Source organism: Artemia sp. Qi Xiang Cuo, chromosome 21, assembly GCF_049724085.1.
Source record: "Artemia sp. Qi Xiang Cuo chromosome 21, ASM4972408v1, whole genome shotgun sequence".
Lineage (NCBI taxonomy): Eukaryota > Metazoa > Arthropoda > Branchiopoda > Anostraca > Artemiidae > Artemia > Artemia sp. Qi Xiang Cuo.
In genome coordinates, this window is record NC_142814.1 from 4,760,099 (window position 1) to 4,904,277 (window position 144,179).

The 144,179-nt window shown below is 34.6% G+C and overlaps 2 protein-coding genes across 2 annotated transcripts; one reads left to right on the forward strand and one right to left on the reverse strand.

The window, feature by feature from the left end:
• The first annotated feature begins 3,518 nt into the window (after window positions 1–3,518).
• Window positions 3,519–99,549, forward strand: LOC148939175 (uncharacterized). The gene is made up of 23 exons (XM_089107024.1): window positions 3,519–3,628; window positions 9,327–9,438; window positions 17,582–17,807; window positions 24,127–24,362; window positions 27,250–27,475; window positions 30,083–30,318; window positions 37,829–38,004; window positions 41,163–41,341; window positions 42,675–43,021; window positions 46,874–46,994; window positions 48,940–49,064; window positions 53,143–53,368; window positions 66,675–66,907; window positions 70,290–70,461; window positions 73,278–73,482; window positions 74,807–74,897; window positions 77,075–77,300; window positions 88,303–88,547; window positions 90,293–90,524; window positions 94,315–94,559; window positions 95,711–95,933; window positions 97,999–98,124; window positions 99,402–99,549. Exons 1-23 carry the CDS (start codon window positions 3,532–3,534, stop codon window positions 99,444–99,446), a joined length of 4,350 nt encoding a protein of 1,449 aa, XP_088963150.1. The 5' UTR covers window positions 3,519–3,531; the 3' UTR covers window positions 99,447–99,549.
• Window positions 99,550–104,737: 5,188 nt separating this feature from the next.
• On the reverse strand, window positions 104,738–108,859 carry LOC148939176 (uncharacterized). The gene is made up of 2 exons (XM_089107252.1): window positions 107,569–108,859; window positions 104,738–104,928 (listed from the first exon to the last, which is right to left on the reverse strand). Exons 1-2 carry the CDS (start codon window positions 108,857–108,859, stop codon window positions 104,738–104,740), a joined length of 1,482 nt encoding a protein of 493 aa, XP_088963378.1.
• Window positions 108,860–144,179: the final 35,320 nt, after the last annotated feature.

Here is a 144,179-nt window from a genome sequence, read left to right on the forward strand (position 1 = left end):
AAAATCAGAACCTTAATTGCGGAGTATTGGGTCGATTGAAAAGTCGTTTCCCATTAAGGCAAGTTTGAGAAGGCAAAAAAATGCCACTGATATTTATATTTTGTCTTCATAGTAAAGGCTAATTGTGAAATGTATTTTTGGCGAATCAAACAATTCGTGGTAACAAACTGTAAGGGAGGAGCGATCCGGCTCAATAGTAACCAAAAGTCTAAAAAACAGAATTTTGGTATCAATAGATACATCAAAAGAATAAGATTTTTATGCTAATTTCAAATACACAAGTTTCATCAAGTTTAGCCTTACCCATCAAAAGTTCCGCGCCTGAGAAAATTTGCCGTATTTTCGAAAAAAGGGGAAAACATTTCGTAAAAGTCATAGAACCTTAATGAAAATCACACCATCAGATTCAGCGTATCAGAGAACCCTGCTGAAGAGGTTTCAAGCTCCTATCTACAAAAATGTGGAATTTTGTAATTTTTGCCAGAAGAAAGATCATGGATGCGTATTTATTTGTTGTTTTTTTTCCCAGGGGTGATCGTACCGACCAAGTGGTCCTAGAATATTGCGGGAGGGCTCATTCAAACGAAAATTAAAAGGACTAGTGTCCTTTTTAAGTGACCAAAAATAGAGGTCAACTAGACCCCCTCCCACGCTCAGTTTTTCCCAAAGTCACCTATTCAAAATTTTTAGATAGCCATTTTGTTCAGCATGGTTGAAAATATAATAACTATGTCTTTGAGGATGACTTAATCCCCCACAGTCACCGGGGGAAAGTCTACAAGCTATGACCTTTGCCCAATGTTTACATATAGTATTGGTTATTGGTAAGTGCACATAAGTTTTCAGGGGGGATTTTTTCTGGTAGTGGGGAGAGGGGTGGGGGGAGTTCGGGGGTTATGTGGAAGAATCTTTCCATGAAGGAAGTTTTCATGGAGGGAGGAACATTGGTATGAAGGGGTGCCGGATTTCCCAGCATTATTTAAAAAAACGATCAGAAATTATATAAAAAAAACATGTTTTTCAACTGAAAGTAAGGAGCAACATCAAAACTTAAATCGAACAGAAATTATTAAGTATATGATTGGGTTCACCCCCTAGTCAACACCTCACTCTTTACGTAAAATTTTTTTTAGTACTTTCATAAGAGCCATTTATTCCAATTAACGGCTGTTGTGATTAAGGGATCATTCATAAAGATTTGGAACAAAATTCGAACTTTAGCACAAAGACTGAGGTATTGACTAGGGAGTGAACCCCCTAATATACCTAATAAAAATATTCGAATATAGAAGTTTGTTACTGAAGTTGATTCATATGTTACGCGTATTTATTACAAATAAAAACGCTCGTAAATAAAATTATAAGCTCAGTGCCCTTTTTAAGTAACGAAAAAAGTTGGAGGGCAACTAGGCCCCCACCTCTGTCCCTTTTATCTCAAAATCCTTAGATCAAAATTTCGAGAAATCATTTAGCTTAAAAAAAAAAGTAAAATTAATATGCAAATTTCGCTTTAATTATTCATATACGGTGAGTCAAAATCCAAACCTGCATTAATTCAAAAACGTTCAGAAATTAGATAAAAAAACAAGTTTTTTTTAACTGAAAGTAAGGATCGACATTAAAACTTAAAACGAAGAGAAATTATTCTTTCTCAATTATTCAAATATTCGATTATTCTTGGACTATTTCTCAGTACTCTATTTTTTAAAACAATAAAAGAGCGTTGACTCTTAGCGTTAAGAGTCAGGCATTGAGGAGGGGACAACCCCTTTCAAATACAGAATAATTTTTGTTCGTTTTAAGTTTTATTGTCGCTCCTTACTTTCAGTTAAAAAACTTGTTTTTTTAACTTGTTGTTTGATAACGTCATCATAAAGTAACTTACGGCAATAAAAATGGAACTTTTCGTAGAGTGAAAGCCAAAAACCGTGGTCTAAAAAAAAATTATCAAATAGAACATCATTTAATTAGTTTTATTTCTATGAAAATAATTTTTTATATCTTCAATTTTTCAAGGATACCTGTGATAATATGTTCCTCGGACTCTTTGTCATTAGGTTGTTCAGAAAAAAAAAGATTATTGGATGTCGCACGTTAAACTTAACTGAAACTCAAGTTGGCTTCTTTAGTTTTACCAGTGAAGCTAGTATAACTTTTTAGTTTAGTTTTACAAACCATTTAGTTTTAAAAACGATTTACTTTTACATTTTATTACATTTTCTTTACATTTACCATTTAGTTTTACAAACATTTAGTTTTACAAACCATTTAGTTTTACATTTTATTACATTTTCTTTACATTTACCATTTAGTTTTACAAACATTTAGTTTTACAAACCATTTAGTTTTACATTTTATTACATTTTCTTTACATTTACCATTTAGTTTTACAAACACTTAGTTTTACAAACCCTTTAGTTTTACATTTTATTACATTTTCTTTACATTTAGCATTTAGTTTTACAAACATTTAGTTTTACAAACCATTTGCATTTTATCAAGTTTATATTAATAAAAACATAAGAAAAAATATTTTCTTCTGATAAAGAGCGTAATTGAAACTTAAAAGCAACAGAAGTATTGCTTTTCAAATTATGAATGATACATTTGCAAAACTAGCACAAGTAAAATAAAATTTAAGACTGTTATTCTCTATATTTGTAGGATTCTAAACACCAACACTTTACTGAAAAGAAAGTATACCAGAGATTTAGTGAAATATAATTGTATCAGGCTCAGAATCAGAGTTAGAACAAACAAAACTCACAAGTCACACTCATTAGAGAAGCTAAAGGAGAATTTTGGTATAATGGACTCTCATAACTCCTGAAAGTGAAAAAAACAACAACACATAATATGGACTCTAATTCAGCACTGGGTAGAAGAGGCAGCTTCCATAGTTTATCTCCCAGCCACGGAAAAGTTTATCTCCCAGCCACGGAAAATACATAATATGGACTCTAATTCAGCACTGAGTAGAAGAGGCAGCTTCCATAGTTTATCTCCCAGCCAAGGAAAAGTTACATTATCCTAAAATGAAATAAATCCTTCTCGACACTCTTGGGCACACTAGAGACCATCAGCATCCTCAATTTTCCACAGTACACCATCCACAGGCTTTTGTATTTCGCTATTACACGTATTAGGGCTATGAGGAGTAAGGAGTATGAGGGCTATGAGGAGGGCTATGGAGGGTAAGAAAGTTGTAGTTAAATCGATGGCAAATAGTCCCAATAGAAAAGGTCAATCTAATATTAATTTTTATCCAAGCTAAATAGCTTAAATCTCTTTCAACATTATCATTATGGAATTTCTTACGTAAAAATGCTAGAACATCTGGAAGATGTTCCAGTCGCGTGTCACTTTGATTTCAAAACATATAACAAATGATGAAATGCAACGTGACACGCGAAATTACAACTTTCTTTTCATTTTTTTCTTAGGAAATTTGTTATCGTTGTTTGTTTTTTGCTTTTTCTTAGAAAATTTGTTATCGTTGTCGACCGTGATAAGAGCAATGGGTATATAAACATGTGTAATTACGGAAAATCTTCAGAATGCCTGTGGAGAGCAGCGTCTCAATACAGAATGAATAAATATACTTTTCTACTCTTGACTCTTTTCTCTAGTAAGTAAAGTTCTATCCATTTGCTTTTCAAGACTTTTTTTGCACCCTTTCTATTTTAATTGGGTACTACAGACTACAACACTCGACAGAACCGTTCTTAGGGTCGTTGGTGCTCGGCACAAAATCAAAAAACGAATACCCCCTCTTGAGATAACAAATACACAAAACATCAACCTAAGGAAGCCCTATAAACTCCAGCCACGTTGCCGTTGGCTCGGCTTATTTTTTCAGTAGCTAAAGTAACTTATTTTATCTTGTAGGATAGATATACTAAAAGATACAAATATAATCCTACAAGATACAAGTATCAGTATGATACAAGATACATGTGTATTTTGTATCTTGTATGCAAGATACAATCCTAGAGATATTCTACAAGAAATCCTAAAAAAACCGTTCTATGCATTAAAATATACTCGTTAAAAGTTATTAGAAGCCATTGACCTCACCCTTTGGCTAAAAAAAAATCCTCCCTGGTTCCTTCGCTTCCTTGCTCAACCATCTGATTTGCAAAAACAGTCTTCCGCTGCATTAACCTTCTACAAAAAATGAAGCAAAGTTAATTTTAGTTTACATTTTTCCTACTTCTCTTGTTTCAAAATTTTGCAAATTGTTTTTGTATGTAATCTGAAAGATTTATAAAAGTTATTTACTTTACAAACATTTACAACATTTATTTCTTGTAGAATTTTATTTGCATCGTTTTCTTTTCTTTTTATTAACTGATTTTTTCTCATAATGACGTTTCTTATCTTACACATTACTTAACTAATTTTTGACACTAAAAGGGGGGTTCGAATATTATAAAGCTTCTCCTACTATTTTAATTTTTATTCTTAAGAAATTATTTAGTATTTATGTTATTATATTGACTGACTAGCCTATATATTGAGTGGAAACTTTTTTCGGAATCGATTTTTTCTTTTTTATCAAACCGATTTTTTTTATTGGTCTGTTTCTTATCTTATATACTACTTATCAAATCTTTTAAAATGAAAGGGGAGTTTGACTATTATAGAGCTTCTACTATTCCATTTTCACTTTTATGAAAATATACTATTTATACTATTACATATATTGACTGTATATAGAGTGAAAACTTTTTTAGATATCATTTTTTCTAATATATATGTTTCTCTTTACTTAGTTAATTTTCAAACATTTGGTGGTAACGAATCCAACAGTTCGTGGTAACGAACTCTAAATAAGGAGCGACCCGGCTCAATAGTAACCGAAACTCTAAAAACTAAATTTTGATACCAGTAGCTACATCAAACGAAACACATTTTTATGCTGATTTCAAATATATAGGTTTCATCAAGTTTAGTCTTACCCATCAAAAGTTACGAGCCTGAAAATATTTGCCTTATTTTCGATTAAAGGGGGGAAACACCCCCTAAAAATGATAGATCGAAAGGGCTAGTGCCTTTTTTTATAGCTGAAAGTGATTGGATAGCGACTAACGACCCTCTCACGCCCACCATTTTCCCAAACACATCCAATCAAAATTTTGAGATATCCATTTTGTTCAACGTAGTTGAAAGTTCTGGAAATTTGGTCTTTTAGGATGATAACCCCCTCAGAGCCCTCAGTGCAAGGGTTGTAAGCTATGCTCTGGGGGCATATAAGGTTTATACAGAAAGTTTTTGTAGAAATGTCAAAAAGGGCTCATTTGATTGGAAATTGAAATTGACCTTTTTAATAGTCGAAAGCGAGTGGAGAGTAATTATTCCTCCCCCCTCTCATGCCTACCATTTCCCCAAAAAATTTCAATCAAAGTTTAGAGATAGCCATTTTGTTCAACGTAGTTGAAAGTTCTGGAAACTATGTATTTAAGGATGACAAACCCCCCAGAGCCCCCAAGGCAAAGATTGTAAGTTATGCCCTGGGTGCATATAAGGTTTTTACAGATAGAGTTGTCGTAAAACTTCAAAGGGGCTCATTCAAGTGGAAATTGAGAGTGCTAGTGCCCTTTTTAATAGTCGGAAGTGATTTGAGGGTAACTAACCCCCGTCTCACGCCCACCATTCCCCAAAACATATCCAATAAAAATTTTCAGATAGCCATTTTGTTCAACGTAGTAGATATTCTGGAAATTAGATCTTTTAGGATGACTTCAAAAGGGCTCATTCGATTAGAAATTGAAAGGGCTAGTGCCCTTTTTAATAGTTAAAAGTGATTGGCCAGCTACTAACGCCCCTCTCACGCCCACCATTTCCCCAAACACATCCAATCAGAATTTTGAGATGGCCGCTTTGTTCGACGAAGTTGAAAGTTCTGGAAATTAGGTCTTTGAGGATGACAGCCACCCTAACAGCCCTTAGGGTAAGGGTTGTAATTTATATCCTGGGGGTATATAAGGTATTTATAGAAAGGGTTGTCGTAGAAACTCAAAAAGGGCTCATTCGATTGGAAATCGAAATTGCTAGTACCCTTTTAATAGTCGAAAGTGATTGGAAGGCTTGATATTTTTATATTAAAGATCGATGTGGGTATAATGTATTATTTTTGTTGTTGTTGCTGTTGTTTAGACCACGGCGCTTCGTATCGAAAGAGTTGTAGGAACTTTGAAAAGGGCTCATTCGTTTGAAAATAGAAAGGGCTGATGTCCTTTTTAATAGTCAAAAGTGATTGGAGGGCAACTAATCCCTCTCCAGCGCCCACCCTCCCATTTACCCATTATGTTTAAAGACTAAATGTTGCCTTAAGATTAAATCAAAATGCACTGTGTTAATGCAAAATTCCCAATAAGGCATCTCAGCAGTATCCCAAGAACGACTGAGGATATTATGTTCAAACTTTCAGGACTACTTCTGCTCTTAAAATTGAACCAAATCAAAATAGCGTAAGTGTATTCAAGCTATCAAAGAAATTCAGTCAAATAATGTCAGTTTAATATACATATACTGATATTTATTGATCAAAATGTTAATATTATTTGATTTATTAAAGTTATAAAATTTCAAAAAATTATTCGAAATGTATAATGTTCTTACTTTTATAGCTTTAATAAATCAAATAATATTAACATTTGATTACGAAATAAAAGTATATTTATATTAAACTGACAATGCATATTCATTTGTATTTTTATTATGTTCTTGTATGTAATTATGTTCTGGTCTTGGGAAGGCACAGGGGTTTTGAGCGCAACTTATGTTAATTTCTGCTCATTTTGAGTTTGACTTTGTTATTTATTGTAATTTCTGTTCGTTTTGGGTTTCATTTATTTACCAATGCTGATATGTGGTAGTTTCACGCTTGGTAGACAATTTGATTTTATTTTTGCTCATTTTTTGTTTAATGGAGTTCTTTACTTTTCTTTGAAAAACTTATTTGTGGAAATTTTTTTTTAATTAATTGACAATAAAAGGGGGGTTTGACTATTGTAGAGTTTCTCCTACTATTTTGATTATCATTTTCATACAAATATATTATATTTGTACTATTGTATATGTTGACCACTCATTGAGTAAAAAAAAAAAAATCGGTGTCGGTTTTTTCTTTTTACTTATCGTTTTTTTGTCCAATAGGTTTGTTTCTCATCTTTTACGTTACTTAACTAATTTTTAAAAACAAAAGGGGAGTTTAACTACTATTAAGTTTCTTCTGCTATTTTTATTTCCATTTTTATGAAAATATATACTATTTTTATTCTCTTTTATAATGACTAGACATTGAGAAAAAAATTATTTCCCTATCGGTTTTTTTCTTTTATCTTATCGTTTTCTTTTCCAGTAGCTTTGTTTCTTATCTTATATATCACTTAACTAATTTTTTAAAATAAAAGGGGAGTTCGACTACTATAGAGCTTCTCCTACTATTTCTATTTTATTTTTTTTTAAATATATACTATTTAAACTTATCAATACTATTTATATTTCCAAATATTACTATCTGTTTTCTGTCAACCTGTGGTGTTACTTTTTTTTATTCTATCCCTCTTCTTTCGATTTGCTACTGGGGAGTTACAAAATGTACCTCCTCAACTGATATTACTACTACTACTAACAACTCACAGCAGCACCAAGCCGCCTGAGGCCAACACAGCTACGCACGCTCCTCCTTCATCCCAATATATTCAAAGCCTGCCTTTATACACCCTCCCAGGAAGTTCCTATTTCCTTACATTCTTTTTTTTTGACGTCCTCCCGCCCCTGACGAGACCAACCTGATTTCTGTTTAGCCCTAGATGGTTGGCCGAAACGGACAATCTTCAGCAATCTGTCATCCTTCATCTGCAAACCGTGGCCTAGCCACTTCAACCTTTCTTTCACTAAAGCCATAGAAAGCGGTATTGAACCACATTTTTGTACAGCCTACTGTTTGAAATACGGTCAGTCAGCCGGGTACCCAGAACAATCCATAAGCAATTTCTCTGGAAAACATCTAGCAAGCCTTCATCCGCTTTTCGGAGCGCCCATGCTTCAGGGCCATATTTGACCACTGTCATCACTGTAGCTTCTAATATTCTAATCTTGGTTTGCCGACTTATATTCCTATTCTTCTAAACTTCTTTTAACTGTTATCATTTGACCTTATTGCTGCTCTTCTTTGGTGCAATACATCTTTTTCAGTTCTTTCAAAATTCGTTTGTGGTAAAAGTATTTAAGTAGTTTCTGTTCGCTTTAAATTGATATAGTCTTTTTCAATGGTTAATAAAACACATTTTAAAGTCTTTTTTTCTTAAGAATTAAGATTTTAGCTTACTGGTTCATTTTGCAATAAAATTTTAGTAATAATTGTACTATTATAATTGTTGTAATAATAGTTGTAATAGTTGTAATGGTTGTACTGCTTTAAACAGATGGGTAAAGGGAGTAATATTCAAATAAATTGGTTGAAAATCTGCAAAAATTTTGGGGTTCTATAGGGCTTATACGCCTTTTTGACCCCTATTATAAGCCAACCATGAGCACAAACTGATATAAACTAACCATCCCCCTCAACATGCCTTGAAAGTAACATCTTTATTCTCTTAACTTTTCCTGTGAAATCACAGATTCACCCTCTCGACAACCTTGGATGCACATAAGAGTCTTTTGATTTATTTCAATTTCCCACTCAACCTAACCTTACAGTTTTAACTTAATACCCTTAGCCGTTCCTTAGATATCAAAGATTCATCCTTTTCACAAAACTGGATGCACATAGCGTGTTTTGATCTTGTTTAACTTCCCCAATAACATACTCAGAAAGTTCCTACGTAATCCTCTTCGTTTCTCCTAAGATACTGCAGAGACACCAATTTTACAATTTGAACCCACATAGTGTCTTTTGATTTAGTTGTACATACCTTTTATATTTTCTTGAGAGTTTCATCTTAATGCACCATTACGTTCATGAGATGTTGCATCTGTGCCATATTAACAGTCTGGATACATTTAAACTCTTTGATTTAGTTCAGTAGTAGTTGCGGAAGTAGTAATTGCATCAGTAAATATATAGCCTTAAAAGTTTTAAGGTTCGTACAGTGTTTACAGAAAACCCAAAAACACACAAAACTTCGATGAAATATGATTTTCTTAACATTTAGGCCTAGAAGATTCTTGGCTCTTAGTTCCCCAAAACACTTACCATGATCACTATGATGGGAAAGCAGCTAAATGAATGTTTGTGAAACTTGAAATAAGTTTTGTCTAATGGTTGTATATATTGTTGCAAATATGCATCGTTTCAATATGCGCCTCTTTTTCAGTCACTTCTGCAGCTGATATTAGTGGAATTCTTTGCAGTGACAAAGCAACTATTAAACGGACATGGTCGAATGTTACTGACTTGCCATCTTTCGGGCGTAACGTTTTTCTTAGGTAACGTTTACTTGTTTCCGGTTTATCTCTTTTATTGTTTCTTATCTCTATTTCATTCTTCTAATCTCTTTTTGTTTCTTAAATCACTATTTATTTACGTGAACATAAATTTCAGGAAATGAAGCATATTAATAGAATCAAAGCTATTGAATCTATGCAAATATTTCGTTTATTTTTTTAAATTAAATTTTAGGATTTTAATTTTTCAGATTAAACAGTAACTTAGTTGTTTTATGCTCAATAAGCTAGCTTATAATTGTAAAACATGATGTAAAATCACAATTAAAGTGTAGTGGCTCAAGTGAAATAGAATACAAATTTTGTGTGTGTTGCAAAAAAAAACTTCGCTGTCGCAAAAAAAAATCGTCACTGAAAATTAGGATTAGAACATTGAATTTTCATTTTATTAAGCCTATTTTCTGATTTTATAGAACCATTGGTTAGATACATTCACCCCTGGTAAAAAAAAGAAAAAAAAGATAAAATATTTACACATTCGTAATTCTTGAGCCGTCCTAGCCGAGGTTCACACTGAGGTTCACCGAGGGTGCAGATTTTCGAGTCCTGGTATCACTGATTATTTGAGACACAGGACAAGGGTCAGTGGCTAGACTCTTGAAATGTCCATTCATAATGAGATTCTATTAATAGTAAAAGTTAGTTGGCGCAAACTTAACCTAAAACTAAAAGTTTGCTTTTTTTCAGAAATTTATCCTTTTTTTTTTAATCCATATTGATTTAGCTGAACATAACTTTAAAGAAATGAAGCTTTAGCCTGTTTATACTTTATAAATTAGCTATTATTAGAACACAAATATTGGATCTATTGCTTCAAGAGTTACACTTCCGGTGGTCACTCGGGGGTTTTATTCTTTTGGCACATTCAAACGTCTGGTGGTTGATTTTTTAAAGCATAGCTTTAACTTATAAACTGCCAGAGATATTTTTTTGCAATACTATTTTTTATTTCTATATTTTGTATGTGTTTTTCATTAATTTTGGATTTTTATATTGGTGCATTTATTGATATTTTTTTTCTAGTTGATCTTAAAAAAAACAGAATGATTCAAAACATTTGGTGACTGATTTCCCATTGATTAATTTCAATTTGTAATTTGTTAAATATGGATCTCTTTTTTTCTCTTTCTTTTTCGTCAAGTCCGTGGAGTCCCATGTCACCTGATTTTGGTTTTTGTCGTATTTGAATGACTGACAAGATAACCCCCAGGAAACTACCCTCCCCATGGATATTTCCCCCCGTGGAAAAAATTCCAGCAGAAAATTCGTTCCCCCCACTCAAAAATGTATGCATAGTTCCTAATAACAAATACTATGGGTAATCAATGCGTAAATTTTATATTTATCCAGGAGACAAGTCTTTAAATTAAAGACCTTTCCTCTGGGGCTGTTGGGGGTCATGTCATATCCAAGGACATATTTATTGAGCCTTTCAACTATGGTGAACAAAATAGCCATATCAAAATTTTGATCGAACAATTTTAGGAAAATGGGGTGGGAAAGGGGGCCTAGTTGCCCTCCAATCTTTTTTTCCCTTAAAAAGGACACTGGAAATTTAATATATGTTCGAATAAATCCTCTCCCGATATTCTAGGACTATTGGGTCGACGCGATCGCCTCTGAGAAAAAAAAACAAAAAAAAAACACGTATTCGTGATCTTTCTTCTGGCCAAAAATAGAAAATTCCACATTTTTTCAGATGAGAGGTTGAAACCTCTGAAAATAAGTTATCTGATACACTGAATCTGATGGTGTGATTTTAATTAAGATTCTTTGACTTTTAAGGGGCTTTTACTCCCTATTTTGGGAAATCAGGCAAATTTTCCCAGCATTTGACGTGAAACACTAAGCTAAATGAAACTTATATATTTGAAATCAGTATAATAGGCCAATACCCTTGATATATCTGTCGGTATCAAAATCTTGTGTTTTATAGTTTCGGTTGCTATTCAGCCGCGTCACTCCTTACCCACAGTTCATTACCACGAATTGTTGAAAAGAAGGTCTTTTAATTGCTAATATAAAACAAAAGCATAGATATAGATTTCGGCTCGAAGCAAATTATATTAAAAACATAATATCCTCTGCGAAACCATGGCTATGTTTTCATTTTTTCTTTTATTGTAGTTTATATAATTTCGGAGACCACGGTGCCTTTTCATGACGATAAATAAAAGTTAAAATAGGGATAAAATTCTTTTAATAAACAGTGTTTCACAAATAGTGATAGAAATTCAAAAAAACGCTGTGACGTTCACTACATATGTGACTGAAATATCTGGTATTTGTTGTGAATTAATTTAAAAAAAATTCCCAAAAAATAAGTTTTTGAAAGAAAAGTAAAGGCCGTTTTAAGCTTAAGCTCAGTAGATACAAATACCTGTTAAAATTCAAACTCAAAACGACCAGAAATTACTATTAATGAATAAATGAAACCCCGTTTTGAGTTTGAATATTAACAGGTATTTGTATCTGCTGAGCTTAAGTTTAAAATGGCCTTTGCTTTTTTTAGAAACTCATTTTTCGGAAAGTTTTTTTTTTAAATAAAATTTTGTTCATTTTTCATTACAAAAAGTTGGAAGGTTTTTAAAATTCCTTATTTCAAAATCAAACTTAAAAAAAAATAAATCAAATCTTCATCAAAGTAGCAACATCAAAATGAAAAAAGTTTGCCCCCTTTGAAATGCGCCCCCTTTGAAGTTTATTTGACGACCCCTTCTATATGAGGTGCGTCTGGGAAAAAAACAAATGGAGTGAGGGGGGGGGGGAGGCTAGCTGCCCTCCGATAATTTTTTACTTTTAAAAAGTGAATTAGAACTTTCAATTTCCAATCAAATGAGCCCTCTATGAAATTTATATGATCATCCTTTCCTTAATAACCATATAAGCCCCCAGGGAATAACTTACAACACCTACCCTTGGGCCCTTGAGGGCTGTATCGACACCAGAGTCTTTGTTATCTGACCTTTGAATTATTTTTAGCAAAATATCTACCTCAAAATTGTTATCTGATGCATTTATTGCGTGAGGGGGGGGGGGGGGCTAGTTGCCCTTCAATCTCTTGTGACTCTCAAAAAGTGAATGAGAAATTTCAATTTCCAATTAAATTAACCCTCTCCGAAGTTTATACAAGCGTCCCTTCCATAAAAACGATATGTGCCCCCAGAGCATTACTCACGACGCCTAACCCTGGGCCCTGAGGGGTTGCATCTGAACTGGAGTTTTTCTTATCTGACTTTTGAACGAATTTTGACGAAATGGCTATCTAAAAGATTTTATCAGATAGGCTTGGGGAATAAAGTGTGTGTGTGTGGGAAGGGGGGGGGGGGCAAGGATAGTTGCCCTCAGATATCTTTCGACTCTTAAAAAGTAAACTAGAACTTTCAATGTCCAATCAAATGAGCCCTCTCTGAAGTTTATACGAGCATCCCTTTCATAGGAACTATGCAAGGCCCTAGGACAACACTTACAACGCCTACTCCCTGGTCCCTGGGGAGCTTTACTTACTCCCAAGTTTTTGTTATCTATTTTTTGAACAACTTTTAAAAGACTGATTATTTCAAAATTTGTAGAGGGTGGGTTTGGGGAAAAAGGGCGGGGGGCTAGTTGCCCTTAAATTTCTTGACCCTTAAAAAGTGAACTAGAACTTTCAATTTCCAATTAAATGAGCACTCTATTAAGTTTACACGAGCATCCCTTTCATAAAAACCATAGAGCCCCTTAGGGCATAACTTAGAACGTCTTCTCCCGTGCCTTGGGGGGCTGTATTGACACCGGAGTTTTTCTTATCCAACCTTTGAACTATTATTTTTTAACAAAATGTCTATCCCAAAATTTTCATCAGATGGGTTTGGAAAAAGAAGGCAAGGGTGGGGGAGGCGATGGGACCTCGGATCTTTTTTGACTATGAAAAAGTGAATTCGAACTTTCAGTTTCCGATCAAATAATCCCTCTATGAAGTTTATACGAGTATCCCTATCACAAGAGCAACATATGTCCCAGGACATAACTAACAACGCCTGCCCCCAGGCCCTGGGGGGTTTTATCAACACCTGAGTTTTTGTTAACTGACTTTTGAACAATTTTCACTTAATGGCATTCTCAAAATTTTTATCGGATGCATTCGGGAAAAATTGGGGCGTGGGGGGGGGGGCTAGTCACCCTCCAATCTCTTTTGACTTTCAAAAACTAAACTAGAACTTTCAATTTCCAATCAAATTAGCCCCCTCTGAAGTTTTTACAAGCATCTCTTCCATGAGAACCATATATTCCCTCAGGGCATAACCTATAACCCCTGCCTTCGGGCCCCGGGGGGCTGTTTCGACCACGGAGTTTTCGTTATGTGGTCTTTGAACTATTTATTAAAAAATGTCTATCTCAAAATTCTTATCAGATGGGTTTGAGAAAAAAAGGCGTGGGGGGGGCTAGATGCCCTCCAATCTCTTTTGACTCTTAAAAAGTGAAATAGAACTTTCAATTTTCGATCAAATGAGCCCTTTTTGAAGTTTATATGAGCATCCCTTCAATTAGAACCATATATACCCCCAGGGCATAACTTGCAACGCCTGTCCCCGGGCCCTGGAAGGTTGTGTCGAAACCAGAGTTTTGTTATATGATATTTGAACTATTCTTAACAAAATAGCTATTTCGAAATTTTTATCGGATTCATTTGGGAAAAAAGGGCGGGGGGAGGGGGGGGGCTGGTTACTCTCCAATATCTTTTGACGCTTAAAAAGTTAACTAGAAGTTTCAAATTCCAATCAAATGAAATCTTTCTGAAGTTCATACGAGCATTCCTTCCACAAAAACCATATATGCCCCCAGAGCATAACTTATAACCCTTGCCTTGAAGACCTTAGGGGGGGGGGAGTGTCATGCTCAAAAATATAATTTCCAGAATTTTCAACTACGTTGGACAAACTGGCTAACATAATTTTTATTGGATGTGTTTGGGGAAATGGTGGGTGTGGAAGGGGTATTAGTAGCCTTCCAATCACTTTTGACTATTAAAAAGGACACTAGCCATTTAAATTTCCAATCGAATGAGCCTTTTTTGAAGTTTCTACGACAACGGTTTCTATGAAAAAAAAAACAATATATGCCCCCAGGGCATAACTTAAAACCCTTGCCCTGAGGGCTGTAGGGGGAGGGGGGGGGGGGTTGTCTTCCTCAAAGACCTAATTTCCAGAATTTTCAACCAAGTTGAAAAAAATGGCAATCTCAAAATTTTGATTGGACGTTTTTGGGGAAAAGGTGGGCATGAGAGGGGGGTTAGTTGCCCTCCAATCACTTTCGACTATTAAAAAGGGCACTAGCCCTTTAAATTTTCAATTGAATGTGCCCTTTCTGAAGTTTCTACGACAATGCTTTCTATACAATGCTTATATGCCCCAATGGTATAACTCACAACCCTTGCCCTGAGGGCTTTGGGAAAGTGTCCTCCTCAAAATCATAGTTTCTATTTGGAAATCAATAACTTGGAACAAAATGGCTATCTCAAAATTTTAATTGGCTGTGTTTGGGGAGGTGGTGGGCGTGGAAGGGGTGATAGTTGCCTTCCAATCACTTTCGACTTTTAAAAAGGGAACTAGCCATTTAAATTTCCAATCGAATGAGCCCTTTCTGAAGTTTCTACGACAACGCTTTCTATAAAACCTTATATTCCCCCAGTCATAACTTACAACACTTGCCCTGAGGGTTGTGGGGAGGTTGTTACCCTCAATCAATCAATCAATCAATTAATTTATTAATACTAAAAACAAAACAATTACAAGCTTAAAGTTTATACACGCCCAAGAAGCTCAGCTTGTAAAGGGCCAACAAAACAAACAAGACACTTATAAAGCACATAAAAAAAACAGAAGAAAAACATAATTAAAAAAAAAAAAAAAAAAAAAAAAAACTGGATCGAGAGAAATTTATGAAAATAGGATAATTAACAGGAAACTTAACAAATAACTGAAAAAAAATATATATATAAACGAAGAAGAGATTGAAAATTAGGATAAAAAAAAAAAAAAATAAATAAAAAAAATCAGAAAAATATATTGAATGAAAAAAAAATACATATAAATTTGGATGGAATCCAAAAAAAAGAAGAAAAAAAAGGGAGAGATACTATACTGGAAAGACCCAGTGAGAAACTGCCTTTTGCAGAAAGAGATAGAGGGACATCAGGAGGGATGGAGTTCCATAGTAAAATAGATTGATAAACAGGAGACCTCTGACCTGCTGTTGATGATCGCTTAGGTAAAATGAATCTGCGATAAGAGCTACGTAAAAAAGAAGAGTACCTACCTGAGCCTGACAGAAAGAAAAACTGCTGCAGAGATGGTGGAAGTGTACCTAGAAAAGCAGAATTTGCTAAATAAAGGTAACTTTTACCCACAATACGATCCAGCGAAGCTATTCCGGTATCATTATAAAGATCAGAGGAAGGGTAAAAACGAGGTAGAAGAAAAGTAGCATTCACTGCCCTATTTTGGGCTCTTTGAAGTGAGCAGAGAAGAGATTTATTAGTACTACCCCAGACAGAACAGCAATAAGAAAGGTAAGGAAAAATAAAAGCATAATAAAGAGAAAGCATAACATCTGGGGGAAGAAATGAGTTCAGCTGTGATGACGTGGCCAAAATAAGGGATACTGTGAGCATCAAATATGTGGCTGGAGCACCCGCAGAGGGAACTCCAAATATAAACCACAATAAATAAAAGTTCAAATAGGGATAAAATCCGTTTAATAGAGTGTTTCACAAACAGTGATATAAATCAGAGGCAACGCTATAGCGGCGCTTGTAGTAAAGGCCATTTGGCTCCAATGTTTTATTATTATTAATGATAAAAACTTTTTCCACAAAATAAGTTTTTCAATGAAAAGTAAAGAACTCCATTGAACAAAAAATGAGTAAAAATAAAATCAAATAATCTACCAAGCGTGAAACTACTACAAATCAGCATCGATAAATAAATTTAACCCAAAACGAACAGAAATTACAATAAATAACCGAGTCAAACTCAAAACGAGCAGAAATTAACATAAGTTGGGCTCAAAACCCATATGCCTTCCCAAGGCCAGAACATAATTTGCACTTTACTGAAAAAAATTCAAATGAATGTGGATTGTCAGTTTAATATACATATACTGATATTTAGTAACCAAAATGTTAATATTATTTGATTTATTAAAGTTATAAAAGTAAAATACTTTCATATTTTTTCAGTAAAGTGCAAATTATGTTCTGGACTTGAGAAGGCATATGGGTTTTGAGCCCAACTTATGTTAATTTCTGCTCGTTTTGAGTTTGACTCGGTTATTTATTGTAATTTCTGTTCGTTTTGGGTTAAATTTATTTATCGATGCTGATTTGTGGTAGTTTCACGCTTGGTAGATTATTTGATTTTATTTTTGCTCATTTTTTGTTCAATGGAGTTCTTTACTTTTCTTTGAAAAACTTATTTTGTGGAAAAAGTTTTTTCATTAATAATAATAAAACATTGGAGCCATATGGCCTTTACTATAGGTGCCGCTATAGCGTTGCCTCTGATTTATATCACTGTTTGTGAAACACTATTAAACGGATTTTATCCCTATTTGAACTTTTATTTATTGTGGTTTATATTTGGAGTTCCCTCTACGGGTGCTTGAACTTAAGAGTACTTGCGTTAGCTCTTTATAGAACAGATAAGTTTTTAGTTTAGACCTTCTAAAATCACAATTTTATATGTTTTTCCAATTCTTATTTAACTATCCTGTTTTTGGCTTTCCTTTTGTGCTGTTTTTAGATTCTCCGTCTTCTAAAAACAATGGTCATCACGGTTGCCTGATCTATGCGCACTCTTAGCCATTTCATACGCTAGCATTATAGAAGTTACAACGCTTTCTGAGTGTTAATGAATTGTATAGAATTTACAGCGTAACCAAAAACAGATAATTTCGATCTGGTTTTCTGAAAAAAAAACAAAAAAAAACAAAAAAAAACAGAATTTAAAGTTTTAAATATCCTGACGATTACTCTCCCACTATTAAGGCCATTAGGTAAATGTTATTTTTCGTATTGATTTTAAGTTCTTACTCGATTCTAAAAGCTAAATTTTCTTTAAAATATCTAATAGAACACCTTGTTTAGTGTCTTTGCTGTAAAACCAGAATACAAGAATCTCTTTGTTGAATTCCGAAACATCCCTGCTTCTGAGTTGGCCAATAGTGAACGCCTCCTCTACCATGGGGGTCGTGTTTTGTCATCCATTGATGAGACCATCGCTGGAATAGATACACCAGACCATGCTGTGAAGACACTCCTTGCTCTCGGTGAAAGACACATCAGTAGAGGCACAGTAAGACGACACTTTGAGGTAAGAATCTCTTATATTATAAATCTTTTACGACCTTTACAGAAACAGAAGAAGAAACCAATATACTGAATAGGCTAATACATTCAGGAATCATACAAAATGAGTATATTATCAAAGTTCTCTCATCATTGTTCTATATGGCGGAACAGCGGCGTTCTTCACACTTTTTGCTATCATCAGTGAGCTGTTAGATCTTGGAACAAAGATGAGTTAAAAAACGATAATCTTTCAGAAAGATGCAAGATCTTAGGTGTAAGATCTTAGTGCTAAAAAACAGCTCTATTGTATTTACAATGCTGCCTGATTTCAGTTTATCTGCTGATAAGATTGGGACAGTAACAGTCTCCCTACAAATTTTATGCCAAGAGCCTGCCCTTGTCATCTTCAAAGATTGCCCTCCAATAAGCGAAGCTTCCAACATAGGCCTAGTTGTGAAACATTAAGTGATTGAGTGTTTGAAAATGGACATCCACCACATGGCCAATATGGCCACATGGTTTTTGATGAGTAGTAAATAATTCAGACAAAAACTTTGGAAAGTAGTGGATAAATATGTTAAGTTAAGTGAAAGTGATAGTTACTAGGGGGGATTGTCACTAGTGATAAATCACTAGGGGTGGCAACCTTGGACAAAGGCAAATATTTGGAAACCAATCTTTTTTTGAGAAGACAGATTGTTGGGGAAATCCCCCCAAAATTGGGGAGAGTGGAAGCACTGGTGTTTCCAGACAAAATCTACCAACAATTTTTGGCACACTGCCAAGTAACATTGCTACTATGCTGCCCCCCTTTTTGCATGGCAGAGCACAACTTATGTTTTGACAGCTTTTCTTTGAGCAAATAATTTGGACATCCACCATATGGCTAATATGGGGTAAAAATTTAGAATTGTGGCTCCTGATAAGGAGACATGTTAAGAAAACAATTCTTACTTTAAAATATGTATAATGATCCTAGTTAACATATTATCCAAGGGGAGAACCTTCATCATCAAGTCTTTTCTCTAAAAATCCTTCTTTTTCCAGCTTAAAAGAAAAAGTTTTCAAAACCCACGCCGCTGAGATTCAATGCCTAAAGCGGGACTCCAACGGCGTCAATAAAGTATTCCGCAAAGTTACATACCGTAAAGTTCGTCGCACTCACACATCGAATTTTACCTTCCTGACTTTATGGAAACTTTTTGAAGCAATTAATTTGAATTATTCCCACGTTCATTCTTGAATATATCTGACATTATGATTTCATAACTTTATCAATTTAATAAGTTAGTCTTAAGTTAGATGTTGTTTTTACTTTCAAATTTACTAAAGAAGGCTCACAGATAAAAATGAGGACCCAATTCTTGACACATTACTTCACTTATTTCCTTAATGCATTTTCAACACAAATTCTGTCCTTTTGTTCCCCTGGGGAGGAACTGTATATTAAAGGTTTATTTCTCACCAGTGAAATAAGCACGTCTTCTGCTTCAATGTTCCACATATCAATGTTCCACAGATTAGAGAAAAAAGTTCAACACTGGCTATCAAATTAGTTTCTTTTAGCTGAATTGAAATTTTCCACAAGTCTTCTCCTATTAGCTAAACTTTCCGGACCTAATTGAAAAAGTTAAATAAAGTTTAACTTCTTTCCGACAACCATAAAGTCAATAAAGTTATAAGAGGAAAACGGTTTATTAACTTTATGGACAGCTTTATTAACTTTATTGACGCCGTGGGAGCCCCGCTTAAAACTTTTGAACTTGCAGCTATAAATTGCCACCAAATAAGTTGTTTTATAGATAGCAAGAGAGCATTCATGCTAGTCTTTAGTGTTCATATTTTGATTTTGGCCTTGCACCACTGCTCATTAAAAAAAAAGTATTAAAAAGACGGGCATGAACGCTATCTATAAAACAATTCATTTCGCGGCAATTTATAGCTGCAATTTCAAAAGCCTTAGGCATTGAATCTCAGTGGTGTGGGAATAGAAAGAAGTCTCAACTGACATTGCTGTCAAAAGGAGACTCAAACCTCTCAGATCAGATCAGTGGCGTGGGTTTCGGAAACTTTCTTTTAAGCTGGAAAAAGAAGGATTTTTAGAGAAAAGACTTGATGATAAAGGTTCTCCCCTTGGATAATACAAGAACTAGGATCATTATACATATTTTAAAGTAAGAATTGTTTTCTTAACATGTCTCCCTATCAGGTGACACAATTCTAAATTTTTACCCCATATTAGCCATCCCTGAAAGTTTCATTTTCCTAACCTAACCCCTTTCCAAAATAGCCAAAGGTAGAAAATTTACCAATTCAATAAATCTCTCATGGTGAATTAAGGCTGGAAATTTCTAAATTTCCATTGAACAAACTTTGATTTTCTTCTTTTTTCCTTTTCACTGGTTGTTGTTGTGGGCCACTGTACACATTAGATATACAATGTTTTAAAAGGGATACCATAAAGTATGTCACAGGAAGGTATTTTGTCACTCCTTGTCCCTCTAGAGGGTCTTGACCTTTGAAAATATGTGTTATAAAAGTGAAACCTTGCAGAATGGATCTTCTTCCAAATACCTTTCCAAAACTAGACTGTACACCCATCCCTGAAATTTTCATTTTCCTAACCTTACACCTTTTCAAGATAGCCAGAAGTAGCTAAAGTAGAATTTTACCAAAGCTTTTTGAAACACATAAGGTCAATATATACAAAATCATATTATTGAGTTAGGACTAAAGTGAATACACTATTCGATGCCTTTTTTTATGCTGATTATGAATATAATAAGCATTTCTATCGGAAATGAATTTCAGGCCCCCCCCTACATAGGCTATACCTAACCTAACCCGGAATTGGCAAAGACAGGGGGGGGGGCTGAAATTCATTTTCGATAGAAATGCTTATTATATTTGTAATCACCAAAAAAAAAGGCATTAAATGGTGTATTCACTTTTTTCCTAACTCAATAATATGATTTCGTATATATTGACCACACATAATATTTAAGAACACAAGGGCCATTGTAAATTTGCCTTTTAGGCCTATCTCCATTGAAAAATCCTTTTTATCCATTGATTTCTTTGGATAAAAGGCTTAAATAAACAATGCCCCACATGATTAAAGCCTAGAAATAAAGTTATGCCAAAGACTGGAATACCCCTTATAAGAACCTGCTAGCTTTATTCCAAAAGCTTTTACATGTTTCCTTATGTTTGAATTAGTTAAAGATAGATCAACTATATTACGTAGAGTTTACACCCTCCCCCACCCCATGTCCATCATTTCCAAAAACAAATCCAATCAAAATTTTAAGATATAAGCTTTGTTCATCATAGTTGAAAGGGCCACTAATTTTTTGATGTCCCCCCTCACTTCTCTCACAACAAGGGCTATAAGTTGTGCTAGTTGTCTATTGTTGATGTATAAGGTTTTTGTGGAAGGAGTGATCACATAGACTTTAATGTGTGACTCATTCAAATGGAAGTTCTAGTGCTCTTTTTCAGAGTCTTATTGGAGGGCAACTAATCTCCCCTCCCCTCTAGAGCCTCTGTTTCTTAAATGCATCTGATTGAAATTATGAGCTAGCCATTTTTTTAAAAACAGTCTAAAGATCATACAACAATGCCTCCATGGTTGACACAAACCCCCAGAGCCTATGGACAAGGGTTGTAAGTTATACCTTGGGAGGATATAAGGTCCTTTCAGTAGGGGCAATTGTATATGATTTGCAGGAGGCTGAGTTGATTGAAAATTTTAGTTTCCTTTTTAAGATTTGAAAGTGATCCTCCCTAACACCCTTTCTTCCACAATTACATGAAATTGAAATTTTTAGATAGCCCTTTTGTCCAAAGTAGTCCAAAGATCATGTATAATTTCCTCCAGCGTTGAAACAACCCTCCAAAGCCTGGGGGCAAAGGGTTTTAATTATGCTCCTAGGGCACATAAGGTTTCTATTGAAATTGAAAGTTCTAGTGCACCTTTTAAAAGTCAAAAGGGATCAAGGGACAACTAGTCTACAACCCCCCCCCCCCCACTCCTATGCTCATCATTTTGAAAAATACATACAATTACTATTTTGAGACAGCTTTTTTGTTCAACATAGTTTGTAGCTCTGGTAGTTATTTCTTCATGGATGTCAACCCTCCCCAGCTCTCAGGGTAAGAACTGCAAGTTAGGCAGTAGGCAGGGTGTCCATTGATTACATGTAGTATATGTTATTGAGAAAAGTGGAGCTGACTGAGAGAAAAAAACAACAACAAATGAAAATAGATTGATATTTTAATATAGGCCTACATTTATCAATATTTATTCCTTAAAGTCTTAATAATTTCTGATTTATTAAAGTAAAAAAGCTAATTAAAATATATTTTGTCTTCAGTAATGTGCAAATTATGTTCAAGTTTTTGAAGGCATGAGGGTGTCAGTATTACTAATTTGAATTTCTGCTTATTTTAAGTTTGACTCAATTATTTATTGTAATTTCTGTTCTTTTGGGGTTTCATTTATTTATTGATGGTGATTTATGGTAGTTTTACACTTGGAAGATTATTTGACTCTATTCTTGCTCATTTTTGGCTTAGTGAAGCTGTTTACTTTTCTTTTAAAAACTAATTTTGTAAAAAAATTCTTAAATTAATGATGGAAAAAAGCAGTCTTTTCACTGTCACCCCACTGATGCACTCAGATAACTTTCATTAATTTCAAATAGTCTCCTCCTTTATACACTTTTCCCTACATAATGTTTGTTCATTAGGCTCAAGATTCAAGTCCCCTTTTGGTGCTACTGATCATGTCTTATCAACTGATCAACTTATCAGACAAGCCCTAAAGGAAATGAAGGAATCACAGGCTCTCTCTCCTTGGGGTTCCTTCTGGCATGCTAGCCAACTACCATTTCTTGCTATTTCAGCTCCCATCTCACCAACAAAGTAGAGCTACACAGGTGTACAGATGCTTATGCTAGTGAATGGTAAGACAGTTGTTCCCAGCAGTAAATAGGTGTTACACCAGTGCAAAAAGGATTGTCATTTGATGGAGATCATGTCAAACCCATATTTCCTACTTCTACCATGTTAGTTCAATTTTTCTTTTCTATAATGACCCTCTCATATAAGGTCTGTGGATTATCATTATAGGTTCTGATTTCAAATTTTATTTAATCATTAAACACAACTTTTCAACGTTTCCAACCAAGGCACTCATTCAAACAGTCAGAATGGTTGAGATCCACTTGCCTTTTCATCTTCATGAGATAAGAGGCAAATTTAAGACCTATATTTAGGGCAGACTCTCACCTGACTTTTACATTATAATAAAGAAGTGACAGTTTCAATCTGCCATGTAACTAATGTGACCCTTCCCATCATGGTTGCCACCAAAGTCAGTTCCAAGAGTGCTACAATTACCAAGATTTGCATGCTACACAGTGATTTTGGTGTTATAGACCAAAAAAAGTCACTGCAATTGTGCTAAATGTGTGCTAAAATAGCACTTCTGTGCTATTTTAGCAACACCAAGTACATGCTACAGCTCTACATATAATTAAAAAAATGCTAAAATAGCACTTTTCTGCTATAGATGGCAACCCTGCTTGCTGTGACAACAAACATACCAGACAAGCCCAATGAAGGAGAATTATATAGTGGAAGTGTGTAAAAGGAGGAAACTGTTTGAACTGATGATATGAGTGTATCAGAAGCAAGATTATTAACCACATGTGTTTATTGATAATTTAATATCTTTCTTTTCCCTCTATGTATGTTTTTCTTTATGAATTTATCTCAAGCGCAGAATAGAAATACGAATAATAAAACTACATAATATAGTTATATAATAATAAAGCTAATATGTTTTGCTGCCAACTTTGAAATAATCTAAATATGGTATTTATATCTTCTGTTGGACTTGGTGCATAACAATAAAACATAAAAAGCAATGAGAGAAAGAAACATCTCCCCAGTGGAAAAAGTAGAAAAAAAGGTCTGGCATTTTTGATTAAAAAGATGAATGAAAAAATAAAACCCCCAGTGGTTTTAGTTTTCAGAAGTCAAATAATTTTTTGGTATTGCAAGCATTAATGGCTATTTTTTAGACCAATGACAAGCATGATCTGCTGAACAGAGTGTGGCAGAATATATACAGAATGGAAACTGAGATAGGCCCACATTCAGCAAATAAAGCCATGACATGTCAACCTTGTTTCTTATGTTTTTATCCAATTCAATAAAAATAATGTAAATACTCAAGATATTTTAAAATGATGTAAAACTGCATCATTTTTAGTACTGAAATTTCTTTGAGCTCAACATTTCTTTTTGCTCTTAATGATGTTTTTTTTTTCTAGGCGTTTTCATATGCCTTCATTGATGAATTGAAGATTAGAGGTGTTGACTCTGATGACCTTGCTGCTTGGAGAAGGGGCTGGGACACAATTATTGATGTTCTTGAGGCTGGACTCTTGAAACGTCAGATTGACCTTGAAGTAACTGGCCTTAGTTGCGTGGATGTTGCTAATGTCCAGGAAAGCTGGTCAAAAGTTAGAGGAAACCTTAAAACCACTGGTTCAGTTGTTTTCCAGAGGTACAGTAAAGACAACATATCAAGAAAAACTTTTAAGAAAACTAAAAACAAAACTTTAATTCTAAATTTTGAAGAGTTTCGAGCAAGGCCACACCATTAAATATATCTCAATCTGTAACTTAAAACGTGAGTAGAAGAATATCATTAACTTCTGACCCAAAAATTATGCATTATGTAGTAAATACAGATAAAATATTAAGATAATTTTGGACGATTTTTAAATTAGCAGGAGAGCCAAAGGGAGGAAATAAATTTAAATTATGAAAGAAAAGTAAAAAAGTTAAACCAAAAAAAATCACCAAATCATTTGATGTAGTATGAAAATTTGGACATAAATTTCATGTAAGTATCCTTTGTAACAACAAAGCTCCACCAGCAATGAAGAGTATTTGAAAAGCTTAACAAACAACAGATTAGAAAGTTGAATTTTAGTAGAAAAATCTTATGAGTAACTACTTCTCGTTTTATTGTAAACTAGTCATGGTTTTTTAACAGTGATGTCACCTTGTATGTGAATTAATTAAAAAAAACTTCTTCCACAAAATAAATTTTTCAAAGAAAAGTAAAGAACTCCATTAAACAAAAAATGAGCAAAAATAAAATCAAATAATCTACCAAGCTCAAAACTGCCACAAATCAGCATCAATAAATAAATGAAACCCAAAACGAACAGAAATTAAAATAAATAACTGAGTCAAACTCAAAACGAGCAGAAATTAACATAAGTTGGGTGCAAAACCCCTATGGCTTCCCAAGGCCAGAACAAAATTTGCACTTTACTGAATAAATACAAATGAATGTTTATTGTCAGTTTAATATACATATACTGATATTTAGTAATCAAAATGTTAAAATTATTTGATTTATTAAAGTTATAAAAGTAAAACATTTATATTTTGGGAGTGTCCTTCTCAAAGAGATATTTTCTATCTGTAAATCAACTACGCTGAACAAAATGGCTATTTCAAAATTTTGATTGGACGTATTTGGGGGAATGATGGGGGGGGGGGGGGCTAGTTGCCCTCCAATCACTTTCGACTATTAAAAAGGGTACTAGCCTTTGTATTTCCAATCAAATGAGCCTGTTTTGAAGTTTCTATGACAACGCCTTCTATAAAAACCTTATATATCCCCAGGGCATAACTTAAAACCCTTGCCCTGAGGGTTATGGGGGAGTGTCCTCTTCAAAAACAAATTTTCTATCTGGAAATCAACTACGCTGATCAAGATGGCTATCTCAAAATTTTGATTGGGTGTATTTGGGGGAATGATGGGGGTGGGGGGGGGTGAGTTGCCCTCCAATCACTTTCGACTATTAAAAAGGGCACTAGCCCTTTGAATTTCCAATCGAATGAGCCTTTTTTTAAGTTTCTGTGACAGCGCCTTCTATGAAAACCTTATATGTCCTCAGGGCATAACTTAAAACCCTTGCCCCGTGGGTTGTGGGGGAGCGTCCTCCTCAAAAAGATATTTTCTATCTGTAAATCAACTACGCTGAACAAAATGACTATCTCAAAATTTTGATTGGACGTATTTGGGGGAATGATGGGCGTTGGGGGGGGGGGTAGTTGCTCTCCAATCACTTTCGACTATTAGAAAGGGCACTAGTCTCTCCAATTTCCTATCGAGTGAGCCCTTTTCGAAGTTTCTGTGACGACTCCTTTGATACGAAGTGCCCGGGTCTGGAGAAAAAAACAACACATTATGCCCACATTGTTCTTTACTTAGGCAGCGCTAGCGCGCTGCCTATGATACCTGAAACAAGTGCCAAAAGTTGAATCCCTCCTACCTGTGGAAACGAGGAAATATAGAGACTCTTCTATTTACATTTTTGTGAAAACCATTACACATGTTAGGACTTTCCCTTAAAAAGAGGGAAAAATTCTTATTACCTCTATTGTCCTTATGTAATTGCCTAATAGCAAGAAGAATGTCTTAATAAAATTCAGTTTCATAGAATAAGTGAGGTTAGGGCCAGACCTTAAATAATAATTTCAAACAAATGATAGTATGTTCCATTTATTGAAAATCAACAATATCATTTCCTATGTATATGGGTGATGGATTCTGATTAGCTTTGTTTAGAAGAAAATACATTTACTGGTGGTAAAAACTATATAGCATTTGGCACAGTATTGTATTTTTTTGCATCTATGCATTATTTCTTGTTCTGCATAAATTATCCATCTGCGAGATGAAAGTCATAGTAGTTCAGCTAAAGTTCTTTCAAGGAGTCAAATGTTTTGCTCTGTGCTATCATGAATTAAAATATTTTCTGAAGAAGCTATTGGACAATTATGCTCACAGCTATATTTTTTTTTCAGCTCTTCAGACTACAAGACCGTACCATAATCTAATAATAACAAGGTAAAGTGAGTTGAAAGTATAGCCCCAAAAAAATTTGGATGGAAAAATTTGGTGTTATCTGCCGGGTGAAGGTTCTTTTTTCAGATCTTGGGAGTATCCAACTTTGCTGTTAGCGTTTATTGTCCCAGAATTTGAAATAACTGTATTTCTTCAGTTTTCTTTGTTGCTTTTCCTATCTTTCTTTTTGTCTTTGAATTGATAATTAGTTAATGTATTTATTTCTCAATTTTAAAGGTCATTGAAACTTATTTTTGGGGAGCATTATTTGTATTTTACATCTTGTTAAGAATAACATCATTTCATTTGTTCAAACCTTCCTTATTTTTTTTTGTTTTAACTAAAGAAATTTATGCTTTTCATGGCTTTAATTCAATTAAACTGATCAAACTGATCAGTAGTCTGTTTGTCCTAAAAGAGGCTTCAGAACAATAAAATTAGTCAGTAGCCTGTTATTTTTTTTTCTCAAAAGAGGGTTCAGGACAATAATATTCCCAGTAATTTTGGCTTTCTTAATTTTTAGATTGATAAATGCTCATCCAGAGTACCAGCAGCTCTTTAGACAATTCCGTGATGTAGAACCTGCCAAGTTGGGCAAAAGTAATTCATTTGTGGCGCATGTCTTCCGTGTTGTTGCTGCCTTTGATTATATCATCCAAGAACTGGACAACAACCAATTTGTTGTTTCTACCCTAAAGAGGCTTGGTGAGCAGCATATTGCTCGTGGCACTGATATAAGTCATTTTCAGGTGAGAACCCTATAGAATTTCCTTCAGAAATTAACTATCACTTGCCTTTTGCAACCTAGTATGTACTGCCTAGTCCGAAGAGTATGGTTAACTTACAAGAGTTGAAACTGGCGCTAGTACCCACAGAAAAAGCTATCAATACCATCTAGCGTGTGGCGACACTTCATTTTTTTCTACTTCTGTAATCAGTTTCTGTTAGGAACTGATATCGGATACTTATTGCTACCCTAATTTTACCAATTACACTGATTAAATTAATTATTCTTATCATTAAACTGAACAAATAAACCAAGTGTCGCTAATTACTAGATGAAGTTGATAGTTTTTTTGTCAACACAAGCAACAGTTTTCTCTTATAAGTTATCCATAATATTTATCCAAAGAGTATGGTGCCAAAGAGCCTTTTGAAAGATCTGAAAACAGACCAATCTGAATATTATTAAGTGCATTACAGCAAAATAAAACTAAATTTTGTATATTATGATAAAATATAAGTACAAATACAGATATAAAATTACTTTATATGAGACAATTCAAGTTTCAACTGTGCTAAATTCACTGCTAAAATTTTGAAGTCATTTAAAAATACTTTGTAAACCAATTCAACGGACCTTGTGTTTAGCCGTTATTCTTAAGAATTAATGCAAAAATTTAATCCTTAGTACAAAGAGTCGGACTTAGGACTGGGCTGTCCCCCTCATATAAATATAGCAACTCTTTTAACAAAGATTTTACACTTTTCCCTGAAATTCCACAGTTTTTCACGTGCTGATAACAGTGGTAAGGAACTATAAAATTAAATTATTTTCTATTTTCAAAATCAGCATAGATAATATATTTTTTTTGCATGTATTGTAATCAAAACTTAATTTTTTAGAGTTTGCAGCTCTACAGACAAAGATTGCTCTTTACATACTTACTGGACTTTTCAGCTATGTTGAACAAAATGACTAGGCTATCTAAAAATTTTGATTGGAGAACTTTGAGGAAAGAGAGGGAATTGAAGGAGGCTAGTTGCCCTCCAATCCTTTTGGTCACTTAAAAAGGGCATTATAACTTTTAATTTCTGTTCAAATGAGTCCTGTTTTTTAGGATGATAACCCCCTCAGAGCCCTTAGTACAAGGGTTTTAAGTTATGCCCTGGGAGCATATAAGGTTTATATAGAAAATTGTTGTAGAAATTTCAAAAAGGGCTCATTTGATTGGAAATTGAACGGGCTAGTGCCCTTTTTAATAGTCGAAAGTGAGTGGAGAGTAATTAACCTCCCTCTCACGCCCACCATTTCCCCAAACACATTCAATAAACGTTTAGAGATAGCCATTTTGTTCAACGTAGTTGAAAGTTCTGGAAATTATGTATTTCAGGATGACAAACCCCCCAGAGCCCCCAGGGCAAAGGTTGCAAGTTACGCCCTGGGGGCATATAAGGTTCTTATAGATAGTTTGGTCGTAAATACTTCAAAAGGGGTTCGGTGAATTGGAGATTGAGAGGGCTAGTGCCCTTTTTAATAGTCGAAAGTGATTGGAGGGTAACTAACCCCCCTCTCGCGCCCACCATTCCCCAAAACATATTTGCACCTTACTGAAAAAAATACAAATGAACGTGCATTTTCAGTTTAATATACATATATTGATATTTAGTAATCAAAATTTTAATATTATTTAATTTATTAAAGTTATAAAAGTGAAAACATTTATATTTTTTCAGTAAAGTGCAAATTATGTTCTGGCCTTGGGAAGGCTTAGGGGTTTTGAGCCCACCTCATGTTAATTTCTGCTCGTTTTGAGTTTGACTCGGTTATTTATTGCAATTTCTGTTAATTTTGGGGCTTATTTGTTTATCGATGCTGATTTGTGGTAGTTTCACGCTTGATAGATTATTTGACTGTATTTTTGGTCATTTTTGGTTCAATGGAGCTTTTTACTTTTCTTTGGAAAACTTATTTTGTGCAAAAAGTTGTTTAAATTAATTAGAATAAAAAACTAAGCAAATTGTTCAACCATATCGAAATCGAAGAAACAAAAGAAAAAATAAGATAAAGTAACATAATTTAAAATAAAAATCTTCAAAAGAGGAAATAAATATAGAATAAAAATAAAATTATCTTTACTTCATTATATTTCATAGAACCTCAGTTTAAATAATCAAAATTGTTCACTTAAGCTACATTGCACAAAAAAGTTAGCTTCTGTCTGCAGCTAGTTTTGAACTGGTACCAAATTCCGGTTCAAAGACTTCAATATTATCATCATTCAGAATATTGAAATATATTTTAAAATAGGCTTAGGTTTAGTGTAAATTACTAGCCTTGGCAGAAATTTTCGTGCCACCTTATTTCTTATGCTGTTCAATGGAATGATGTCTGGCCTTCATCGCTGTTCATCAGCTTTCTGATATAAAACTGTTTCATATGAAACTGTTCATGGTTTAGAGTTGTGCTCATTTAGGTTCTTTTAATATGATCGTGTTATATAAGTGAATTTAGGCAGTAAAAAAATAACGCTGCCTAAGGGGAGAAAATTATGCGGAAAGAGACAGCATATTACTTTGATACGACTCTAAATTCTTCAGTAAGTCTTTAATTCACTCCTTTTGTTTTCCATCAGAATTTCCGCGTTACCCTGTTGAAATACCTCAAGGAGAATGGTATGACAAATGCTCAAAGAGCGTCTTGGAATAAAGCATTCGATGCAATGGAAAAATACATTTCAATGGGTCTCAAATCCTTGGGAAGAGTGGATCCTATCACTGGATTATCAGGGCTAGAAAAGAACGCTGTCCTTAGCGCATGGGACAAAGTTCGTGGAAATCATCAAGAAGTTGGAAAAGCTACTTTTGGAAAGTAAGTAACTGGTACCATAATGGGAATTTTGTGTTATCGATTTCTTTAGGGTGCCTCAAAGTAATCTTAAATGACTAAGTACTGACTATATTGTTTCTGCATGTTGCTAGCTGTTAAATGGTCTTAGTAATATATGCTGTTTTTTTTTCATAACAATATTTGTGTCTTTATCAACGATAATGATATACCACTGGTACAGGTAATTTCTTCATTTAATTGTTTGTTTGAATGCGTAATTTCTGCCCCCTCGCTTGAATACTTCGAGCGAGTGATTCTTAGAAATTGCCTCTGCTTAGAGGCTAGTTCATGTGGTGGCAAATCGCCTGCTGAAAATGCTTCAGTTTGTGTGACAAGAAGTACCCCCGCAGGGCATTCCTGCCATGCTGTGTTTTGGTGAGTCGTCCTTAAAGGTTGTGCTCTTTCGTGAACATGCCTCTGTAGCTCTTATGATGGAGAAGAATGCATGTGTTTTCAGAAGACCGACATAGTTTCCACGTCAAAACGGTCTTGGACTGATGCAGAGATTTGGCATCATGGTTTTCATAAGTCGCTCTGGGAGCTGCCGACTGGAAAGGAGCGATCTGTTTTTTTTTTTGGGTAGCCGAGAAAACAAGGGGCTGAATTTTTCATGGCTGGTCTGATGAATGACGTGAACAGAGCCAAGATGAACTCTTCAGTAAGGATGCTTATCCATCTAAGTGTATGTCAAAGTTTTCTGGACCAGGAAGATCTCACTTGGCTTAGATGCTTTCCCATGCGAGATGTTAAAGAATGTGGATTCTAAGAACATGTAGTGTATCTAATTATTTCATTTTCAATTCTTTCAAACAAACTTAAAGTTAGCCTTCAAGTCTCGCGGCTTTGAAATGAGTTTTTCATTTTAAATATTGAAGCTGTCAAGAATCCACCAACATCTCAATTTTGCAAAGTTGGCCTTAAGTTTTATGGGTTTCACTGGAATCTTCACCTTTTATGTAGAGATGTTATGCCAAAGTTGGTTCACCAGTTTAAGGCTTTGTTGGAATTCAATTCCTGAAAAATACATGTATTTTTTTTTTATTATTAACAAGGCTGGACAAAAACCTGGAACTGTTGCTTTCTTGATGTGAAGAGCCCCTAAGACAAATAAAATTCAGTATTTGGGCAAGTCTTCATCCAAAACCTTAACCCCTAAATATTAAGACTGGTGGCCTTTATGATTAGCACTATTGACTATCATGAAGTAAATTCTTTAACATCAATTTGTTAATATGTTTTTTTTCTTTATGTTTTTTTTTAATGTTTTTTTTTCTTTATGTTTTTTTTCTATATGTTTTTTTTCCTTTTAATTTACCATTTAAAGGAATCAATAGACACGTTTTCAAGAAATTAAATAAAAAAAAACTTTTTTCGACTGAAAGTAAAAAGCAATATCAAAACTTAAAACGAACAAAAATTATTACTTATAGGCTATGAGGGGTATTGCCCCCGCCTCAATGCTTCGCATTTCACAATAAAAATAATTTTGAACTTTTAAAAAGGCTTGTTAGTCTAATTCATTCTTAAAAATTGCAGCAAAAAGTCAAACTTCAGTGTAAAGAACGAGGTATTGAGGAGTTGGCAAACCCCCTCATATTAGTAATAGTTTCAGTTCGTTTTTAGTTTTGATGTTGCTCCTTACTTTCACTTTGAAAATCATGTTTTTTATATTTAATTTCTGATCGTTTCTAAATTATACTGGGAAATCTGGCTCCCCCTCCATGAAAAACTGATTCACTCCATGGAAAATACTCCCGTGGAAAGTTCTTCCCATGTAAAATAGCTCTGTCCACCAAGAAAATATTCCCCAGAAAATTCCATTATAGCTGAAAATTCCCCTAGAAAGTTTTTTTGCGGACGACTTCAGGTGAAAATTTTTCTCAACGTACTTTTAATTGAAAAATTCTTCAGTTTCTGTTTTTAAGTCATCCAGGAAATCCCCTCCTCCGTAGAAAAGTTTCTCTGCCAATACCCCTTTCCCCCTCCCTAGTAGAAACTTGCTTCTGCAGAAAATTCTTTCTGGAAAATTTATCCCTTGGAAATTTCTCCCATGGAGAATATCACCTGTAGAAAACATCCCCTACGGAAAGATATTCTAGACAATTTGAACCCGGTAAACATCTCCAAATGTAAAATTGAGTTGGCAAAGGGAAAGTAAGACAAATAAAAGAATTTATTATAGGAATTCTGGCAAATTCCCCCATAGTAAAATTTCCTCTGGAAAGTTCAACCCTGAAAGTTCTCTCCCTGAGGAAAATTCTACCCACGGAAAATTCCCCCACCCTTGAAAATTAAGCCCACCCTCCCCCAAGAAATGTCTGTATGCTTCCCAATAACAAATGCTATATATAAACAATGTGAAAATTTTATAATGGGAGCTGTGGGGGGATATATTTTCCCCAAAGGCATAGTTACAGGAATTTTCAGCTATGTTGAACAAAATGGTTATCTTAAAATATAAATTGGACGACATTGAGGAAAAAAGGGATGAGAGGGAGTTAGTTGCCCTCCAATCTTTTTGGTCTCTTCAAAATGATACTAGAGCTTAATTTCCGTCTGAATGATCTCTTTCCCGATTTTCTAAGACTATTGGTTCTATGTGATCATCCCTGGAAAAAAAACAACAAAAAAATAAGCAAATAAATAAACACGCATCCTTGACCTTTCTTCTGAGAGAAAATTTAAAATTCTACATTTTTGCATGTGGGAGCTCGAAACTTCTACAAGCTTCTAATTAGCTGTTAAATAAATAAAAAAAAACAAGTTTTTTCGACTGAAAGTAAGGAGCAATATTAAAACTTAAAACGAAAAAAAAATTAATAATTATCTGAGGGGTGTTGCTCCCTCCTTAACACCTCGCTCTTCACGCTAAAGTTTTTGGACACTTTAAAAAAGTTACATTTTGTTCTAATTAAACGACCCTTGTATTTCGGGAGTCGTTTTTAAAGAATTGGACACAATGTATACTTTTGCGTAATGAGCGGCATGTTAAGGAAGAAGCAACCCCCCTCATATTCGTAATTATTTCTGTTCGTTTTAAGTTTTAATGTTGCTCCTTACTTTCAGTTGAAAAAACTTGTTTTTTTTTAAATTTAATTTCTGATCGTTTTTTAAATAACGCCAAGATATCTGACTCCACTTCCACGAAAAAATCCCTCTCCCCATGGAAATATACTCTGGACAATTCAATCCTGGCGAAAATTTACCCCGGACAATGCCCTTAACATCTCCACACGTAAAATTGGATTGGTAAAGAGAAAGGAAGACATAAAGAAATATTGTATAGGAATTCTGGAAAATTTCCCCAGTGTAAATTTTCCCGTGAAAAGTTCACCTCCTGTGAATTTCACTTTCCATGGAAAATTCTGCCCATGAAAAAACCCCATCTGAAGATAAGTTCTCCCCTCCCAACCCTAAATATGTATGCATACTTCCCAATAACAAATACTATACGTAAACAATGGACAAATTTTATAATTTAAAGACCTTTCCCCTGGGGCGGTGGGGGTCATGTTATCTCCAAAGACATAGTTATTGGACCTTTCAACTATGCTGAACAAAATAGCTATCTAAAAACTTTGGTCGAACAATTTTGGAAAAATTCGCGTAGGAGGGGGCCTAGTTGCCTTCCAATTTTTTTGGTCACTTAAAAAAGTCACTATAACTTCATTTCCGTTAAATGAGTCCTCCCCCGACGTTCTAGGCCCGCTGGGTCGATACATTCACCCCTGGGGAAAGCAAAAAAAAAAAAGAAAACACGCAGCCATGATCTTTCTTCTGACAAAAATTCCAAAATTCCTCATTTTTGCAAATAGGAACTTGAAACCTCTACAGACGGCTTTTAGGATACGCTGAATCTGATGGTGAGATTTTCATTAAAATTCTATCACTTCTAGGGGTCTTTCCCCCTTTTATGAAAATCACAAATTTCCTCAGGCTCGTTGTTTTTGGTGGATAAGACTAAACTTAATGAAACTTATATATTTGAAATCAGCATAACAAGCCAATTCTTTTGATGTAGCTATTGGTATCAAAGCTCAGTTTATAGAGTTTCGGTTACTTTGGATTTTCTTCTGGAAAATCCAGATCGCTCCTTACTTGCAGTTCGTTACCGCGAACTGTTTGATAGGAGCTTATTTTTGGAAATGGTGAACTTGATGGTTTGATTTTCATTAAGATTCATTGGCTTTTAGGGAGTGTTTCAAACCCCTTTTTCGAAAATCAGGCAAATATTGTCAGGTTCGCGGCTTTTGATAGGTAACATTAAAATTAATGAATCGTACATATTTAAAATTAGCATGATAAGCCAGTCTTTAAGATAAGCCTCCTTTTGATATAGCTATTGATACCAAAATTCCGCTTTTTAGAGTTTTGGTTGCCATTCAGCCGCATCGCTCCTTACTTATAATTTGTTAGCACGAACTGTTTGACTAAATACGACAACGACAATTTTGTCTACTGAAACTAATTAGTAACATTATAGCTTAAAAAAAAACAAAAATTATACCGTATATGAGGGGTCGGTTTCTTCCTCAATTATTACTAGTTTTTAAATTACTTTATAAAAAAAAGCTCTAATTCTAATTACAAGTTAGTTATGTTTCAGGAATTGTTCTTATGGGTTTGAGACAAAAGGTCGAACTCTAGCGTAAAGTCCCCCTCATCTACGGAATAATTTATCTTTGTTTTAAGGGTTAATGTTGCTCCTTACCTTCAGTAGAAAAAAAACTTTTAAAATCTAATTTCTGATCATTTTTCAAATAATGCCAGGAAATCCACCTTTCGATGAAAAATCTCCCCCCCCCCAAGAAAAAATCGTCCTTATTAAGCTCATCCTACGTAAAATACTTCACCAATGAAATTACTGCTGGACTATTCCGTCCTCGCTGCGAATTCCCCCCAGAAAATTTCTTGCTTACGATTTCGGCTGAAAAATACTACTAAGTATACTTTAATTTGAAGAAAGACTTGTTTCCTTTGATTTATGATCGTTATTAGATCATGGTGGAATCCCAATATACGGAAAATACTTCTAAAAAAATCCGACACCCAAGAGAAAGTTCCCCTGCGGAATATTTTTCCAGGGAGAATTTCTCCTGGTGATGATTCCCTCGTGGTGAAACGTTAGTGTCTTCCTGTTAAAAATCCCCCAGAGAATTGTAACTCTGCTGAAAATCCCCAGGACAATTCCTCCTGAGCATCTCTACATGTAGAACGGGGTTAAATATACCAGAAAGTAAGACAAATAAAACAAATTTTTATATAAACATTAATATTATATAAATTCTGGCAAATTCCCACTGTTTAAAATTCCTCCTGGAAAGCTCACGTCCAGAAACTTTCATCCCACTGGGAAATTTTCCTCGTATAAAACTCATCCCCAGAAAATCCTCCCTCCTGAAAAATGTCGCTATACTTCTCTATTGCAAATACTACACGTCAGCAACGGATAAATTTTATAACTTGTGGCCCTACCTCCGGGGGTTCTAGGGGGTCAATTCATCCCAAGAGACATAGTTATTAGACCTCTTAACTATACTGAACACAATGACTATCTCAAAATTAAGATTAGACGACTTCCGGGAAAAGGGTGTGTGGAAGGGGGGCTAGTTGCCCCATATTTTTCTGGTCACTTAAAAAGCACATTAGAACTCAATTTCCGTTCAAATGAGCCCTCTCCCAATCTTCTAAGACTATTGATTTCAAACGATCACCCCAGGAAAAAAAACAACAAATAAATACCCATCCGTGATCTTTATTCTGGCAAAAACAAAGAAAGAAAACAAACAAAATTCCATATTTTAAAGATGGGAGCTTAAAACTCTAGAGTGGGGTCTTCGAATTACGCTGAATCTGGTTATTATTCAGTCAATCAATATCTTTAATAATAATAATAATAATTTATTATAAATATTGGGGGGGAAAGCCCCGGCCCCAAAATATAATGCTATGCCCGTGTCTACCACACCGGTTCTGCAAATATCGGGTTTGATACTACCCTATTTACAGTATACCATGTCCCAGGGTATGATAACGCGATCGAGTGGTCAATTGGCCACTTTCTAAAGCAGATTGTCCCCGCGTTGGTTTACGGATAGAAAATCTCTTAACTCTCTCCTTGGTGTTAACAACCCTCCCTTAAAATATAATCATGACGGTACCTCGTAGCTCTATTCCTACCCTGTCTGGGTTACGGAAATTAGTACACAGTTGTAGAAAATACCTTACTTGTATTCTTCCAAAAGAGTCACATATAACAACAGAAATATCCTTCCCCAAACGGGGTCAAAACGCAGACTAGCACAAAATAATATTTTACACACCACTGTTCATATGGGTGGACCTCCGCTTGGCCCAGCCAATCAACTACATCCTCATTCAAACCCAATTCAACTTCTTAGATTTATTTTTTAATGACTCCCAAACCCGGTAGTACAAAAATAAACTTGGTTCAAAGCTTACCTATTGCAAAACCACTATCGCTTAGTAACGGAATTTAACCTGTCTTTTGAAATTATACTATAAGCAAATGTAATTAAAAAAACGAAAACACGTAATTTATCTGAAAGGAAAAGAAACAGGGGTGGAACCCCAACAATAAGCAAAAAAAAAACTTTATTGCCCAAAAAAAACACAAGGGTTATTATAACTATTCAGCTTCAATGCATAATATTCATTGAATTATTGGCAGATATTTCCCCACTTCTTTTGAAAATCAGGCAAATTTTCTGAGGCTTGTAACTTTTGATGGGTAATATTTTTCGTCATACTTGTTGTAAAATTTTTGGCAGAAAGTGTCTTGTGCCTTGGAATAGCCCTTGTGTGCTAAATAACTTTGATAGCCCTTTTTGTTAAATGGGATTCTAAAAAAGATAGACGAATAGATGGAGATCTCTTTTTCGGTTGAAATATCTTTATTTTGTGGTTATTATAGTGGTCATTATGTGGTGAGTAGTGGTCATTATATTTTCGATTACCATTACAACCTCCTCTCACCCTATATATAATTAATTCCTGTGTGCCCATCTGTATTTGAGATTCATGTAAATGGTAATTTTAGTGACTATTTTCTTATTTGATGCGACACAATTAATCTTGTTATAAATTACATATAGTCTTGCTCCTACTATTACGACTGTTAATGCTTTTTTTCGCTCCAATAGTAAGGTATCTCAAGCCATCACACTGGCGCACATCTCTTGTAAAGTTTCTTGTTTTTCCAGCTCCGATTAATTTCATCAACATTTCAGATTATTTATGTGTGGTTCTACGCTATTAAGTACCGTTATTTTTTTTTTATTATTATTTGTTGTAATTCCTGAAAAGAAAAAGAAATCTGGGGCAGCTAAAAACCTTATATACAGTTTTTTACCCCCCCCCAAAAAAAAAAGAAAAAAAAGATTTATAATAAGTAAGCTAAAAAGAAACAAACAGGCGTTATCTTTAGATCTAACAGAAATAGTAGCTACTTTCTATAGGAAAATATTTTTAGACTCTTCGCTGCACATCCAGAATATCAGCAGATGTTCCGCTTCTTCAAAGGCATTCCAATGGCTAATCTTGTGGAGTCCCCCAAGTTTGCTGCGCACACCCAGCGGGTCGTGTCAGCTCTGGACCAAACTCTCTTGGCTTTGCACAGACCGTCTGACTTCGTATACATGATCAAAGGTAAAACAAAAATGTCTTTTTCCGAACATCCTTCTAGGACAGCAAATACTTAAAGAAATTGCAGGAGGATTGAAATCCTCTAAAATCTCTAATTTCTTATCTAGTACACAGAAACCTTTGTCTTTATCATTTCATTTTTCTTTTTTCTTGCTAGGCTTTCCCCTCTAGGTCTTAACTTATGCACTAGAATGGCGATAGGGTTGAAAAATTAACTGTAATTTAATTTTGATCGGCAATTTAAATAAGAAGTGGAAAACGTCAAAGGTCAAAGGTAAACGTCAGAGGTCAAAGGTCAAGGTAAGGTAAAGGTAAGGTCAAGGTCAAAGGTCAAAGGTCAAAAGGTCAAACGTCATAAGGTCAAAGGTCAAGGTAAGGTAAGGTAACCTTTGACCTCGTCAGAGGTCAAAGGTAAACGTCAAAGGTCAAAGGTAAAGGTCAAAGGTAAACGTCAAAGGAAGGCTCATGCTCTTTATTAAAATTATCAGAGATGTGTTTACGAGGTGTGTTTTTATTATTCTGTCATGTGAGCATTAAAAATGGAATTTGTTCGTTTTCACTAGACGACGCAACATGAAAAACTGCATCAGACGCATATAAAAAGTCATTTTTGGTAAAAATCGATTATACGAGGTGTGCACGCAGCAGCTGCTTTGTGTGCGTCTGATTTGAAAGCACATTTTACCAAAAAAAAGACGGGCTTCTAGCACTGAGCAAATATTTCTATTATTGCGTTTAATGTATAGAGATCAAAAGGTCTGATGCGTTTCTTCAGTACTGTGTCATATACTGCCAGGTGGCCCTATTTGAATATACTGCCAGGTGGCCCTATTTGAAACAATGACATCATTGTAAATATTCAAAACGGTAAGATAATTGTGTACATCAAATTTCCATGTTGCATATTTATTTCTATTCTTTTTTTTGTAAATTTAATTTATCTGAAGCTTTCTTCACATAGATAGTCCAATTCTTTGTCTTTCTTGTCGGTTACTCTCTCTTTACTCCTCTACTCTTTCCCTATCCCTTCTCTTTTTCTCATCCTCTCTTTTGTCTCTTTCTCATCCTGTTACGTTCAATCTATCTGATCATATGCATCCTTCAGCAAACCCTTCTAAGATTGTCTTACTTTCATAATATGTTTTTCATATTACTTTGGGGATGGGGGTTAAGCATTGGATAGCTTGGTCACCATCCAAAGAAGCGTAGAATTCCGCTTTGGACAAGTTAGACTGTAAACATATGCATTTTTTTTGCTTTAAAGCATATTATAAAACACAAAAGATCTTGAACACAAATATGTCGTAATAGAATTTGACTGAAACTAACAGACAATGGTGATCTTGCAATGTAAAACATTTTACTTATTTGCTTGGATGTAGAGAACACACATAGAGTGCAATATTGAAGAATGAGAATCTAGAAGGGTGCTAATATCGTGTTCAAGATAATATATTTATTCCGAAAAATGCTATCACAAGCCCGGTTAAGATGAATTCATATTTTGAGGCGAAACAAAAACAGGATAACATAAAATAAAGGTTTAACAGTACTTAAACTGACAAAGAATTCATAGTCATTTTATCAGAATTGTCAAAACAAAATAAAAAATCAATTGAAAAAACGTCTATATACAGGGACAGACCAATAACATGTCAAATTCTTTAAAACAAATAAAACTAGTAAATTAAAAAAGTATGATTAAAAGCAGAAAAAGGACAGGGAGTGTCACACTTGTATAAATAACAGGATTTAAATTAGTTGTATGTTTTATGAATTTTTTCCTTAGTATAAGGGACAAAAGTATTTTCATATTTTAAAATCAAACAACGAAATAGGGACAAGTTAGGAAACTGAGAATTGGCTCTTGGTGACTGAGGTCTGAGTTGGGAGCGTCTTCTGGGGAGAATATTTGCGTGCAAGGGATTGGTGTTTAATTAAAAAAAAGAAGGCATAATCTAACTCTCATGCTCTTAAGTGTTTTTCACCAATAATTTTTTTTTCAGAAGAAAAGAGTATAGAACTTTACTGTATTTGAAAATTGTTTGCAAGATCCTTTTTTTTGGATATATTCAATTTTATTTGACTCATTCCGTGCAATACCAGGATGGACACAAATTTTGTCATTCACTAATCAATTCTTATATGTAAACAAAAGACTATTTTCAAACTAGAAAAAAATAATTGTTTCTATTAACAAAAATGGCAAACGGCAATCGCTCTGTAAAAATTGGATTTCTGCCAAAAAATAGGATTTTGAATTGTAGTTTGTTCTTCTATAACAACATGTGCATTGGTGGTCAAAACATAAGCATTATCAAGTGGGGAGAAATATATTTCAAAAAAACTTAGTTAAAGGCTCATATTTAGTGGCTAGTACGGACTATGGAGAGAATCATCTGAGTAGTCCAGGAAAACCATAAAAAGCCCCCAAACAGGAAAACCCTAAAAAGCCCCCAAACAGGAAGACCCTAAGAGGCCCCCAAAAACATACGAGAAACCGGAAACACCTGTTGGGACGTAGCTTACATATATCAAAACATTTTTTTTTTCTTTACAAAATTAGGATTTAAGTAATGTTAGATATTTAGATATTTTTGTTTCGAAAGGGTGATATTAAAAAAAAAAAATGGAATTGGTAGATGGTATATTTCAAATCTTCCTGGCTGCTCGTGTCAGTTTTTGTTTTACATACAAAATTACAAAAGTAAATAAGACTATAGCCCAAATCTTGTTTTTTATTGTTGAAGATTGAGTGTACTTCTGTATACCAATAGACTCAGATACAAGGACGTAAAGTTAAATGTAATATCCTCCTCGGAAAGTATATTGTCTCTCCTCTCCTTTAAGACTCTTAAAAATTTGATGTAAATCTAAATCTTGAAAAGTAATTGACTCTTTTTCCCATGCTGGATGATAGCTTATCTCTCCCCATTTCTCACACAAAATTTTTAGCTGTACCCATAATTACACAATGGAACACAGCTTTGATAATCATAACCTGACAGTTTAGTATTTATCTAGATAGTTGAGCGTGGATCACACAAAACAAGGCTATGACATGAGTGACTTGGAAATGTAAAAATCAACAGACATTAATTTATTCAGTTTTATTTTGAAGAGTTATTACATAAATAGATCACCAATATCCTTACTTAAAGAATTGGGTTTGGACCACATCAACCGAGGCACTGACAGAAGTCACTTCGAGAACTATCAAGTTGTTTTTGTGGAATACCTCAAAGAAACTCTGGGAGACAGCATGGACGAATTCACTGTCAAATCATTCAATCATGTGTTTGAAGTCATCATCAGCTTCTTGAACGAAGGTCTTAGACAGGTGAGAAAAATGAAATGCTTTATTTCATTCAACCAGGTATTTGGTATATCAGCGGGCATACCGAAAACTACCTCACCTCTCTTGTTCTGTTTTAACAAAAGTCCCCCTTCTCACCTTAATTTGGTTAAAATACTATAATTATAAAGGGGAAAAGCTTTTGCCTTGTTTCGTTTCTTAGTTGGATTTTGGAATAAAAAATTCCCAGGGATTCAGGAAGTAGAATCATTCAAATATTACATAATAGCTCAGAGAAATATTTTCAGTAAAGACAAACGTGTCATATTATCTTGTGAAAAGAAATTGTGAAAAGAATGGTCGTATTTTGTTTTAATGCTAGGTTTTTAATGTTTTATTACAGGCTATTTATTACAGGTTTTTATTATAGGCTATTTATATAAATTCCCATAAATTTGCTGTTGGACCACAGTTTTATCACTAAAATTAATGGAAATAATAGATAGCATTTCGTAATCAGGTTCAAGCAGTGATTATTCCTAACTCAACAGTTTTTTCTCTTAACTTGTTTCTAGACTTTTGATTATTATGGGCTTGGGTTGGTTTTACTAGGTTTCTTTTAAGAAGGAACCAATGATGTACAATCAAATAAGAATTATTGATTGTTTTCAACAATTCCAACCTTTAAGTTGTACAGCTTTTTATTTTGTACCAGTGTTACATTGGCTTAAAATACTCCTTAAAAAATACTTTTTAGCTTTTTAATGGGTTCTTGACTATCAGCAAATCTTACACATTGTACATATGTTTTTTACATACCACTACTACCATTACTACTAATACTAACAACTTACTGCAGTATTAAGCGACCATGCAGCTGCAGCCAATGCAGCTGCAAGTGTTCCTTCTCCATTCAAACCCTATTCGAAGCTTTACTCTTTACCTGCTTTCGAGAAGCTGAAGTTTCTGTTAAGTCCTGTCATTTGGCCTCTTTCAATCCATTTGTGGACGACCTCCTTATCCTTTGGCCAGCCAAAAAGAACAATTTTTATAAATCTGTCTTTCTTCATCTGTAAAACGCTTCCGTAACATCTTCTATCGTTAAATTTTAGCATTGAACTGTAATTCAAAAATAAAAATTTTAGTAAACGCAGTAGTAATATCATGAAGCAGAAGTCTTTAAATTTGACAATTTGTATAGCTGTATAACTGAAACATCCTCTCCTTTAAAAAAAAGAAATTCTAAACATTATTTTTATACACAGAAATATTGTAAATAAGCTTCTAAAAAAGCAGAAACTTGCTTAGCCCTGCAACTTTAAATTTTTTTCCCCCCTGATTGTCTTTAGAGAAAACTTAAGCTTTTGTTCTGTTCTAGGCCAATATTGTTGACCCAATTACACATCTTACTGGCCGTCAGAAAGAAATGATCAAAACTTCATGGTCTAAAGCTCGCACCGATCTCCGCTTTCTTGGACAGGAGCTCTTTATGAGGATGTTCAAGGCTCATCCAGAATACCAATCATTGTTTGTCAACAAAGGATTTGCTAATGTTCCTCTTGTGAACCTCCGTGAGGATGAGCGTTTCATCTCTCACATGGCCAACGTTCTTCGTGGGTTTGATACTCTTCTTCAGAACCTTGATGACACTTCCTACTTCGTCTATGCTCTTCGTAATCTTGGTGATGCTCATATCAAGCGAAAGGCAGGAACTGAACAATTTAGGTAGTAATAATATGTATTAATTCTACTTTATTTAATTTTTCACAGAATCGTATTTAAAGGTTAATGTAAACCCAAATTTTGTGAAGCGTCACAAAGGTTTATTTGTAAGAAATTAAAACATTAGAGCTAAAAAATTCTTTGAAAATAGAGGAATTTATCACTCTATATAAATTGTGTCTTTTTATGAAACAAAAGTGTAACTCATTTGTTTGTATTTCAGCTTTTGAAATAAAGATAATGTCTTAAACCACATACGCCTGACATAACATAAAGAAAGAAAAACGAGCAAAAATGGGGTTTTTAAAGGCCAAATGAAAATACTGAAAAAACACAACAAAGCGAATGTTTCGAGAGGACAAACGCCTCTCTTCATCAGCGTGAAACGAAATAATGTATCCAAGGAAAGTGCAAAAAAAAAAAAAAAAAAAAAAAAAAAAAAAAAAAAAAAAAAAAAAAAAACGCGGAAAGTCAATGTGAAAAGAACCAAAAAACCAAAATCTTGAAAGATAAGAATTAAAAGCAAATACCTAACAACCATAAAAGCGAGTTATTTGCCAATATCCGCGATTTGCACAAAATCCAAAAAAAAAAATATGAACTGCCATCGACGGATACTAGCGAACAACTGAGGAATAAAAGAAAAGAAAACAATTCATTCACTCAAAAATAAAACGAACCAGCAATTAAATAGACTTTAAAAAGACTTTCTGAGAAATTACACTGTTTAAAATTGGAAAACTCCAATAATCCACCTTTTGTCCCAAAAGTGTATCCTGGTCCTGCTGTGATAAATCTCAGCTCCACGCCCCTTACAACAGAGAAAAATCAGGTTCTGTCGAAAGGATTGAAATTTTCGATGGCACCTTCGAAAATACCTTATAGTGAAATTATCGCGAACACAGAGGGGGCATTTCATGACTCTCGTGCGGAGATTGGAGAGATTGCTGAGGTTAGAGCACATTTTGTTGAAACCTTGTTGGATTCGCCTTCTGTCAATAATCCAAATTTAGAAAATTTTAGTAAAAATGAACACTTAGTCTTACGCGCACTGCATAAAGATCGTTCCAGGATTATTACGAAAGCCGATAAAGGCAATACTGTGGTTGTATTAGATTCAGATGATTGCGACAAAAAAGTCAGATAAATTTTAAATGATTCTTAAATGATATTTTAAATGATAACACATATGAACAATTAGCTACCGATCCCACAGAAAAATTTGTCCAGGAAGTCTGAAAAGAGCTTTCTTATCTAAAAGGAAAATGTGAAATCACAGATCAATTGTACAAAAGGTTTTACCCACGCGGGGGCACGTCCCCTCGCTTTTATGGTCTTCCTAAAGTTCATAAGCCCGGTAATCCACTTCGACCCGTTGTTTCTTCTTTTAATTATCCTACAGCAAAAATAGGGAAATTCTTATCAGTTGTATTTCGCCCACTAATTCAGGCTCAAAAATCCTATATTAAAAATTCCGCTGATTTCGTTTCCAAGGTAAAACAAGTTTCGGTTAAACCAAATACAAGAATTGGCAGTTTTGATGCAGATTCAATGTATACCAATTGTGATCCTCAAAAAGCCGAACTGATTTTGGAGCAAAAACTTAATTCTAACCCATCTATATCAGAAAAATCTACTCTTTCGAATCAGACACTTCTTTCGCATACAGCCCTTTGTAACAGAACTTCTTTTTACTTCCATTATTGAGGCATTTTTTATAGACAGAAATATGGGCTTTCCATGGGTTTCCCCCTTTCTCCAATACAGGCCGATATCTTCATGGAAGACCTTGAAGAAAGGGCTATTTTTCAAAGTTTTGTAAATCTCTATTTTGAGTTCGTTTTAAAAATTATATTTTCTATTTTTGGAGATATGATGATGAGTCTCTGGGTTCTTTTTTTTGCTTGCTAGATTCTTGGAATCCAAAAATTAATTTTACTCGAGAATCAGAGGTAGGAAGGTATCTTGCTTTTTCAAATGTTCTGGTACACTGAACTAATACATGCTTCGAGTTTGGTGTCTATAGAAAACCTACACATAATGACCGTTACTTAAATTATTCCTATAATCATTCTCCTGCTGTGAAAAGAGGAGTAGTCACTTCTCTAGTTGATTGAGCATTGAAAGTTTGTTCAACACGCTTCTTCGATTTAGAGCTCAACCACCTTAGACGCAAATAGCGACGAAGACCACACTGCATTTCCATCATAAACAAATAAGTAGAACAACAGGGAAATTTTTTTATACAAGACAGTGGAACGCAACTTTAAATGAATATTTCGACCCTATATCCAAGGGCCGTCCTCAGCAAAACAGACGAAGAGAATAAAAACACTATAAAAGAAACTTACATTAAAATTCAATCATTAAAACTGGTTAAAAAATTTTTAAAACAGCCCTAATATCATTACTTCAAGGAAGTTCAACCAGGACTTTTTTTAACAGTTTTAATGATTGAATTTTAATGTAGGTTTCTTTTATAGTGTTTTTATTCTCTTCGTCTGTTTTGCTGAGGACGGCCCTTGGATATAGGGTCGAAATATTCATTTAAAGTTGCGTTCCACTGTCTTGTATAAAAAAATTTCCCTGTTGTTCTACTTATTTGTTTAACCACCTTAGAGATATTTTATTTGGGAATGGTTTTCCAATTAGTTTAATAAATTCTGTAATTGTAAAACGCATTAAAAGATTATCAGATAGTTACACAGAAAACACAAATCAAAGGGAAAATTCAGTTTATCTTGGTGTCCCATACGTTAAAGGGGTTTCAAACCACATTTAAAAAAATCTAAGAAAAAATAAAATTTAAAGTTCCTAATAACCCAGAAAAACTGTCAGGTCCCAAATTGAACACGGTAAAGGCCCAGTTCTAACAGATGAAAACCGTAGCATCTGTAAGTTTCCTTCCTTTCGTAGTTTTTGTTACACCAAAAGAACTGATAAATGACTTACGTATAGATTAATTACCATTCTAGTTCAATTAATAATACACTTAAAAAACGAAAATAACCAGAAAATTTTGACTCTGCCCTTGCAGAGCACATATTTGAAAACCCAGACCATACTATTTTGTTTAATCAAGCTAGCCTAATTTTGCATGACAATGGTATTGTCCAGCATTACAGAGAAGCTGTTGAAATTTATAAATACCAACATTTAGGTCTAGCTTTAAACAGAGATTCCAGTGATTTAAGAATAAAAGTGTCATATTTCGGTTTTCTCAAAAGAGAAGCCGATACTTTAGTAAACCCTGATATAAACCTTGAACCACTTTCCCAGTCATATACACAAACACGTGAACAACCCCTTAGGTCTCAAAGGGTGTCTGCAAGAAATGCAATAATTAAAATCCGACATCAGATGACATAGTTCTCCAACTTATGTAATTGCTGGTTCGTTTTCTTTCTGAGTGAACGAATTGTTTTCTTTTCTTTTATTCCTCAGTTGTTCGCTAGTATCCGTCGATGGCAGTTCATAATTTTTTGGATTTTGTGCAAATCGCGGATATTGGCGAATGACTCGCTTTTATTGTTGTTAGGTATTTGGTTTTAATTCTTAAATTTTTTTTTTATTGAATTTTTTGGTTTTATATATATATATATATATATATATATATATATATATATATATATATATATATATATATATATATATACATATTTATATATATATACATATATATATGTGTGTGTATATATATACATATAGTGTATGTTTAATTTTTTTTATATTCTTCAAAAATTACCAGCTGAAACCTCCTCTCTCAACTCCTATAGATATCTTACAAATATTTCTACATGCAAATGTTCTTATACAGAACGAAAATGTATTAACCAACAATGATTTATTTCGTAGAAGTTTCGAAGAAATTTTAATTCGTTACCTCCAAGAATCTCAAGGTCTTGACGCTGCAGGAGTTGAAGCATGGAAAAAATTTTTTGATGTTTCTATTGGCGTCATCGGCCAAGGGCTCAAGGTATCAATGTTTTTTTTTCTTATGATTCTTAGAAAAAAATGTCTTGACATCACTATTCCATCAATTTCTAAAATGTAAATTCATTTCCTTTTTATTTTAACAGTTCGATATTGTCTTAACTAACGAGATGTGCAGTGGGAAGCTTGACATTCTAGGGACGTTTTAAACAAGAACTAAATTCATGATAAATAACTTACTTACTATAATTTAAATTAAAAAACCAACAAACTTGCAACTGTAAGAAAATAGACTTGTTTCTCCATAACGACTGCTCAGTTTAACAGTTTTGGATATGACTTTGTTTTGTGTATAGCTCTATTACCCAGTTCAAAAGGCTGTCGGTCTGCATTCAGTCTCTTTTTATCAGAATAACAGTGTATTACAGTACAAGTAATTATAATTTAAAATGGTGAACTATTAGAAGAAATAAAATTTTACTAGTTCTGTGAGCTGTTAAAGACAGAAAGGGCTACAAGCCTTAGACAATTCCTACTTACAATATTTTTTCCAGAGTAAATAAAAACTGGAAAATGGAAAAATTGTATAAATAAAACAAACATGCAGAAAAACATGCAGACTTCGAGAGAACGAGCCCAAGTTCACCTCCCCCCCCCGCAAGGGTCTCTCCCCTCTTCAGTTTAGTTCCCCTCTCCTCTTCAAGTTCACCTCCCCTCTCCCCTCTATGATTGATTTTTTTTTTCACGTTTGTATTAAAAAGTACTCAAAACAGATAGTGAGAATAAGAATAAATACCCAAAGGTGTATTTTGGACAGAAAATCCCAGAAATGTTCCTGTGTTTGAAATGGAGTCAAACACAGGTTGAAAAATTTGAAATTTAACTAAGACAATTTTTGATCAATAGAAGTTAGAAATTTTGACAGGAAACTAACAATAATAATGAAAATAACCAAGCTATGTGTTCCTAATCAAATTTAGATGTTATTAGGGATTTAGAATTTACCCATTGATGAATGTATTGACTTTTTTTTTATTCATACTTTATAATATAAGTTACTGATACATACTTTCATTTTCTTCTCGTTTTCTCTTGTTTGTTCTATATACTTTCTTTTAGCTCTATCTTTGATTGATTAGATCTTTGAAAACATTTTCCACACCTCATGTTTGGGCTCAATCTAAAATGGGGTCCTCAGCACCTGGGCTCGTGCATTTTGATATCTAATTTGGGAGTCAAAGTCAATGACTAGGTTCGTGACATTCCGCATATCTCTCTGTTTTCTGGCCCTAATTCTACAGCTGACCTTGAACCTTCCAAAAGAAGTGCCTATTGCCCAAGAGCATAAAGATAGTTTATTATATAAGGATGAAAGTTGGCCAGTATTATATCTACGAAATGAGGCGAATACATGAGGCTGGAGTTTGGCAAGGAATACTATGAGTTTGGCACTAGTTTCAAGTGAAAACTATTCAGTACAACTTATTAAGAGATTAATTAAAAAATATTCCGAAAAACAAGTATTTCAAAGAAAAGTAAAGAGTTACATCAAACCAAAATTAAGCAGAAATAATGTCAAATAATTTTCCAAGCGTAAAACTACCACAAATCACCATCGATAGATAAATTAAAACCCAGAACTGACTCAATTGACTTTCATTGGCCCTGAAATTAGCAATCGACATAATCGATTTTTGATATCTTTACATTTTTTCGGTACCAAAATTAGCAAGCAGTTATCCTGACTTAGCATATAAAAAAGACCTAACCCAGGTACCCAGTAGCTGACTTAGTTTTTTTTTATGTTTCTTAATGTTCTTTGTATCGTTTTATTTTCCAATTTTGTTGTATAAATTTCAATAGATTTAAAAACTCATTTGAAATATAGCAATGTAAAAGCCTTATTTTTATAAAGCAATTCATCATATTTTATCCTTTGATATTTTGGTTGTTTAAATGATAAATCCCTAACAGGTATCAACTTGTAGGTTGCGACACCCGAGGAAGCTGACCCTGTTACCGGACTATACGGCAAAGAAATTGATACCCTGCATGAGGAGTTTAGGGCTATTGCCCCTCGCAACGTTGAAATTGGCAAACGTGTCTTTATCAAGTAAGAGTTTTCTAATTATTTTAACAATAAAAAATAAGTTTAACCATATCATAACCAAAAATCTATTGAATGGTATCTTTGGTTATTTTGACCAGAAACTTGACTTTATACCCAATTTTTGCTAAAATTCACTTTACTTTTGGTGGTCCTTGAGACAGGCCAGGTAACCTTCCACGGGATTCCCAAATACCATAGGGCAATAGTCCCAAAGTAAAGTTTCAGCATAATTCCTTTGCTATATTATATTGCCGGCTATTTTGAAGAGGTTTTGTAACTATGGACGCTTTGCTCATTATCTGGAACCCGTTCTTTGATATATTGAATTTGGGGAAAAAAAAATTGAGCAAATATTTTTTATCATTTTTCTTATCTTTTGAAGTTCTTTATGATTTTTCTTTTTTTTTGTAGCTATTTAATAAAACAACTTTTTTCATATATAGAGAAAAAAGGTTTTGATGAAAGAAAGAGTGAAAATAAAAACTTAAGTAAACAGAAACTTTAGTACATGTGAAATGCTGCCCCCTGTTCTTAATTAACCCTCTGTTCTTCTTAGCCCCCTGTTCTTTACGTTGAAGTTTTATGTTGTCGTTGCAATAGCATTAATGAGTGTAACGAACGTAGTTACTAGGTAATTATAATTTTTTTAATTTCTGTTAGCCTTCCGAAATATTTGAGCTGAAGATTTATTATTTAGAATAAATGCACATCAATAAGCCATTCAATTTTTGTGGCATTGCAATACACTTTTGTCCCTTTCCAGTTGCCCTTATGTTTGAGCAGTCGTTCTTAAAATATTGGAATCGGAAATTCAAACTGTAAGGTGTAAGGTAAGGGGTAAGTGTAAGGAAAAGAGGGTCGAGTTTAAGAAGAGAGTAAGGAGTGTAAGTTTAGTGTAAGGAGAGAGGGTCGAGTGTAAGGAGAAAGTAAGGAGTGTAAGTCTTTTGTAAGGAGAAGAGGGTCATGTGTAAGGAGAGAGTAAGGAGTGTAAGTTTAGTGTAGGGAGAGAGGGTCGAGTGTAAGGAGAGAGTAAGGAGTGTAAGTTTACTGTAAGGAGAAGAGGGTCGAGTGTAAGGAGAGAGTAAGGAGTGTAAGTTTGGAGAGAGGTAACCTAATAGTTTAAAGAGGAAAGGGTCGGTGAGCGGTGAAGCTCCTCATGTATAAAGTAAACTTTATGTGTTTGAATATTTGCTGTTCCTTTTTACTTTTATTTGAAGTAATCAACTTTTTTACTTTAGTTTTTACTTTTTTACATAATTCCTTTGCTATATTATATTGCCGGCTATTTTGAAGAGGTTTTGTAACTATGGACGCTTTGCTCATTATCTGGAACCCGTTCTTTGATATATTGAATTTGGGGAAAAAAAAATTGAGCAAATATTTTTTATCATTTTTCTTATCTTTTGAAGTTCTTTATGATTTTTCTTTTTTTTTGTAGCTATTTAATAAAACAACTTTTTTCATATATAGAGAAAAAAGGTTTTGATGAAAGAAAGAGTGAAAATAAAAACTTAAGTAAACAGAAACTTTAGTACATGTGAAATGCTGCCCCCTGTTCTTAATTAACCCTCTGTTCTTCTTAGCCCCCTGTTCTTTACGTTGAAGTTTTATGTTGTCGTTGCAATAGCATTAATGAGTGTAACGAACGTAGTTACTAGGTAATTATAATTTTTTTAATTTCTGTTAGCCTTCCGAAATATTTGAGCTGAAGATTTATTATTTAGAATAAATGCACATCAATAAGCCATTCAATTTTTGTGGCATTGCAATACACTTTTGTCCCTTTCCAGTTGCCCTTATGTTTGAGCAGTCGTTCTTAAAATATTGGAATCGGAAATTCAAACTGTAAGGTGTAAGGTAAGGGGTAAGTGTAAGGAAAAGAGGGTCGAGTTTAAGAAGAGAGTAAGGAGTGTAAGTTTAGTGTAAGGAGAGAGGGTCGAGTGTAAGGAGAAAGTAAGGAGTGTAAGTCTATTGTAAGGAGAAGAGGGTCAATTGTAAGGAGAGAGTAAGGAGTGTAAGTTTAGTGTAAGGAGAGAGGGTCGAGTGTAAGGAGAGAGTAAGGAGTGTAAGTTTATTGTAAGGAGTAGAGGGTCAAGTGTAAGGAGAGAGTAAGGAGTGTAAGTTTAGTGTAGGGAGAGAGGGTCGAGTGTAAGGAGAGAGTAAGGAGTGTAAGTTTACTGTAAGGAGAAGAGGGTCGAGTGTAAGGAGAGAGTAAGGAGTGTAAGTTTGGAGAGAGGTAACCTAATAGTTTAAAGAGGAGAGGGTCGGTGAGCGGTGAAGCTCCTCATGTATAAAGTAAACTTTATGTGTTTGAATATTTGCTGTTCCTTTTTACTTTTATTTGAAGTAATCAACTTTTTTACTTTAGTTTTTACTACCTCATCATTGGTTACTATAAATCTGACGAAGGCTGCCATCCTCTGAAATTCAACCTTTCAAATCGAGGTGTAACTTTATATTTCACAAATATATACATTTACTAATGAAAGAAAGTGAGAGGTTAACTAAGGAATTATCTGAATATTTATTCCATTCCATTTATTCCATTCACCTCTCATGGGAAGTTGACAAATATGCCCCAAAAAGATTTTTTTAAGGCTTATATTTCACTTATTATTAATAAAAAAATTAAATAAAATTATTTAAAACAACATTAAATAAAAATAAATTAGAAAAAATAAAAAAAAAACGTTTTTTTAAATAAAAAAAAAAAATTAAATAAAAAAAACAACAACTAGTTTTCCTAACTCAAAGTAAGGATCAACAATAAAACTTAAAACGAACAGAAATTATTACATATATATGTGGGGGGGGGGGGTTGCCCCCCACATAACTAAGTTAAATAACCCTGGTGTTTCAGGAGTTGTTTTTCAAGAATTGGGACAAAATGTAAACTTCAGTTTAAAGAGTAAGGCGTTGAGGAGGGGGCTATTAACCTCATATACGTAATAATTTCAGTTTTTTTAAGTTTTAATATTGCTCCTTACTTTGAGTTGGAAAAACAATTTTTTCTATTTCATTTCTGATCGTTTTTTATTTAACACCAGGAAATCTGGCTCCGCCTCAAGGGAAAAATCCTTCCTCCCAAGGAAGTATCCTCTAGACGATTCAATCCCGGTGAAAATTTATCCCCAATAGTCAACCCTAACATCTACACGCGTAAAATTGAGTTAGTAAAGAAAAGGCAGGACCAAAAAAATCGTATAGGAATTCGGGAAAATTCCCCCAGTGTAAAATTTCCCCTAAAAAGTTCACTCCCTGGAAACTTACTTCTCCATGGAAAATTATCCCCATACAAGATCCCCCGAGTAGAAAATTCCACCTTTCCTCCCCACCCCATAAAAACTCCCCTAAAAGCCAACTCTTTTGATATTTTATTCTTATTCTAACTTTTTTAAATCTTCCGGTTACTGTTATTACAAATCACTCTTTACTCACAGTTTTACTCACATAAACACTCACATCACAACGAATCTCAAATGAAAATAATGGACAAAATATCAAAGGTTAGAAGAAAAGTGACTGGGAAAGAAAAAGAGTTTTTTTTTGAATCTATGGTGTCATGAGATATTCAAATGGTTTTGAGTTTATTCAAACAGCTAAAGCAAAAGAAATGGATGTCAGAAATTTCAGAGGTAACAATGCACAAAAATGAAATGCAAATATAAAGAAATCGTGAGTAGTGCAGGGGCGGAACGAGGGATTGAAACAGGGCCTTGGTTACGTTCATGATTCAAGCTAAAAGAGAGTAGGGAACTTGTATCAAGAAAATTGAAGAATGCTTTCAATTTTCTAGTAATAGGATTTGTACACATATTATACATGTATTATACATAACCCACAAAAAATCTGGAAATCTGGCTCCACCTCAATGGAAAAATCCTTCCTCCCAAGGAAGTATCTTTGTTTTTTTTTTGTTCTTGACTTCTTTTTTTTTGTGTGTGTGAACACTTCCAAGAAAAATTTTCAAAATCTTTACTTTTGTTGTGTGAGTTGCCAGAGTTGGAATATTTGAAGAAGTAGAATCTTCAAGAACAAGCTTTGTTGAAGTCCCTATGCTAACGTTAAGTGTTTTCTTCAGATTGTTCAAAGCTCACCCAGAGTACAAAAACCTGTTCAAGAAGTTTGAACAGTATTCCGTTGATGACCTAGTTTACGCCGATGTTTTTCATCATCACATTTCATTGGTTATGAACCGATTTAACAGTGTTTTCAAAATCATTGACGACAACGTTTCATTTGTCTATGTACTGAAGAAACTTGGAAGAGAACATATTAGACGTGGTCTTTCTAGAAAGCAATTTGATGTAAGTTGCATTTTGTATTTGCTTTATATTTATCAGTTCTACATCTATCAAGATATGAATTTAACTCCACACATGAATATTATTGTGTAAGTATTTTCTAGGAACAAAAACATTTGGACGTAGATTTGTAATAATTCTAAGTAACAAAAACATTGCATTAAAGTAAAGAGCAATTTCATAACAAAAAATAAATTCTATTTTTGATTGAGAAAGCCACTCCCAAAACTCCTTCCAATTTATGCTCAATTTTAATTTAATCTATAGTTAGATTAAGATGTGCTGTAGCTAGAGTATAAAGAGTGAAGATTCTATAGGATTTAAATATTAGATAATATCAGTTTTCTTTAGCTTCAACTTTCTTATTTATTTTTATTTTTAATCATATTTCAATTTTGATTTTTGTCCACTTTTTGTCTTCTAATCAGGGCTATCAGAGGCAACGCTATAGCGTTGCCTATAGTAAAGGCCATACGGCTCCAATGTTTTATTATTTATTACTATTTTTTTCCCAGAGGCACTTCATATGGAAGGGAATGTCGTAGAAACTTCAAAGGGGGCTCATTCGATAGGAAATCGAGAGTTCTAGTGCCCATTTTAATAGTCGAAAATGATCGGAGGGCAACTAGCCTCCCCCACGCCCATCATTCCCCCAAACACATCCAATCCAAATTTTGAGATAGCCATTTTGTTCAGCGTAGTTGATTTCCAGATAGAAAATATATTTTTGAGGAGGACACTCCCCCACAACCCTCAGGGCAAGGGTTTTAAGTTATGCCCTGGGGGCGTATAAGGTTTTTATAGAAGGCGTTGTCGTAGAAACTTCAAAAAAGCTTATTCGATTGGAAATTCAAAAAACTAGTGCCCTTTTTAATAGTCGAAAGTGATTGGAGGGCAACTATCCCCCCCCCCCACGCCCATTATTCCCCCAAACATATCCAATTGAAATTTTGAGATAGCCATTTTGTTCAGCGTAGGCTAGTTGATTTCCAGATAGAAAATATGTTTTTAGGAGGACAGTCCCCCACAACCCTCAGGGCAAGCGTTTTAAGCTATGCCCCGAGGGCATATACGGTTTTTATAGAAGGCGTTGTAGTAGAAACTTCAAAACAGGCTCATTTGATTGGAAATTCAAAGGGCTAGTTCCCTTCTTAATAGTCGAAAGTGATTGGAGTGCAACTAGCCCCCCCCCCCCGACGCCCATTATTTCCCCAAACATGTCCAATCAAAATTCTGAGATAGCCATTTCGTTCAGCATAGTTGATTTCCAGATAGAAAATATATTTTTGAGGAGGACAATCCCAAAATTTTGAGATAGCCATTTTGTTCAGCGTAGTTGATTTCCAGATAGAAAATATGGTTTTGAGGAGGACACTCCCCCACAACCTTCAGGGCAAGGGTTTTAAAATATGACCTGGGGGCATATAAGGTTCTTATAGAAGGCGTTGTCGTAGTAAACTTCAAAAAAGGCTCATTCGATTGGAAATTCAAAGGGATAGTGCCCTTTTTACTTGTCGAATGTGATTTAAGGAAAACTAGCCCCCCCCCCCACCACGCCCATCATTCCCCCAAACACATCCAATCAAAATTTGAGATAGCCATTTCTTTCAGCATAGGTGATTTCCAGATAGAAAATATATTTTTGAGGAGGACAATCCCCCACAACCCTCAGGGCAAGGGTTTTAAGTTATGCTCTGGGGGCATATCCCAAGAAAGCCATCGTATTTCAGTATGTAGCAATAAGTGATCATGGAGGCTACCTTTTTTTTGCCATAGAATTTTAAAGTAACGAAATTTTGAGGCTTAGTTTTTATAAAGTTCACAATTTTTACACTCTGATCAACGACATCTTTAAGTTCATCAGGGAGGTTCTTAGCCATCAAAGCCTCTTGGTGAAGTACACACTGAGTGAATTTTTACTTAGCTCAAACCTTTTTAAAATGGCCTACAAGCCCCGTGATGTGACCGCTCATAGCCTTAGCACCATCCATACACACTGACATACAGTTTTCTACTTGAGCTGGTTTTTGGAAATAACGAATCTAACAACTTGAAAATATCTTCACATTTTGTCGATGTTTTAAGTGTCTTACAAAATAAAATATCTTCAAATATTCCATCTTGAAAAGTTCTATGTACAAAAACGATCAGTTGGGCTATGCCAGTGACATCCATAGTTTTATCGAGTTGTATACCAAAGCAAGGACCACCTCGAATTGCTCCTTCAAGTTGTTTTATTTGTGTCACACGCCATATCACTAGTTCTCCTTGAAACTGTATCATTTGGTAATGTCATTGTTTTAATTCTTTTTCTCTCTGTCTGTCTGTCTCTCTCTGTCTCTCTCTCTCTCTCTCTCTCTCTCTCTCTCTCACTCTCTCTCTCTCGCTCTCTATCTGTGTATCTATCTCTCTGTCTCTCTGTCTCAGTACCTCTCTGTCTGTCTCTCTCTCTCTGTCTCTGTGTCTCTGTCTCTGTGTTTCTCTCTCTGTCTCTCTCTGTCTGTCTGTGTCTGTGTCTGTCTATCTCTGTGGATGACTATCTCTCTCTATCTCTCTCTCTATCCTCTCTCTCTCTCTCTCTTTCTCAATTTTGTCTGCGGCAGGGAGGATTAGAATTTCGCCATTAGTATGGTTTTGACCAGCTTTCGCAATCAAATGGCTAACTTTATAAGAAGCTTTTACAGCACTTTCATTCTGTTCTGCACCAGAGACCTGTTTTATTGTTTTCTTCTTACTTTTAAGATCTTCCAAAAGATGTTCAAAGTGCTGTAACTCCTTTTTTTTTGCTAAATTCTCATGTTTTCTCTCAATATTACGTTTTAGAAGAGAATATTTTGATAGATTTGTTTGACAAAATTTCAGAACAAACAACGCATTCTGGATTAGGCTCGTCCGATGTGCTTCCAGTCCAAGTAAAACAATTTAACTGCAACTCTTCATATTTTCTTTTTTCTTTTCAGCTTCATTTTCTTTTCAGCTTATTTAAATTTTATATAATTTCATTGTACTTTAGCTTTGACTTTCTTCTTTACTATTATTTTTAATCAAATTTTAGTTTTGATTTTTTCCCACATTTTCATTCTAATCAGGGCTATCCTAGATAACACCTGGCTACTGCCTCGTCAAACTCCTGCTATTTATGCCTGAGCTGGTTTTTTCTATTAAAACGCTTTAAAAAGTTAATACCCCCTGAAAAAGAACTTCATTTAAAAACTTTTCTTTATGAAAACAGTAAATGAATTTACTGAAAAAATGTGCATTGTCAGTTTAATATACATATGCTGATATTTATTCCGTAAAATCTTAATTAATTTTTGTATTCTTAAATTTATAAAAGTGAAAACATTTAAAAGAATTTTTTTTTAGTAAAGTACAAATTATATTCTGGCTTTTAAAAAGCATGGGGTTTAGAACCCCATGCTTAATTTCTGCTCGTTTTGAGTTTGACTCTGTTATTTATTTTAATTTCTGTTCCTTTTGGATTTCATTTATTTATTGATTCTGATTTGTTGGAGTTGTATGCTTAGTAAATAATGTGATTCTATTTTTTGTTCATTTTTGGCTTAATAAAGTTCTTTACTTTTTTTTGAAAAGCTTATTTTGTGGAAAAAGTTTTTTTAATTAATTTCTGTTCGTTTTATATTGACATAGTCTTTTTCAAACAGTTCGGGGTAACGAACTGTAAGTAAGGAACCAACCGGCTCAATGGTAACCGAAACTGTAAAAAATGGGTTTTTGATACAAATAGATATATCAAAAGAATCAGATTTCAATGCTGATTTCAAATATATAAGTTTTATCAAGTTTAGTTCTACCCATCAAAAGTTACGTACCTGAGAAAATTTGGCTAATTTTAGAAAAAGGGGGAAATACCCCCTAAAAGTTATAGAACCTTAATGAAAATCACACCATCATATTCAGCGTATAAGAGAACCCTACTGTTGAGGTTTCAAGCACCTATCTACAAAAATGTGGAATTTTACATTTTTTGCCAGAAGATCACGGATGCGTGTTTATTTGTTTGTTGTTTTTTTTTTTTCCCCAGGGGTGATCGTATCGACCCAGTGGTCCTAGAATATCGTGGGAGGGCTCATTGGAACGGGCATTAAAAGTTATAGTGCCCTTTTTAAGTGACCAAAAAAAATGGAGGGCAACTAGGCCCCCTCCCACGCTTATTTTTTTCCCAAAGTCACCCGATCAAAATTTTGAGATAGCCATTTTGTTCAGCATGGTCGAAAATATGATAAATATGTCTTTTAGGATGACTTAATCCCCCGAAGTTCCCAGAGGGAGGGCTAAAAGTTATGAACTTTACCCAATGTTAACATACAGTATTGGTTATTGGGAAGTATACAGATGTTTTCTGGTGGTTTTTTTTCGGGTTGGGGGTGGTATGGGTGGGTCGGTGGTTATGTTGGAGGATTTGTTCATGAAGGAAGTTTTCATGGGGGAAGGGAAATTGCCATGAAGGGGGCGCCGGACTTGCCAGCATTATTTATTGGTTATTGGGAAGTATACAACCATTTTCAGGAAGGATTTTGTCTATAGGGGGGGGGGGCTAGAGGAGGGGGTTACTCTGGAGAATATGTCCGTGGAGGATGTTTCTTTGGGGTAAGGGACATTTCTATGAAGGGGGCGCCGGATTTCCAAGCATTATTTAAAAAATGATCAGAAATTAAATAAAAAAAACAAGTTTTTTCAACTGAAATGTAAGAAGGAATATTAGAACTTAAAACGAACAGAAATTATAACGTATGTGAGGGGGTTCTCCCCCAAGTCAATACCTCGCTCTTTACGCTACAGTTTTTTTTAGTGCTTTCAAAAGAGCTATCTATTATAATTAAACGGCATTTGTGATTCTGGGTTTTGTTAATAAATTTTTTTTTTAACTTTTAACGTAAAGAGCGTGGTATTGATTAAGGGGAGAACCCCTTCATATACGTATTAACATATAAGTAATAAAAAAAACAATAAAAAAACAAGCGATACTGCTCAATAGCAATCGAAACTTTTAGAAACGGAATTTTGGTGTCAATAAATGTATCAAAAGAATGTGTTTATAATGCTGATCCTAAATATATAAATTTTATTAAGTTTAGTATTACTCATCAAAGGCTACGAGCCTGAGAAAATTTACTCGATTTTTTAAAGAGGGGGAAACATCCCCTACAAGTGAAAGAATTTTAATGAAAATCACACCGTCAGATTCAGCGTATCAGAAAACCCTATTACATAGGTTTCAAGCTCATAGCTGCAAACATCTGCAACTTTGTATTTTTTGCCAGAAGATAAATATACGAATATAGAAGTTAGTTACGCACCTTAATTTGTAAAGACATCCATTTAGCAAAAGAAAAGTAAAAATTGTATGCAAATAAAAGCTGCATTAACTAAAAAACGATCAGAAATTAAATAAAAAAAACAAGTTTTTTTTAACAGAAAGTAAGGAGCGACATTAAAACTTAAAAAGAACAGAAATTTTTCCGTATATGAAAAGGGCTGTCCCCTCCTCAACGCCTCGCTCTTTACGCTGAAGTTTGACTCTGTCACACAGCTTTGTTTTTTAAAACAATAAATAACTTCAGCGTACAGAGCGAGGCGTTGAGGATGGAAAAGCCCCTTTCATATACGGAATAATTTCTGTTCGTTTTAAGTTTTAATGTCGCTCCTTACTTTCAGTTTAAAAAACTTGTTTTTTTTATTTAATCAGCGAGAAAGACTGAGCCTCTTCTAAAGTTAAACAACGATCCCTTCCATAAAAACTTAAATACCCCCTGGGCATAACTTACAACCCTTGGCCCTAATCTCTGGGGGTTGTTTCAACCTCAAAAGCATTGTTATATGATATTCAGACTATTTTGAATAAAATGGTTATCTAAAAATTTCTATTAGATGCATTTCGGTACAATACGACGCGTGTGTGTGTGTGGGGGGGGTACCTGCCCTACAATCATTTTGACTCTTAAAAAGAGCACTAGAGCGTCATATTACCAATCCAATGAGCCCCCTTCGAAGTTTTCATGGCAACGATTTCTGTAAGAACCTGATACGACACAAGGATATAGATTATGACCCTCGTCCCAAGGACTGGAGGAATTTTTATGCTCAAAAACATAACTTCCAGACTTTTCTGATACGCTGAACAACATGGCTCTGTATCTCAAAATTTTCATTGTAAGTGTTTGGGGAAATGATGGGCATGGGGGGGGGGGGCATTTGCCCTATGATTTTCGACTAATAAAAACTTTCGACTAACAAAAAAAGGCGCTAGTCCTCTCAATTTCCAATCGAATGAGCCCTTTTTGAAGCTGCTACGACAAAACTTTCTATAAAAACCTTATATGCCCCAAGGGCATAACGTAGGACCCTTTTCCTAAGGGCTATGGGGGGGGAAGAGGGTTTTCATCCTCAAAGACATAATTTCCAGACCTTTCAACTACGTTGGACAAAATGCCCGTATCAAAATGTTGATCGGAAATGTTTGGGGAAATGATGGGCATGGTGTGGGGGGGGGGGGGGTTGATTCTCCCTCTGATTACTTTCGATTATAAAAAGGACAATAGCCGTCTTAATTTCCAATCCAATGACCCCTTTTTGAAGTTTTTGCGACAACGCTTTCTATAAAAGCATTATATACCCCTAGGGCATAACTTACAATCTAAGCCCTGAGGGCTGTAGGTGGGTTGTCATGCTCAAAAATATAATTTCCGGACCCTTCAACTACGTTCAATAGAATGGCGATATCAAAATGTTGATCGGAAGTGTTTTGGGAAATGATGGGCGTGGGAAGGGGGCATTCGCCCTCCGATCGCTATTGCCTATTAATAAGGGCACTAGCCATCTCAATTCCCAATTGAATGAACCCTTTTTGAAGTTTCTACGACAACGCATTTTATAAAAACCTTATATGCCTTCAGGGCATAACTTACAACCTTAGCCCGGAGGGCTGTGGGGGGATGTTATACTCAAAAACATAATCTCCGGACCCTTCAACTACGTTCAACAAAATGGCTATATCAAAATGTTGATCGGAAGTGTTTGGGAAATGATGGGCTTGGGGGGGGGGACGCCCTCCAATTGCTTTTGACTTAATAACGGCACTAGCCCTCTCAATTCCCAATTAAATGAGCCCTTTTTGAAGTTTCTACAACACCGCTTTCTGTGAAAACCTTATATGCCCCCAGGGCATAATTTACAACCTTTACTCCGAGGGCTGTGGGGGGGGGGTTATCATCCTTAAAGATCTAAGTTCTTTAAATCTATTACGTTGAAAAAAATGGGCGTGAGAGGGGGTTAGTTGCCCTCCAATCACTTTCGACTTTTAAAAAGGGCATTAGCCCTTTCAATTTCCAATAGAATGAGCCCTTTTTGAAGTTTCTACGCCTATGCTTTCTATAAAAAGCTTGTATGCCCCCAGGGCATAGCTTACACCACTTGCCCTGAGAGACATGGGAGGGGGGAGGTTATCATCCTCAAAGACCTAATTTCCAAAACTTTCAACTGCATTAAACGAAATGGATATCTCAAAATTTTGATTGCATGTGTTTTGGGAAATGGTGGGCGTGAGAGGGGGGGGTTAGTTGCCCTCCAATCACTTTCGGCTATTAAAAAAGGCATTAGCCCTTTCAATTTCTAATTAAATGAGCCCTTTTTGAAGTTTTTACGACAATGCTTTCTATAAAAACCATATATGCCCCAAGGACATAACTTACAACCCTTGCCCTGAGGGGGTTGGGGGGTTTGTCATCCTTAAAGATCTGGTTTCCAGAACTTTCAACTACGTTGAACAGAATGGCTATCTCAAAATTTTGATTGGATGTGTTTGGAAAAATGGTGGGCGTGAGAGGGGGTTTAGCTGCCCTAAAATCGCTTTTGACTATCTAAAAGGGCACTAGCCTTTTCAATTTCCAATTAAATGAGCCTTTTTTGAATTTTTTTACGAAAACGCTTTCTATAAAAGCCTTATATGCCCCCAGGACATAACTTACAACCCTTGCCCTGAGGGCTTTGAGGTGGTTATCATTCTCAAAGACCTATTTTCCAAAACTTTTAACTGCGTTGAACAAAATGAATATCTCAAAATTTTGATTGCATGTCTTTGGGGAAATGTTGGGCGCGAAAGGGGGGTTAAGTTGCCCTCCAATGACTTTCAACTATTAAAAAGGGCACTAGCCCTACATTTTTACAATTGAATAGGCCGTTTTTGGAAGTTTTTGCGACAACGCTTTCTACAAAAGCCTTATATACCCCAGGGCATAACTTACAACCTTTGCCGTGAGGGCTGTGGGGGTTTTCTCATCCACAAAGACCTTATTTACAGAGCTTTTAACTACGTTGAACAAAATGGCAATCTCAAAATTTTGATTGGGTGTGTTTAGAAAAATGGTGGGCATAAGAGGGGTGTTAGTTGCCCTCCAATCACTTTCTACTTTTAAAAAGGGCACTAGTCCTTTCAATTTCCAATTGAATGAGCCCTTTTTGAAGCTTCTACGACAACGCTTTCAATAAAAAACCTAATATTCCCTCAGGGCATAACTTACTACCCTTGGCCTGAGGGCTGTGGGAGGAGTGTCTTCCTCAAATACTTAGTTTCTTGATCTTTCAGCTACGTTGAACAAAATGGCTATCTAAGAATTTTGATTGGATGTGTCTAGGATAATGGTGGGCGTTGAAGTGGCGTTAGGCGCCCTCTAATCCCTTCCAACTGTTCAAAAGGGTACGAGCCCTTCCTATTTCCAATTGAACGCGCGCTTATCTGAGTTTCTACGACACCTCCTTCGATACGAATTGCCCTGGTCTAAAACCAATAAACAAAAAAACAAAAAAACGAAAAAAAACATTGTGCCAGCATCATTCTTTATATAATCCTTCATAACTATGAACTATTATATATAATCCTTCATAATTATATAATCATAATTCCATAATTCATAATTATATAATCCTTCATGATTATATAATCCGTTCATAACTTATAATCCTTGCCCTGAGGGCTATGGGGGAGGGGGTTTCATCCTCAAAGACCTAATTTCCAGAACTGTCAACTACGTTGAACCTAATGGCTATCTAAAAATTTTGATTGGATGTGTTGGGGCAAATGGTGGGAGTGAGAGGGGGTTAGTTACCCTTCAATCACTTTCGACTATTAAAAAGGACCCTAGCCCTTTCAATTTCCAATCGAATGAGCAATTTTAGAAGTTTCTACGACAAAGCCTTCTATAAAAACCGTATATGCCCCCTGGGCATAACTTACAACCCTTGCCCTGAGGGCTGTGGTGGTAGTGTCATTCTCAAGGACATAGTTTCTGGACTATTCAACTACGTTGAACAAAATGGTTATTTCAATATTTTGATTGGATGTGTTTGGGGAAATGGTGGGCGTTAGAGGGGGGTTAGTTACCCTCCTATCACTTTCGACTATTAAAAAGAGCACTAGCCCTTCTAATTTCCAATTGAATGAGCCCATTTTGAAGTTTCTACGTCAACATTTTCTATAAAAACCTTATATTGCCTCAGGGCATAACTTACAACCCTTGCCCTGAGGGCTGTGGGGGGGGGGGGGGGGTTGTCATCCTCAAATACTTTATTTCCAGACCTTTTAAATACGCTGAACAAAATGGCTGTTTAAAAATTTTGTTTGGATATGTTTGGGGAAATGGTGGACGCTAGTGGGGGGTGTGTTGCTCTCCAATCACTTTCGACCATTAAAAAAGTCACTAGCCCTTTCAATTTCCAATCAAATAAGTTTTTTGTTTAAGTTTCTATGACAACGCTTTCTATAAAAACCTTATATGCCTCCAGGACATAACTTACAACCCTTGCCCTGAGGGCTCTGGGAGGCGGGGTTATCATCCTCAAAGACCTAATTTCCGGAACTTTTAACTACGTTGGACAAAATGGATATCTCAAAATTTGGATTACATGTGTTTGGGGAAATGGTGGGCGTGAGAGGGGGGTTAGTTGCCCTCAAATTACTTTCAACTAGTAAAAAGGGCACTAACCCTTTCAATATCCAATCGAGTGAGCCATTTTTGAAGTTTTTACGCCAACCCTTTCTATAAAAACCTTATATGCCCCCAGGGCTTAACTTATAACCCTTGCCCTGAGGGTTGCGAGGGGAGTTTCATTCTCAAAAAAATAATTTCCGGACCTTTCAACTACGTTGAACAAAATGGCTGTCTATAAATTTTGTTTGGATGCGTATGGGTAAATTGTGGGCACGAGAGAAGAGTTAGTTGCCCTCCAGTTACTTTCGACTATTAAAAAGGCCACTAGCCCTTTCAATTTCTAATCGAATGAGCCCTTTTTGAAGTTTCTACGACAACGCTTTCAGTGAAAACCTTATATGCCCACAGGGCATAACTTACAACCCTTGCCCTGAGGGTTGTAGGGGGAGCGTCCTCCTCAAAACATAATTTTCCTCTGGAAATCAACTACGTTGAACAAAATGGCTGTCTCAAAATTTTGATTGGATGTGTTTGGGGAAGTGGTAGGCGTGGAAGGGGTGTTACTTACCTTCCAATCACTTTCGGCTATTAAAAAGACAGTTCACTCCAATTTCCAATCGAGTGAGCCCTTTTCGAAGTTTCTACGACATTTCCTTCGATACGAAGGTCCCTGGTCTAAAGAAAAAATAAATAATACATTGTGCCAACATCGTTCTTTACTTAGGCAGCGCTATTGCGCTTTCAATGATACATGGGATATAAGTTTGTTCAATTATATTCCTTATTTTAATATATATTTTAAATATTGTATCGTGCTTTTAATATTTCGGTTACTATTGGCTGGAATTTAGTCTTCACTATTATAAAAAAATTAAAAACACGCTTTTAGCTTGTTCACACATAGAAAAAAAAACTCCCGGCTTTTTCTTCGCTAGATATGGCAACGAACAAAACCAAAAACAGCCCGTATAGTTTTACTTAAGTGTCATTTATGGTTGTAACCCACAAATATGAAGTCATTCATCATCGTGGACATGAAGATGCAGAAGTTAGTCAAAGATCCGATTTTGTTTTATGCGTTGCTTTTTTTGTAAATTATAGAAGGGATTTGATATTGTAATTTTCTTTAAAATGAGCTCTTAAGAAGCTTTCTATGACTTTCCAGTGCCCCACTAGCAGTGAAGAAGAAAAAAGAGGACACATGAGAGCGTCCTCTGTTGTAAAAAATGATTTTCTTGGTTGTTCCTTAAAGTTTCCTCAATAGGGTTTTCGAACATGTTGATTCCAACGGTGTTTTTTTCTTTCGATAAGAATTGGCTTCAAAATAATTAATCAATCTTGGGTTAATATTGGCCGATGTTCGTTTTTTACTAGATTGTAGCTACCGCTACAAACACGATATATGATTACCAAAAAATCTGTATCTATCAGTTTTGGTTACTATTAATACAAGTTGCTCCTTACTTGTAATTCTTTCCCACAAGCTGTTTAAGATATAAAAATATAAAAGATATAAAAACTATATAAGATATAAAATATAAAAGATATAAAATATATATAAAAGATATAAATTAAAAATATAAATATATCTTAAAAAATATATCTTATATAAAAAGATATAAATATAAAAGATATAAAAATATATAAGATATAAAAACTATTTAAACGTCAATAAAAACCAATTTTATAGCATCACTTGCCCTCTCCTCGAAAAATTCCATTACATTGCTCTTGATACCCCTCCCCTCCCTCGATACACCCCTCTTCAGTTTTCCACCGGTTAGTGTGTTAATTTATTCGTATGTTGAGAAGAAAATATTATTCTGCACTAACAAGGGAGCTCCACAGCACCTATCACACAGCACCTATCCACAGCACCTATCCACAGCACAATCCACAGCACCTATTTTCTGGCTTAGTCTAAATAAAGGGATGTTAAGATTAATTTCTGCCTTTCTCCCTAATCTCCTTTTGCAATTATCTAAAGGCTCCTTGAGTTTTGACAAATTCGGGAGTGTAAATATACATTGGATGCATGAGAACCACCCCCCCCCCCCCCGTCACATGCATATTGACTCACGGGGTCTCCTCTATAATAGCTAACTTAATATTATTCAAGACTGCACAATTCTATCAAACATAAACTGAATCATTTTAGTTAAATGAGCCCTTAGAGTAATGACTAAATTAGTCGTTCATTCTGTGCGGAATATGAGATTCTTTAGTAACAAATGTGCCATTACTGCCTCGTTTTATTATTGCCTCTGAAACAGTGAAGTTCAGTGTAGTTTTTTGATAATTTTGTATGGATTTACTAATTTAGAATTTTCAATCGAGCTTTTTGGATAAATAAACCAGAAATTAAACTTCAATTTCTATTTGAGTTAGCTGTATGGAGATTTTCTAGGAGTGTTGGTTCTATATGACTACCCTTTTGGAAAAAACAAACGAATGAACAAACAAACAAATAAAGGCACGTCCGTGAACTTCCTTCTCGAGAAAATGCTGTTGAAAAAATGGAAATGACGAAACTAGAAAATATAGAATTGGGTAGAAAGAATATTTTTCTAATGGTTGTGTTTTTCAGCTATCCCATTAAAATCTTTCATCGCAGCTCTTGAGCATTCATGACTATTTGTGTTACAACAAAACACTAATAAACTCCAGCGACAGTTTGAACATAGATACGTGGAGATTTACCATGAATTTCCCATTTTGGAGAATGTCGACATTCACTGGTGAATGTCCGAAATTTCTTTTTTTTTCTCCTTGGATTTAGTCAGCGTTGCTAGTCAACTTTTTCAGTTTAATGCAAGCTTTGATGATGACTGGTTAGGTTAAATTAGGTTTGGCTGGGTTAGCTTAGGTTTTTAACGTATTTCTTATATTTATAACCAAACTTAACCAGGGGCAGAGCCAGGATTTTTTTAGGGGGGGGGGGGGGGTGGGAGGTGCAAAATAGGTTGATCTGATAAAAAAAATTTTTAGGGGGGCGCACAATAGGTTGATGCAATTTTACTTTCCAGTTTTTGCAGATGGGGACTTAAAACTTCCGCAATGGGGTTCCCCCAAGTATTGGAGTTCTCTGGTATACTTGAAATAATCGGTTCCTATTAGCCCACATTGCTCCTTCACACAATTGATTACCACTAACTATTTGATTCGTTACAACGAATAGTTCGATTTATTTCTATTCCAACTGTTTGGAAAAGAGTTCTGAAAATTTTCTTGGACTTCAATCTCTTTTTTTATATCTTTATGATTTTACAAGAAACATATTTGCACCACGGTCAGATCATAGCAGAACAGCAACTAATATTACAGTTAATATAGCTGTATCAGGACATAATTCTTTTTTATAGCACTTTGCTGAGCTCTACATCGCTGAAATTTCCCCCAAATTGAGTGAAACTAGCAAAAATGGCTTAGAGAAAGTTTTGAATTTTACCACTGGTGTTATCGAACAAGGTCTCTTTCAACTTGGTCAGGTGGATTCTAAGGCCCTAACGGCTTTGGAAAGGCAATCTATTAAGGATATCTGGACAAATCTTCGCTCTACTGGACTTGAAAAGCTTGCAGTCAAAATGTTCACAAGGTAATTATTTTTTTTATATATTCATTGATTTCTCTCTGGTTTTACCGAAGACCCTACTCTAATTTTGTAAAAACTCAGCACTGTATCAAAGTCTTAGGCATCTATCTTTTTCTCTTTTTTTGTTAAATTTGACAAGGCCATTTATATACACAAATATATTACTTTGATAAGGAACAATATTTTGTCCTTCTTTTTAACTTGTCAGCTTCTAACCGGTATATCTTGTGAGTTTGCAAATGATTAAGACTGAACTTGATTTATTTTCCAAATAAAAAAAAAAAAAAATTAACTGAAAATAAAGTGCAACATTAAAATAAGAATGAACAAAATTATTAAATACATGAAAGGGGTCCTTCTCTCCTCAATACCTTGCTCTTCGCGCTAAATTTTTTTTGTACTTAAAAAGAACAACTTCTTATTGTCCTAATTATACGGTCCTTGTGTTTCAAGAGTCGCTTTTAAAATAAATGGGGCAAAATACAAACTTTAGCATAAATAGCGAGGTGCTGAGGTGGCTATTCCTCTCACATACTTAATAATTTTTTATAGTTTTAAGTTCTAATGTAGCTACTTACTAACGTTTGAATTTTTTTTTTAAATTTAATTTCTAATCCTTATTTAAATACTTCCAAAAAACCCAGCTGCACTTTCATGGAACAATCTCACCTGCCACTAGAAAAATCCTTTATACCCGGGGTCACTAGCCTTTAGAAGCTCATGGATTTGGCGGACCACTAATATGGATTTAGAAAAAAAATGATGCATTAAATGCATTACATACATTTTTAATGCAGTTAATAATGCATTTTTAATGCAGTTAATAATTAATAATTAAACTGCCTTTTTAATGTAGTTTAATCAGAAAATTTTTAATGCAGTTTATAGGGAATAACCGCAAATGTAAAAAAATTAAATATATATATATATATATATATATATATATATATATATATATATATATATATATATATATATATATATATATATATATATATATATATATATATATATATATATATATATATATATATATATATATATATATATATATATATATATATATATATATATATATATATATATATATATATATATATATATATATATATATATATATATATATATATATATATATATATATATATGTATATAGTAATATTATATTGTAATTATTTAAAAAAAGAAGAAAAACTGATGTTTTTAGTGTGATGGCTGCTCTTGTTAATCTGATATTATAATGTGGAGATTCAGTTTCAATGAAGCTATTGCAAGAGGAAGAGCTGTATCTATTCAAAGCCGAGAGCGGTACCAAGTTTTAATTACTCTCACAGAGGAAAACGTTTTTTTGACATAGATATGTAGCTGAAAATTGAATCAAAATTTTCATAGACTTCCCACTTAGTGATGGGTATTCATTGTTTAGAGAGACCTACAATTATGTTCTTGATAAAGAGCACTTGAATTTTAATTTGAGACTGTCATCACAAGAAAGATAAATGAGGCTTTGCTTTTTCTTTTATGCTTAATTTGTGCTCTTCGATGTTAGATCAATATAGATCTGTTATCCACGTATTTCTAGGCCTAGGATCCTCGTTCCTTGGGTAATACGAATAAGAATATTCTGGCAGTGACTGTATTTACTTTGAAATAATCGTGGATACCCCTTGACAGTTAGGATGCTCCTCTCCCGTACATTCATCTACATTTATAAACATTTGTAGATCTCATTTGCCAACAGCGTTTGCCACAGCGATGTTTTCTTTCGAGAAATAATCTATCTTTCCTCGTAATATATACATGTCATTAAGTTGTCCTTACAAAGATATGTTAAGTTCATTTAACAGAGAAAAATATCTGCCAAATACAGCAGCTTGGCCACTCACTCATCATTGAACAGGAATCCTTGAAATTCCTGATTGTATTGCAGCTGAAAAAAAAAAAAAAAAATCTAATTTCTTAAAAGGAGACGAAGAGTCGGTTCAGTATTTTGCCATTATTTTGCCATTGATTAGCCATTTTACCTTAGCATGAAGAAGAAGGTGAGTATACTGGGAACCTATTTCTTTGCAGAGCATTTCAAGCATTTGAGAATTCAGACCTTTGTCTCTTATTTCATTAGCAATTCTTATAACACTGGATGATACTTTGTTTAGTTCTGGGGCCTTTTTTTATTTGACCATAAGCTACTCACTATGTATATTGCAATGGGTAGACAGAATGTTTGTGTAAATAACATTTTTTACAGTTGCATCAACTCCTGTGGAATGTCTAGTCAGGTTTGAGGCATAGTCTGTACAAACACATATTCATTGTTTCCACTCAATTTCGTGACTCAAGAAATAACTATAAAGTGCTTTAAAAATTTCGAAGCTAGTTGTTCTGCCCTTCAAATTCTGCAAGCAAAGAAGTTCTTCTTCGAATTCTTATTGAAAATCCAACCTTACAAAACAAAAGAAGAGCGCTTTGTTACTGAAGTCTACTGATGTAATTATCGTATTATCAATAATACTTTATCTTTAGTCGTTTGATGGTATCTTTCAATTTGTGTTTTTTAAAGACTCAAAGCTTTTTATTTTCTTATGTTCATAATTTAGATTAGGTATGCTTATAATTTGTTTGCGGAAGTTTTATAAGAAAAAAAGATTTGAGCGAGTTTTCATTGTATAGGGCTTAGATGAGGTTTTAAATCCTTTAAAATCCTAGCATAAAAGCTAACAGAGTATATTAACTCATCACTATAATTTATTGTATTTCTCTCTAATTGATTATGGACTTTAAAGAGGACTAATTAATTTTTGGCTTATTTTAACTTTGATTTAATAAATCTAAAATTTAATTTAACTTTGATTTAATAAATCTAAAATTTAATTTAACTTTGATTTAATAAATCTAAAATTTAATTTAGCTTTGATTTAATAAATCTAAAATTCAATTTAACTTTCATTTAATAAATCTAAAATTTAATTTAACTTTGATATAATAAATCTAAAATTTAATTTAACTCTGATTTAATAAATCTAAAATTTAATTAAACTTTGATTTAATAAATCTAAAATTTAATTTAACTTTTATTTAATAAATCTAAAATTTAATTTAACTTTGATTTAATAAATCTATTAAATTTTAATAAATCTAAAATTTAATTTAACTTTGATTTAATAAATCTAAAATTTAATTTAACTTTTATTAAGTTTTGGTTCCCTCAAAGTAAGACAAGATTGCAATTTTTATATTATGTTACATTGGACGACCCGCAGCCTCCTCATTTATTTAAATGTACACATACTTTTATTTAAATGTACACATTTAAATGTACACATAAATGTACACATACTTTGAGTTTGGCGTAACTACGAACAGCACTGAAACAATTTTCTCCTAGACTTTTCGCTGCTCACCCAGAGTACAAAATGTTGTTCACTGGACGATTTGGTAATGTTGACAATATTAACGAAAACGCACCGTTCAGAGCCCATCTTCACAGAGTACTTTCAGCTTTCGATATAGTCATCGATACTCTTGATGATAACGAGCATCTTATCCGTCAACTTAGGGTATGTATTGGTGCTATTAAATATTTGACACAATTTTAATTAGGGTTTGGATTTAAATATCAAGTTTTTACTTTTAATACAATTTTTCATAATTTTAACTATGAGGCAAATTATTACTGTAAATTTTATACATTTTATGCCCGGGCTACTTCATAGTCATACTTAACAATAAAGTCAATGGTACGCACGACTATGTTGCCAATAATGTATCCCAATCATGGTTTCTCAAAATTATATTCACTCTCAAAAACAAGATTTTCATTGACTGATCCAACTGGAAATTTAGTACATAATGGTTTTTGATAGAAATAAAATGGGAGCTTTGTTCACCAGTGGTTTTGTTTGTAAGATGAATTAGTGTCCATCGGTAAGCTTGTCAAAATAATTTCTTGAACCAAACAATTTTAAAGAAGCTTCACATGTTTGATGCTACTTGTTTTGTAGCATATTTTTTCTGATTTTTTCACTTTTGCACAACCAAGAAAAACCTGTTAATATTGGTGAAAAGTATGAAAAAAAATAACAATTTATAGTACAAAACTTAAAGAGCTTAATATAGTGTAGGATGGGAGATGGGAGAATAAGTATACAAAGCCCCTTCTTCCTTCACACTGCTAGTTTAATACATAATGCAAATGCTACTTTAATATATAATAAGAATAATTAAAATATGGTTAGAATTTTTGCAATAAATTAAAAAAATAATGAAGAAAAGATAAGTTCAATTTATTCATAGATTTTGTAGACGAAAGTTTATCTGTTGGTCATTTCCATATTGTCACGTCAAACCTTTCAAAGAATGGAGTTTGCAAAAGTTTATACTTTTTTTTATTTTTTCCCTCGCAACTACCAAAATCTATAAAACTGTATGTGGAGTTTTTTTTTTATAATTGAAACCCTGACTGTTCCTAATTTTTGAAGATATATAAGTTTGGAATTTTTTCAATTACCCATTTCAAACAACAAATATCGTTTCCACTGTCATTAGACCACAAAAATAGTATTAAGAAACATAGATTATCCGTGCTATTACCTTTCTCCATTCAAACGGTAAAAAATATTTAATATTATTTAATATTATCATACCATAATAGTATTTAATATTGTTATGTTTATTTTCATTTCCATTATATTTCGGTTCCGTACAATCATATTTTTCTACTAAAGAGTAACAACAGAAGCTTGAAACGTAAAAAAAATATTGCCCAAATCTTTTTTTTTTTTTTTTTTTTTTTTTCTTTTTTTTTTTAGTATCTTATGAAATCTCGTGCATTATCCTTTCAGCTGCTTGAAGAGTTCCTTATTTAATGGGTTCCTGATAGAGTAAGCAATAAAGCAGCTGAAGTACTGTCAGAAAGGTGGTTCGTTTGGGACTTCTTAGGGATGTAGCCCAAAACATTAGCAACACTAGTAAAAAATTGTAAAAGGTTCAATTTACTTGTCGATTAGAATTTCCGGTGGTGATTTAGCCAATTTTAATTATTTCTTCTGTGTTCTTCTACATCATTCTAACTAGGTGTGTTTATAGAAGGCTTGGGGACAAAAAAAATATATACGCTTGTAGATTAAATCTTTTTTTTAGTTTTAAAAAGATTTTGATCTTAAATTGTTTACTTTTTCAACTTTTAAGTGCTATCAAACACCTTTTTACTTAACAGCAGTTGTTCTAGCAGTTTATTTAGTTACTAGCGGTGGTCTAGCCAAGTATATCTAGCGATGAAAATAAGCCAAGAGGTCACTTCACTCTCTAACCTAGATCTATCATAAATAAAACATCCTATATCTTCCAGGATTGAGACGAAATTTATTTATTCTTCCAACGTTTTTATTAAATCCTGGGGGATGAAAAAGTATGGAAACTTGATTTCGATTGCCTTTTCCATTCTATAATTGATAAAATCCACAGTAGATATGTAACAGTGGCGTAACTTTCGTTTAAAAAATGACACGTAGTTGCCAATACTGGTTTTAATTTATGATACAAAGAAAACATTGAAGTTTAAAACTGTCCATGCTATGACTGACTCCACCTCCAATAACACCACCTCCAATAACACCATCAACTATTTCTAATTCGACCAATCACAACTGGCTGTTTGTTTATTTGTTTGTTTTTGAATGTGTTATTGATATTGTCTAAGCATCGAAAATCAAGGATGCGTCGGGACAACCATGTTCAAACTCCTGGATGCGCTTTTGAACGTGCTTGAACAGCACCCAGGATTCGTACCAATAAATTTGCCGGAAGAGGACATTAGTCTTAAAGAGTCAGATTTTAGTTCTAAAGAGTATGCAGAATATCTGCACACATTCCTTAACTTGTCGAAGGTATTTCTAGCGTAAAGAATTCAAGTAATAATTTTGAACACAAAGTGAGCATCACAACAGTTAAAAACAGTTTTTTAAGTACCTCAGCCTCCACTAGTAAATCAACACTAACCAGTTTAGACCATTAGACAGCAGTATGTCAGGGAAGTGTAAAAATGACGGCATCGCACTTAGTAAGTCTATCATGAAGGTTTTTATAAAAACACTAATTTGCACCTTAGGGCTGGAGCACACAAATGCTCTGATGGTTGAGAGGTGTTCACGATTTTTCCTATGGAGTTTATACTGGAAAAATCAATTGTCGATGTAAAAAGACGGTCATATATGTCTTACCATTTTTTTTTTCTTCACTAAGTCGTCAATTTTAAAAGTTTTTTTTTCAAATATAATGTCTTTAATTTTTAAAGTTCTGGCACTTTTAGGCCTTTTTTCAATAGAAGCCCTTGATAGTTACGATATACTTGCGTATATTTTCTGACTTTTTCTAGGACCTTGGTCTTTTCCACACTCGCCTTGGTATGACTCGTGCTCATTTTGATAATTTTGCCACTGCCTTTTTCTCTGTGGCTGAAGACATTGCTTCAAACCAGTTGACTGTTCTTGGTCGTGAATCTTGGAATAAGGGTTTCAAATTGATGAACGATATCCTCGAAGAAGGACTTTTACAGCTCGAAAGAATAGACCCCATTACTGGTAAGTTAGAAGCGTCTCAAACAATTTTTGTGCTTTTGTGAACATTTGAAAAATAAAGCAGGTAGTTTTTCTTGCTAATTTTAGGGGTAGTATTCATGCACTGGCTAGTGAAGCCCAGTTAACTTTTTATTAGCATTTGTGCCCAGTGGAAAGCAGTCCGGCAAGTAGGTAGGTTTTGACAAAAAATAGGCGGGGAATCTAATGTCTATGGCTATTAAAACAATTTTCAATAACTGGCAATGATTTTTATTTTCTTATCGCTAAACGTTTTCAAAAGGTGTCGCCGAACACTAGATGGCGTCTTATAGTTTTTTTTGTTTTTTTTGTCTGCACTGTTGCCAGTTTCCACTCTTATAAGTTACTCATACTGTTTGCATGAAAAGATTTTCTTGATAGAATGGTGGATTGAAAGGGTTGTATATTTTAGATAATCAGTATCTATTGGGCGTCTTCCATACCTCTTGACAGAAGAGAAAACTTGTCTATTGTGCAAATGATGAGTAAGTCAGTGCAATGCTTCATAGGCTCTGGAGAATCTTTGAAGCTTGGGGTGTAAGGCCTTCGTCCCAATATCATTAAACTTTGACCTTCTGTTTTAGTGTTGTTCCAAAAATGTAGTAATATAAATTAGTGGAAGGACAAGGCTTAACCCAGGAAGAAAGAAATATACCAATAACCTCAAACAAAATTAGAGACTATATCTTGAACGGGTGTGAATTATGAGCAGTCCCACTTTGTACGTCTATCTTGAAAAGATTGCTTATATTTGTAGGATCTCAGAATGGAAAAATATCACTTTATTTGAATAGTATTCAAATTCTATACTAGAAACAATTTCTACTGACAAGCTGATAATGGGGGAGAAAGGTTAATTCTTCAAGTAGATATTTTTTCTCTGTTTTCTTAGGAACAAGGTCTGTTATATTTAGATATATGAAAAAAATGCATCAATCTTTTGAAGTTAAACACATTAAGGCTACCCAACCTATAAAGAACAGCCTCCTATTTACATGCATTCTTAACAAACAAGAGTAACTTAGTAACTTTGAAGAAGGAACGACTTAAACATTAAGAAATACATTTACAATAAAAATAAAAAAATAAAAATACATTTTTTACAAAAAATATAAAATATACATTGAGTTCTTTTTGGAAATTGTTCAAAGGATGATTTTTCAATAAAAGGAGATTAGCAAGAGGATTTTTCAGGATTAGCAGGAAGATTCAGGATTAGCAGGAAGATTGAGGATTAGCAGGAAGGTTGTTAGACGATGCAACAAGTAATGCTCACTCTATTCCTGAAATTTAATTTTTTTTTTCACAGGTCTCTCGGATAAAGAAGTTGAAGCTGTTAAGCAAACCTGGAATTTGCTTAAGCCAGACCTCATGGGAGTTGGCATGCGCATTTTCAAAAGGTAAGCCAGCAAAATTTAAATTCATTATGTAACTAAATTATATATATTTAAAAATTTGAAGAATTGAGATGTCGAAATCACTGTCAACATGCTGCTGTCCGTTTATTCAAAAAGAAGAAAATACATTTTCAAAAAGGTTTAAAAGATTTTTCTATTTTCAAAAAGAAAAAACAATAATTCAGCTACATTTATTTTATTCATGCTTGGAATTTCTTTTAAATCTTAAATACATTTATGTTATTAGAGTTCTTAGAGACTGCATGAAATTATTTTTATGTTTTAATTAATTGTTTTTGGGTCTTTGCCATTGATTATGGAATTTGATCAGCCTCAGATCTGGTCACAGAAAGGTTAGAGTAATCTGTTTAAAATATTAGTGCCCGAACATAAAGAAAGAATAACGAGCATAAATTGGGTTTTTAAAGGCCAAATGAAAATACTGAAAAAATACAACAAAGCGAATACTTCGACGGGACAAACGCCTCTCTTCTTCATTGCGAAACGAACAAATATATTCAATGAGAGTGCCAAAAAAAACCCAACAAAATACCGATTTATAAATACATTTAGGTCTAACATTGAACAGGGATTCAGGTGATTTAAGAATAAATTAGTTGTATTTCGGTTTTCTCAAAAGAGAAGCCGATACTTTAGTAGTCCCAGATATCAACCTTGTACCACTTTCCCAATCACATAATCAGACACGTCAACAACCCCTTGGATCTCAAAGAGTGTCTGCAAGGAATGCAATTATTAAAATCAGATTTCATAGTTCTCCAACTCATTCAATTGCTGGTTTGTTTTGTTTTTAGTGAATGAATGTTTTTCTTTTATTTCTCAGTTATTCACTAGTATCTGTCGATGGCGGTTCAAATTTTTGGATTTTTTGCAAATCGTGGATATTGGTGAATGGCTCACTTTTATGGTTGTTAGGTATTTGGTTTTAATTCTTATAATTTTTGGCTTTTATTGAATTTTATTCATCTTTTTATTTATTTATTTTTTTCATTGGTTTTTGTTGTTTTGTTGCCTTTTTTTCACATTGACTTTCCGCATTTTATTATGTTGTTGTTTTCTTCGGCAATCTCATTGAATATATTTTTTCCTTTCGCGCTGAAGAAGAGAGGTGTCTGTCCCCTCGAAATATTCGCTTCGTTGTATTTTGTCAGTATTTTTATTTGGCCTTTAAAAACCCCATTTTTGCTCGTTTTTCTTTCTTTATGTTATGTCAGGCCAATGTGCTTTAAGAAATTACCTTTGTGCTAGAAAATTTAATATTAGCACAATATTGCTATTGATTTTCAAGTGAAGGGAGAATTACATACTTTATGAAAATTAGTTATGGCTGCACTTATTGTGTATACGAGTATACTGCACTCGTATTCCTCCTCATTTCAAAACCTAAAAATAAAAGAAGTAGGAAAATATCCTAGATTGTACTTCTGTAGTTAACATTTGAGTCAAATTAAATAAGGTACTTCAAGGGCATAGTAGGGTATCAAGTTGTATTAGAACTTAAAAAAGCAAACTTCATTTGCTTAGCAGTAATTTTACGCTATTTTAAAATGCTAGCTCCTCTGAAATTTCAAAATTACCTAGAAGTACAAAAATCTTAAACAAGTTTAATGTGAATTTTTCCAAAAAGTCCATTTCAAATAAAGGTCTTAAAGCCAATTTTTTTTTATTTTAAACTATTTAATACTAATTATAAAATAGATATAGCCTCATTATTATGCTATGAGGATTATGCGAGCAAGCGTATAAAATTGTGCTTATTGTGCTCTTTTGGTAGAAGATACTTTTCTATCATGGGCCAATTGCGAAGCAGGAATAAAAGAATGAAAAAAGAATCAGTTATTTTAATTAGCTTTCCGATTTTGCTCGGTACATACAGATAGCCTGCCTGTTTTTCTTGTATCGGACAAATAAAAGTATGTCCTGGCTGCTGTTGTCGAGTTATTTATTTTCAAAGTTAGTACCTTTTGGGTGTAAACTGATACTAAATGGTGACGTTAAATAACAAATAAGGAGATAAAAATTACTTTATATAATGAAACTCATGTTTAATAATTAAAAATTGTAAATTCAAAATTTAAATAATGCAAATAAAAGGAAAAGAAAAGGGCGGGTTGGGCGGAGTTTTATAAGAAAACTAACTTTCATATTTAATTTTCAAGCCTCTTCGAGACCTTCCCAGCCTATCAGGCTGTCTTTCCCAAGTTCATTGACGTTCCTCTAGATAAACTGGAAGACAATCCAGCTGCTGGTAAACATGGGATCACCGTAGCTACTAAGCTTGATGAGCTCATCCAATCCCTTGATGAACCTTCAAATCTTGCCCTCCTTACGCATCAACTGGGTGAAGAACACATTGTCTTGAAAGTGAACAAGCCAATGTTCGAGGTAAAATTTGTTTAAAATGTATTGCATAGGAAGGTGTAATTATATGATGCTCAAATAAACTAGAATGATAAAATATATCATTTTGATGAGCAACCAATTACTAAAAACCTAACTTTAACTATTTTTTTAACTTCAAGTCAATGCACACTTTTATAGTTTGGTCAATTTTGCCAATTTTGGTCAATTTGGTCAATAGTCAATTTGGTCAATAGTTTTTCTATAACTGGAAAGATTTTTTCCACAAGCGTTATACCAATTGACAAAAAATTGAAAGTTGACCAAAATTTCATATTCCTCCATTAGTCTGACAATTACACCAAGATATATAATTGTAGGAAAATTTCACGGGGTCAAACATTTTTATATTGTGATCAAATCCAAGATGAATCTGTTTTCTCCTATACGAAAGTGAATAGTGACACTAAAACTTAACACAAGCAGATATAACTCCGTATATGAAAGGGGGTGTCCCCTCTTTAAATACCCACCATTTATGGTAAGCTTTATTGTGCTTTAAATTAATTCTCATTCTAATTCATTAAGGTTTGTGTTTGAGCAGCTGCTCCTAAAGAACTAGGACAAAAGTCCAATGTCGGCCTAAAGATTGAGGGGTTGAGAATGGACAAGTCACTCCTAAACACCCTGCTATTTGTATTGAGTCTTTATCAATTGCTTGACTTAAGTCTTATCCGCAAAAAAAAAAAAAAAAAAAAAAACGCTCTGTTTTCCATATTAAAATATTTGGGTGATAAATTTGTGTTATGTTTTTGGTTTGTGACAAATCTGCACAAATGTCTTTTTTAAGCTCAGATCAATAGTCAGTGATCCAGGGACCGTTATCTTTCAAGGCGTGGCTCACATTCACTGCAGTTAGTTTGAGGGTGGATTCTAGGGTAAGCGGGGGCACTGATAACGAATATTGGGGTACACAAGTTCGCCCGCGTGTAGAACATGGTCATTTTAGCCTATCAAGTCAAATTTGGCCTATAACGACGTCATACCGCTCTTGATTCTTTTACACGGTAAAATAAACTGAAAACTATAAACTTGACATATTCTGAAGAACGAGTACTTTCACCTTGTATTTTTAGTTTTTCTCCATAACCTTTATTTTTTGGTAACCCTATTTAATTTTGAAAACAAGGTTTTTAAATATAATTTTTCTTAGTTTTTTCGGTTTTTCTGAAATTTTTGCCTGCATAAGTATATTTTTTTATGCTTTATTTGAATTTTGTTCGTTATTACGAGTCAAACCATGTACCTTTTTTAAAAAAGTCTTAATTCTTGAGCGACTATTTTATTTTTTCTAAATAACGTCTTTAGCCTACAACGACCGAGTTTAAAAAAAAAAATTTTAGCTATTAAAAAAAATGAAAACGAATCAAAATGCACATCATTCAAACCGTCGAGATGTCCTTTACACGTTGTTAATAAAAACAAAGTCGAGACTTGAATCTGTAAGAATATATAAGCGTTTGAGAAAAAAAATTCCCCCCCGCCCAAAAAAAAGAAAATTTTCGGAATAGTGGCGTTTACTCGAAATATTTTCAAGACAACCTATAATTCGTCTATCTCACATATTTAGCCTATTTATCTCACCAAACGATATTTCGCTCTTTTTTGAATCAAATCATGTATTTACAATGTATACAACTAATATTTAAAAAAAAAAACAAAAAAAACAAAAAAAAACCTATGCCTCGTTCTGCGATCTCATGCGCGAATTTGATATTTTTTTATACTTTGAGTTCTGCTCGTCATTACGAGTCAAACCATGTGCCTCTTTTCTAAAAAATCTTAATTCTTGAACAACTGTTTATTTTTTTTGTAGTAGTAGATACAATCTGGTTTGCGTAGGCTCATATACGAGCCTAAAAGGTGGCGAAGCCGTGTGAATGTGCGGTGCAGAAGTGACCAAGGCTGATTTAAGATACTATTTTCTTTAAATCTCAGCATAGCAGGGGCCAATGATCCAATCGGTTAGATTGGGTCAACGGCCATTGATGTGGTAGACGATAACTGTCATGATGAACTGATGTCATGATAGACGACTGCATTAGCAGTTTAATATCAAAACAAATAAAAAATAAAATATTTAAAACTGAGCATGAAATGGTGGCTCAAATCTCTTTTTCTTCTTCATCTTCGTCTTCGGATTCGTTATGATTCACACCGAAAAGTAGGCATTTTTGGGGGTCAGCTCCACACTTGCATGCGCTGTCACAGAAACCTATTTTGGAGCATTTGCAGTGCGAGCCACACCTCGTCTTGTCACAGTTGCAGAAAGAAAGCGATGCTAGTCCATGCGGCATCGCAGAAACTAGATCCGTCTTCCGTTCATGATCTTCATTTCTCCAGCCCATATCGAATGCCTGAGGTAAATCAATACAGGGCTTGTGGCTTTGGATTCAAATCAGTGACTGGAACATGCACCTTTTCAAATGAAGCAGAGACGAGATATCAGTTGGTGGTAAATGCAGCAAATCCTCCAATCTTGGGTGCAAATGTGCTTGATGATCATTCAGACTATTGAGGTTAGTCTCAATTCTGCCATACACTGTAACCACAATCTGCTTACAGACGTTGACTAAACCATCACTTTGCACAGATTATGGCTTCTCTGCAAGGGCTAGAACTTCATCACCTAAAAACCCCAGCAAAGTTTCTGAAGACTTTGTAGTTTCGAAAAAAGCGGACCTTTCCAATTCCATACAGAAAGCTTGTAGTGTCACATCCACTAAAGCTGTGGACAAGCGGCAAGGCGTTGCAAAATGTTACTCCTAGTTTTTGTGCTGCCGTATGAATAGGTATGTAGTAGGGCGGAAACTTAACCCAGAGCTGCTTGAACCGAGACTAGCAAGATACTGGAAGTAGTATGCAACTAGTAAGACGGTATCAGTATCATTGGCTTGTATTATCACAAATGTGCTCTTTCGTCTTACGGCAACTGCTGTGTGGTATAACACCCGAGTGTCTGCTTCCCCATGGCAAGAGAGCTCCCATGGGGCGTAACGGTAACAGCTCTATATCGACTCTCGAAACCTCCAGCGAGATGAACCATCAGACGGGTTGAAATTTTGTACTCCCAGGCATCGAAAAGAACTTTCAAGAGTCGGCCTTTGGCTGAGCGACTGCTGAGAATCCCGTCCCAGAGTGCTGCAACTTTGCTGGAGGAAGTGAAGGGGCTGGAAATATTTCGTCTAGGATCTCCTGTTCTTTCTCGACAGCCAGATGCTTCTTTGAGGTTGAACGAGTAGTCATCACGGGTTCTATCGTCCCTAAGACCGTCATACCTGTCACCAACCAAATGGATAGACTGACAGGCTTAGGGTATATTCCTAAGAATCCCATCGTAAACTCTTATTCCAAAATCTACTAGCGTCTCATTTTGTTCTGGTCGATAACACCTTATGACACTCATGACATCAACTATATAGGCAGATCGAAGAGAGTCTTCAAAAAGCGTATGTGGAATCATTTTTGGCCATGACTGCAAGCCAGACTTGCATAATGTAGTTCAAGGCTGTTGAATTCGTACCGGTACGTAGCTGAGGCTCCTTACAACTTGATGATAATGCTGCAAGTGAGGTCGGATACGGCCTCACTATGGATATGTAGCTGATATGACTCACCGGATATGTAGCTCGCACTTCAGCAGCTCACAGAGGGACGAAGTTCTTGCTGAATTTGCAAGACACAGAGCTTGTTTAAGCAGCTCAGTTTCCCCAAAATATTTTTTTGTGGCGCTTTCTTTTTTCCTTTTTTGGCAACAGAGGCGAAAGTTTGTACTATGCCAACTTTTACTTTCGTGGATGTCTCCCTTCGAGATGCGAGCTCATGGCTTTTTTTTTTTTTTTGATCTTCTCCTCTCGGTGACATAATAATCTTTTTCACATAATTTCAAAATTTTAATGTCACCTACACTAATTTAAAAGCTCCATTTGTTTTTTAAATTGGGTATCCAAACAATATTGATGGAAACAAAATTTGCTACTATAAATATTTAACATGATCAAAATTTTTAATAAGGGGAATCAGCCATCATTATCATTTTCTGTAATTTTAACCCATATTTTCAATTTTTTCCCTTTCCTTTTTTCCTTTTTTCCCCTTTTCCCATTTACCCCTCATCTTCATTTTTCTCCTATTAAAATTTTTTTTACAAAATTACAATATTCAACCAAGTGCTAACACCAAAAAATTTCTCTTTCTCTTTTTTATCCTCTTTTATGCCTCTGAAATTTAAAAAAACTAAGCTAATCCAATATAACAATTTGATCATACTAACTTTGAACTCCCGCTTTCAAAAAAAAAAAAAAAAAAAAAAAAAAAAAAAAAAAAAAAAAGTTTACCAACTACAAAATGAATTAAGGCAATCAAATACAACAGGTTACTCTCCAGGGCATACTGCGACACAAATAAAAACAAAATAAAATACATCGCACGTCCCGCTTATAGGATGCTCCCCCTCCTTAGGAGAATCCTTCGGCGGTGGCTTCAATTACAATCCAAACTTTATATTACCCCTTCAAGCTTAAAAAAAAAAAAAAAAAAAAAAAAAAAAAAGAATGATTACAATACAATTTAAGCCATTCTTCCCTTACAAAAACCTCAACAAACAATAAAACATGTACTTAAACAACACAATACTTATTTAGGAAGAAGGGTTAAAAAAACTAACAAATTACCCATAAACTTTAAACTTCCGAATAAAACTCATACTTTATTTGATTGCCTCAAAAAAAAAAAAAAAAAGAAAAAAAAATGAAAAAGAAATCATCTATTTACCAAACCCTGTATCCATTCCTCATCAATTCTTTCTTTCCATTTTCTATTCTTTCTCAAAGGCTCTACTTTCCCCCTAACTACTCCTTTAAATCTTTCTAACTCAACTCTTTTTTTTCTCTTTCCTCATCTTCCAAATATGGGTACATACCCATATCACAATTAATAACATTCCTTTCTGCCTCTTTTCATCACCTTTTCTTTCAAAATATAGCTTCAAATTTTTTTTCTTACTATTTAAACTTACCATCTCTATATTCTCAGCCCCCAAAAACATCAAAAATAAAACTAAAAATTTCCTTGTTAAAAATACATTCTATAAATTCAAGCTGTAAACTATCAACCACCATTTTATGGCACAGTTTATGGCACAGTTGCACTCTTTTATTTTGCCCTTCTTGAAACGGCTTATTCTATCCCGGTAAGGTAGTATGGGGTATATCAGTATAAACATCACCTCTCTTTCACTAGTTTCACATGGAACTTCATTTAGATTTTCGAAACCCGTATCATAATTCGTGAAAGGTTCCTATTCTTTAAAATGGTATGAAAAATCATCTTCTCGGTTCCATATGTAATCATCTATGACCCTTTTTCTTTCTATCAGAGTCAATCCGCCCTGAAACACTCCTTTTGATGTCAATTCTCTTAAAGTTTCCGCTGTTTCCTTTAACTGATCTGGGACCTCTTCCACTAGCGTCATAACTTGCTATGGCTTCTGGAGCTGTATCCCCTGTCATAAAGTTAAGCAGCTCTGTTCTCGTCTTGAATGGGTTTCTGAACAACTCTACCAAATCCATAACCCGATTCCTGCCTTTTATTGTCAAATTCGTAGACGCAGTGGTATCATCATGATGCTTCATTGCCTCGTCATCCATATTCAGGTTTACTTTCAGCGTTCTGGTGACAGCTGCAAGAAAGGGGAGAGTAGCCAGATATCGATCCCTGGCATTTTCATTCGTTGTCGCACCAGAGATACAAGAAACTCCTCGATGACCTTTGATGTCCAGATTCACGGTAGACTCTAAAGCTAGATCGCATGCAATGCTGCAAAACGGCTTGGTTGGTTTCCTAACAACAAAATTGTCACTTACAAACTCTCTGTGAACTTCTAGTACTTTTTCAGGCAGACGTAGCATTTCTTCTAGGTAGTTAAGCGCAGCTGCGGCATATGTGGGGTTTCCAGATGCGAAGAAAATCGGAATCATCTCTTTTGTGCCGTTTAAGTGTGATCCCCAGTCCGCCGCTCTTTTAGCATAAAGATAGTCGTTTCTGGTATGGATAAGATCTAAATACTTGGTCCAGAGGTTATGATTCCTTGTGGTAGATCTGGATTCGTTGTACTTGGAGAAAAGTGGAACAATACTGTCCAACGCATCTCCTATCTGTTTACATGCTTCAGAACTAGTTTCACTTTTGAAGCGTTCAATTGCATCACTCAGGATTCAAAGTTTCTTGACTGTAGAAGGCGCTAAAACAAAGCAGGACGTTTCAAGCCAATTCTCAAATGCCTCCCACCAGAGTGCGTCCATTCCTTCGTAGACCTGGAAGTGAGCATGGAGTGGCTGGTGCATGTTCTTTCCTGAAAGGACCTTATTTGCAGTAGCTTCCCTGAGAATCTCTGCCGCAACAATAATTTCTTTTAGTCCTGCTCCATCCATGAGAGATTCAACCGCTTTCAAATAGTTCATGAGCTTGTGAAAACCGCCCAGTAAGAGAACTAGATTAGAGAATTTTTCGGGCTGGGACTTTCGAAGGCCGTAGCTTATTTCATGAACAGCTAGATCCTGACTGATGACTGTGTACTTGTTTCCAAGCTTCGATGCTGTTTTATGACAGATGCTAATGGCAGAGACTACGACTTCACAGGATGTTGGTGAATAGGGAAGCAAGGGTAAGTAACCTACGGTGGTTTTGCTACACCAGGAAAGAACGATTCTTGCGTTGAAGGCTTTCCAACTGGGAGTTGGTTCTACAAATTCCACTTCAAAACGTTTGGTGGGAAACAACCTACAAAGCGTCCAGCAGAGGTCCAGGTTTGGCACCGAGAACGGCATCGGAGTCTCGTAACTATTTTCAAACAAGGAAAGCAAGGAAGCAGAGTCACAAGGTCGCGTTTTCTCGGGGATTTTAACCTTCCAAGTATGTTCACTAGTTTGAGTGCCAAGAGGGTTGTCAGTTACCATCTGCCGGGTTCTTTTCCGGGCAATTCTCCCGAAACTTCTGCTCGACACACCAGTCACATCAACAGTTCTTCCGAAGTCTGCAGGAGACGTTGACGAGCAACCTGTAGAAGTAGTTGTTCCATGGGCAGCTGGCAGATCACTGCTCTCTCCGTCAACTTGGATCCGTGGATGTAGATTTACCGTAGAACTTGTAACGTGTAGCGAAGACCCATCTAATGTGTTTAGCTAAAAGTTCAAATTGTCGATACCGAGGGTAGAGAAAAGTCCTTTCTGCAGATTCTAAGGAATGAAAATCTGGTCTTCAAAATTTTCCTTCGGCTGCACCACCTTGGTATTCAGAATTCGTCTAACAGTACTGTAGCACACAGAAAGACTAAGTGGGTTTAGTATCTGAAGAAGGTCACTACTTCTTGTAGCATGGTACAGAACGAGTCCCAGTGATTTTGTTGCAGGAGTTTTGACGCCAACAGCAAACATGATTGCTTGACAGATCATCAGAATTTTGGACTGAAGTTGTTCAGGAGCTGGTATTTTTCCTGACTCTGGTAGGAATTCAAATCCGACTTGATCAAAGACTATCATACAACCGAAGATGTATAGGGAGTCAGGGACAATCTTCATAGCTTTGGAAAAGTTGGCGTCGTAAGCATCTTCCCCTTCTTCACTTTTCCAGCAGTATCCAGCAGCGACTATTTCTTTTCGCATGTACCTGCCGTAGTGCAAGTTTGAATAACCTTCGTTTAAGGAGTGAGAACAAGAATCCCCTAAAGATGTCCCTGACCTAGTGCTCATCCTTGTTACTGGCCAATACCTCCCGTTGACTCGACAAGATAGAGGAATGTCCTCTTCGTCAGACATGCTCAGAACAGTTACAGAGGTTACCTCTGGTAAGAGTTTAGCGCCATATTGGTCTATGGCCGTCTCAACATTAACCTGCCTAGCGCCTTCATCACATGAACTTGAATCTTCGGTATTCATGGTTTCTATTCGTACATATTCCTCGTCAGTATTTCGCGGAAGTGACAGGATCTGTTGCAGACAATGAGAAGCCGTTAGTGAGCGTCCGAAAAACAGCAATAATATCTGTCCTTCTCCTTGCCGCCAGAACTGAACTTCGCCTTCAAATCTATTTAAAAGTTTCTGATTGAGCCTATAACTCCTGATGGGATTTGCCTCTGGAAATGACCCGAGCAATATGTTATTGTACTTTCCGCAAAGTCCATTAAGGTAATAGATTTTGCCGTTGCGAAGCTTCGGTCTGAATATCTGGCAAAACGGGTCAAACGCTGTAACAGCCCTCTGAGACCCATTGACTTCTTTGGGATTACAAACCATAAACTTTTTCATGCACTTGTCATGGTATTTGACGTCCTTTGCTGGCATATTGATTGACACTTTTTTATCTCCTTCAATTTGGAGTAGAACATGAGGATATTGACCACGAACTGCCTTTGCTTGCTTGCATATCATTTCTTGCCGGTTGTAAGTCTCTACACGGCGCACTCTTATCGTACTGGGCTTACTGCAGATCAAACACAAACTATAGTTCTCGCCTGTGCTTCCTCTCGTGGTCGATCGTACAACCTCTGTGCTTGGAGCTACACTGGCAAGCCAGGAAACCCTTTTATCGCACTCAATGTGGTTTGTGCTTGTGAACTTTTTTCTGCATGAATCATGTCACTTAGGGTATAGCTCATCACTAGCGGAATCTATCACTTTCATTACACTTTCAGAAAATTCATCTTTTCTTTTGAAAGCAGCTCATTTGAACGATTGTATGTTCATTCTTGTCACCTTTCCAGTTGGGTCCTGACATATCAAGCATCTCGAAAAGTCGAAAGATTCTCTAATAGTCATGGTCTTGCTAGTCTTCACCGGACTCCAGAAGAGCGCCATATTTGACGGCATTCAACCGAGCTTAGAAGAAAAGCACAAATAAACTCGAAAGCAATTAATGGCCATTAAATTTTTTCTTGTGCCGGTAGAGCAAGAGCGATGTTAGCTATTTTTTTTTTAGTGCGTGCTGACGTACTGTCGCCCAATAAAAAGTCGCCAGTCCCTCATATTAGAGGGCTTGAAGGGGGCTTTGAGGATTCAGGCTTAGGAAATTTGACTCATAGGCCTATGTGAATTTTTCAAACTAGAAAACCCCAGGCTCCAGTAAACTCGAGCTGAAACCGTAGCATTTAATAAATTGACTAAGTGACTTTCAAGTTTTTTTTTGTTTTTTGTTTTTCGGGTGATAATGCATCGTATTAAACGTCTGGTCGTTCAAGTCAGCCTCGAGTGAGTCTGTGTGTAGTCCAGCATAAATCACGGTTGTACCTACTGGGGGAAAAAAGTAGGGGGATAGCAATAGCAACGGTTGTAAAACTAGCGAAATATATAACATAACCCAGCCTAAATTATGGAACCCGCGGGGAAGTAGCCTACAACTCCTTTTTTTTTACAGGGTTTGGATTAATTAAAAAAAAAAAAAATCCTCTTTAAAAATCAGAATTCATCACAAAAATTTGTAATAAAAGTAAAAATCCGAGTAAAACACCACTATTTAGAAAATTACTTTTTGGGGGGGGGGGTTCTTGCTCAAACGATTATATATTCTAGCAGATTCAAGTATCGACTTTGTTTTTAGCAACGGATTGTAAGACATTCTGACGGTTCGAATGATGTGCAGTTTGATTCGTTTTCATTTTTTTAACAGCTAAAATAAAGTTAAAAAAAAACTTGGTCATTCTAGGCTAATTTCTGAAAGCTATGACGTTATTTAGAAAAAATAAATAGTTGCTCAAGAATTAAGAGTTTTTGGAAAAGAGGCACATGGTTTGACTTGTAATTACGAGCAGAATTCAAATAAAGCATAAAAAGAATATACTTTTGTAGGCACAAATTTCAGAAAAACCGAAAAAACTAAGAAAAAGTATATTAAAAAAGCTTGTTTTCAAAATTTAATAGGGGTTAACTAAAAAAATAAAGGTTGTGTGGAAAAACTAAAAATACCAGGTGAAAGTATTTTTTTCTTAGGATTCAGAATATGTCAAGGTTATAAAGTTTTAAGTTTATTTTACCATGTAAAAAAAAAAAATCAAGAGCGGTATGACGTCGCTATAGGCCAAATTTGTTTTTATAGGCTAGAATGACCATGTTCTACAGGCGTGTAAACTTGTGCACCCCAATACTCGCTGTAAGCGCCCCCGATTACCCTAGAAACCACCCTCAAACCAACTGCAGCTGATGTGAGCCAACCGTTCCCTTTTTGAACGATAGCGAGCGTTGGATCACTGGTCTTGCTCTATTCTGAGAAGAAATGTTAAACTTGATCGTTTTTCAACAAAAAAAAAAATCTTGTATAACAACGAATGAATATTAACTTCATGTTAGTATTTTTATTTATCGATGATTTTTGAAATTTTGCTTTATATTTACAGTGTATTTATCCAGAAATACATATTAAAAATTAGCCAAATGATTCACAACTGGCACGAATGCTCCATTTGGAAATTTCTCTGCAGGTTTTCAAGAGATTTCACAAAAGGAAAACATTTTTAGACTAATCAACTTTGGACAAAGCTCAGGATATATTATGTTTATCATTGAATTTGATATATCTGATTATTTGCCCCCACCATTATAAAGGTGTGGTGGTAGGGGGGGGGATTATTATCGATTAACGATTCCCAAATTCTGTTCTTTTTTTTAATAAAAGAAACTATTGCTTGATCGTAAAAAGATCATAAACTAAAAACAGTCTCTTGTTGTGTTTTTTTTTCATGTATGATGATTCCTTTTTCTTTTGTAATTCCTATGTTTTTGTTTTGAATTTTTGATAATTTGTTGTCTATCTTCTCATATTTATCTCTTTTATTATCAACTTTAGTTAGCTATCTCTTTAGTTATCATCTTATAAAACCAAAATCAGATCTAAGGGCTTTGCATTCTAATCGTGATCATTTTTGTACTATAAAATTGAATTTTGAGATCATTCTAGTGAATTTATTATGTCTCTGTAGTAAGTGGTGTTATATTTTCAGAACTTTGGAGAAGTTCTTTTCCGACTCCTTCAGCATGATCTTGGTCAAAGGTTCTCAAGCTTTGCCTCCAAATCATGGCACAAAGCTTATCATGTCTTTGTGGAAGGTATTGAGGAAGGACTTCAACAGAGTTACAAACAGGATCCTGTCACTGGCATCACTGATGCAGAGAAAGTGCTAGTACAGGAATCTTGGGACCTCTTGAAACCAGATCTTCTGGGTCTAGGACGAAAAATTTTCACAAAGCAAGTAGTTTTCGATGCTTATTCTTGGGTATAGATAAAAGGTATAGCAGCTAATGATAGAAAATTAGCAAGGATCAATAAAGAATAGCAGTGTTTTTTGGACAGTTCAGAGTATACTAGACGAAGAGACAAAACTCGAAAATAATGATACGTCAATTCCTACTTCTAATTTCAGCAAGTTTATTCTTAACATTTATCGTTAAATATTTTGAGCTCTTCTGAGTATAATATATTCTGTCTCAAATGGAATCTTTAACGACATTTAAAGACCTGGGAGACAAGAGTCAGAGTCTAACATGGTCTTGTTATCGGTTTAGTGGTAATATTGACAATACTTTAGACCAGGGGACTATTTCAAGGAAACCCTATGAAATTCTGAAAATTAATTAAAACATTTGTATAAACTTACTTACCTTATATCTAAAGGCGTAATTATTTTCGTTACCTCACTATCAATGAGTTTCGCTCTAAAACTAGTTACGATTTACACAGCCGACTATGTAAATTGTCATCCCATTTTACAATAGCAAACAGTCAGAGCCGGATAAACGGTGTTTGGAGCGATTGAGTCCAATCTAGCTCCGCATTAGAGTACCGTTAAAATGACAGCAAATATGTTAATTTAATGCAAATTGCCTTTTAAGATAATGGATAAATTATGAATAATTCAAATAATTGAAAATATATTTATTTCAGAGGTTTCGCTTAGGGTTGCCAACCATAGTGATTTATCATTAGTGACTATCCACCCCTAGTGACTCTTTCTTTAATTGACATAATTTTCTCACTACTTTCGGAAATTTTTTTCTCAATTACTCACAGCCCATCCAAAACCAGACAGAGATCATAGAAGCCACTTAACCTAATTTTCTTATAAACTTTCTTTACACCACTTTACATATTTCAATGCTAATGGTGCCTTTTATTAGGGGTGAAGGGAGGGAGCAAATGTAACAGACAAAATTATTATTGGAACCGGATAACTTCAAAATTAAAATAAGTAGGAATTGAGACCTTTACCAGGGTGATTGTGCATTTTGATTAATTCTCCTGAAATGGTAGAACTTATTCTTGAAACTAAAAGTTTCATCTACTTAACGGCTAAAAAAACGGTTAAAAAATCTAAAAGTAATTTTTTACAGTTACCCCCGTCTCAGGGACTTGACCAAAAGCTGTTGGTCAACTAAGAAAGACCCCATTAGAAATATATAGTATTAAATACGGATTTTCAATAAAAAAAAATTTTGTTTTCGTTCTATTTACGATATTTTTATTTTTCTTAAGTATTTTGAGTAACACAGTAAATCTCAAGCCTAACTAAATTTAAAGGAAAACATCAAAATATTATGAAATATTGTTATGACATTTGGTGGCTTTATCATAACGCCAAGACTCTAAAACCTAGTAATTCTATCCAAGTATTGAGACTAATCATAAATAGACTCAAGTAAGTAATTGTGTATGGTAAGATAGAAACCCCATGGTGACAGAGTTTTACAAACCATTACAACATGTGTTTCATCCTGAAAATACAAAATAGGGAAAATGAGATTTCCTTATCCAAAAGGAAACCTCTTCCTTCCAAAAGGAAACCTCATCCTTCCCCACTCCCTATACAGTGATATCTTAAGTAGACATGGTTAGGTATTGGGGAGTTTACGAAAATCTCATTGAAATTAAACCCTGTAGCCTTTATTTTTATAATCTGCATAGTCAGTTGAATAGACATACAAAAACTATTACAGGGTATTTGCCAATCATCCGGATTTTCAAATCCTCTTCAACAGTACTGGCTTTGGAGATACTCCTCTTACTAAGTTAGATGACAACCCTGCCTTTGGCACACACATAATTAAGGTTATGAGGTCATTCGACCACGTTATTGAAATGCTGGGCAAACCAAAGACTCTTATGGCCTACTTGAAGAAAACTGGTGGTGATCATATTTCCAGACATGTCGAGCGTCGCCATTTCCAGGTAGGAATTAGCTTTTATAACTTACTCTCATGAAAAAAAGCACTTCAAGAAATGAATTTTGTTTTATCTATTTTCTTAATATTATTTTTTCACTTGCATTTTGTCTCTTTTTTTTTACTGTCTTAATTGCATTTGAAATTAAGTTCATAAGAGTTCAAAGCATGTTTCTTCCAACTTTTTCTCCTCAATTAATTATATTATTCAGAAGTATATTCGTTTACCCTCATACAGATTGTACATATTAAGGATTTTTGCAAATATTTTCTTAAACCATCCCACCTTTCCATATACAGAACTTAACAAACGAAAATATAGAGAAAACGGGTATAATGTTTTCAAAAAAAGCAGTGGATAAAAAAAAAGAAAAAAGAAGCAAAATCTTTAAATATTAAAAAAATTTGAATGTGTTGATTTCACATCCAGAAGCTTTTATTAAAGGGAAAACAGATTTAAGCTAATTAAGATTTAAGCTAATAAAACACAGCACATAAAGAAAAGGAAAGCAAAAACTTGAAACAAGACTCACTTCCTAATAACTTCCAAAATCATCTCACAATTAGCACGAATACAAACAACAAAATAACAAATTAGATTGTCTCTGGTACAGTTGGAGTTTGATATCTTAATAACTTCCACTATTACTATATGAATAGTTTGGATACGCAAAACAGAATGAAAAGTTAGGCTGTCTCTGGCACAGTTTGAGCTTGGCAATGGATAATGTTAATAACTACCAATGCCACCACGTAAATGGCACGAATACGCACCACAGAATGATGAATAATTGGATGGTACAATTGCTAATAATGGTAGTAATTGGTAATAAATGGTAAACATGGTAAAAATTAGTAAAAATAGTAATAAATCGATGGTAATAATTGGATGTTGGTACAATCAGAGTTTGAAATATCTTAATAAGTTCCAATATCACCATGCGAATAGCACAAATACACAAATCAATTAGGTTGTTTGTCTCTGATACAGTTTGAGTTTGGTAATTTAAAGTTTTGGCATGGATCGTTTACAAGTGCAATAGCCATTTTAGATTTTATTTCCCAATAGCCCTAAAAAGGGGAATAGTGTCCTTAAGTGCGTTCTTTTTTTTCAAAAATTTAGCTCATAATATATAATAATCTTTTGCATATCTTTCTGTACGAACTACAGTTTGTCAACCAAGTAACTAAAACTGCCACAACTACTACTGCAGCACCAAGTTCCCAAAGGCTAACACAGCTGTGAACGCTCTTCCTCCATCCCTATATTGATTCATAGCTTCACTCTCTACCCCCTCCCATGAAGTTCTAATTCTTTTTTAATCTTTGCTCGTCACATCTTCCCAAGCAATTTGAAACCAACCACCTCTTTGCTGCCCCCAGATTTATGGCAACCTCCAAAAGTAAAATCGTTGGAAACCTCCCATTGTTCATTCGTAAAACTTGATCATCTGAAACGCTTTCTCATTATACCCTTAGAAAGTGGGCTCAAACTACAATTCTATTCTTCACATTTAACTTTTTTTAAATTGCAAAAAATCCTGCTTTTTGGTTTTCTGCTTTTTACATCTCCACTATATTCACCATTTTTGTTAATGTTACTATCCAAGTAATAGATTTTTGGTTTTGGTCAACATCAACCCCATCTTCGACCCCATTTACTCCTTGTCCTAGTGACTTAGCCTTCCTAATGGTAATTTTCAACCCTATTCTTCAGCCCTGAAATCTCAAAACGTCAAAGGTTTCATAAATTCCTCCAACACTTTTACCTAGGAATCTAGGATACTAAAATTACCTATTTAAGTGGTGTCTATGAAAACTTTTTTATTTCAAATATTTTAAATTTGACCCAAGTCCTTAAGTGCGTTCTTTTTTTTCAAAAATTTAGCTCATAATAACTTGATTATTTACAGCTTCTCAACAAGTTTTCAAAAATTCATTAATCGCATTTTAAGCATTTGAGGCTTTATCATTTTTCAATTATTTTAGTTTCGACTCTAACTCCGCCTTTTAAAATAAACCTTTCTTCATTTATGCAAACTATACAAATTTTATTCTTTTTTGTGCTATTTCTTACACCTTTGTCCTAACTTTAAAACATTCACAAAAAAGCCAGCATATTAATTTTCAAAACTTTTTCTTTTAACTAATTAAAGCCCAGCTCTAGTTTCCAACTGAGAAATATCCATACTGTCTACTCTCTTTCAATTTCTTGATATCCCTTTTAAATGCCGCATTGCTATGCTGGGTGGCTGCATGATTCACATAATTTGTAACTGTTTTCATTGTCTCCATGTCACATCTGCTTCTTTCAGACTTTAATGCTCTCTCTGCTTCCCTCTTTTACCTCTTGTTCACGTAGGATGGATTCTAAATGAACTTTCTTTACAACACCTCCCCCTCTCTTCTGGCAAGAAGAGAGATCTTATTTACTAACCTTCTATTTAGCCTGTTTGTTAAATAAACAGAAAAACTGTTTTTTTTTTCAGTGATTTTCAACCAAATTGTGTTTGCCATTGGCATGACCTACTGAAGCTACATGTCAAAGTTGGTTACAAGGGCCCTACCTTATAAGGGCAAAATCTGAAGACCTCTTCTGGTCATATAAATATTCTTGTGGTGATTAATAGGACTGTTGCCAGGATTCTGTTTCATGAGGCACCCAACAATTGAAGATATATCCCCTATTGTATTTTATAAAAAAGTCACTTTGAATAATTTTGCACATTTGGTGGAAGAGAGAGTCTGAATATCTAATCTTTTTTGCTAACATTCTTAGCTGCGTTTCTAACTTCCTTCTCTAACACATCTTTCGATACTTCACAATCTTTTTCATAAGACTTGTCTATTTAAGTTCTACTTGGTCACATTTATTCTTGATTAGTTTTACATATGATTCAACGGCTTTAAAATTTAAATTCCTTCTGAGTACATTCCAAATTGTTTAAGTTGAATAACTGGGTTTTACTAAATTACTAATCCGAAAATTACTATACTATCTTTTCTTGATAGTGTAGGGATGTGACAAGAATCTTTGATTGCCAAATTGTTTCAAGCTGTAATTTCCCGGAGTCTAGCCGTATCCAAGGGGTTATCAACTTTGAAATTTGTTTCAAACTTGGTAACATATGTTAGCTATTCAAAGTATGCAGCACAATATGTTAGCTATTCAAAGTACGCAGCACAATATGTCAGCTATTCAAAACTAAAAGACATTAGGGTAAAAACCGAATTCCAGAAAGACATTTGTATTACCGCTAAAATGAATTTGAAACTAACACTGGTAAACGATGCGACCGCATTTCAAACAACTAGAAAAAATATTCTCAGATAAAGGATAATAGAGTTAAAATATAGGCACGAATTGAACAAATTATTTGAATAATCATATAGATTTGCTGAATATGAAAGAGCTAAAATGCTAAAAGAAAAGTCAAGCTTTTCAACATAATTTCTGCTTCCCTTAAAAGTTCTTTTGGTCATATCTATCCTTGAGTCTATCAATATTGTAACTACATGGAAAAAAAATTACATTTCTCTTGTTTAACTAAATTTTAGACACTACTTCATAGTAATATTTACTTTAAACATCAATAACTTTACTTTTGTGTTCCCTAGTGTACTGGAGCGGTTCTTCCAACATTTGATTTAAACTTTCGTGATCAATAGGGCTGGTTATCTTATTTGTGACCAGATTCTGTTGTAACTAGATTCTTGTATCCTAACAATTGTTGTAATCTAGTGCCATTGGTATTTGCCAAAGCTCTACTTAGATCATAAAACTTTGTTTATTTTAGGCCTTCTCAGAAGCTCTGATTCCAGTTATGCAGCATGAGCTGAAAGCCAAATTGAGGCCTGACGCCGTTGCAGCCTGGAGAAAGGGACTCGATCGTATCATTGGTGTAATTGACCAAGGCCTGCTGGGCCTTAAGGAGGTAAATCCAAAAATTGCTTTCTCTGAAGCCGACATCCAAGCTATTCAGGGAACTTGGGCTCTTGCCAAGCCTGACCTGATGGGAAAAGGAGCAAAGGTTTTCAAAGAGTAAGTGCATCATTTTGATTCATTAAAAAAAAAAATTAACTGAAAGTAAAATTTCTTAGAACTTTTAGAGAAGCTTCTTATTCTAATCAAAAAGACTTTGTCTCTCAGGAGTCATTCGTAAGGGATTTGAACAAAAAGTCAAATTTTAGCGTAAAGAGCAAGGTATTGAGGAGCGAGCAACCCTCCCATTTACAGAATAATTTCTGTTCGTTTTAAATTTTAATGCTGCTACTTACTTTCAGTTGGAAAAACTTGTATTTTGTTTAATATCTGACTGTTTTTCGAACGTTGATAGGAAATCCCCATCCCTCCATTTGTAAAATATCCCCTGGAACATTCTCCCGTAAACTCTCCTCCCCACAGAAAGTTCTCCCTGTAGAAAATCCACCCTCCCCGTAGAAAATTCTCTCCCCCAAACCTTTTTTTCGGGATAATTTTTCTACTGCACCTACTTCAAATTTTTTTAAATGCCTGCGGATGTTTGCCTGCTCACGAAGTACAACTACTTTTTGATGCTATCTAGTGTCTATTCAAATAATAAATCCATGCGTACATCATGACTTTTATTGAGCTTATATATCCTTACGATATAATCGTATACTAAATAAAAATACACTGTGAATAGTTTAAATTAGACTTTTAAATGATAAGCAAAAATACTTAAACAATCACATTAAATGTTGTGGTGTCAATATATTGTTGTATTTTACTAATTTTGTAAACTAATTAGTAAACTAATTTTGAATCATGCTTTCATGAGAAAGCTCTATTGAAGAAAAAAACTGAGAAAACTCATGAGAAAACTCTATATGTCCCTTAAACCCAGTTTGCTCACTTCTAGCTTAGTCGTCAATTATATGATTGTGCCATTTTTTATTTATAATTTAACTCCAATAGCACGTAAAAGAAAAGAAATGGGAAGCTGATTTGCGTAGCTTCACCTCTGTCACTTTTAAGATAGTAAGCAAGTATTTAGTATAGCAGAACTTAAAAAAATGTTTGCATCCTTATCCGAATAAATTACTTTAGAGACTGTTTCCAATCAAAAGTTTGTCATATTTATAAATTCCACCGTGAACGCACTTTTCTCTTCGTAAATTGAGGTTTTGTTCAAAAAGAGGTAGTTTACCTTAACTTAATTCTTTTTTTAGGCTATTCACTGACCATGGTTACCAGCCTCTGTTCAGTAATCTTGCTAAATATGAGATCGTTGGCCTTGAAGGATCTCCTGAATTAAATACTCACGCCAGGAATGTTATGGCTCAACTTGATACTTTGGTTGGAAGCCTGCGACATTCTATTGAGCTTGGAGAATCGCTTGCTCAACTTGGCAAAGATCATGTACCTCGCAAAGTTAATAGGGTTCACTTCAAGGTATGTTTTTGCTGTAATATATCGATGTGCATGACATTGATAATCATTGAAACTGAATGTGAGAGAGTTAGGCTATTTTTTCTTGTCCTGAATACCTTTTCTAATTTTCCTTTGTTTTTGAAATGAAGTTGCATATTCATTGAAGGCTTCACCAAATATTTTTTCTTCCATATTTTTTTTTTTTTTTTTTTTTTTTTTTTTTTTTTTTTTTTTTTTTTTTTTTTTAGTTCGTTACAACGTCTTATGATTTGGGTGGACACGCCTGATATTAATGTCTTCGTGTTTTCCACAACACGTTTCCCTGTCAGAAAGTTTTTGACTAACTAGGGAGTAAGCTCGTTTTATTTGAATAATTTCAAAAATTCCCCCAGCCTGTAGCAGTATCCGTAATCGTCAGTATAACAGACCTGTTAAAACTGTAAAAGACGTGTAGTCAGCATTGGGGTAAACTTCGGGATCACTTCATTTGTTCGTTAAAATACCCTCCTTTCTATATTGGTTTTATTTAATCCACTATCTCAGCTTAATTCTCCTTTGAGCTTTCTGGTAGCCTAATTTACAATTTATAGAGCGTTTACTCTTAATGAAAAATATTTCGACAGTATTTTTCTAAATATAAAAATAACAAATGCTAAGTTACAAATGATAGAGTTTTAATATTGGCATTATATAGACTAACGTTGATATACGTTGAATAATAAAAAAAATTTGTTGATAAGGTAAAAAGTTTGAAAAAGAGCCTCCATTAAAAAAAAAAAAAAAAAAAAAAAAAAAAAAAAAATAATATGATTAAATAGGGACTCGCATAATTATTTGTGAATTTTTTTTTCCTAGTTAGATTTTTTTATTGTTATTTGGATGCAGAGCGAAACAGAGGGCGTGACAGGTTTTCTTTCCATATATTTTTTTTCCCATTTCTTCTAGTTTATATTGTTTCATTGAGAATTATGGAGTATGAAAAACAAGCTAATCAGGTAAGTTAAGGTAATTAGTTAAGGTAAGTTAATCAGGTAAGTTAATCATACAATATGTAATAATCAACACATTTTCAAGTGTTTGTAAGCATTCTCATTCTGGAGAAAAAAGAGTGAATTATCGGTAAAAATTTGATTGAATTTGAACGTAATGAATTTTGGAAAAAAAAAAAAAAAAAAAAAAAAAACAGATGATGCTGCGCTTAAGTAATTGTAACATAAACATTCTATAGCTGTAAAATCAGTAATTGAAAGATTTTTGCACAGGGAAAGGTGTTTAACCTTGTCGAAAGCAGAGAACAGTAGGAAGTTTCAGCATTTACAACCGGAGCCAACCTCAAAAATAAAGATAAATAACGCCATCTAGAATTTGATAGTTTTGCTCCTTTTTTAGCCTACCCTACAGTCTAATAGACTTTTCTCTTCAAAGTAATTAAACTATAGGGTAAGGTAAGCAAAGCAGAACGTCGTCGTCTAAGCCCACCGGCTCCAACTTATCAAAGCTTAACAATCTCTTAAAGACTTTCAATAGCAAGGACTCACTTCATGCAGGACAGATTTCAAAATAATTTGAAATAGAATTTCTAAAGGAAACATTAAACTTAAGCTCCCGTGATGAAGCCTATGCATATTATGAATACCTCGTAAGTGGTTCTTTCTCAACATTAGAATAGGGCCACATACCTTATTGACCTAACAACGTAACTGGGGTAAACGGGCAGTAGGCAAATTTCGAGGGTGCCGCAGGGAGGAGCAGACTTGCTCGTAAAATATTCAATACAATCACTTTGATTCGAAGTGCTTTGAGGGCTGTTACAAGGAGGTCTGTGCTTTATCAACTACTACGCAGCATTAGGGTCGAGTCTGGTAGTCTATTAAATTCATTTGTTAGTATGGTTACCAATTAAGAAATCACCAATTTCATCAAAGGTATATTCTACTGATCATTCAATTTTGGATAATTTCACTTTGAGTATTCTGAGAAAAACCATTGATTCATATAAATTGGATCAATAATTTGGACTTGTCAATCATTTTGACTTTTGCTTATCAATTTATAAAGGATTGATTGACTAATTTCTTTTTTAAAGGACTTTGCTGAGCACTTCATTCCACTTCTGAGAGCTGACCTTGGTGACGAATTTACACCATTGGCTGAATCCGCTTGGAAAAAGGCCTTCGATGTAATGATTGCCACCATTGAGCAAGGGCAAAGGGTAGGTATCTAATTAATTTTATGTTTCGCTTTCCCTCTGTCATTTTGATTGGCTGTTGAACTTGTCTGTTTACCGAATGTTTTAAAGAACATACTGATTAAAGGTTAAAATTATACTAGGAGAAAAGAATACATATCCTGAAGCTAGGGATGTGGGGATGGGGCTCTATTTAACTGAGGCTAACTCGTGTCTTTTCAGAGATTGATAATTTTGATACATTTCGACATAATTCGTAACTTTTCAAAACTTCGTTTGAAAACATTTTACATTAAATTCTACTTCTCTCAAATGAGTTTTATTTTTTGTTTGTTTTGATCCAATTGAACCAAAGGTAATTTTTATTTATTTAAATTAAAAATGGGTTAACTTAAAAAAAAAAACAATTTACCAACGAAAAACTTCTATGGAAATTTTTTGTTGAATGTAGACTTAATTAAGACTTTGGTAATTCTCCCAAAGACTTTGGCAGAATTTGGAAATGTACAATTTGGTAAAGACTACTTCACTATGTCATTACATAGTTGTATGCTAAACAAAAGTTTTTGCTTCTTTTTTTTCTAATAGAAAAACTAAGCACCTGAAGTTATAACTCTGGCTAAGATAAACACTAAATGACAGAAAAAAAAAACTAGCATTGGTTTAATATAGCTTTCTCTGAATTAATTGCCTTTTCCCTCTATAGTGTCTCTCAAAGAGTATACTTTTGTCAATGAATAGAGGTTAATCTGAACCTCTCAAGGCTGAAGAGGTTGAGCTGCTATATCTTCAAACCTTCTCCCACATCTATTCTTTAATCTTGTGATTAAAGTGAACCTTGCAAAAATATTATGTTAACAAACATTTATTTTTTTTTTGCAATGCTTCGATAATAAATTTTATCAATTAGGCATAGATGCCGTCATTTGTGAGTATCTGGTAAGTCTACAACATAATGAAAATAACAATCGGTATATGTACGAGACGACCTTACAGATTAGCCGTCTCCCACGGTGATTACAGAAAATGAGCGCCACTCTTGTTCTGTATCAAAATGTAAATAATTAGCATCATAGAATATCGAACGACAGGCATAAGAAAGAAGAAAGATGACAGTGTATACTCTTTGTGCAGATTTGTGCAGACACCTACTGCCTATTTAATGAGGAGCAATCGCTAGGTAGGAAAGCAACCCACTGTGTAAAGCCAAGTGATTGTTTTTAGGGCTAAGAGTTACTGCCACCGACCAATTATGTAGACAGACTAGGTTTTCCGGTGAAGTTTTTTTTTTTTTTTTTCAGGCTCGTCGCTCAGTTCCTATCTTTTTGACAAACCCTGTGGCTTAGGCTGATTTTCTGTGACTGGAACGACTGATTGGAATGGAATATGGACTTAATTTAATTCAAATTTTATATAACATTTTGACCAAATACACACACTGCATTATAATTCTTTCTTTTAATATTTTCTAGGACTTGCAATATATAAGGGATACGAATTAGGGGTATTTTGGTTTCTCAGTAAATGACTAAAAGTCCTTAGTAAATTCTGTTATCAAAGATCACCAAAATAATTTAAGAAATTTAAATGAATTTAATTAAGTGAGATTATTCAACGCTGAAGAATATATATATATATATATATATATATATATATATATATATATATACTATCTTTATATGTGAGTAATAATTGTATATTTCAGTTCTCACAAACGGCTCCATATTTCTTCAGGAAAATTAGTATCTTGGGATATTCTCGCATAAGAAAACGATCTAGATAGGTGACAAGTCTGGGAAAATTCGTTAAAAACCTTAATTTTAGAAACAACAAACTGTAATTATCAAATATCTTTGAATCGACGTCAGTATGAAAAGACATTAGATTGCGTAAAGAACAAAAAACTGGTAATTGCACCAATATTTGTATGTATTTTGACAAGGGATTACAACAACTCCAAAACCTTAATAAAGAAAACCAAGTTTGAAGCTTAGTAGAAATCGTTGTTTTCGGAAAAATTTTCATTCTGGTATATTCTGGCCAAAAAAAACGATTTAGATATGTCAGAAGTTTGAGAAAATTTGTTAAGAGCCTTAATTTCGGGGAAAAAAAACTTATGTGAGTGACATCATTTTTATATACATCAGTATTGCAATGACGTTTTGAGGAAAAATTGAAGATTTTCAGGTATGGAGAAGTACATTAAATTGCTTAAAGAGCAAAAAACTGGTATTGCAAAAATATTTTTATACATTTTGACAAGGGATTACAACAATTTCAAAACCTTAAAATAGAAAACCGAAAGTTTGAATCTTAGTAGAAATCGGACTTGTTGTAATAATCCAATTTTTTTGTATATATTTTAACAAGGGATTACAGCAATTCCAAAACCTTTAAGAAAGAAAACCAAAAGTTTGAAGATTAGTAGAAATCGGTGTAGGAAATTTGACTTGCTGTAACAATCCAATACTTTTGAATAGACTCAGTATGAAAAGACATTGAATTACGGAAAGAACAAAAAACGGGTAATTGCAAAAATATTTGTATATATTTTAACAAGGCATAACAACAATTCAAAAACCTTAAAAAATAAAACTAAAAATTTGAAGCTTAGTAGGAATCGTTGTTAGAAATTGGACTTAATTTGATAATCAAATATTTTTGAAAAAACACAGTATTGAAAGATATCAAATTGCGTAAAGAGCAAACACTAGTAATTGCAAAAATATTTGTATATCTTTTAACAAGGGATAACAACAATTCAAAAACCATAAAAAAGAAAGCCAAAAGTTTGAAGCTTAGTAGGAATCGTTGTTAGAAATTGGACTTAATTTGATAATCAAATATCTTTGAAAAACACAGTATTGAAAGATATCAAATCGCGTAAAGAGCAAACACTAGTAATTGCAAAAATATTTGTATATATTTTAACAAGGGATAACACCAATTCAAAAACCTTAAAAAAGAAAGCCAAAAGTTTGAAGCTTAGTAGAAATCATTTCTAGAAATCGGGCTTGCTGTAATAATTAAATATCTTTGAATAGACTGCAGTATGAAAAAACATTTAATTTGCGTATAGAGCAAAAAACTGGTAATTGCAAAAATATTTGTATATACTTTAACAAGGGATTACGACAATTCAAAAACCTTGTAAAATAAACCCAAAAGTTGGAAGCTTAGTAGAAATCGGACATGCTGTAATAATAAAATATCTGAATAGATAAACTGGACATGCTGTAATAATCAAATATCTTAGAATAGACTTGCTTTAATAATCAAATATCTTTGAAAACACAAAGTATTGAAAGACATTAAATTGCGTAAAGAGGAAAAAACTGGTAATTGCAAAAATATTTGTATATTAAAACCTTAAAAGAGAAAACCAAAAGTTTAGAGCTTAGTAGATATCGTTGTTAGAAATCGGACTTGCTTTAATAATCAAATATCTTTGAAAAGCCTTCAGTGCATGAAAAGACAACAAATTGTCTGCGGTTAGAAGACAAGCGAAAATGAGAATCCATATATAGAAACCTGCCACGTGCCAAGTGCCGGGGCCCGGCACTTTTTTATGGTTTTTGAATTGATGCAATGCCTTGTTAAAATATATACAAATATTTTTGTAATTACCAGTTTTTTGCTTTTTTCAAGTAACACAAGTAAATATAAACAATCTGTAGAGTTTTGTTATTTGTCAACATTGCTCCTCCCCTTTTACGTGGGAGGAGCTTCCACGGAGGAGTTGCATGAGAGGGGTGGGAATTTTTCATGGAAAGGGAGCCAGATTTTCTGGCATTTTTTGAAAAATGATCAGAAACTAAATAAGAAAAACATTTTTTTTTTTTTTTACTGAAATAAGGAGTAACATTAAAACTTACAAATGAACAAAAATTGGCCCGTATATGAGAGGGCTGCCCCCCTCCTCAATACTTTGCTGTTTTCGCTAAAGTATGACTCTTAGTAACTAAAATACGATTATAATTTAGGCCTCAAACAAGTAATTTGTTTCCTTTGGTATAAAATACTTGCGGCGGTGGGATCTGAACCCACGCCTCCACCAGTGCCTTAGACCGCTCGGCCACACTGTCTCACATTGCTATGTGAATAATACGTATTGCGACAAAAATGATTACCCACTTTCATATCTATAGCATTAGAAAATTCTTAAGTTACTTAACTTACTTATTACACATTACCTAACTTTTTTAACTTATCCGCGGTAGTATCCATGATAATCTAATCTAAAAATTGCCTCTGGCAGGATTTGAACCTGCAGTTCTATAATAAAGAATCCGGGTTGCAGCGGTAGCTAGCACCCTAGTAGGGACGATCACGTTCAATACTAAGAAATATTATAACCAAAAACTTCTAAAAATAGAGTCAGATCAAAACAAGAAGTATACTATTAGAACCCCCTTGTTCGAAACCCCTATATTGGAAACTTACTGTCCCTTGGCTTGAACAACAAGGGAAATATATTAGCTTGGAAATTAAGAAAAGTGGCTGCAACCAGGATATTCTGCATCGAGGGCATCTTTTTTTTCTTTTTTTTACATCAGGGATCGAAGTCAATCCCATAGTAACTGAAGCAACATGGAAAAGTAAAAGGGATCTTTGGTTTATATCATCAAACTGTTCGTGGTAATGAACTGTATAGTAAGAGTGACTCGTCTGAATAGTAACCGAAACTCTAAAAAACGGAATTTTAATATCAGTAGACACATTTAAAGTGGATTTTTATCCAATTCTTTTAAATATAAAAGTTTCACTAAGTTTAGTCTTACTCATCAAAAGTTACGAGCCTAGGAAAATTTGCCCTATTATTGAAAAAAGCCGAAAACATCCCCTAAAAGTCATAGAATCTCAATGATAATCATACCATCATATTCAGCGTATCAGAGAACCTTACTGTAGAGGTTTCAAGCTCCTATCTGCAAAAATGTGGAATTTGGTATTTTTTGCCGGAAGAAAGATCACGGATGCGTGTTTATTTGTTTGCCTTTTTTTTCTTTTCCCAGGGGTGATCGCATTGACCCAGACGTTCTAGAATTTTGCGAGAGGGCTCATTCAAACGGAAATTAAAAGTTCTAGTGAATTTTTTAATCCAATTTTTTTTAAAATAGAATTTTAAAAAATAATAAGAATTTTAATAAATTTTATTCTAGAATTTTGCGAGAGGGCTCATTCAAACGGAAATTAAAAGTTCTAGTGAATTTTTTAATCCAATTTTTTTAAAAATAGAATCATAAAATAGAGTATTGGCAATTATGTGTCATTTTTTAAACAAAAGTTACACCACTGTTATATATCTACTGTGGATTTTATCAATTATAGAATGCAAAAGGCAATCGGAACCGAATTTTCACGCTTGTTCATCCCCAGAATTTGATAAAAACTTTGGAAGAATCAATAAATTTCGTCTCAATCCTGGAACATGTAGGATGTTTTAATTGTGATAGGCCTAGTTTAGAGAGTGAAGTGACATCTTGGGTTATTATCGTCGCTAGATATACACGGCTAGACCACCGCTAATAAATACATCAACTGCTAGGAACAACTGCTGTTAAATAAAAAAGGTGTTTGATAGCACTTAAAAGTTAAAGTAAAAAATTTAAGATCAAATTCTTTAAATATTTTTTACGGTTTGAATGGAGAAAGGTAATAGCACGGATAACCTATGTTTCTTAATACAATTTTTGTGGTCTAATGACAGTAGAAACGATATTTGTTTTTTGAAATGGGTAACTGAAAAAATTCCAAACTTATATATCTTAAAAATTTAGGAACAGTCAGGGTTTCAATTATATAAAAAAAAAAAAATAAAAACTCCACATACAGTTTTACAGATTTAAGTAGTTGCGAGGGAGATAATAAAAAAAAGTACAAAATTTTGCAAACTCCATTCTTTAAAAGGCTTGACGTGACAATGTGGAAATGACCAACACATAAACTTTCGTCTACAAAATCTATGAATAAATTGAACTTATCTTTTCTTCATTATTTTTTTTTAATTTATTGCAAAAATTCTAACCATATTTTAATTATTCCTATTATATATTAAAGTAGCATTTGCATTATGTATTAAACTAGCAGTGTGAAGGAACAAGGGGCTTTGTATACTTATGCTCCCATCTCCCATCCTACACAATATTAAGCTTTTTAAGTTTTGTACTATAAATTATTATTTTTTTTTCATACTTTTCACCAATATTAACAGGTTTTTCTTGGTTGTGCAAAATTGAAAAAATCAGAAAAAATATGCTACAAAACAAGTAGCATCAAACATGTGAAGCTTCTTGAAAATTGTTTGGTTCAAGAAATTATTTTGACAAGCTTACAGATGGACACTAATTGATCTTACAAACAAAACCACTGGTGAACAAAGCTCCCATTTTATTTCTATCATAAACCATTATGTACTAAATTTCCAGTTGGATCAGTCAATGAGGGTTGAGAAACCATGATTGGGATACATTATTGGCAACATAGTCGTGCGTACCATTGACTTTATTGTTAAGTATGACTATGAAGTAGCCCGGGCATAAAGTGTATAAAATTTACAGTAATAATTTGCTTCATAGTTAAAATTATGAAAAATTGTATTAAAAGTGTAAACTTGATATTTAAATCCAAACCCTAATTAAAATTGTGTCAAATATTTAATAGCACCAATACATACCCTAAGTTGACGGATAAGATGCTCGTTATCATCAAGAGTATCGATGACTATATCGAAAGCTGAAAGTACTCTGTGAAGATGGGCTCTGAACGGTGCGTTTTCGTTAATATTGTCAACATTACCAAATCGTCCAGTGAACAACATTTTGTACTCTGGGTGAGCAGTGAAAAGTAAGAAACATCTCGCCCCATAGTAAAAACTAAAGTAACCCATAACTCCGGAAAAAAGATTCAGATCAAAACAAGAAGTACACTTGTCCAAAACCTCTATATAGCAAACCTACCGTCCCTTGGCTTGAATAACAAGGAAAATATATTGGCTTGAAAATCAAGAAAATTGGCTGTTGCCACGATATTTTCTACATACGGTATCTTTTTTTCTTTCCGTTTGATTTTCCTCCTCAGCTAGCTGGGCACTGGAAAATCATAGAGCTGTATAATTGCTCATTTTAAAGGAAATTGCTACATTTAGTGCCTTTTGTAATTAAAGATCAAATATTTTTTTTTGAATAGAATCAATTTTGACAAAAAAAAAACTGTATTTTCATTTACAAGCTTGATGAATGACATTGTAACCATATATAGGTTATAAACATATATGACGTAATAAGTGAATGCAATATTTATACACGTTGATCTCTCGACAAGATTATTTTATTTTAGTTCTAAGTTCAGGATCGCTAAAGTTATTATGTAAACTGCAAAAATTTTTATGGTGTCTGAGCAGTAATTTAATTTTTTATTTAAAACTAGAAAAATATCTGAAAATTTTAAAATTAGTTTTATTTTTTGTTAGTTTTTATAATAAGGAATATACATTTAAAGACGATCATTCGAAGAACATACCATTGCATATATTGGACTTAGTTGCTTTTTATTGCCCCTAGTAACCTATGTCTTGTCAAATTAGCTCATTAGTTTCTTTAAATTATGTTTAAAAATAATTCCCACACCAGGATTCGTACCCAATCCGGTCGGATGAAAGCCAACTATCCTAAACCACTAGACCATATGAGATAAGGTTACTGTTTACAACTTTTTGAAAAGATACTAAGCGATTAATTTTTCTCGTATATCTATATAGGACGTAATAAGTGAATGAAATATTTATACAAAAAGAACGAACTCAAGCCCAAAGAAACTGAACTCTGTGGTTCATTCATATTATCTTCATTTTTTTAGATAGGATGTAAATAAAATGATTTCCTTTTTTAAATTTTAAATTTAAAAGATATTGCTTTTAATTCAACATATTAAAAGTTCTCCCCGACACAGAATCGAACACCGTTCTCCCACGTGACAAGTAGGTATGCATAACATTAGACTGTCGAAGACTTGTAAAATAAAAGTTACATATAAGACATTATAACAATTTCGTTAATACACAAAAAAATTATATAGGGAATTGGTCTGGTTAATTGTAATCTGAGTTGCAGCGGTAGCTAGCAACCTGGTAAGAGATGATCACGTCCAATATAAAAAAATGTAATAACCCATATCTCCTAAAAATAGAGTCCGATCAAAACAAAAAGTACACCATTAGAACCGCCTTGTCCGAAACCACTATTAGAAACTTTCTGTCCCTTGGCTTGAATAGCAATGGATTTATATTGGCTTGAAAATCAAGAAAAGTGGCAGCTACTACGGTATGCTGCCTAAACGCCATTTTCTTTCTTTTTTTTCTTTTCCGCAAATAGCTTGGCTCTGGAACATCGTAGAGAGTTGTTCAATGGCTCATTTTAAAGGAATTTAAAGGAAAAGATATAAGGTTTGGGTTTCTGAAAGATTTTGAAGCCTCACTGGGCGATGAACAAAAGTACCCAGGATTCTAACCGCCTTATTTTGAATTATCTGAAGAGGTTGGAGATGGACCATAAATGTGTTGAGGTATATTACAGGGCAATATTTAAAATATGGTTCAATTTGAGAATGATATAAAATTTTAAGGATGGAAAAAGAAAATACATATTTCATTCTATGAAGACAACCTAAGTTATGGGCAAGTTTCAATCTCAAATAATCAGAATGCTTACGGAAAGATAAAAGCTCATCAAGAATAATCCCAAGGTAAAAAAATGAATTTACTCTTTTTTATCCTACTTTAATTTACAATTAATTCTTCTATGGTAAATTTATCAACTGCCCACTGTGACCACCCAAAAATCGTGAATTCAGTTTTAGTAAAATTCAAAGCCTGGTAGTTACATGAGAACAAATTATTCCAAGAATTCATTGCTGTCACCATTTTCTCAGCCAACAAAGATGGGGTTTTAGCTTTTACTGTCACCGCCGTATCATCTGCAAAAATTACTGCTAACCTACTGTCTTGGGGCAAACACCTCGAAAGGTCATTTATATAAATCAAAAATAGTAATGGCCCTAATACTAATCCCTGAGGGACTCCAACATCATCAATAACAATATGGCTTGACAGGTGCCCATTTACTTTTACCTGAATTTTTCGACCATGCAAGTAAGATTTTATTAGATCTAAGCCTTTACCTCTAATGCCTGCATTATTAATTTTCTCCAATAAAATTTGATGGTTTAGCGTATCAAATGCCTTTTTTATATCATAGAAAAGAGTAGATACATGATTTTCATCATTTAATGAATCATTAATCTCCAAAATTAGCGCTGCAATAGCTTGTTCAGTAGAATGACCCGCCCTGAATCCAAACTGATTTTTAGTAAATAAATTCCTTTTATCAAAAAACGAGACAATTCTTTTTTGAATAATTTTTTCAATAACCTTAGATATAGGGGAAAGAATAGCTATTGGGCGATAGTTACCTATATCTGTCTTATCACCTTTCTTATGAATTGGAATAACTCGTGCAGATTTCCATACTTCCGGAAAGATCCCTGATGACATAGATGCATTTAAAATATGAAGCAACGGGACATGAATTACACATGCAAGTTTTTTCAGAATATTTGTGGAGAGCCCATCTAGACCTAGAGAATTACCACTCTTTAGATTCATAATTACTTTCTGGAACTCACCGAAAGTGACAGGGGCCAGGAACATACTGGAATTTTCGGATGGCGGGAGATATTCTTTATATGAATAAGATGGAGATTCAGGGGATTCCAGTTCAACGGTAGAACTAATATGAGAAAAATAATGACAAAAATATTCTGCAAGAACATCCTTCCCCTTCAAATCAACACCATTTTCATTTATGATCACTTCAGGGTGTGGATTTTTAATATTGTTTCCAATTTTCTCCTTAATTAATTTCCATGTAGTCCGAGGTGAATCAGATTTTTTAAATACATTTTCATAATACATTTTTTCACTTGTTCTGAGAGTTTTAACTAGAAAATTTTTATAATTTTTGAATCGCTGTGCATTATGAGCTGAGGGGTATTTCATTTTTATATTATACAGTCGATTTTTTTCCTTGATAGGTTTTAAAAGTGATGGACGTATCCAAGGTTGTTTGGATGAGGTTCTTTTCCGATATGTAGTTTTAAATGGGCAGTGAAGGTCCAGTTTTTTATTCAAAATTTGACAAAATATATCTAAATATATGTTGGGGTCATTCTCATTAATAAATTCACTCCATCTTACATCTTTAAAATTAGATTTCAATTCATTCAGATTTACTTGTGAAAAGTTTCTCCTCTTCATATGATTTTCTTTATTGACTATCTTTTGCCCTTTGAAGTCAGAAATTAAAATACAATGGTCAGATGTATCCTCCATAACCACGAATGTAGCCTCACATGGATAAGGTGCAAAAATATTATCAATCAGAGAAAAAGAAGAATTTGTTATGCGTGTCGGAATAAAACATACTGGGTTCATACCATAAGAAAGGTTACATTCCAAAAACTGAAGGACATGTCGGTCGATTCCTTGCTGTCTAGATGGGAGACATCCCATTAAATCAATATTGAAGTCCCCAAGGATTATAAATGGCATTCGAAGATTTGATATCACACTTAACATATTTTCAAATTTATCAATAAAATCTGCCTTATTTGATGAGGGAGGACGATAAATTACAGCAATTAAAAGTTTATCATTATTTGGTAGAAAACATTCAACAATACAGCTTTCGAAAATCATCTCCATATTCAAATATAAAAATTATTCTTTCAGTCGTGCCGGAATATAATTTTTAACCAGTATTGCTAAACCACCTTGCTTTTGTTGAGTTCTACTTACGTGAAAAAATTGGAAATCACTAATATTAATTTTTTTTGCCGAAATTTCATCTAAAAATGTTTCACAAACTCCAAAAATATCCGTACCAGATTCAAATAAATTTTTTTTAATTGCATCTTGCCCGCTCCTCCATCCACGACAGTTCCAAAAAGATATTCTCCTCAAATTTGGGTTTTTATGAACTATTTCATGAGGAAACAAATATTTATTTGGGGGGACTAAAAAAGAATTTAAAATTTCATTATTATCATGGGCTAGGGGCGTTTGGAATACATTACTAAAAATGGCTGAATTTCTTTCCGATTCCTCCAGCCTAGATGTAAGGATCTCGTGAACTTGACTAACCATTATCATGTACTGATCTCACGCCAAAGCGTACCCCCCCCCCCCCATACCTCTCCCCCAAAAAATTACAAACACTAAAACTCGCACTAAATAAATTCTTAATCATAATAATATCACCCAAATACATCAAACCGCACAGAACCCACCACATTTTTTATTTCAACCCAAATAAATATCGCACACTTATACTCACATTATTTATCAAAAATAATCCACTCATATCAACACAATTAGTCTTAAAAAAAATCATGTATCCATATTTGCGATTCGACCACCATGTTTCCTTTCAAGGTCAGTAATTAGAGCGAAACCTTCACTAACTGTTAGTCGTTCATACGTTCCATCTCGCCGCTTGATAACTAGGCAGGGGGGTACACCTTTCGACAACCAAGAGTCAATTCCAAAATCGTGCAATTTTAATTTCACATGAAGCAACCTCTTTCGAACTTCACGAACAGACTTCGGCCCATCATCCGTCAGATATATTTTCTCGAATCCTCCAAATTTTTTTTTTCAGTTTCTTGGCGTTCTTCAAAATCTCATTCCTGATTAACCTCGATGGCAATTCAAATTTCAAGAATTTGGCATTTTCCCTGAAATCCACCAACTTAACTGGGCTTGGGGGTGGGAGATCAAGGCCTTCAATAACAACTTTAGACAGTAATTCATGTGCTCTTATTTTATCTTGAACTTTTACATTCCACATCACTAAATGTTTATCATTTTCATTACTTTCCAATTTCATCAGAGTAAGTGACATATTGTCGATATGTGATTTAAGCGCTATATTTTCCTCCGCCAACACAGATATTTGATTTTTGAAGCTTGCCGTCTCTAATTCAACATTCTGAACACGCGGTATCAGCTGCGCCACTTCTTTAATCGATTCAGAAACAATTTCTTCATATTTTTTTTACATTATCTTCAATTGCTTTGATGTTAGATTTTAATGATTCTAAGGTGGCAGTATTTCCTTTAACTGTTTCTAAAATCAAACTGATACTTTCTGCTAAAGACTTTATAGAAACTTCATCACCTTGACTCGTTGCCGTAGACAAGTTTAGAGATTCTTCCATTTTCTTCTTTCTCTTTCCCATCCTTTAGAAACTTATTCAAATTCAAATATCAAAGTTCATAAGTTCAGCTCAGAGCAGACTAATTTATCACGGTTAATATTAACTGTTCAACTAGACCAATTCATTCACTTGTAATAAGTCCTGGCGCGAAGAGCTCTTACTCCGTTGAATGCATTCAGGTAACTGAATGCATTCAGTTACCGTAGTAACGAACTGTATAGTAAGAGCGACTCATCTCAATAGTAACCGAAACTCTAAAAAAAACGGAATTATTAAAAGAGCTAACCATTGCATATATTGGACTTAATTAGCTGCCTGTTTCTTTGAATGTTGTCTCTTACTATTCAAAAGAAGAAAAACCCGTAGGCTTTTTCCTGTTTGTTATCAACCGGGTTGCAGCGGTAGCTAGCAAAGTAGTAAGAGATGATTACGCCCCATAGTAAAAACTAAAGTAACCCATAACTCCTGAAAATAGATTCAGTTCAAAACAAGAAGTACAATATTAGAAACCCCTTGTCCAAAACCTGTATACAGCAAACTTACTGTCCCTTGGCCTGAATAACAAGGAAAATATATTGGCTTGAAATCGAGGAAAATGGCTGTAACCACGATATTCTCCGCATATGGCATCTTTTTTTCTTTCCGTTTGGTTTTCCCCCTCAGCTAGCTGGGCACTGGAAAATTATAGAGAGCTGTATAACGGCTGATTTTAAAGGAAATTGCTACATCTAGTGCCTTTTGTAATTAAAAATAATTATTTTTTTTAAATAGAATCAATAAAAAAAATACATTTTGATGTACAAGCTTGATGAATGACATTATAATCGTATATAGGTCATAACCATATATGACGTAATAAGTGAATGCAGTATTTATACACGTTCATATCTTGCTAGAAAAATACCTGAAAACTTTAAAATTAGTTTTAGTTTTTATAATAAGGAATGTACATTAAAAGACGATCATTCGAAGAACATACCATTGCATATATTGGGCTTAGCTGCTCTTTTCCTTGAAAAAAAAATTATTTGTCAACTGAAACAAGAATAATTCGTGAAAACATTAAATAAAATAATTTTATTTAACTGCAAAGTGCAAAAATATTTATAGTGTCTGATCAATAATTTCCATTTTTTAATTCAAATCAGAAAAAACCCTAAAAATTTAAAAATTAGTTTGGTTTTCCTTTTGCTTCAATTGACTCGCACGAAATTTTATTACGCCATTAATTTTATTTCATCTCAGTTCAAAGTTATTATTGTATCCTTTGAACTAATTTTTTGCTTAACCCGTAAAGTACGTATTTCTATATTGTTGTCCTATATTTCCAATGAAAAAAAAAAAAATTATTTTGGTTTTTTGTTCAGAATCACTAAAGTTATTATGTAGACTGTAAAAATATTTATAATCTCTAACCAATAATTAAATTTTTTAATTTAAACTAGAAAAATACCTGAAAATTTTAGAATTAGTTTTGTTTTTTGTCTCCTGGAACAATTTTTTTTTTTTGGCTTAACTCGTTAAGCACATAACTCTATATTGTCGTCCTATCAATGGCTTTTGTTTTTTCTATAGCACTATAGTAGAAAGTGTTCTTTTTAATATTATAAAAAGCATTTAGATATAGGTATGTATAATGCAGTAATTCTTTTAGGGGTTTTAACAAAAAATTTGATTTGTGAATTGTAACTAGAGTAGCTCCTGTAAATCTAAATAAAACAATTTTATTTCATCTCAGTTCAAAGCTATTATTGTATCCTGGAACCAACTTTTTTGGCTTAACCCGTAAAGTACTTATCTCTATATTGTTGTCCTATATTTTTCCAAAGAAAAAATTCAAAATTTTGTTTAGTTTAGTTTTCAGTTCATATCGCTAAAGTTATTATGTAAACTGCCAAAATATTTATGATGTCTAACCAATAATACTAATTCCTTAATTTGAACTAGAAAAATACCTGAAAATTTTAAAATTAGTTTTGTTTTTTGTGTCCTGGAACCAATTTTTTTTTCATCTCAGTTCAAAGTTATTATTGTGTCCTGGAACCAAACTTTTTTGGTTTAACCCGTAAAGTACGTATCTTTATATTGTTGTCCTATATTTCCAAAGAGAAAATTCAAATTCTTTTATTTTAGTTTTCAGTTCATTACAGTAAAGAACAAACTTCCAGCCTATAGTAACTAAAATAAGATTATAATTCCGTGTTAAAGATTGATCAATGATGTCATAATCCCAGGTTATAGCCAGGTTGTTTCTTACTATTCGAATTCCACTATTCGGGTTCCAGCGGATGCTGAATATCAAACTAAAAGAAGTTGACCCGGTGTGGGCTTGAACCACCAACCTTTCGATTAACCGCCGATCGTGCTATATCAATATAATAACCAATAACTCCTAAAAATAGAGTCAGATTAAAACAAAAGGTACACCATTAGTACCGCCTTGTCGGAAACCTCAACATAGAAAACTTACCGTCCCTTGGCTTGAACAAAAAGGGAAATATATTGGCATGGAAATCAAGAAAATTGGCAGCTACTACGATATTTTGCATAAACGGCATCTTTTTTTTCGCTTTTTTTTCCTCCTCAGTAGGCTGGGCACTGTAAACACATAGAGACCTGTATAATGGCTCATTTAAAGGAAATTGCTATATTTAGTGCCTTTTGTAATTAAAAATAAAATAGCTTTTAAAATAGAGTCAAGTTTGACAAAAATCATAGGCAGCGCAATTGCGCTGCCTAAGTAAAGAACGATGTTGGCACAATGTATAATTAAATTTTCTTTAGGCCAGGGCACGTCGTATCGAAGGAGTTGTCATAGAAACTTCAAAAAGGGCTCATTCAATTGGAAATGGGAGTGGTTTATGCCCTTTTTAATTGTCGAAAATGATTGGAAGGCAACTAACACCACCTCCAAGCCCATCTTTTCCCCAAACATCCAATCAAAATTTTGAGATAGCCATTTTGTTCAGCGTAGTTGATTTCCAGATTGAAATGATGTTTTTGAGGAGGACACTCCTCCACAGCCCTTAGATCAAGGATTTTAAGTTATGCTCTGGGGGTATATAAGGTTTTTTATAGAAGCCATTGTCGTAGAAACTTCAAAAAAGGCTCATTCGATTGGAAATTTAAAGGGTTAGTGCCCTTTTTAATAGTCAAAAGAGATTGGAGGGCAACTAATTTCCCTCTCACGCTCACCTTTTCTCCAAACACATCAAATCAAAATTTTGAGATATCCATTTTATTCAACGTAGTTGAAAGTTCTGAAAATTAGTCTTTGAGGATGACAACTCCCCCCCCCAGCCCTCAGGGCAAAAGTTATAAGTTATACCCTGGTCGGCATATAAGGTTTTCATAGAAAGCGCTTTCGTAGAAAATTCAAAATGGGTTCATTCGATTTGAAATTGAAATGGCTAGTGCTCTTTTTAATAGTCGAAAGTGATTGGAAGGCAACTAACACCCCTTCCAAGCCCACCATTTCCCCAAACACATCCAATCAAAATTTTGAGATTGCTATTTTGTTTAATATAGTTGAAAGTTTTGGCAAATATATCTTTGAGCAGGAAAGTCCCCCTACAGTCTTTAGGGCAAGGGTTATAGGTTATGCCCTGGGGGGATATAAAGTTTTTATTGAAAGCTGTGTCGTAGAAACGTGAAAAAGGGCTCATTCGATTGGGAATTCAAGGGGCTAGTATTCTTTTTAATAGTAGAAATTGATTGGAAGGCATCTAACCCCCCTCTCACGCCCTGCTTTTCCCCAAACACATCCAATCAAAATTTTGAGATAGCCATTTTGTCCAACGTAGTTGAAAGTTTCGGAAATTAGGTCTTTAGACCTAATTAGCCATTTTGGAAAAAAGGGTGACACCCCCCTTATTCCCCACAGCCCTCAGGGCAAGGGTTGTAAGTTATACCCTAGGGGCATATAAGGTTTTTTATAGAAAGCGTTGTCGTAAAAACTTCAAAAAAGTCTTATTTGATTAGAAATTGAAATGGCTAGTGCCCTTTTTAATAGTCAAAATTAATTGGAGGGCAACTAACCCCCCACTCACGTCTACCATTTCCCCAAACACACACAATCAAAATTTTGAGATATCCATTTTTTCAGCGTAATTGAAAGTTCCGGAAATTAGGTCTTTGAGAATGACACCCCCCCCCACAGCCCTCAGGGCAAGTGTTGTAAGTTATGCCATGGGGGCATATGAAGTTTTTATAGAAGGAGGTGTCGTAGAAATTTCAAAAAGGGCTCATTCGATTGGAAATTGAAAAGGCTAGAGCCCTTGTTAATAGTTGAAAGTTATTGAAAAACAACTAACCCCCCTCTCACGCCCACCATTTCCCCAAACACATCCAATCAAAATTTGAGATATTCATTTAGTTCAATGTTGTTGAAAGTTCAGGAAATTAGGTCTTTGAGGATGGCAACCCCCCCCCCCCACAACCTTCAGGGCAAGGGTTGTAAGTTATGACCTGGGGGTATATATCGTTTTTGTAGAAAGTTTTGTCGTAGAAACTTCTAAAAGGGCTCATTTAATTGGAAATTGAAAGGGCTGGTACCCTTTTTAATAGTCGAAAGTGAATCGAGAGCAACTAACCTACCTCTCAGGCCCACCATTTCCCCAAATATATTCAATCAAAGTTTTGAGATAACCATTTTGTTCAACGTAGTTAACAGCTCTGGAAATTATGTATTTGAGGATGACAAACCGCCGAGAGCCCCCAGGGCAAACGTTTTAAGTTATGCCTTGGGGGCATATGAGGTTTTTATAGATAGTGATGTCTTAGAAACTTCAAAAAGGGCTCATTCGATTGGAAATTCGAAGGGCTTGAGCCCTTTTTAATAGTCGAAAGTGATTGGAGGATAACTAACACTCCTCTCACACCCACCATTTCCCCAAACATATCCAATTAAAATTTTGAGATAGCCATTTTGGTGGACGTCGTTAAAAAGTCCGGAAATTATGTATTTGAGGATGGCACTTCCTCCACAGCCGTCAGGGCAAGGGTTGTAAGTAATGCCCTGGGGTATATGAGTTTTTTTTTATAGAAAGCGTTGTCGTAGAAACTTCAAAAAGGAATCATTCGATTGGAAATTGAAAGGGCTAGTGCCCTTTTTAATAGTAGAAAGTGATTGGAGGGCAAATAACCCCCCTCTCACGCCCACCATTTCCCCAAACACATCCAATCAAAATTTTGAGATAGCCATTTTGTTCAACCTAGTTGAAAGGTCGGGAAATTATGTCTTTGAGGATGACAACCCCCTCACAGCCCTCACCGCAAGGGTTGTAAGTTATGCCGTGGGGACATATAAGGTTGTTTTTTATAGAAAGCGGTGTCGTAGAAACTTCGAAAAGGGCTCATTCGATTGGAAATCAAAAGGGGTAGTGCCCTTTTCAATAGTCGGAAGTGATTGGAGGGCAACTAACCCTCCTCTCACGTCTACAATTTCCCCAAACACATCCAATCCAAATTTAAAGATCGCAATTTTGTTCAACATAGTTGAAAGTTCTGGAAATGAGGTCTTTGAGGATGACAACCTCCCACCCAGCCCTCAGGGCAAGGGTTGTAAGTTATTCCCTGGGGGTATATAAGGTTTCTATTGAAAGTGTTGTCGTAGAAACTTCAAAAGGGCTCATTCGATTGCAAATTGAAAGGGCTAGTGCCTTTTTTAATAATTGAAAGTGATTGGAGAGCAACTAACAGTAGGGAATCAGGTACCAGCGCAGAACGGACATAATTTATTCATGGATTATTGATCCACTAATGGGTCAATGACACCTTTTTCAAGGTCAAGTTTTTGATGTTTCTAAGTGTATTGACTCTGGGGCGAAGTTTACACATGCGCACTGAATTCTAACGGGCAATGTATTGATCCACAAGAGGGGAAGTAGTTCTCTGAGAAATTGATTTACATAATCTGACGGGGAATTATCGAGTCTAACGCTGACAGGACATAATTTATTCATGAAATATTGATCCACAACCTATCATGAGTTCCAGACGGGGCACCATATATGGACATAGACAAATTTGATTTACATAATCTGACGGGGAACTTTAATATAATACATGGGGAATTAAGAAACAATATGGCCTCTTTGATCTTTAGGTCTGAGAGATAAATGGTCTTTAGTGACAGAGATAAATTAATATTATATTTTTAAATATGGCTTCTCTGGTCTTTAGGCTTAGCGATAAATTCGGGAATTAATATTCTTTCGAAACCTTAATAGTGCAGCTAGGAACACCTTAGAGATGAAGACAGATTGAATATATTTAACGCGGGAAATGGTTTCCTGGGAATTTCAAATGTTACAGCGCAGGGATGCTGAAAAAAAGGAACATGCAGAAATTACTTTTAGGAGATTATTTGGGCGAAATAGTTTGAGACATTTTAGAAGATGATTTAGGCGACATAGTTTGAGACATTTTAGAAGATTATTTGGGGTGAAACTCTGTCGTCGTTATAATACACAAGTTCCATTTGAACAGTGTTGTAAGGTCCCCTACCCCAACCCCAAAGGACCCTCCGGGCCCCAAAGAGCCGCCTCCCCTCCTTCCCCCTACCTCCCCTCCTCCCCCTCCTCTCCCCCTCCCCTTCCCTCCCCTCCCCCTCCCCTCCCCCCATTTTTTAAATACTTTTTCGAATCAATTTGTTTGTATGTCTGGGTTGGTGTTTGCAAGTCCAAGTGTTTGCCTTTGTTGGTTTTTATGTCTAAAGTGCCTGTCTTTTTCTGTTTACATGTCTGAATCTATTTGTGTGTATGTCTGGGTTGGTGTTTGCAAGTCCAAAGGTTTGTCTTTGTTGGTTTGTGTGTCTAAAGTGTCTGTCTTTCTCTATTTGTATGTCTGAATATATTTGTTTGCATGTGTGGGTTGATGTTTGCAAGGCCAAGTTTTTTTTATTGTTGGTTTTGTATATATAAAGTGAATGTCTTTCTCTGTTTGTACGTCTGAATCTATTCGTTTGTCTGTCTGGGTTGGTGTTTACAAGTCCAAGAAATTGTATTTGTTGGTTTGAATTTCTAAAGTGTGTGTCTTTCTCTGTTTTATGTGTCTGAATCTATTTGTTTGTATGTCTGGGTTGGTGTTTGCAAGTCCAAGAATTTGTCTTTGTTGGTTTGAATGTCTAAAGTGTCTGTCTTTCTCTGTTTGTATGTCTGAATCGATTTGTTTGTATGTCTGGGTTGGTGTTTGCAAGTCCAAGAATTTGTCTTTGTTGGTTTGAATGTCTAAAGTGCCTGTCTTTCTATGTTTGTATGTCTGAATCTATTTGTTTACATGTCTGGGTTGGTGTTTGCAAGTCCAAGAATTTGTCTTTGTTTGTTTGATTGTCTAAAGTGACTGTCTGTCTATGTTTATATGTCTTAATCTTTTTGTTTAAATTTCTGGTATGGTGTTTGCAAGTCCAAGAATTTGTCTTTGTTGGTTTGAATGTCTAAAGTGCCTGTCTTTCTCTGTTTATATGTCAGAATCTATTTGTTTGTATGTCTGGATTTGTGTTTGCATGTCCAAGAATTTGTCTTTGTTGGTTTGAATGTCTAAAGTGTCTGTCTTTCTCTGTTTGTATGTCTGAATCTATTTGTTTGCGTGTCTGGGCTGGTGTTTGCAAGTCCAAGAATTTGTCATTGTTGGTTTGAATATCTAAAGTGCCTGTCTTTCTCTGTTTGTATGTCTGAATCTATTTGTTTACATGTGTGGGTTGGTGTTTGCAAGTCCAAGAATTTGTCATTGTTGGTTTGAATTTGTAAAGTGTCTGTCTTTCTCTGTTTGTGTGTCAAATTCTATTTGTTTGGATGTGTGGGTTGGTGTTTGCAAGTCCAAGAATTTGTCTTTGTTTTTTTGAATGTCTAAAGTGCCTGTCCTTCTCGGTTTGTATGTCTGAATATATTTGTTTGCTTGTCTTGGTTGGTGTTTGCAAGTCCAAAAATTTGTCTTTGTTGGTTTGAATGTCTAAAGTGTCTGTCTTTCTCTGTTTATATGTCTGAATCTATTTGTTTTCATGTCTGGGTTTGTGTTTGCAAGTCCAAGAATTTGTCTTTGTTGGTTTGAATTTCTAAAGTTTCTGTCCTTCTCTGTTTGTATGTCTGAATCTATTTGTTTGATTGTCTGGGTTGGTGTTTGCAAGTCCAAGAATTTGTCTTTGTTGGTTTGAATGTCTAAAGTGTCTGTCTTTCTCTGTTTTTGTGTCTGAATCCATTTGTTTTCATATCTGGGTTGGTGTTTGCAAGTCCAAGAATTTATCTTTGTTTGTTTGAATGTCTAAAGCGTATGTCTTTCTCTGTTTGTGTGTCTCAATCTATTTGTTTTTATGTCTGGGTTGGTGTTTGGAATTCCAAAAATTTTTCTTTGCTGGTTTGAATGTCTAAAGTGTCTGTCTTTCTCTGTTTGTATGTCTGAATCTATTTGTTTGAGTGTCTGGCCTGGTGTTAGCATATCCAAGAATTTGTCTTTGTTGGTTTGAATGTCTAAAGTGTCTGTCTTTCTCTGGTTGTATGTCTGAATCTGTTTGTTTGCATTTCAGGGTTGGTGTTTGCAAGTCCGAGAATTTGTCTTTGTTGGTTTGAATGTCTAAAGTGAATGTCTTTCTCTGTTTGTATGTCTGAATCTATTTGTTTGCATGTCTGGGTTGCGGTTTGCAAGTCCAAGAATTTGTCTTTATTGGTTTAAATGTCTAAAGTATCTGTCTTTCTCTGTTTGTATGTCTGAATCTATTTGTATTCATGTCTGGGTTGGTGTTTGCAAGTCCAAGAATTTGTCTTTGTTCGTTTTAATGTCTAAAGTGCCTGTCTTTCTCTGTTTGTATGATTGAATCTTTTTGTTTGCATGTCTGGGTTGGTGTTTGCAAGTCCAAGAATTTGTCTTTGTTGGTTTGAATGTCTAAAGTGGCTGTCTTTCTCTTTTTGTATGTCTGAATCTATTTGTATTCATGTCTGGGTTGGTGTTTGCAAGTCCAAGAATTTGTCTTTGTTGGTTGAATGTCTAAAGTGCCTGCCCTGCTCTGTTTGTATGTCTGAATATATGTGTTTGCATTTCTGAATTGGTGTTTGCAAGTCCAAGTATTTGTCTTTGTTGGTTTGAATGTCTAAAGTGCCTGTCTTTCTCTGTTTGTATGTCTGAATCTATTTGTTTGCATGTCTGGGTTGGTGTTTATAAGTCCAAGTATTTGTCTTTGTTGGTTTGAATGTCTAAAGTGTCTGTCTTTCTCTGTTTGTGTGTCTGAATCTATTTGTGTGCATGTCTGGGTTGGTGTTTGTAAGTCTAAGAATTTGTCTTTGTTGGTTTGAATGTCTAAAGTGCCTGTCTTTCTCTGTTTGTATGTCTGAAAATATTTGTTTGCATGTCTGGGTTTGTGTTTGCAAGTCCAAGAATTTGTCTTTGTTGGTTTGAATGCCTAAAGTGCCTGTCTTTCTCTGTTTGTATGTCTGAATCTATTTGTTTACATGTGTGGGTTGGTGCTTGCAAGTCCAAGAATTTGTCTTTGTTGGTTTGAATGTCTAAAGTGCCTGTCTTTCTCTGTTTGAGTGTCTGAATCTATTTGTTTTCGTGTCTGGGTTGGTGTTTGCAAGTCCAAGAATTTGTCTTTGTTGGTCTGAATGTCTGAATTGCCTGTCTTTCTCTGTTTGTATGTCTGAATAAATTTGTTTGCATGTCTGGGTCGGTGTTTGCAAGTCCAAGAATTTGGCTTTGTTGGTTTGAATGTCTAAAGAGCCTGTCTTTCTCTGTTTATACGTCTGAATCTATTTGTTTGCATGTATGGGTTTGTGTTTGCAAGTCCAAGAATTTGTCTTTGTTGGTTTGAATTTCTAAAGGGTCTGTCTTTCTCTGTTTGTATGTCTGAATCTATTTGTTTGCGCGTCTGGGTTGGTGTTTGCAAGTCCAAGAATTTATCATTGTTGGTTTGAATGTCTAAAGTGCCTGTCTTTCTCTGTTTGTATGTCTGAATCTATTTGTTCACAAGTGTGGGTTGGGGTTTGCAAGTCCAAGAATTTGTCTTTGTTGGTTTGAATGTCTAAAATGTCTGTCTTTCTCTGTTTGTGTGTCTGAATCTATTTGTTTGCATATGTGGGCTGGTGTTTGCAAGTCCAAGTATTTGTCTTTGTTGGTTTGAATGTCTAAAGTGTCTGTTTTTATCTGTGTGTATGTCTGAATATATTTGTTTGCATGTCTGGGTTGGTGTTTGCAAGTCCAAGAATTTGTCTTTGTTGGTTTGAATGTCTAAAGTGTCTGTCTTTGTCTGTTTGTATGTCTGAATCTATTTGTTTGTTTGTCTGGGTTGGTGTTTGCATATCCAAGAATTTTTCTTTGTTGGTTTGAATGTCTAAAGTGTCTGTCTTTCTCTGGTTGTATGTCTGAATCTATTTGTTTGCATGTCTGGGTTGGTGTTTGCAAGTCCAAGAATTTTTCTAAGTTGTTTTGAATGTTTAAAGTATCTGTCTTTCTCTGTTTGTATGTCTGAATCTGTTTGTTTGCATGTCAGGGGTGGTGTTTGCAAGTCCAAGAATTTGTCTTTGTTGGATTGAATGTCTAAAGTGACTGTCTGTCTCTGTTTATATGTCTGAATCTTTTTGTTTGCATGTTTGGGTTTGTGTTTGCAAGTCCAAGAATTTGGTTTTGTTGGTTTGAATGTCTAAAGTGTCTGTCTTTCTCTGTTTGTATGTCTGAATCTATTTGTTTGCATGTCTGGGTTGGTGTTTGCAAGTCCAGGAATTCGTCTTAGTAGGTTTGAATGTCTAAAGTGCCTGTCTTTCTCTGTTTGTATGACTGAATCTTTTTGTTTGCATGTCTGGGTTGGTGTTTGCAAGCCCAAGAATTTTTCTTTGTTGGTTTGAATGTCTAAAGTACCTGTCTTTCTCTGTTTGTATGTCTGAATCTATTTGTATGCATGTCTGGGCTGGCGTTTGCAAGTCCAAGAATTTGTCTTTGTTGGTTGAATGTCTAAAGTGCCTGTCCTTCTCTGTTTGTATGTCTGAATATATTTGTTTGCATGTCTGGATTGGTGTTTGCAAGTCCAAGAATTTGTCTTTGTTGGTTTGAATGTCTAAAGTTCCTGTCTTTCTCTGTTTGTATGTCTGAATCTATTTGTTTGCATGTCTGGGTTGGTGTTTGCAAGTCCAAGAATTTGTCTTTGTTGGTTTGAATGTCTCAAGTGTCTGTCTTTCTCTGTTTGTATGTCTGAATCTATTTGTTTGCATCTCTGGGTTGGCTTTTTTAAGTCCAAGAATTTGTCTTTGTTGGTTTGAATGTATAAAGTGCCTGTCTTTTTCTGTTTGTATGTCTGAAGCTATTTGTTTGCATGTCTGGGTTTGTGTTAGCAAGTCCAAGAATTTGTCTTTGATGCATTGAATGTCTAAAGTGTCTGTCTTTCTCTGTTTGCATGTCTGAATATATTTGTTTGCGTGTCTGGGTTGGTGTTTGCAAGTCCAAGAATTTGTCATTGTTGGTTTGAATATCTAAAGTGCCTGTCTTACTCTGTTTGTAGGTCTCAATCTATTTGTGTACATGCGTGGGTTGGTGTTTGCAAGTCCAAGAATTTGTCTTTGTTGGTTTGAATGTCTAAAGTGTATGTCTTTCTCTGGTTGTATGTCTGAATCTATTTTTTTGCGTTTCTGGGTTGGTGTTTCCAAGTCCAAGAATTTGTCTTTGTTGGTTTGAATGTCTAAAGTTTCTGTCTTTCTCTGTTTGTGTGTCTGAATCTATTTGTTTGCATCTATGGGTTTGTGTTTGCAAGTCCAAGAATTTGTCTTTGTTAGTTTCAATGTCTAAAGTGTCTGTTTTTCTCTGTTTGTATGTCTGAATATATTTGTTTGCATGTCTGGGTTGGTGTTTGCAAGTCCAAGAATTTGTCTTTGTTGGTTTGAATGTCTAAAGTTTATGTCTTTCTGTGTTTATATGTCTGAATCTATTTGTTTGCATGTCTGGGTTGGTGTTTGCATATCCAAGAATTTGTCTTTGTTGGTTTGAATGTCTAAAGTGTCTGTCATTCTCTGGTTGTATGTCTGAATCTATTGTTTGCATGTTTGGGTTGGTGTTTGCAAATTCAAGAATTTGTCTTAGTTGGTTTGAATGTCTAAAGTGTCTGTCTTTCTCTGTTTGTATGTCTGAATCTGTTTGTTTGCATGTCTGGGTTTGTGTTTGCAAGTCCAAGAATTTGTCTTTGTTGGTTTGAATGTCTAAAGTCTCATGTCTTTCTCTGTTTGTATGTCTGAATCTATTTGTTTGCATGTCTGGGTTGGTGTTTGCAAGTCCAAGAATTTGTCTTTGTTCGTTTGTATGTCTAAAGTGCCTTTATTTCTCTGTTTGTATGTCTTACTCTATTTGTTTAAATGTCTGGGTTTGTGTTTGCAAGTCCAAGAATTTGTCTTTGTTGGTTTGAATGTCTAAAGTGGCTGTCTTTCTCTGTTAGTAGGTCTGAATCTATTTGTTTGCATGCGTGGGTTGGTGCTTGCAAGTCCAAGCATCTTGTCTTTGTTGGTTTGAATGTCTAAAGTGCCTGTCTTTCTCTGTTTGTTTGTTTGAATCTATTTGTTTGCATGTGCTGGGTCGGTGTTTGCAAGTCCAAGAATTTGTCATTGTTGGTTTGAACGTCTAAATTGTCTGTCTTTCTCTGTTTGTGTGTCTTAATCTATTTGTTTGTATATCTGGGTTGGTGTTTTCAAGACCAAGAATTTGTCTTTATTGGTTTGAATGACTAAAGTGCCTGTCATTCTCTGTTTGTATGTCTGAATCTATTTGTTTGCATGTCTGGGTAGGTGTTTGCCAGTTCAAGAATTTGTCTTTGTTGGTTTGAATGTCTAAAGTGCCTGTCTTTCTCAGTTTGTATGACTAAATCTATTTGTTTACATGTCTGGGTTGGTGTTTATAAGTCCAAGAATTTGTCTTTGTTGCTTTCAATGTCTAAAGTGTATGTCCCTCTCTGTTTCTATGTCTGAATCTATCTGTTTTAATGTCTGTGCTGGTGTTTTCAAGTCCAAGAATTTGTCTTTGTTGGTTTGTATGTCTAAAGTGTCTGTCTTTCTCTGTTTATATGTCTGAATCTATTTGTTTGCTTGTCTGAGTTGGTGTTTGCAAGTCCAAGAATTTGTCTTTGTTGGTTTGAATGTCCAAAGTGCCTGACTTTCTCTGTTTATATGTCTGAATCTCTTTTTTTGCATGTCAGGGTTGGTGTTCGCAAGTCCAAGAATTTGTCTTTATTGGTTTGAATGTCTAAAGTGCCTGTCATTCTCTGTTTCAATGTCTGAATTTATTTGTTTGTATGTCTGGGTTGGTGATTGCAAGTTCAAGAATTTGTCTTTGTTGGTTTGAATGTCTAAAGTGCCTGTTTTTCTCTGTTTGTATGTCTGAATCAATTTGTTTACATGTCTGGGTTTGTGTTTGCAAGTCCAATAATTTGTCTTTTTTGGTTTGAATATCTAATTTGCCTGTCTTTCTCTGTTTGTATGTCTGAATCTATTTGTTTTCATGTGTGGGTTGGTGTTTGCAAGTCCAAGAATTTGTCTTTGTTGGTTTGAATGTCTAAGGTGACTGTCTTTCTCTCTTTATATGTCTGAATTTATTTGTTTGCAGGTCTGGGCTGGTGTTTGCAAGTCCAAGAATTTGTCTTTGTTGGTTTGAATGTCTAAAGTGCCTGTCTTTCTCTGTTTGTATGTCCGAATCTGTTTGTTTGCTTGTCTGGGTTGGTGTTTGCAAGTCCAAGAATTTATCTTTGTTGGTTTGAATGTCTAAAGTGTCTATCTTTCTCTTTTTGTATGTCTGAATCTATTTGTTTGTATCTCTGGGTTGGCTTTTTTAAGTCCAAGAATTTGTCTTTGTTGGTTTGAATGTATAAAGTGCCTGTCTTTTTCTGTTTGTATGTCTGAAGCTATTTGTTTGCATGTCTGGGTTTGTGTTCGCAAGTCCAAGAATTTGTCTTTGTTGCATTGAATGTCTAAAGGATTGAATTGCATTGAATTTGTCTTTGTTGCATTGAATGTCTAAGGTCTGACAGCTCAATCCAATTCTCTGGATCAGAATCTGTTTCAGAGCAGCTACTCATGCTCACTAACCACATAAATAGCATAAAAATCAAACATAAAATGCTAGCAGATTCACTACAACCTGACAATCTTAAATCTTCAGTGAAAGGGTTACTTGATGACCTTATATTGGCTAAGATTTCTTCCCAGGTAGATGAGGCAGTGGTTAAAATGAAAGAGGAACAGACATTCATGCAACATAATGTCACTATCTCTTCAGATAAGCTGGATGCAATCAAGCAGGAGGTGTATGCTGGCCTCAACCTAGATCTTAGTAATTTAGAGGATAAAACTCTTGAAAGCTATAACAGACACAAATTTTCTGTTGAATCTTTTTTGGCTACTTTAGAGTCATCCATGATATACCTAAAAAACTCTTTCCAGCCTATCCACCAAGCTGGCAAGATTAAATGACCCTTTTGAACAGCAGGCTTTGAGTAATCAAATTATTGTTTTTGGGGTGAAAGAGGAGACCTACATTGAAAACACTGAAAGTCAATTCCTGTCACTATGTGCTGGGAAATTTCCTGGCATACCAATTATTCAGTCTGATGTTGTATCAGCCAAAAGAATTGGCAAACCATCTGCAAAACCCAGACCCATAGTTGTTGAATTTTGCAACTTACGAGTTCGTCAACTGATTCTCAGACAAAAGAAGGATTTGAAAGGATCAGGGATTCTATTTTCTGAGACGCTTACAAAACCACGCTTACAACTTCTTTCATATGCCAAGTCAAAGCTTGGCTTACGTAATGTTTGGTCCAGTAAAGGTGATATCCTGTATAAAACCCAATCTGGAAGAGTGGTTGAGTTTAATAATCAGAGTGAAATTGATTTATGTGCTGCAAATGCAGATAAATTAAAGTGATGGATTTAGATTTATTTTCTTATAATATATTGCATTGTTTCTGTAGGGATTTACTTGCTGTTCTTAAAATATTCCTCTATTATTCTTTACTGTCCTCACATAATTTAGAATGGTACCATATTACACTTTGTGCCAATAGTTTGGACGATATGACCCTTCCCACTAATATTTCTTTATAATTGTTTGTGATTCTGTCACCTTCACGTTGTCTGATTTACATTATATTCTTGTTGTGTCATTATACTTGTAACCCCCATAATATCAACTGGTCACACATTATAGTTTGTGCTAATACTTATAATAATATGTGCCTTCCCACTGATTTTTCTTTATGTTTGTTTATGATCCTTTCACCATCATGTAGCTTGGCTTCTATAATGTTTTTGTCATGTCAGCACATTTGCAGCTCATATAATTTTCACTGGTCCTATATTGCATTTTGGGCAAATATTATGAATCATATATGTTACCCCACTGTTATTTATTTATTTTTTTTATGTTTGTTTGTGATCCCATAACATTTATGAAGGCTGATTTCTTTCATATTTTTTTCATTTCAGCATAATTGCAGCTCATATAATTTTGACTGGTTCCACATTATACTTGGGGCCAATATTTTGATGAATATGTGCCATGCCACTATTATTCCCTTATCTGGGTTAGTGATCCTATCACCTTCCCGTAACCTGAATTCTATCATATTTTTTTTCATGTCAGCACACATGCAACTTGCATAATTTTGACTGGTCCCTTATTATATTTTTGGTCATTATTTTGAATAATATATGCCATCTCATTGATATTTCTTTATCTTATTTTTTGATGCTATCACCTTTGTGTACCCTGAATTCAATCAAATTTTTGTCATGTCAGTATATATGCAGCTCTCATAATTTTTTACTACCCATAGTATACTCTGGGCTAATATTTGGAATAATATGTGTCATTCCATTGATATTCATTTATATTTGTTTGTGATCCTATCACCTTCAGGTAGGCTGACTACTATTATATTTTTTTTTTCTCTCTTTCTTTCTCATGTCAGTTACAGCTTACATAATTTTCTGGTCCCACATTATAAATTGGGCCAATACTTTGATTCTACTTTCATTTTACTGATATCTCATTATGCTTTTTTTGATCCTCTCACCTTCATGTAGCCTAACTTCTATTATTTTTTTGTCAGTCCAGCACACTTGCAGCTCATGTAATAGCAAATGGTGTCACATTATACTTTGGTCCAATACTTTGGATAATTTGTGCCATCCCACTTATATTTCTATGTGTATATTTATTATTTGTGATAATTATGGGTGATTTCTCTTTTCTTTTGAATTCTTCTATTCTTAATTCGGTTATATTTGATCAACCAATTAGGGCTGGTAAGCAAGAGACTCACACGCTTGACCCTCTCCTTGAATCTATGGTTAATTCTAGCTGTAATTATCACACTACCATTGATTATTGTGATAAAATTATACCCTCACTGTCTTTAAATAGTAGCTTTAATGTATTTTATTTGAATGTGCGTGGGATAAGAGATAAATGGGATAGTCTGAAATCGTATTTGTGGTCTGATAATTCTTGACCTTTTGATGTAATTGGTTTAACAGAAACATGGTTATCTGATGGTGAAAATTATACAGCCTATGATATGCATGGTTATTTTGCTGTCCATATCCCTAGAATGATAACATAGTGTTCATGGGGTATTTCTTTATTTATAAAATCTGATATTGAGTTTAGTAGAAGATCTGACCTTGAATCCTTGTTTACATCAGTAGTGTCAAATACTAGGACAGTTTATTCTCTTGTTATTGATCAGAAAAGCCAGTTTGCATGTGACACTGTTTGTTTGTTTTATAAACCCCCTCCTCTTCCAACACATTTGTTCTGTGATTTGCTTGATCAACTTTCTTGTGTGGGGTCTTTCTCTAAAAAACGTATTTGTGTTTTGGGAGATTTTAATTGTAATATGTTAAATATTGGATCAAGTGATGAATATGACCATCTCTTTGATGTGCTTTCTTCTTCTGGTCTACTTCCTTCATTTTTTTTTCCTTCTCGTGTTGACCCTACTAGAAATTCTGCCACTTTAATAGACAATATTTTCATTTCTCATTCTTCGAATTTCAAGTTTACTTCTGGTCTTGTTTTCACTGATCTCTCTGATCACTTCCCTATTTATGTTTCACTTTTTGTGCCTCAAACTGAGATTGTTGTGGATGAGCAGGGTGAGTTTTCTTTTAGAACTTCCACAGATAAAGAAATTTCTAATTTAATACATAGTATTCAGAGTAATGATTGGTCTAGTGCTCTTGAAGCTAATGATGTTGATTGTGCAACGAGTTTATTTTTGTGTCGTATGGGAGCTCTGTTGGATAAGCATTTTCCTCATAGAAAGAGGCCAAGGAATTCCATACCTAAATGTCCATGGATGTCTAGAGGTCTGATCAATGCTACACATATGAAGGCGTCTCTGTTTAAGGCTGCATGTAAAAGTAAGACACAGGATGATCTTTTGAAGTATAAACTTTATAAAAATGTGCTTACTTCTTCAGTACGTGCAGCCAAAAAGCTATATTTTTCGCGTCGAATTGATGAGTTTAAGGGGAATTCACGAAAGGTTTGGACTGTAGTTAATGATGATCTTTCCCACAAAAAACTCAAACATTCCCCCCCTTGTGACTACAAAAAAACTGATGGATTCTTCCATGGAAAAAAATTCTTCAGCAAGCGCCTTCAATTCGTATTTCACCTCACTTCCTTCAGTTCCTAATCCACCCTACAGCAGAATAAGTAGTTTTCCCTTAGCAGAAAAGTCATTTTTCCTTTTTCCATGCAGTGATACCGAAATTTCTAACATTATTTCTCGGCTTTCAAGTAGCCGTACAGTTGATGGTTTTGGTTTGAGCTGTAATGTTCTTAAAAAAATTGGTCAGTTTGTTTCTAACCCCATCTCACACATAACTAACCTCTCTCTTTCTTCTGGTGTTTTTCCTCATTTATTTAAGGTTGCTAATGTTGTACCTTTGTTTAAAAAAGGTGATTCTTCTCTAATTTCAAACTATAGACCTATTTCTCTCCTTCCTGTAATTTCTAAGGTTGTTGAAAAAGTAGTGTATTGTAGACTCTCTTCATTTGTATTTAGTACTAATACGACTGCAGGTAATTCTCTCATAACTAACCATCAGTATGGCTTTCGTCCCAGTTTTTCTACCTTGCATGCACTTTCAGATGCAACAGAGTTTGTGCGTGTTAATCTTGACAAGGGCTTGTGTGTTTTGGGTCTATTTCTTAACTTTTCAAAGGCATTTGATATGGTCATTCACTCTGTTCTTTTGTCTAAATTATCTTCATTTGGAGTGCATGGAGTCCCACTTGAATGGTTTAGGTCTTACCTCTCAGGGAGATCTCAGTATGTTTCGGTTAATGGTACGTCGTCCTCTTCCGTGCCTATTTTGAAAGGTGTCCCACAGGGCTCTGTGCTTGGACCACTTTTGTTTTTAATTTATATTAATGATCTTGTTGATGGTCTTCATCCCCTTGTGCACCCTATACTTTTTGCTGATGACAGTAACTTCTTCATTACTGCAGTGGACCTGCCATCTGCCATTTCCCTAGCTCGAGGTCTTCTTGATAAAGTAAAAGATTGGTGCTGGTCAAATGGTATGACTCTCAACAGCCAAAAAAGTGCCATTGTACACTTTAGAACCCCTTATCGTATGAGAGACGCAGGGGAGCCAACCATCCTGACTTATGGGAATGATATTATACCGCAAGCTCCTCTAGTGAAATTTCTTGGTGTGTATCTGGACTGTTTTCTTTCTTTTAAACCCCATATAACTCAGACCCGGTCCCTTGTCCTCCGCCAATCTTCAATGTTATACAGGGTTAACTCATTTCTTCCCCCAGATGTTATGCTTTCTCTTTATTATGCTTTTATTTTTCCTTACCTTTCTTATTGCTGTTCTGTCTGGGGTAATACTAATAAATCTCTTCTCTGCTCACTTCAAAGAGCCCAAAATAGGGCAGTGAAGGCTACTTTTCTTCTTCCTCGTTTTTACCCTTCCTCTGATCTTTATAATGATACTGGAATAGCTCCGCTGGATCGTATTGTGGGTAAAAGTTACCTTTATTTTGCACATTCTGCTTTTCTAGGTAGACTCCCACCATCTCTGCAGCAGTTTTTCTTTCTGTCAGGCTCAGGTAGGTACTCTTCTTTTTTACGTAGCTCTTTTCGCAGGTTCATTTTACCTAAGCGTTCATCGACAGCAGGTCAGAGGTCTCCTGTTTATCAATCTATTTTACTATGGAACTCCATCCATTCTGATGTCTCTCTATCTCTTTCTGCAAAGGCACTTTCTCGCTGGGTATTTCCAGTACAGTATTTTCCCCCTTTTCTCTTCAGATTTTGCTTTCTATTCACATTTATTTCTTTTTTTTCATTCATTATATTTAAAATAATTCTCCTATTTTCTCCTATTATCATAAATGTATTTTATCTAATTTTTTTTTTTTTTTTTTTTTTTTTTTTTTTTTTTTTTTTAGTGCTTTATAATAGTGTCTTATTTGTTTTGTTGGCCCTGTACAAGCTTAGCTTCTTGGGCGTGTTTAAATTTTTAAGTTTGTAATTGTATTGTTTTTTTTTAGTATTAATAAATTGATTGATTGATTGATAAATTGATTGATTTGTTTGCGTGTCTGGGTTGGTGTTTGCAAGTCCAAGAATTTGTCATTGTTGGTTTGAATGTCTAAAGTGCCTGTCTTTCTTTGTTAGTAGGTCTGAATCTATTTGTTTGCATGCGTGGGTTGGTGTTTGCAAGTCCAAGAATTTGTCTTTGTTGGTTTGAATGTCTAAAGTGTATGTCTTTCTCTGGTTGTATGTCTGAATCTATTTTTTTGCTTGTCTGGGTTGGTGTTTCCAAGTCCAAGAATTTGTCTTTGTTGGTTTGAATGTCTAAAGTGTCTGTCTTTCTCTGTTTGTGTGTCTGACTCTATTTGTTTTCATATTTGGGTTTGTGTTTGCAAGTCCAAGAATTTGTCTTTGTTAGTTTCAATGTCTAAAGTGTCTGTTTTTCTCTGTTTTTATGTCTGAATATATTTTTGTGCATGTCTGGGTTGGTGTTTGCAAGTCCAAGAATTTGTGTTTGTTGGTTTGAATGTCTAAAGTTTCTGTCTTTCTCTGTTTGTATGTCTGAATCTATTTGTTTGCGTGTCTGGGTTGGTGTTTGCATATCCAAGAATTTTTCTTTGTTTGTTTGAATGTCTAAAGTGTCTGTCTTTCTCTGGTTGTCTGTCTGAATCTATTTGTTTGCGTGTCTGGGTTGGTGTTTGCAAGTCCAAGAATTTGTGTTAGTTGGTTTGAATGTTTAAAGTAGCTGTCTTTCTATGTTTGTATGTCTGAATCTGTTTGTTTGCATGTCAGGGCTGGTGTTTGCAAGTCCAAGAATTTTTCTTTGTTGGTTTGAATGTCTAAAGTGCATGTCTCTCTCTGTTTTTTTGTCTGAATCTATTTGTTTTCATGTCTGGGTTGGTGTTTGCAGGTCCATGAATTTGTCTTGGTTCGTTTGAATGTCTAAATTGCCTGTCTTTCACTCTTTGTATGTCTGATTCTATTTGTTTACATGTCTGGGTTGGTGTTTGCAAGTCAAAGAATTTGTCATTGATGGTTTGAATGTCTAAAGTGGCTGTCTTTCTCTGTTAGTATGTCTGTATCTATTTGTTTGCATGCGTGGGTTGGTGCTTGCAAGTCCAACATCTTGTCTTTGTTGGTTTGAATGTCTAAAGTGCCTGTCTTTCTCTGTTTGTTTGTTTGAATCTATTTGTTTACATGTGCGGGTCGGTGTTTGCAAGTCCAAGAATTTGTCATTGTTGGTTTGAACGTCTAAATTGTCTGTCTTTCTCTGTTTGTGTGTCTAAATCTATTTGTTTGTATGTGTGGGTTGGTGTTTGCAAGTCCAAGAATTTGTCTTTGTTGGTTTGAATGACTAAAGTGCCTGTCATTCTCTGTTTGTATGTCTGAATGTATTTGTTTGCATGTCTGGGTTGGTGTTTGCAAGTTCAAGAATATGTCTTTGGTGGTTTAAATGTCTAAAGTGCAGGTCATTCTCGCTTTTTATCTCCGTATCTTTTCGCTTATATGCGTGGGTTGATGTTTGCAAGTCCAAGACTTTGTCTTTGATGGTTTCAATGTCTCAAGTGCAGGTTATTCTCTTTTTCTTTTTCTAAATCTTTTTGTTTGCATGTCTGGGTTGGTGTTTTCAAGTCCAAGAATTTGTCTTTGTTGGTTTGTATGTCTAAAGTGTCTGTCTTTCTCTGTTTATATGTCTGAATCTATTTGTTTGCGTGTTTGGGTTGGTGTTTGCAAGTCCAAGAATTTGTATTTGTTGGTTTGAATGTCTAAAGTGCCTGTCTTTCTCTGTTTATATGTATGAATCTCTTTTTTTGCATGTCAGGGTTGGTGTTCGCAAGTCCAAGAATTTGTCTTTATTGGTTTGAATGTCTAAAGTGCCTGTCATTCTCTGTTTCAATGTCTGAATCTATTTGTTTGTATGTCTGGGTTGGTGATTGCAAGTTCAAGAATTTGTCTTTGTTGGTTTGAATGTCTAAAGTGCCTGTTTTTCTCTGTTTGTATGTCTGAATCTATTTGTTTTCCTGTCTGGGTTGGTGTTTGCAAGTCCAAGAATTTGTATTTGTTGGTTTGAATGTCTAAAGTGCCTGTCTTTCTCTGTTTGTAAGTCTGAATATATTTGTTTTCTTGTCTGGGTTGGTGTTTGCAAGTCCAAGAATTTGTCTTTGTTGGTTTGAATGTCTAAGGTGACTGTCTTTCTCTCTTTCTATGTCTGAATTTATTTGTTTGCAGGTCTGGGCTGGTGTTTGCAAGTCCAAGAATTTGTCTTTGTTGGTTTGTATGTCTAAAGTGTCTGTCTTTCTCTGTTTGTATTTCTGAATCTATTTGTTTGCGTGTCTGGGTTGATGTTTGCAAGTCCAAGAATTTATCTTTGTTGGTTTGAATGTCTAAAGTGTCTGTCTTTCTCTTTTTGTGTGTCTGATTTTATTTGTTTGCATGTCTGGGTTGGTGTTTGAAAGTCCAAGAATTTGTCTTTGTTGGTTTGAATGTCTAAAGTGCCTGTCTTTCTCTGTTAGTAGGTCTGAACCTATTTGTTTGCATGCGTGGGTTGGTGTTTGCAAGTCCAACATCTTGTCTTTGTTGGTTTGAAAGTCTAAAGTGCCTGTCTTTCTCTGTTTGTTTGTCCGAATCTATTTGTTTACATGTGTGGGTTGGCGTTTGTAAGTCCAAGAATTTGTCATTGTTGGTATGAATTTGTAAAGTGTCTGTCTTTCTCTATTTGTGTGTCAGAATCTATTTGTTTGCATGTCTGGGATTGTGTTTTCAAGACCAAGTATTTGTCTTTGTCGGTTTGAATGACTAAAGTATCTGTCTTTCTCTGTTTGTATGTCTGAATGTAGTTGTTTACGTGTCTGGTCAGATGTTTTCAAGTTCAAGAATTTATCTTTGGTTTTTTGTATGTCTATAGGGCCTGTCTTTCTCGGTTTGTATGTCTGAATCTATTTGTTTACATGTCTGGGTTGGTGTTTGAAAGTCCAAGAATTTGTCTTTCTTGGTTTTAATGTCTAAAGGGCCTGTCTTTCTCTGTTTCTATGTCTGAATCTATTTGTTTGCATGTCTGGGTTGGTGTTTGCAAGTCCAAGAATTTGTCTTTGTTGGTTTGAATGTCTAAAGTGCCTGTCTTTCTCTGTTTCTATGTCTGAATCTATTTGTTTGCATGTCTGGGCTGGTGTTTTCAAGTCCAGGAATTTTTCTTTGTTGGTTTGTATGTCTAAAGTGTCTGTCTTTCTCTGTTTATATGTCAGAATCTATTTGTTTGCGTGTCTGAGTTGGTGTTTGCAAGTCCAAGAATTTGTCTTTGTTGGTTTGAATGTCTGAAGTGTCTGTCTTTCTCTGTTTGTATGTCTGAATCTATTTGTTTGCATCTCTGGGTTGGCTTTTTTAAGTCCAAGAATTTGTCTTTGTTGGTTTGAATCTATAAAGTGCCTGTCTTTTTCTGTTTGTATGTCTGAAGCTATTTGTTTGCATGTCTGGGTTTGTGTTCGCAAGTCCAAGAATTTGTCTTTGTTGCATTGAATTTCTAAAGGGTCTGTCTCTCTCTTTACATGTCTGAATCTATTTGTTTGTGCGTCTGGGTTGGTGTTTGCAAGTCCAAGAATTTATCATTGCTGGTTCGACTATCTAAAGTCACTGTCTTTCTTTGTTAGTAGGTCTGAATCTATTTGTTTGCATGCGTGGGTTGGTGTTTGCAAGTCCAAGAATTTGTCTTTGTTGGTTTGAATGTCTAAAGTGTATGTCTTTCTCTGGTTGTATGTCTGAATCTATTTTTTTGCGTTTCTGGGTTGGTGTTTGCAAGTCCAAGAATTTGTCATTGTTGGTTTGAATGTCTAAAGTGCCTGTCTTTCTCTGTTTGTGTGTCTTATTCTATTTGTTTGCATGTCTGGGTTGGTGTTTGCAAGTCCAAGAATTTGTCTTTGTTGGTTTGAATGTTTAAAGTGTCTGTCTTTCTCTGATTGTATGTCTGAATCTAGTTGTTTGCGTGTCTGGGTTGGTGTTTGCATATCCAAGAATTTGTCATTGTTGGTTTGAATGTCTAAATTGTATGTCTTTCTCTGGTTGTATGTCTGAATCTATTTGTTTGCGTGTCTGGGTTGGTGTTTGCAAGTCCAAGAATTTGTGTAAGTTGGTTTGAATGTATAAAGTGGCTGTCTTTCTCTGTTTGTATGTCTGAATCTTTTTGTTTGCATGTCTGGGATGGTGTTTGCAAGTCCAAGAATTTGTCTTTGTTGGTTTGAATGTCTAAAGTCCCTGTCTCTCTCTGGTTGTGTCTCTGAATCTTTTTGTGTGTATGTCTGGCCTGGTTTTTGCAAGTCCAAGGTTTTGTCCTGGTTGGATTGACTTTCTAAAGTTCAGTTCATTCGCTTTATGTATGACTGATTATTTTTTTATATATGTCTGGGTTAGTGTTCGAACATCCACGTAGTTATCTGTTGATTTGAATATCGAAACTGCCTGTCTTTCTCTGTTTGTATGTCTGAATCTATTTGTTTGCATGCGTGGGTTGGTGCTTTCAAGTCCAACATCTTGTCTTTGTTGGTTTGAATGTCTAAAGTGCCTGTCTTTCTCTGTTTGTATGTTTGAATCTATTTGTTTACATGTGCGGGTCGGTGTTTGCAAGTCCAAGAATTTGTCATTGTTGGTTTGAATGTCTAAACTGTCTGTCTTTCTCTGTTTGTGTGTCTAAATCTATTTGTTTGTATGTGTGGGTTGGTGTTTGCAAGTCCAAGAATTTGTCTTTGTTGGTTTGAATGACTAACTTTAGACATTCAAATCAACAAAGACAAATTGTTGGATATGTAAACACCAACCCAGACACGCAAACAAAGAGATTCAGACATATAAACAGAGAAAGACAGACACTCTAGACATTCAAACCAACAAAGACAAATTCTTGGACTTGCAAACACCAACCCAGACATGCAAACAAATAGATTCAGACATACAACCAGAGAAAGACAGACACTTTAGATATTCAAACCAACACATTCAGACATACAAACAGAGAAAGACAGACAATTTAGACATAAAAAACAACAAAGATAAATTTTTTGATAATAACACCAACCCATACACTCAAACAAATAGATTCAGACATGTAAAGACAGTAAGACAGTAATTTTAGACATATAAATCAAAAAAGACAACTTATTGGACTTGCAAATACAAGCCCAGAAATCAAAATAAATAGATTCAGACATACAAACAGAGAAAGACAGACACTTTAAACATTCAAACCAACAAAAACAAATTCTTGGACTTGCAAACACCAACCCAGACATACAAACAAATAGATTCAGACATATAAACAGAGAAAGACAGGCACTTTAGACAAAGAAACCAACAAAAACAAACACTTGGACTTGCAAACACCAACCAACAAATGCAAACAAATAGATTCAGACATACAAACAGAGAAAGACAGACACTTTAGACATACAAACCAACAAAGACAAATTCTTGGATATTCAAACACCAACCCAGACATGCAAACAAATAGATTTAGACATGTAAACAGAGAAAGACAGGCACTTTAGACATTCAAGAAAGACAGATACTTTAGACATTCAAACCAACAAAGACAAATTCCTGGACTTGCAAACACCAACCAACAAATGCAAACAAATAGATTCAGACATACAAACAGAGAAAGACAAACACTTTAGACATACAAACCAACAAAGACAAATTCTTGGATATTCAAACACCAACCCAGACATGCAAACAAATAGATTTAGACATGTAAACAGAGAAAGACAGGCACTTTAGACATTCAGACCAAAAAAGACAAATTCTTGGACTTGCAAACAACAAAGACAAATTCTTGGACTTACAAACACCAACCCAGACATACAAAAAAATTGATTCAGACGTAAAAACAGATAAAGACAGACAATTTAGACCTTGAAACCAACAAAGACAATTTTTTGGAATTGCAAAAACAAACCCAGACATGCAAACGAATAGATTCTGACGTATAAACAGAGAAAGACAGGCACTTTATACATACAAAACCAACAAAAACAAACACTTGGACTTGCAAACAACAACCCAGATATGCAAACAAATAGATTCAGACATACAAACAGAGAAAGACAGACACTTTAGACATTCAAACCAACAAAGACAAATTGCTGGACTTGCAAACACCAACCAACACATGCAAACAAATAGATTCAGACATACAAACAGAGAAAGACAAACACTTTAGACATACAAACCAACAACGACAAATTCTTGGATATGCAAACACCAACCCAGACACGCAAACAAATAGATTTAGACATGTAAACAGAGAAAGACAGGCACTTTAGACATTCAAACCAACAAAGACAAATTCTTGGACTTGCAAACAACAAAGACAAATTCTTGGACTTGCAAACACCAACCCAGACGCGCAAACAAATAGATTCAGACATACAAACCGAGAAAGACAGACACTTTAGACATTCAAACCAACAAAGACAAATTCACGGACTTGCAAACACCAATCCAGATATGCAAACAAATAGATTCAGACATACAAACAGAGAAGGACAGGCACTTTAGACATTCAACCAACAAATACAAATTCTTGGACTTGCAAACACCAACCCAGACATGAATACAAATAGATTCAGACATACAAACAGAGAAAGACAGCGACTTCAGACATTCAAATCAACAAAGACAAAATATTGGACTTGCAAACACCAACTCAGAAATGCAAACAAATATATTCAGACATACAAACAGAGCAGGACAGGCACTTTAGACATTCAACCAACAAAGACACATTCTTGGACTTGCCAACATCAACCCAGACATGCATACAAATAGATTAAGACATACAAACAGAGAAAGACAGGCACTTTATACATTCAAACAACAAAGACAAATTCTTGGACTTGCAAACACCAACCCAGACATGCAAACAAAAAGATTCAGTCATACAAACAGAGAAACACAGGCACTTTAGACATTCAAACCAACAAAGACAAATTCTTAGACTTGCAAACACCAACCCAGATATGCAAAGAAATATATTCAGACATATAATCAGAGAAAGGCAGGCACTTTAGACATTCAAACCAACAAAGACAAATTCTTGGACTTGCAAAGACCAACCCAGACATGGAAAAAAATAGATTCACACATACAAACAGAAAAGAGAGGCACTTTAGACATTCACACCAACAAAGACAAATTCTTGGACTTGCAAATACCAGCCCAGACATGCAAAAAAATAGATTCAGACATACAAACAGAGAAAGACAGGCACTTTAGACATTCAAACCAACAAAGAGAAATTCTTGGACTTGCAAACACCAACCCAGACATGCAAACAAATACATTCAGACATACAAACAGAGAAAGACATGCACTTTAGATATTCAAACAGGCAAAGACAAATTCTTGAACTTGCAAACACTAACCCAGACATTCATACATATAGATTCTGGCATACAAACAGAGAAAGACAGGCATTTTAGACATTCAAACCAACAAAGACAAATTCTTGGACTTACAAACACCGACCCTGACATGTAAACCAACAGATTCAGACATTTAAACAGAGAAGGACAGCTACTTTAAACATTCAAACCAACAAAAACAAATATTCGGACTTTCAAACAGCAACCCTCAAATACAAAAAAACATATACACTACGACAAACAGATGAAGAAAGAAATGTTATAATTAAATACCATCACTCAAAAATATTCTTATAATAACACAAGCACCCAGACTCACACAACCATAGACAGACAGGCAAACACACTGATTCAGGCATATTAGGCAAATAAACCAGCAAAAACAACTTCTTGGACTTGCAAACACAAACCCAGACATACAAAACATAGATTCACACATAAAAATAGAGAAAGACAGACACTTTAGACATTCAAACCAACAAAGACAAATTCTTGGACTTGCAAACACCAGCCCAAACATGCAAACAAATAGATTCAGACATACCAACAGAGAAAGACAGACACTTTTGACATTCAAACCAACAAAAACAAATTCTCGGACTTGCAAACACAAACCCAGACATGCAAACAAATAGATTCAGACATATAAACAGAGACAGACAGGCACTTTAGACATTCAAACCAACAAAGACAAATTCTTGGACTTGCAAACACCAACCCAGACATGTAAATAAATAGATTCAGACATACAAACAGAGAAAGACAGGCACTTTAGAAATTCAAACTAACAAAGACAAATTCTTGGACTTGCAAACACCAACCCAGACATGTAAACAAGTAGATTCAGACATACAAACAGAGAAAGACAGGAAAGACTAGAAAAACAAATTCTTGGACTTGCAAACACCAATCCAGACATGCAAACAAATAGATTCAGACATACAAACAGAGTAGGACAGGCATTTTAGACATTCAACCAACAAAGACAAATTCTTGGACTTGCAAACACCAACCCAGACATGCATACAAATAGATTCAGACATACAAACAGAGAAAGACAGTCACTTTATACATTCAAACCAACAAAGACAATTTCTTGGAGTTGCAAACACCAACCCAGACATGCAAACAAATATATTCAGACATATAAGCAGAGAAAGGCAGGCACTTTAGACATTCAAACCAACAAAGACAAATTATTGAACTTGCAAACACCAACCCAGACATGGAAAGAAATAGATTCACACATACAAACAGAGAAAGACAGGCACTTTAGACATTCAAACCAACAAAGACAAATTCTTGGACTTGCAAACACCAACCCAGACATGCAAACATATAGATTCAGACATACAACCTGAGAAAGACGGACACTTTAGACATACAAACCAACAAAGAAAAATTCTTGGATAATAACACCAGCTCAGACACGCAAACAAATAGATTCAGACATGCAAACACAGTAAGTCAGGCACTTTAGAAATTTAAAACAGCAAAGACAACTTCTTGGACTTCCAAACACAAACTCAGACATGCAAATAAATAGATTCAGACATAAAAACAGAGAAAGACAGACACTTTACACATTCAAACCAACAAAGACAAATTCTTGGACTTGCAAACACCAACCCAGACACACAAACAAATAGATTCATACATATAAACAGAGAAAGACAGGCACTTTAGACATACAAACCAGCAAAGAGAAAGACAGTCATACAAACAGAGAAAAACAAATAGAAACAAATAGATTCAGACATAAAAACAGATAGACATTCAGACATAGACATACAAACAGAGAAAAACAGACACTTTAGACATTCAAACCAACAAAGACAATTTCTTGGAGTTGCAAACACCAACCCAGACATACAAAAAAATCGATTCAGGCATATAAAAAGAGGAAGACATGCACTTTAGACATACAAAACCAACAAAAACAAACACTTGGACTTGTAAACAACAACCTACACAGGCAAACAAATATATGCACACATACAAACAGAGAAAGACAAAAAGATGCAAACAAAAAGATCCAGTCATACAAACAGAGAAAGACAAGCACTTTAGACATTCAAACCAACAAAGACAAATTCTCGGAGTTGCAAATACCAACCCAGACATGCAAAAAAATAGATTCAGACATAGAAACAGAGAAAGTCAGGCACTTTAGACATTCAAACCAACAAACACAAATTCTTGAACTTGCAAAGACCAACCCAGACATGGAAAAAAATAGATTCACACATACAAACAGAGAAAGACAGGCACTTTAGACATTCAAACCAACAAAGACAAGATCTTGGACTTGCAAACACCAACCCACTCATGCAAAAAAATAAATTCAGACCTACTAACAGAGAAAGACAGGCACTTTAGACATTCAAACCAACAAAGACAAATTCTTGGACTTGCAAACACCAACCCAGACATGCAAACAAATAAACTCAGACATACAAAAAGAGAAAAACAGACACTTTAGACATTCAAACCAACAAACACAAATTCTTGAACTTGCAAACACCAACCCAGACATGCAAAAAAATAGATTCACACATACAAACAGAGAAAGACAGGCACTTTAGACATTCAAACCAACAAAGACAAATTCTTAGACTTGCAAACACCAGCCCAGACATACAAAAAATAGATTCAGACATACAAACAGAAAAAGACAGACATTTTAGACATTCAAACCAACAAAGACAAATTCTTGGACTTGCAAACACCAACCCACACATGCAAACAAATAGATTCAGACATACAAATAGAAAAAGATAGACACTTTAGACATTCAAACCAACAAAGACAAATTCTTGGACTTGCAAACACCAACCCACACATGGAAAAAAATAGATTCAGACAAACAAACAGATAAAGACAGGTACTTTAGTCATTCAAAACAACAATGACAAATTCTTGGACTTTCAAACACCAACCCAGACTCGCAAACACATAGATTCAGACATACAACCAGATAAAGGCAGACACTTTAGACATTCAAAACAACAAAGACAAATTCTAGGACTTGCAAACACCAACCCAAACATGCAAACAAATAGATTCAGACATACAAACAGAGAAAGACAGACACTTTAGACATTCAAACCAACAAAAACAAATTCTTGGACTTGCAAACACAATCCCAGACATGTAAACAAATAGATTCAGACATATAAACAGAGACAGACAGGCACTTTAGACATTCAAACCAACAAAGACAAATTCTTGGACTTGCAAACACCAACCCAGACATGTAAATAAATAGATTCAGACATACAAACAGAGAAAGACAGGCACTTTAGACACTCAAACCAACAAAGACAAATTCTTGGACTTGCAAACACCAACCCAGACATACAAACAAATAGATTCAGACGTACAAACAGAGAAAGACAGACACTTTAGACATTCAAACCAACAAAGACAAATTCTTGGACTTGCAAACACCAACCCAGACATACAAACAAATAGATTCAGACATATAAACAGAGAAAGACAGGCACTTTAGACATACAAACCAACAAAAACAAACACTTGGACTTGCAAACAACAACCCAGACATACAAACAAATAGATTCAGACATACAAACAGAGAAAGACAGACATTTTAGACATACAAACAGAGAAAGACAGACATTTTAGACATACAAACCAACAAAGACAAATTTTTTTATATGCAAACACCAACCCAGACACTCAAACAAATAGATTCAGACATGTAAACACAGAAAGTCAGGCACTTTAGACATTCAAACCAACAAAGACAACTTCTTGGACTTGCAAACACCAACCCAGACATACAAACAAATAGATTCAGACATACAAACAGAGAAAGACAGACACTTTAGACATTCAAACCAACAAATACAAATTCTTTGAATTGCAAACACCAACCCTTATATACAAAAGAATATATACAGAAGTATAACCATAGAAATTCATTAAATTTATACATACAAAACCAACAAAAACAAACACTTGGACTTGCAAACACCAACCCACACATGCAAACAAATAGATTCAGACATACAAACAGAGAAAGACAGACACTTTAGACATACAAACCAACAAAGAAAAATTCTTGGATTTGCAAACACCAACCTGGATATACAAACAAATAGATTCAGACATACAAACAGAGAAAGACAGACACTTTAGACATACAAACCAACAAAGAAAAATTCTTGGATATAGAAACACCAACCCAGACACGCAAACAAATAGATTCAGACATTAAAACAGAGAAAGTCAGGCACTTTAGACATTCAAACCAACAAAGACAAATTCTTGGACTTGCAAATACCAACCCAGACATACAAACAAATAGATTCGGACATAAAAATAGAGAAAGACAGACACTTTAGACATTCAAACCAACAAAGACAAATTCTTTGACTTGCAAACACAAACCCAGACATGCAAACAATTATATTCAGACATATAAACAGAGAAATACAGTCACTTTATACAATGAAAACAGCACTGAAAAATTCTTTGACTTGCAAACACCAACCCAGACACGCAAACAAATAGATTCAGACATACAAAGAGAGAAATAAAGCCACTTTAGACATTCAAACCAATAAACAAAAAGTCTTTGATTTTCAAACACCATCACATACATGCAAACAAATAGATTCCGACATATAAACAGAGAAATAAAGAAACTTGAGACATTAAAACGAACAAATACAAATTTTTTGACTTGCAATGAACAATCAAGACACTCAAACAAATAGATTCAGACATACAAACAGAGAAAGGCAGACAATTTATACATTCAAATCAACAAAGACAAATTCTTGGACTTGCAAACACCAACCCAAACATGCAAACAAATAGATTCAGACATACAAACAGAGAAATACAGGCACTTTAGACATTCAAACCAACAAAGACAAATTCTTGGACTTGCAAACACCAACCCAAACACGCAAACAAATAGATTCAGACATAGAAACAAAGAAAGACAGACACTTTAGACATTCAAACCAACAAAGACAAATTCTTGGAATTGCGAACACAAACCCAGACATGTGAACAGATAGATTAGGACATAGAATCAGAGAAAGACTGTCACTTTAGTTATTCCAACCAACAAAGACATATTATTCTACTTTCAAACACCAACCCATACATGCAAACAAATAGATTCAGACATACAAAAAGAGAATGACAGGAACTTTAGTCATTCAAACCAATAAAGACAAATTCTTGGTCTTGCAAACACCAACCCAGAAATACAAACAAATATATTCAGCCATAAAAAAAGAGAAATACAGGCACTTTTGACATTCAAACCAACAAAGACAAATTTTTGAACTTGCAAACACCTACCCAGACATGCAATCAAATAGATTCAGACATACAAACAGAGAATGACAGGTACTTTAGTCATTCAAACCAATAAAGACAAATTCTTGGACTTGCAAACACTAACCATGACATGCAAACAAACAGATTCAGACATACAAAAAGAGAAAGACAACCACTTTAGTCATTCAAACAAATAAATACAAGTTCTTGGTCTTGAAAACACCAACCCAGACATGCAAACAAATAGATTCGGACACAAAAACAGAGAAAAACAGACACTTTCGACATTCAAACCAACAAAGACAAATTCTTGAATATGCAGACACCTACCCAGACATGCAAACAAATAGATTCAGACATATGAACAGAGAAAGACAGATACTTTAGACATTCAAACCAACAAAGACAAATTCTTGGACTTGCAAACACCAACCCAGAAATGCAAAAAAATAGATTCAGACATACAAACAAAGAAAGACAGACACTTTAGACATTCAAACCAACTAAGACAAATTCTTGGACTTGCAAACACCATCCCAGACATGCAAACAAATAGATTCAGACATACAAACAGAGAAAGACAGGCACTTTAGACATTCTAACAAACAAAGACAAATTTTTGGACTTGCAATCACCAATTCAAAAATGCAAACACATATATTCAGACATACAAACAGAGCAGGACAGGCACTTTAGACATTCAACCAACAAAGACAAATTCTTGGACTTGCAAACACCAACCAAGACATGCATACAAATAGATTCAGACATACAAACCGAGAAGGACAGGCACTTTAGACATTCAAACCAACAAAGACAAATTCTTGGACTTGCAAACACCAACCCAGACATCCAAACAAATATATTCAGACATATAAACAGAGAAAGGCAGGCACTTTAGACATTCAAACCACCAAAGACAAATTATTGTACTTGCAAAGACCAACACAGACATGCAAAGAAATAGATTCACACATACAAACAGAGAAAGACAGGCACTTTAGACACTTAAGCCCACAAAGACAAATTCTTGGACTTGCAAACACCAACCCAGACATGAAAACAAATAGATTCAGACATACAAACAGAGAAAGACAGGCACTTTAGACATTCAAACCTACAAAGACAAATTCTTGGACTTGCAAACACCAACCCAGACATGAAAACCAATACATTCAGACATACAACCAGAGAAAGAAAGACACTTTAGACATTCAAACCAACAAAAACAAATTCTTGGATATGCAAACACCAACTCAGACACGCAGACAAATAGATTCAGACATACAAACAGAGAAAGACAGGCACTTTAGACATTCAAACCAACAAAGACAAATTCTTGGACTTGCAAACACCAACACAGACATGCAAACAAATAGATTAAGACATACAAACAGAGAAAGACAGACACTTTAGACAATCAAACCAACAAAGACAAATTCTTGGACTTGCAAACACCAACCGACACATTCAAACAAATAGATTCAGACAGACAAACAGATAAAGATAGACACTTTAGACATTCAAACCAACAAAGACAAATTCTTGGACTTGCAAACACC

Coding starts and splice junctions, on each gene's coding strand:
- LOC148939175 (XM_089107024.1), top strand. CDS start 3,532: ATGTGTAATTACGGAAAATCTTCAGAATGCCTGTGGAGAGCAGCGTCT. Junction 94,560..95,710: donor GGAGCAAAGGTTTTCAAAGA/GTAAGTGCATCA, acceptor TTCTTTTTTTAG/GCTATTCACTGACCATGGTT. Junction 95,934..97,998: donor TTAATAGGGTTCACTTCAAG/GTATGTTTTTGC, acceptor TCTTTTTTAAAG/GACTTTGCTGAGCACTTCAT.
- LOC148939176 (XM_089107252.1), bottom strand. CDS start 108,859: ATGGAGATGATTTTCGAAAGCTGTATTGTTGAATGTTTTCTACCAAAT. Junction 104,929..107,568: donor AGGTGATAAGACAGATATAG/GTAACTATCGCC, acceptor CTGCTCACCCAG/AGTACAAAATGTTGTTCACT.